At 39.2% G+C, this 111438-nt stretch overlaps 6 protein-coding genes across 12 annotated transcripts; all 6 read right to left on the reverse strand.

Moving 5' to 3' along the window:
* Window positions 1-10214: 10214 nt before the first annotated feature.
* Window positions 10215-24305, reverse strand: LOC139926219 (SLAM family member 9-like). Its single transcript, XM_078291151.1, has 13 exons — window positions 24076-24305; window positions 22164-22319; window positions 19871-19996; window positions 19393-19556; window positions 18083-18176; window positions 16009-16098; window positions 15769-15789; window positions 14126-14146; window positions 13949-13975; window positions 13761-13805; window positions 13603-13650; window positions 12948-13001; window positions 10215-12264 (listed from the first exon to the last, which is right to left on the reverse strand). Exons 1-13 carry the CDS (start codon window positions 24140-24142, stop codon window positions 12212-12214), a joined length of 966 nt encoding a protein of 321 aa, XP_078147277.1. The 5' UTR covers window positions 24143-24305; the 3' UTR covers window positions 10215-12211.
* A 1487-nt stretch (window positions 24306-25792) lies between these two features.
* LOC144543022 (uncharacterized) lies at window positions 25793-35816 on the reverse strand. 2 transcript variants are annotated; one of them, XM_078291073.1, is made up of 9 exons: window positions 35685-35816; window positions 34114-34269; window positions 32862-32987; window positions 32522-32685; window positions 31408-31501; window positions 30056-30175; window positions 28720-28740; window positions 28293-28337; window positions 25793-26930 (listed from the first exon to the last, which is right to left on the reverse strand). In XM_078291073.1, the coding sequence occupies exons 1-8, from the start codon at window positions 35749-35751 to the stop codon at window positions 28330-28332; spliced, it is 756 nt and encodes a 251-aa protein (XP_078147199.1). In that variant the 5' UTR covers window positions 35752-35816; the 3' UTR covers window positions 25793-26930; window positions 28293-28329. The 2 variants fall into 2 exon arrangements, with proteins under 2 accessions (XP_078147199.1, XP_078147198.1); XM_078291072.1 differs by having other exon boundaries at window positions 25793-26933.
* Window positions 35817-41097: 5281 nt separating this feature from the next.
* LOC144543021 (uncharacterized) lies at window positions 41098-70767 on the reverse strand. Of its 4 annotated transcripts, XM_078291065.1 has the most exons (16): window positions 70636-70767; window positions 69063-69218; window positions 67796-67921; window positions 67455-67618; window positions 66577-66670; window positions 65184-65303; window positions 63843-63863; window positions 63546-63566; window positions 63337-63357; window positions 63128-63148; window positions 62822-62842; window positions 61214-61243; window positions 44247-44291; window positions 43580-43627; window positions 42721-42777; window positions 41098-42276 (listed from the first exon to the last, which is right to left on the reverse strand). In XM_078291065.1, exons 1-16 carry the CDS (start codon window positions 70700-70702, stop codon window positions 42224-42226), a joined length of 1065 nt encoding a protein of 354 aa, XP_078147191.1. In that variant the 5' UTR covers window positions 70703-70767; the 3' UTR covers window positions 41098-42223. The 4 variants fall into 4 exon arrangements, with proteins under 4 accessions (XP_078147191.1, XP_078147192.1, XP_078147194.1 ...); XM_078291066.1 differs by lacking the exons at window positions 41098-42276; window positions 42721-42777; window positions 43580-43627; window positions 44247-44291 and adding exons at window positions 58286-58981; window positions 59430-59486; window positions 61030-61074; XM_078291067.1 differs by lacking the exons at window positions 41098-42276; window positions 42721-42777; window positions 43580-43627; window positions 44247-44291 and adding exons at window positions 59969-60336; window positions 61030-61074.
* LOC144543038 (uncharacterized) lies at window positions 47263-53613 on the reverse strand. Its single transcript, XM_078291216.1, has 6 exons — window positions 53544-53613; window positions 51785-51940; window positions 50517-50642; window positions 50197-50360; window positions 49017-49110; window positions 47263-47393 (listed from the first exon to the last, which is right to left on the reverse strand). The coding sequence occupies exons 1-6, from the start codon at window positions 53611-53613 to the stop codon at window positions 47263-47265; spliced, it is 741 nt and encodes a 246-aa protein (XP_078147342.1).
* Window positions 70768-76055: 5288 nt separating the features above from the next.
* LOC139928579 (uncharacterized) lies at window positions 76056-94210 on the reverse strand. 3 transcript variants are annotated; one of them, XM_078291069.1, is made up of 15 exons: window positions 94079-94210; window positions 92503-92658; window positions 91280-91405; window positions 90939-91102; window positions 84873-84966; window positions 83603-83719; window positions 82260-82280; window positions 81963-81983; window positions 81666-81686; window positions 81457-81477; window positions 81145-81165; window positions 79554-79583; window positions 79370-79414; window positions 77679-77732; window positions 76056-77234 (listed from the first exon to the last, which is right to left on the reverse strand). In XM_078291069.1, exons 1-15 carry the CDS (start codon window positions 94143-94145, stop codon window positions 77182-77184), a joined length of 1011 nt encoding a protein of 336 aa, XP_078147195.1. In that variant the 5' UTR covers window positions 94146-94210; the 3' UTR covers window positions 76056-77181. The 3 variants fall into 3 exon arrangements, with proteins under 3 accessions (XP_078147195.1, XP_078147197.1, XP_078147196.1); XM_078291070.1 differs by lacking the exons at window positions 76056-77234; window positions 77679-77732 and adding an exon at window positions 78062-78585; XM_078291071.1 differs by lacking the exons at window positions 81145-81165; window positions 81457-81477; window positions 81666-81686.
* Window positions 94211-97690: 3480 nt separating this feature from the next.
* On the reverse strand, window positions 97691-109943 carry LOC139923161 (uncharacterized). The gene is made up of 12 exons (XM_078291142.1): window positions 109816-109943; window positions 106745-106900; window positions 105493-105618; window positions 105153-105316; window positions 104011-104104; window positions 102692-102811; window positions 101362-101382; window positions 101065-101085; window positions 100864-100890; window positions 100663-100707; window positions 99091-99147; window positions 97691-98378 (listed from the first exon to the last, which is right to left on the reverse strand). The coding sequence occupies exons 1-12, from the start codon at window positions 109880-109882 to the stop codon at window positions 98326-98328; spliced, it is 951 nt and encodes a 316-aa protein (XP_078147268.1). The 5' UTR covers window positions 109883-109943; the 3' UTR covers window positions 97691-98325.
* Window positions 109944-111438: the final 1495 nt, after the last annotated feature.

Genomic DNA, 111438 nt, shown 5'->3' on the forward strand with positions numbered 1-111438 from the left:
ATTCTCGGTGTTAATTATAATCTGTCTGAAGCTGGATTTTGGTTCTTATGGACATTTTCTATACGATGATCAGTTATCATGAACAACACTTGAGACATTCAGTTTATAATGTTGTACTTTCTTGATCTCCGTAAGGAAACTAAACTGTAGGATCACAGGCTTCCCCACTCACCATACCAGCCTAGATACATAGACCTTTAGCGACATCTGGTGGCCAATATTGTCCTAGCCACAGACACACACACACACACACACACCCACACACACCCACACACACATTCAACTCTCTTCCGTCATGTGATTGATTGACTCACTGACTGAGTGACTTCTCAGGCTTTACCGATAGTTTGCCTCCTTTTCTGAAGCACATTATCATAGTGTTTCATAATCATCTCACCAAAAAAGAAATGAGCAGGAAGTATTTTTGCAATACAGTACATTTCTCAGCTCACCATAAAGGACAAGAAAGCATGGATTCAATTTCATTTTCAGCCTCTCGCAAACTACAAGACTTTGGAAACGTTGTGTGGAAACGTTTTTCTCCTGTGGAGCGTGAGCGGGGGCCGGTAGCAGAGGTGTGGCTGGGGTTCCATCGGGCTTCCTGCTGCCCGCAAGGAGCTGCCAGTGTCAGTGCCAAGATTCTCCTCAGAAACTATACAAGTCTCAGCTGGAACATGATTTGTAGCCCGCATCATATCAACAACTAGGCTATTCGTTAAAGCCACACCATGCAAGATTTTTATAACTGCAAAAATACACAATACATATTTTATCAACCTAAATCACAAAGTGGAGCTGTAACAGAGTGTTGAAAATGATTCATTGTCCCTTAAAAAACGCTCAGGTACAGAGGCTAAATAAATGGTTATAGCTCACATGGGGAACACCTTACACGCCTGTATTTAACTCACTGCATTGTCAAAAAAATATATCCCCAACTAAACACACTGTTTTAGCTGAAGCGTTTTGGGGTTTTTTTCTTAGTCAATTTGACATTCCCACACAACAGGGATGCATAATTGTGACAGTTTATAGTAACAGCAAGAAAGCTGAGGTTCTCCTGAAGAAAATGCCACCTTGCACTTGATGCTTACTGTCAGAATGATCTCACGATGAGCTGCTATGCACAGGAATACATAGGCGCTCATCTGTTATTTATTATTTAGCATTATTTATATACTTTTTTTTTTTTTTTTTTTTGCATTTCTTAAGAATATTTGTACTTTGGACCCAATACTGATAGACAAATAGTTAAACACATGATTTAAGCAAAGGAATTTTCAGCTGTAAACTAGAAATAGTACTAGATTAGGAGTAGCATAATTTCAGGCTACGTAGAAGTAGTCCAAACTAGTTTTTTTTAATGTAACTTATACTAACAAATTAAAAAACTGTAAAGATTCAACACTAGATGTAGACCAACTGTTTATGCAGCCAAGCAGCCAGCACAGAGGCCAGAAAAATGGTCTCCAAACAAAGGTTACACTAAATGGAATCGTTCCTTCAAAGAATTGTTTATAACACATTGCAGCATAACATAACTGCACACTAACTTCTTTCTTAATAGATTTACTTTTCCTTTTGCTGAAAAGGGAGTTTTCTCTAATTCTCTCATAGACTTCAATGGAGCAAGAGTCACAAACTGGTACCCAATGGAATTTAGAATGCTGCTGCAAGGAATGAATAGGCACTTAGACTTAGACTCCCTTATTATATCACAATGGCATAGGTGATGGCTGGACATTCTGTGGCTTTTAAATAAGACTGAAAAACCCATCAACTCATCAGTTCATCATCAGCAAAGCAGCGAATATCAGTACCTCAGGAACTCAAGACTTTTCTACAGAACCTACAAGGAATCTGAAGTTTTATGAAGGTATGTGATAGACTTTAACTTTAGGAAACATTAACAATGTCAAATATTAGAAATGTGGAGAAATGTGTGGAAGGAAAAAGTGCACATGGTCTCTAGCTCTCATAACTGAATTCAATGGGAGAAAAATGGAAATAAATATAATTTTAATTATCTGTCCAAAGTAACCCATACTGTTCAGGTTGATTAGTATATGACTGCATGCTTGTTACTCATTTAAAGTAAGTGTTAGTCCAGTATTGGTTATCCAATCTGTAAGCCACCTTGATTCTCAGGTTATACTGTACTACATGTCCCATGCTGCAGTCAGTCACAGCGTTGTTAACATAGAACTTGAGTAGATATATACTGTAGGCTAGTTTAAATAAAAAACAAGATTTGAGTGATCTACCCTGTCCCACCACTTCTCTCTCTCTCTCTCTCTCACACACACACACACACACACACACACACACACAAACACACACACACACACACACACACACACACACACACACACACACACACACACAACGTATCCCTCATTCTTTAGGCTATGTTCACATTGCCGAGCGGTTTCTGCTGAAAATCCACGGTCCGCCTCGCTTTTCAAAAAAGTGGCAGAAACGAAGTGGAGTGGTAATGTGTTGTTTGTTGCCAGGCAACCAAATTAGTGCCGAGTTGTTCTCTATGGGGGGGTACGGTAGTTGTTCTCTTTCCTATGGAAGGGCGAAATAATGGTTTCTGGGGTATTGAGTGGAAACCGCAATGTGAACGCAGCGTAAACCCTTTCACACAAAGTGCGAATTTCGGTGCGGATTATTCGCACGGAAATTTATATTAAAAAAAAAAAAATTGTCGGTTACAATGGAAGCTTGCACACCACTGCGGAACTTTCGTGCTGCAAGAAAAAAAATCGGAACCACTTTGTCTTTTGCGGAATTCCGTCTGCGATACGCTTGAAATCTTTTGTTTTCTATGATGTCACATTTTCAAACATTGTCCCAGGCTGAAATAAATATGTGTGGCTCTCGATCGCTAAACGGCTTGGGTACGGGGATGATGGTAAATGCCCATACAGCCTGTGGCCACACCGCCGTGCGCCTTTACGCACAGGTGAGACACTCTGATCCACGTTCACTCCTACAGTGGACTAGGAAGGCTAATAGGATATATAGGCACAAATGAGATTATCGCCAGCCAAACTGAGAGTAGCCTATTGTAGCGCTTCACAGACAACATATGTAAATATGATCTATTTTATTTTCTACATTATCTGAGAGAAAATGGACATAGAAAGTCACAACGATGTTATCTTCATTCTTTTAAACAGTAAAAAGAGGAGAAAGTGTTGTGCCCATCCTATTTTGGAAAGGCGAACGGAACACAGAGAGTTTATAGGCTCATCCAGGAGCCTGCCTATAACTATCATACTGAAATATGTAGGCTGTAACACAAAAGTCATTCAATAATCAAACGTTCTCAGGGATTCAGCAACAACAGTGTTCACACATAAAGCCTATAAGTGATTATTTTACTTATGGAATCGGTATGTATTTTTTATAGTTATGGCTCTCATAGCCTAAATAAAAATTAAAATGGGGGTGTTTAGGACTACTCATAGTCCATGATGAATATTTATAATTGAAGCCAAAACATATATAAAAAAGAAAGAAGGTGACCATGGAGAGATGGATCACTCGCTTTTATCTGGACTACAGCCTTCTCCAGCCAGGCAAAGACCAACAGAGCGCATCAATAACCTAATGTAGCCTATAGGGAAAAACATCAGACTACCTCAAAACTTCATCTTTGAAAAAAAAAACCATCACAACCAAATCAGCATCTGTGTATTCATTTCTAAAATACAATATATACGGGCGAAACGGAGGCATAGCCATTACTTCATTATATTAAATATTATGGCACATCGCCAAACGTGCATGAGTAGCAAAATGGCAAAAAGGACTGAGCAATTAAATGATAAAACAATAACGAACTATAAGGTATTAAAAAAAACAACCTAACAAGCTCCTTCAATCATCGTGAATTGACTGCATGGAATTATTGGAATGCGCTTTTACGCAGCGCTCAGCTCACGTTTCCTATAGCCTACCTTACAGTGTTATATACTATTAAATAATAGGAAATAACCAGTATGGATAACATTGTCAAATATTTGTACATATGTCCATTAAACCCCTTTGGGAATGTACATTACGTACTCACTCGTCTCCTCTCTTATTCCTCCGACCCACAGTCAACACTCTCAGTGGATTTCTCTGAAGCGGTTCCTTCGCATGCTTTGTATAAAAAAGCTGTTTCTGACAAGTAGCTGTTGATATTCATATTTGGATATTCCATGGAAATAGAAGTGCAATACTGCGCAATGAATTTTTCAAAAAGTCATGGAAGGATGAGACCATAGTATTTCCAGTGTTTCAGAAATTTAAATTTAAAATCTCAACGCCAGCCCATGGTCTTTCTAGTGTTAATAAGAAAAAATACACCAAAACACTGGAATATTTTTAAATCACATTTATTAATGTACACTTGACTAGTGATATACTATCACACAGTAATATAGGATTGTGTAGATACATGGTTTTATGAACAGCATTCCCTGTACTATATTGGGATCATGTAGGTTGTGTTTGTGAGACATGGAGATGAAATGACATGACAACTCTTTTTCTGCTGTTGTCTTCTTCCAGATTATACTGAGCAAGGACTCCGTTTGGAGGGCCCTCAAAGGGGCGTTCTCAGAGGAAGGTCACGGCCGCCGACAGGAACGCAAGCTAGTTGGGAGCAGGCTAGCCAGTGTGATTGAAAACCTTAAGGTTACCAATCCTCTGCTATGCTTCACCGATGACCCAAAAGACGCCACACTGCGTCTCCATGTTGAGAACGCAGTCCGGATGTTGTCTAATGGCGAGATGACAATACAGGAAATGCTGGACTATGCAAGACCATCTAACTCCAGCACGGCACTTTGGGATAGCTTGTTCATTTCTGTATCTTCCGGTGTCCCCCAGCCATCCCAGACCTCTGGTACCCCCAAGGCCTCCCGTACCCCCAAGGCCTCCCGTACCCCCAAGGCCTCCGGTACCCCCAAGGCCCACGGTACTCCTAAGGCCTCCGGTACCCCCAAGGCCTCCGGTACCCCCAAGGCCTCCCGTACCCCCAAGGCCTCCCGTGCCACCCAGGCCCCCCGTGCCACCCAGGCCCCCCGTACCACCCAGGCCCCCCATGCCACCCAGGCCCCCCGTGCCACCCAGGCCTCCCGTGCCTCCCAGGCCTCCCGTACCACCCAGGCCCCCCATACCCCCCAGGCCTCCTGTACCACCCAGGCCCCCGGGACTTCCCAGATGATACTGAGCAAGGACTCCATTAGAAGGGTCCTCAGAGGGGCAACCATATGTGAGAAGTCCCAATACGGCAGCCAATACCGACCGAGATATGACCCCAGAACGGTTGAGCGTCGGCTAGCCAATTTGGTAAAAGACCTTAAAGTCGCCAACCCGCGGCTACGCTGCACCGACGACCCAGAGAAGGCCACAGTGCTTCTCAATTTTGAGAATGCACTGTGGATGTTGGAAAATGAATCCATGACCATGCAGGATATGCTGGGTTATGCATCCGACACCACATCGGCACTTTGGGAGACATTGTTCACTAAAGTGTCTTTCGGTACCCCCAGGCCCTCCCTGCCCACCGTGAATGCCTGGTTACCAGCCGTTCGCCAGCCCATCCCAACAGCCCTGGCTGAAAATGTGGAGGTTCCCTCTGCTCAGGATGGAGGTGACTTGGCTTCTTCTGCGACTGTGGCAGAGGAGGTTTCTGTTACGGAGGATCTCGGTATCAAATCCCACTGTGCCCCGGCTCCAGCTGACCTGACTGCTGAATGTCCAGCTTCTGCTTTGCAGACTGATATTGCTGTGGTTAAAGATGACCTGGCCCCAAAGGTGGAGGGCCCCTCTGATGCCACTGAAACAACCACAGCCATTGTGGAACAGGACAGTGAGTCCAAAATGAAGACTCACAGTGCCACAGACAGTGTGGATCAGCACCTTACTGCTGAGGAGTCTGCTCTAGATACTGATCAGTGCAACTTGGCCATAAATGAGTTGGTCCAGGATAAGGCCCCAAAGGAAGAGGAACCTGATGAACTGGCTTCCGCTCACACCAGCAGCCTGGATTTGATGGAGATAAAGTCAGTTATGGCCTCAGCCAACTTGGCTCTAAATGAGGCGGCAGATGCCATTATGGACTGCAATCACCTGGCTCACCCTAACCCAAGTGACACAGTTCAAAGTGTGCAAGCCTCCAGTGAACTGGCTGAGTGTTCCCTGACTGTCAGTGAGGTTGTGGACACCCAGAAGACATCAGATGTCTCCAAAATGACATCAAGTGTGTCTGCTACTCCTGACCTTCTTCCAAATACCACAAACTGCCTGGGCCAAACTAACAACAAGGCAGTTGGGTGGGATGAAGAAGAGAAGAGGAGAAGATTTTCCAGAGGACGGTGGGACATCACTGAGTGGGCTACTGTTACGGAGGATCTCGGTATCAAATCCCACTGTGCCCCAGCTCCAGCTGACCTGACTGCTGAATGTCCAGCTTCTGCTTTGCAGACTGATATTGCTGTGGTTAAAGATGACCTGGCCCCAAAGGTGGAGGGCCCCTCTGATGCCACTGAAACAACCACAGCCATTGTGGAACAGGACAGTGAGTCCAAAATGAAGACTCACAGTGCCACAGACAGTGTGGATCAGCACCTCACTGCTGAGGAGTCTGCTCTTGATACTGATCAGTGCAGCCTGGCCATAAATGAGTTGGTCAAAGCAGCAGTGGCATTAGTTGATTTCACAAAGAGCAAGTTGAATATTGACGAAAACGCCCCCACTGTGAAGGCCCACAGTGACTTGATTCCAGCTGACATGAACGCAGCACAGGCACATGGCACAGATAAGGCCCCAAAGGAAGAGGAACCTGATGAACTGGCTTCCGCTCACACCAGCAGCCTGGATTTGATGGAGATAAAGTCAGTTATGGCCTCAGCCAACTTGGCTCTAAATGAGGCGGCAGATGCCATTATGGACTGCAATCACCTGGCTCACCCTAACCCAAGTGACACAGTTCAAAGTGTGCAAGCCTCCAGTGAACTGGCTGAGTGTTCCCTGACTGTCAGTGAGGTTGTGGACACCCAGAAGACATCAGATGTCTCCAAAATGACATCAAGTGTGTCTGCTACTCCTGACCTTCTTCCAAATACCACAAACTGCCTGGGCCAAACTAACAACAAGGCAGTTGGGTGGGATGAAGAAGAGAAGAGGAGAAGATTTTCCAGAGGACGGTGGGACATCACTGAGTGGGCTACTGTTACGGAGGATCTCGGTATCAAATCCCACTGTGCCCCAGCTCCAGCTGACCTGACTGCTGAATGTCCAGCTTCTGCTTTGCAGACTGATATTGCTGTGGTTAAAGATGACCTGGCCCCAAAGGTGGAGGGCCCCTCTGATGCCACTGAAACAACCACAGCCATTGTGGAACAGGACAGTGAGTCCAAAATGAAGACTCACAGTGCCACAGACAGTGTGGATCAGCACCTCACTGCTGAGGAGTCTGCTCTTGATACTGATCAGTGCAGCCTGGCCATAAATGAGTTGGTCAAAGCAGCAGTGGCATTAGTTGATTTCACAAAGAGCAAGTTGAATATTGACGAAAACGCCCCCACTGTGAAGGCCCACAGTGACTTGATTCCAGCTGACATGAACGCAGCACAGGCACATGGCACAGATAAGGCCCCAAAGGAAGAGCAACCTGATGAACTGGCTTCCGCTCACACCAGCAGCCTGGATTTGATGGAGATGAAGTCAGTTATGGCCTCAGCCAACTTGGCTCTAAATGAGGCGGCAGATGCCATTATGGAGCTGGCTGAGTGCTCCCTGACTGTCAGTGAGGTTGTGGACACCGAGAAGACATCAGATGTCTCCAAAATGACATCAAGTGTGTCTGCTACTCCTGACCTTCCTCCAAATACCACAAACTGCCTGGACCAAACTAACAACAAGGCAGTTGGGTGGGATGAAGAAGAGAAGAGGAGAAGATTTTCCAGAGGACGGTGGGACGTCACTGACGTCAAGATGTGCACCGAAAAGGAAGAGGACGATGCTGAAGTCCACAGCAAGAGGACCAAGAAAAAGAAGGGCATCAGAAAAATTTTCAGAGGACTCTGGAAATTTCTGTCCTTCAAGCGTGACATCAAACAGAAAGACGATCATGCTGAAGATTTTTTCACTGAGGACGTCACTGTTAAAGCTCCCATCCAGATGGAGAAAAAGAAGAAGTGCATCGAAGAGGAAGAGGACAGCAAGGGGAAAAAAAAGAAGAAGAAGGGTATCAGAAGATTTTTCGGAGGACTCCGGAAACTTCTGCCCTGCGCCTCTGGCACTGAATAAAAAGACGATGATAACAGCAGCATAAGAAGAGGATGATAACACCAACAGTGGACATTAACATCATAGAACCATCATATCTACGTCCATCTGTTTCCCTCTTCAAAATAAAAAAAAATATATATATACATATTACTTTGTTGGTTATTTATTATTTTAAAAAATGTATTGCTTTTTAATTTACAACCTAGTGCTCTATGATGGATCAATGAGACATCATCTTAAAAAAGTGACAACACAGCATTGACATTTTCTCCAAATAATATAATATGATATAATATAATATAATATAATATAATATAATATAATATAATATAATATAATATGATATAATATAATATAGTATAATATAGTACAATATAATATAATATAATATAATATAATATAATATAATATTGAGTGTTTCAAAAGTAAATATACATGTATTATTACATGTATTACAAGTATTATTTATTCCGTTTAAAAAAAATTATAAAGCTTTGTTTGGTTATCTCGCCTATGGGCTAAATGCATTCAGTCCCATACTCATAATGCCAGATTGGCTCTAACACAGAGCCACACTCTTCACCATCAATTTACAGACATCTACATCTTCTTCTGTCCCGCAAACCTTAACGGTAGGTCACATTATTACCTGTGGTGTGACCTTGGTGGAATAGGTAATTTAACCGATACACGTGTGGCGCTAGCCGAGCATTGCTCCCGTCATCAGCATCAGGCTTCCGGGGCTTTAGCCGGGAATGTTTTTTGACTAGCCCTGAGTCTCTTGACAGAGGAAGCAAATCTAGGCTGTATCCCACCATGTTGATATTCCAAAACAGCCCAATGGACAGAAATCTATCCGTCAATAATTCTGTCCATTTTCTGATGGATCAGTGTGGCCACAGCCAGTGGAATTCAACACACGTGCCGTGGGCCTGGAGAGGATCTGTACTGGTTTTCTTTTAGGCACCTGTCTTTTGATGATTTGATGCCATCTTAGCACTTCATCTACTAGCTGCCAAAACTAAAGAGAGCAGGCTGCAACTCCCTTGACCTTGATATGGCATGGTGAGCGACCAAACAATTTTTGCAAAATAGATTTATTATATATCATTAGCCTACTGTTATTATTATTATTATTACTATTTGTAGTAGTATGATTCGTATTATTATCAGTACTGCAGTTGTTTAAGAAATGTTTCAAAGTCTAATAGGATTCTTATGGGTATTATTTGAAATTTGTAGACTCAGTAGCATTTTGCAGAAGAACTTAACTCTTGGGTGGGCAGTCAGTAGTCAACAAGCATTTTCCAGTTAAATACTATAGGCAAAAGAGCTCACATAGCCTACATGACTAATATGAATGAAATAAGTTGTGTCAATGTCTGGTATATGGAGGAGAGTGTAACCAAACAATAATGTTACATGAATAGAGCCTGAATACATGGAAATCTACTGGACTCTGTGCTGCTATTTATAGTGTTTTCAAACAAACATTTTTATACTTTCTCAGAGTTGAAGATGCAAATAACCTTATTCTTCCAAAATGTTTCCATTTACCTTGGTTGAAACAAAAATATTAAATATAGCCTAAATTTCTATATATTGAAAGATAACAATCGACTTAACGTTACATTTCACTGCAGAATACATTACAATAACATTACATATGGGGCAAGAGGCCCCCCCACATGTAACTTCACCTTGGAACAGTAGATGGTGCAAAACTTAATCTCTGATTTTTTTCCAGCATCAAGCAAGCCCCTCTATTTTTGAACTTTCTTCAAATTCATTCCTGCTGAGGAATTATTCCAAGGAAACTGTTGTGATCTAAGTTGATGTAATCACACAGACATCACATGTTGGTTATTGTATCTCATTTTGGAAGGTCAGTGCAAATAATGAGTTAACCAGAAAATTCACATAAGTTATATTTTTAGCACTTTTCATTGTTAATGTCATTTCTAAGACTTTTGACACTTTTTTGGTTTATCATTTTATTTGTGATATATTTTATTTCATTTTAGTCAGATCATCTGTCAGTCCATCATAATAATGCCACCTTCCCATCAAAACCAACGTAACATGTCGTCTCATCTGTTTGATTGCCTTGAATTAAATTATACATATACATCCTGCACATAAAACCTACATGCACACACAGCATCTTAACAACAATACCAACAACATTATAATAGTCAAGCTTCAACTCTGTCCTTGAGAATCATGACCTAAAAGTAGAGGGAACATCATTAAAACACACACAATGAAAGCTAGAGACCAGTAAAATAAACAGAGGAGTGTTTTGTGGTGTAAGAAAATTGTTAGCATTTGATGCCAAAAAAAACAATAATTCTGCTTGACTATAGATTGACCTCTTGCTTGAACAGTACGGCTGAAATCCCACAACACTTCATTTTACAATAGTTCTGTATGTCCCATGTACAAATTTGCACTGAGAAAGAAAGAAGGAAAGAAACAAGCTGAAAGAGTAGTTTATGTATTCTTTGTCACTCGTACGCACATACACACTCACACACACACGCACAGTAACTGTTACAGAGGAGTCAGCCGTAATGTACAAGGCCTTAGTTGTTGTTTGAGCTTGTGTCCCAAACCACACAATGGTGACCTTTCTTCCCTCTGCTGGTCTCCTGAGCTGCACAGCCCAGTCTGTCTCCACACAGTAAAAGCTGGACTTTTCTGCTGCGCAGCTGAATGAGTCCAAACCAGAACCGTCTCAAATCGTGTTCACAAATCATTCTCAGCATTTGCCTTAAAGTGCTTGAAGTACCAGATGGTGTCAGGTATTCTGTCAGTCAGAAAAGCATACTCAGCTGGGTTTCAAATACTTTCCTGTGATTGTCTAAACTTTCTGGCCTTCATTGTATTGTCCTAATGTGGTAAACCCTACCCACCTGGTAATCCAAGCTGGATAAACCAATGCCTTATGTCTAAAACAGACTGTAACATTGGAGTCTTAAAAAGCCTTTTTAACACATCTGTTGATCTAGTAGGGGGCTTCACATTTCTTGTGTTACTTTCCAAAACAACATGTACAGTAACAAAAGCTGTGCAGACAGGAGTAGTGCTAACCCTGAAATCTGAGGATTTTTTTAGTACCTTAAGGCCATTTTTACTGAGAATGTCTGATTCTGTTTTGAAAAACAGATGGCAGGTACAAACGTTACTCTGTTCCATAGTAAAATCTGCTTCCATTCAATAAACAAAGGTTTCAAAAAGTATAATTTTAGAACTAGCATCAAATTTGAAGCATTGGAATGGGCATGGTATGGGTATCAAAAGATTTCCAACATACAGGTACATACACAGGGTTCACGTGGGGCTCAAACCCCTGAGCCTTTGCCCTGACAGTCGCAGCTTATCCTCCTAGAACGCATTCATTGGTGTGTATTCCTGTAGATTTTCGGTTTATCGATATGTTCACTAAAACATAAGCATGAAAAAGCAGTTCTGTTACTTTAAAACAGCCACCATGACCCTCACCACAAATAATATCAGGTAAAAAGATTACCAAACATTTCTTTTGCTCTCAAATTGTCTGTGCCTAGTGCTGATCCTGATGCCGTATCAACATGTATCTGTTAACACATCTTTAATATATGTTGTTTGAAAACTAACACAACATGTGTACTGTAAACAACTAGACAAACAGATGTATTGGAAAACAACACTTAGTCTTCAGAGTTTAGAAGCTGCTGGCCTGATCTTAAGTGAAATGCTTTTGTTGAATGTACATTCAGTCAAAGCCACCGCTCTCACACTTAGTGCTGTTAACATTGTTATAGAGGCTCCTACTGTTTTAAGTGCTGTCAAGTCCCTTTGAATTCCTAAAGTAAATAGCTCTGACTCTGGTTTGATCCTCTGGCCTGGGACAAAATCTCCTGGTTGCACACAGTTACTGTTCCTGGTCTGGTGTTGCTTTGCCATCTGCTGTCATCAGTCCCTCCTCTGCCAAATGGTACAAGAAAAGAAATGTCACACATATAGTATCTGTCAAGTGTGTTTTAGTTCACTGCTGTTAAAGTGGTCAACAGCACGAATGGATAGCCAATCAAAGGATTATAGTACCAGTATGATTTTGCTTTTAGCACACTAGAATCATTGGTTTGCACCGGTACAGGTATCCCAAATGCCTTCTGGCAGAAAATGACTCCAACATTAAATGAGGATTGAGTGTTCATATCACACCAGTTATCAAATGCAGTAAAAAAGCATTTAGCAGTTTTTATTTGAAAATGAGAGATACTAAAAAGCAATCCCTTAAGCATGCCTGATGTTTTTTAGCACTGTTATTCAGTTTTAGTGTATGAGGGTAGCTAATATCAAACCCACAGGCTGTCTGTTGAAGGTTTTCCATAGGGTGAAAATGTTCTACCTAAGTGAAATATTGTTTTAAATAGATGAGGACTAGAGAGTTATAGAGTGAGTAAATAATTATCTGGGCATATTATAGACAAATAGGTGGCCTATCCACTGAATCTATTTTCTTCAGTGTATTGATTGAATGGTGACATGTGCAGGGTGTTTCCCTTGACTCCCTTGTTTCCTGTGACTAGGAATAAGCTGGGTAAAGATAATGAATGAATGAATGAATGAATGAATGAATGTTGATAGAATATGTAGTATCTTGCCTTCTGGTTGTCTCTCCTCTGTAGCAGCACTAGTGGCTTTAGACTCAGCAGCCTCTGTTCATGGATTAATGATAATGGCAGTTAATGGTAATAAATCATAAAAAATGTTAGTAAAAAATATTAAAAAGTAATGATAATATATGAAATATTGAATGATGGCACATGATAATTAAATAACCTGGTGATCTGTAATCAGGTGAGATTATAATAGTAGGCTATCATTTCAATCTTAATGATATAAACAGTCTATTTAAAAGATGAATAAATGTACCTATGGCCAATAACATTGTTAGTGGGTATATATAATCAGTAACAAATGTATTGGTGCAGTGAGCTGAAGTTGATTTTGTTTCTGTCTTGTACATTATTAGACAGTAGACAGTGGGTAATGGGGGGGTGGGGGGGGGGTGGTGATATGATGATATGGTGATATGATATTATTAATTTGTAGAGGAGTCAGCAGTAAAATGGAGCAACTTTAGCTCACTGTCCCTATTCAATTCAATTCAATGCAAACTTTATACTATACTAGTACTTTTGTACACTAAAAAGCTGCTGTGATGATGTAAATGCGGTCAGAGCTGTAACGTGTGCTCTGCATGCAGTACTGTATATAGTAAGATGACAAATCACTGCTGAGAAAAGCAGTACATACCAACGCTATCCTTCTCTCCATTTGCTTTGTATATAGCCTTCTCATTTCCTGCAGGAAAACATGATACAAGCTGATTAAACCGATATCTCATATATTGGATGCTAACGCTAATGGATATTTGCGGCAGCTTTCGAAACATTAACGTCTTGGTGACTTGCCTGTAGCTGATGGGCTTTCAACATTATCTGCATCATCTACTCTGGCTGAGGAAGAGAAGAGAAGAGAAAAGAAGAGAAGAGGAAAACACAGAAACATAACAGCAGTGTGAAACGAGCAATTCTGACACCAAAAAGATAAGAAGATGACAAGATGGTGTAACATAAGAGGCACTCTGGCTGAAACTTACCCGACCCCCCCTGCCTCTTCCAGAAGTCTATAATGATGGACAACAGGACAGTGATATTACCAGACAATACAGCACAGATTTCAGACTGTGAAAGTCCATGGTGACCTGGACTTTACTAGGCACATTTTCTACCAGCAACACTTTTATTTTGAATGCATCAGTGATTTAGGTACCGACCTGCTTCCCACGGCATGGATGCTGCAGGAAAAAATATGACAGGAAGAAATATGTTAAAGAAGCCAGTATGCATCACTGTTTGCACAAATGAATAACTATGAATAGTAGGATGTCTGCCAAACTGAAGTTCAGCCGAAGTGAAAGTTTGAACCGTAGTTTGAGGTGAACAGGAAGGGAGGAGAAAAGTCAAGCAGGGGAGAAGTGGAGCTGTACAGGAAATTATGTGACTGTTTATGTGTGTTTTTAAGCCAAGCAACAGGCATTAAAGGAAAAATCCACCCTTGGATACTCTGACGCTGCATGAAATTCAGCTTGCCCGCTCCAGAATAGGGTCAGCCTAATCTTTGAGTGAAAGTCTAAAATAAGGACATTGATGATGTTGAGGGAAAGACGAAGCCTCAGTCTGGTTGGGTGCTGATCAGTAGAGAACTACATTTATTAGGCACACGCGTGTGTTTACAGTATACAGAGACAGAGCAGCTCAATTTAACCAGACTATACTAAAAGAAAGAAGAGAAAGCAGAGTCTCTTATACAAAGAGGTAGACAAAATAGTGGGGTGATCTAAAGCAGCTACATGCTAAGAAATATGATAGGATACTGGTGAGCTAAAGTTATCTCTGAGAAGAAAAAACGAACAAAGAGAATAATGTGTAACATCCAGTCCTGGCTAGTACCAGGAGTTGTTATCTTTAGTACAGACCTTGAGACGGTGCCTTCAACAGCATGTTTGAGTCCGTAATTTTCCATTCAGGTAGACATACAGCTTAACAGTCTGAATAATATTCTGTAACATCCCTCTAATGTTATGCATCATATAATGTTCTGAATTATATTAATTTAAGAAACTAATATGTTTAACCATACCTGCCCCTTTCCATGCCTACATCATATGACTGACCTGGATTGGTGCTTGTAAAATTGAGGACATGGATTACTAAATCGAGGACACTGATTTATTGATTTGAGGGAACTGATTACTAATTTGAAGGCATGGACTACTAATTCGAGAGTACAGGTTGTTAAACCGTGCGCACAGATTTCAAAACCAAGAGCGCGGGTTTCCACATCGATTTATTTTTTCTACCAAGTGGCCTGTGGTGGGCTCCGTATGAATTTGTTGCTTTCAATCCAAGGTGGCCGTATGGGCATATAAATATACCTAGCTAGCCGACTAGTTTGTGAACACCGGGGTATGTCACCCCCCTCCCCCCCTTAGTCATAACACAACGTCTTGTGGCTGCAGTGCATTCTGGTCTATTGTGGCTACTGTCAGTGGAAAAATTGGTATCTCTGACTGTTCTACGATGGATTTCTCCCTGTATGATTGTTGAACATAGGTGCAAAATTGTGAGCCTAGAAAGAAGGGATTGAGGGACTGACCAAAACCTGATGTTTACTGTTGATGTTTTATATAGCTAAACATTTTCTGCTGTCAAACTCTATTGTAGCTGCACTGGAAATATATCACAGTGACGTCACATTGTCTACATTTGGCCAGTTATCCCAGGGAATACGAAAAATACACCACCAAACAAAAAAATGGACCCAGAAATGCAAGGTTCATCGCCAATAGCTGTTTTTTCCTTTAAATGTTGGTTTTTCACACCTCTCTCCCTTTTCACTGCTTAGAAGATTCCTTACCTGTTTCGTAGAACCACACACCTGGAAGACATGAAGAGAATGCTTATAATCCAAGTCTAGACTACTAGTATCAGTCAGATATAAAGAAATATAAATAAACCACGCACAAAGGAATATGAATAATGTCTGTTAAAGGCAAATATCTGTTTGATTACATAATAACATCAAATACAAATAAATAAATTTTAATAAAAAATATTAATTCAGTACAAGTAAATACAGTATCTCTTGGCTTCCCACCTGCTTTGCATCTGTGTATGAAAATGGGCACTGATAGTAGTGCTAGCAGGGAGAAGAAGACTATGATCCCTTTCAGTGCAACGGGTATCCCTGTATACCAAAAAAAAAGAATATTCCAAAGAATTATGGTCACAGTTATTCTATACAATTAATTATGTTTTATGTTTAGGTATATTAAGTGTCAGAAGATATTTTTTGCCATTTGAAGTCTCAGTGACAAGTGCACTGCAAAAAATGACTTATATTCAGTTTTAAAAATCTAGTAGTTAGTAAAACATTCTGCGTATGAGATGAGATAATTCCACTTTTTCCAGTGCAGTTTCACTTGTTTAAGCAAATGTCAGTATCTCAAAAGAAGGCAAATTAAAGGGTAATTCGGGCTATTTTGAGCCTGGCCTGTATTTTCATAGTTTTTGCCATCATGATGATTGATTATGTTCAAAGTTTTGTCACTTACTTCACTGTAGAGCTTTACATTCCTCTAGTTCGCCAGTAGCGCTCCTCTCCAATACACACTCAAGGGCCAAATTAGGTCCAGTAGTTGAACCAAAAAGTGATTAAACCACGTCCTTCCAACACAGTAGCACCCACATTGCAATGGACTTGCCTACATCCGATTTTCCGATTATCCGTTGCCTGAAACTTGCGTATATTGCGATATTAGATATGTTATTTTAACTAGCAGTTGGCAAGTACACTGCTCAAGTACTCTGATGCCAGGTTAATATCTTATTGGATATTCTGTAAATACGAGCTGCCAACTGGGAAAGCCACTTCACATCAAGCTCAGTAGAATATGTGGGAATCTGGCTGTCTCCGATATTTCCTACCTGGCATCGCAAATTGTGGAAGTGTATCAACACAAGCAGTAAACACAGCAATGTATCCACCGATGTCAGCAGTCCAAGGTATTACAAATACAAATTATGAGTTATATTCACAACCACATTTACAAAAAGCGATAAATATCATAGTTTGTTTATGTTTGATGTTAAATTCATTAATACAAATGATTGTTGATGTGGGCGTTTCAACGAGAACACCTTCAAGCTGGAATGTGAAGCTCTACAGTGAAGTAAGTGATGAAAATAAGGCACAGGTTGAAAATAACCAGAGTTAATTTCATTTCAGAGTTGTCTTTTAAAGGGAAACCAAACATAGAGACTACTTTCAGGATAACATCTACTGGTTAAAAGAATTCTACTGCAAACTGCTGTTGGCTGATCTTGGTTACCTGTTTTGTCATGATTTGTCATGGATCAGCTAGTAGCAAGACTGCCAACTGCAACTAGGATCAGCATTTTTTGCATTTCTGCTATATTCTGTGTTTGGTTTCCCTCTATGGCAGATCACTCCACTAGAAAATGATCCTTTGTTAAAAAAAATGAAGCTTGAAACAAGTTGATTTGCATTGGAAACAAGTGAAATGATCTCACCCTATTGGCAAAGCAATATTCCACTGAGTTTTAACATGGGGGTTGTTCGGCTCTTGACTGCCATGAAAACTAGAATATAAACTATTCACCAAAATCTGATGCAGCTGGAAGAGTTTGTAGTGATTCTTATTTCCCATTCATTTGAATGAGGCCACGAAAATAGCCTGAAAACGTACATTTAACACGTTCGTGAACAGATTCAACTACAGATCCCGCTACTGTGATTTTCAGCTGACTTTTGATCGAACGTTTCAGAATGTCATTTTGCCGAATAGTATTTTTATTGATAGATGAGAACATAGCAGAGGGATACCATTTAGGAGAGATAGTTCCTGTTTGGGAGACCGGATCTCCTTTTATTTTTAAATACTAGTTTTAGCATAAACAAAGAATAGAAATACAAAATGACGACTGGCCAATTGCTGCTTTATTGTCTTAAAAGCAGGATATGTTGTTGAATCTATTTTCGTGGCGTCATTCAAACATTTCAAACTCGTCCCAGCTGCATCATATTATGGTTTTCATGGCGGTTAAGAGCCAAATAACCCTCATGTTAAAACAAAGTGGAATATTGCTTTAAGAAAAATACGATTTATGACTCAGTGCTACATTAAATGTGTGAAAGTGAGGTAACTCACTATGGTAGAAGGGGTTGCTGATGTCTTCGCTGTGCTCATAACTGACTGGGTTCTGCAGTGTACAGCTGATAAATCTCTCGAGAGAATCATCCTCCTTTAAAATGAGTGAAATAGTTAGAATAAGCTCAAAGCTCAACCAATAACTAAATTACAAGCTCAAAACCAATGACTCATACCCATTTATTTTTAGCCTCGCGACAACAGGGGTTCTATGACTTGCATTGTCGATCAGTCGGTCGCTCTGTTCACCACTTTATGGTCACGTGGGTGAAAGTTTGCCACAGGGAGTTAGATTGTTTGACTCTTAAGTCTTGTTTAAAATTCTCAATTGGTGCCTTTTGATTAAAAGGAGTCGGTGCATGCCAGATTCCCAACAGTCAATTAATAATAATGTGGTCAGAGGTCAGAGGTCAAATGGATACAGCACAGTTTTGCTTCCGTGCTGACGCCATGCTGCCGGAAATCCTTCCCTGCTCAACCAATCAGCGTTTGTTAGATGCACAGGACCGCAGATGAGCTCGACGTGCAGCTGAGAATCCGAGGGTGTGCACGTCGGCTCCTCTGCGAGTTACACTTACCCAAAAACCCCTTCTATGCGTCCCTCCGCAGAGACGTTTATGTGCACCTACACGTAAGTATATTTCGAGCTTCAGCCAAGCTGCTGCCCAAATTGGCTAATTGGAAGCATCCGAAAACCATACAGATCTCTCCCTAAACAACACTGTGCAATATGCTCTGTTGAGAGAAATTGCTTAGGCACAGTGCACCGATGCTGCTACCCAAGCAATACACATTCTCATTCTGTCAGTCATTCACAGGTTTCCCATCATAGCCCTGATGTAAAATTGTATAACTTTTCCATTACTTTCCATAACTGTGTCAGAATGCTTCAGTGACCTGCAATTGTTATTCCTTTAAGATTTGTTAATGTTGTTTGCTCATAAAAGGTCAAAAGGGCTAAATAGTCTGGTTGCCACTATATTTGGGCTTGCTGTGGAGAAAAACAGCTGAAAATCACCAGCTAATGCAATGAATGTGTTGGAAACAAGTTGGAAAATACATTCTGGTGTGTTCCTGTAAAGTGACCCATTTATTAAATTCCCTGATGTTCCCTGACTTCCCCAGAGAATCTATCAAAATCCCTGACTTTCCCTGTCTGGAATACACCTCTCAAAATTCTATGATATTCCAGAATCCAATGTCCAATGGGCATTCACTAACTCGCACATGGACAGAAAGAAATACAGCCAAAAAGACAGAGGGACAAACACACACACAAACACCGTCACCAGAATCACCGTACTGTATACCTTTGTAATATTGCGTTGCTTGGATAACATGAGCAGTACCATGTCACCTTGACTCCAGCTGTAGGTGACTGGTTCAGCGCCTCCGGTGTCTCCATCACAGGTCAGAAGACAGACGGTCAATTCAGTGTCACATGATGTAGAGACGGTGGGTTTAGGGACAGGAGCTGTTGTTGAGAGGAGGAAAAGGACATTACAATCATGATGACTCTCTCAGACGCACATTTTCCTTTTCTCGGTCCTTACCTCTGTTTTTCTTGATTTCTCCGTCTCAATGCAAACAGATTGAAAAAGAAACAGACAGACACACTTGCACTTTTTTCATGTAATGTGCAATTAACATTAAGAAACGTGTAACATGAAGGGGGGTTTTGGACACAACCGATGTTAAAACCAAGTGGTGAATTCAGGGGAAAACAACACACAACTCCACATCACCCACTTGATGAACCTGGCCAAACTGCCAACATAATACACTTACAGATGACTCTGAGTTGAGTCTGGCTGGTGACTTTGTTGTTGATCTCTGCTGTGTACAATCCACTGTCTTCTCTGGTCAATCCTGTGATCCTCAGCTCTCCAGTTGAATTGTTCAGCTCACCACGATCTTCAAATATGCACCAACATGGTTAGGGTTAGCTTCTCAACAGAGTTCTTAACCGTTATCTGACTCTTATTTAACTGTGTGTTAAAAACACACAGTTGTCCAGTACAGCCACAGCTTTCTACTGTTGGCCGCTAAGCAGCTGAACTGGAGCAGTTTGCATTTGAAGGAAGAAACAACCATAAAACACTTTAACACTGTTAAAAAAACAACTATTGGTATATTTCTTATTCCCGTGGTTAACCAGCCTAATATCGACAACATGATGTCATGTCGAGATATTTCCAGAGCAGCAACCAAGGCCGGCGGTAGCTATGGGCAGGGGTGGGCTCAGCCCACCCAAACGTGCGTCTTGCCCACCCAATCAAAAGTTAAGAAAACCTTTTTTTTTTTGTTCAGCCAATGGAAAAATAGCACAGAAAATACCAGTACCATTTCTAACTTCTGATTGGGTGGGCAGCCTACAGCCCGCCTCCAAAGTCACCCCCCCTTCTCGTCGTGTTCAGGCACACAGAGCTCTGAAGCGACCCGTCCGCTGCACAGAGTGTGGCCGTATTCACACCAAATCAGGCGTTGTGGCACTTCCCGCAGGGTTGTGCGGGGGTGTGGGCGTGTTTATTTGTGCTTTAGAACGTAACCGCTGTGAAACAATCAGAAAATAACGTTTTATTTCTCTGATTCACCGGCTTTCTCGCTACCGCTTTCCCTCTCTTCATTCACTCTCTAGCTCTAACTCAAACTTTTCAGTTTGAGTTTGAATAAGACTACCTTCTATTTTTGTAAATATTGGCTATGGTGAGAAGTCTCACTGGATTAGGTTTTAATTTTATTTGAGAACTAAGCTCATCCAATGAAAAGAAATGTTATGGAGTTGATTATGTTAAAATCTGGATAAAGGAATTTTTTATTTTAGGGTAAATCAATCTGCCCTCCACTGACTCAAATCATAGGGTAGCAGCAAACTTAGAAATGCTGCTTCACTACCTCCCGATTTCCCTGCTTCAAATTGTTCTTTATAAATTAGAATAGAATAAAATAGAATACTACTTTATTAATCCCCATGGGGAAATTAATCTTCTGCATTTAACCCATCCAAACACCCCATACACAAACACACAGCCATAAGCTGGAGAGGCCTGAGGGCACGATGGCAGGAGTTTGCATCTGATCTTGACTCTGACAGCCCTCCGGTTGCCAGCTGTCATTTTGCCAGATTCTTGTGCCATCTGGCCAGGGATTCGAACCGGCAACCTTCGGACTACCAGTCTGCTTCTCTAACCTCTGAGCTACCTACCACCCAAGTTGCCCACCTATTATTTCTACCAGCCCACCCTAATATAGCAGGCTAAAACCGGCCCTGGCAGCAACAATGGAGTTTAACATCAGAACATTTTTTAACTACCCAAAACAGCAACAAACATCAGGTTATGGTATCAGTCCCTCAGAGCAAAGGCTTCTTTCTAGAGCCACCATTTTGAAACAACGTTCAATAATCATATATGGAGAAATCCATCGTAGAAGAGGAGAGAGACCAATTTCTCCACTGACAGCCTCACTAGACCAGAATGCAATGCAGCCACAAGACATGCTGTGTTTTGCATAAGGGGTGCGACTCTCACTGTTTCTCAACTGGGAAAACATGCTCTCTTGCTGTTGCTGTGCTATTGCTCGTTCCACCTACACGTACTGAATGCAACAAGTTCATGCCCATTCTCTGGGGGTGGTTGAAAGGCATTCTGGGAAACACTGGGAAATCACTAACTGAAGTAGAAGTAGACAAGGCAGGTTGAGGGAAAGTGGGTATGCTTTTTTTTAAAGTAAAATGTAATTTTACAGAACTAAATCACAGAATAACTCCAAGAATGCATTTCACATCACAAACTGATGATATATGACAGTGTAAAAGTATCCAAGGGTAGATTTTTCCTTTAAGTGCCTTGTTGGGCAACTCAGCAGTAGTTGGTGAGGGAGTAGCGATTGCGTTTCATTCACCACTCCCACTCAGACTTTCCCAACTGGTCCAGGAATTTGAACCAAGAGTTTCTGTCATTCACAAATAAATCTAACCCTAACCACTGTGCCATTTAGCGGAAATCTGAGAGAAAACAATTCATCCCTCCCATCCCCCTGTTAAATCTGAGCTGAAATCACCCACTGTGTCTCAATATACCTTTGAATTGACGGTAGGAATCCACCTCCGCTCCATCCCACTCCATGGCCAAGTCAGATCCATGTTTCCACTCTATGCTGGTGATGGAGCCAGTCACAGAGGACAAGTCTGGACTGAGGACAACACTGTCACCTACTTTCTTGTAGAGTGGTTCTTCTGCAAAGACAAAAAGTAGGGATGCTGTGACATTTTATTTTACATCACAAGCTGGTCGCAAGCAGGATCAACCACCTTACATCTACTCGAGTCCCTCTATAAACAAGCACTAAAGATCATGGACAAGAAGCCTCACAGATATCACCACTGTCACATCATTCAAAAGTATAATTTGGACAGTCTTACACTGTATAATGACGCCTGCCTTGTTTTTAAAATCCTTCATGGTCTTGCCCCCCCACCAATGAGTCAGTTTGTGGCCAGAAAGGACAATGACAGACCCACAAGGTCCACATCCAGAGGGGACTGCGTTGTTCCGTTTAGAAGGAGTACTTTTGGACGTTCAGCCTTCTCTGTCCGAGCCACGCAGCACTGGAACACTCTGCCCACACATGTCAGGACCTGCACCACCCTTGGAGTTCAAAAAAACTCTGAAAAACGGGCTCAAAGAACACCAGAGCTGTACCCATAACTAAATCTCCAGCTCCTGTGTGTACCACCTCCATTTATTCAAGTGTGGACATTGCATTTACTGATTCTTTTTAATGCTGCTGTACTGTTAATGTTTCCTAACATAATGTACTGTTTTGTTTTGTTTTTTTCTTTTTTAACTTTATTGTAATTGTTATGTTGTTGACCTGCCCGGAGACTACAGATGTAAATTAGCCTCTTGGCTAACTCTGACACATTTACATTGAAGTGTGAACTAAAATGTTGATTGATGTGTACTGTCCCTGCCAAATAAATCTTAAATAAATTAATAAATAAACATTTGGGTGTGAAGTCCTTGTGCTTTGGCAGTGTGGATCTTTGGCAGTGTCAGGGGGATTGGAGCAGAAAACCTTATTTTGTTGAAATTAATGAAGAATTCTGCCAGTGGGGTGAGATAATTCTACTTGATTTCAATAGTGAGTTTCAATAGGGAGTTTTAGTGTTTTAGTGTCAGTACCTTGAAACCAGTGATACCTCCACTGGTATGGAGAAAATGACTCCACTACAAATATCCTGAAACATGTTGACTTGCATTGGAAAAATGAAATTACCTCATCCCATTGGCAGATATATATATATATTTTTTTTTTTTTAAGAAAAATAAGATTTTAAGACTAAATTACTTAATAATTATAATTATAATTATTAGTTTTTGCAGCATCTACTCTTTTCTGTTCTGCTCTTCTACTCTGCTATCTTTTATATTTTATTCCACTCTTTTCTGTCACCTGTCTGTTCTATTATATTCTACTCTTTTTCACACTATTATACTCTTTTCTGTTTGGTTCTATGCTATTCTGCTCTTGTCTATTCTATTCTACTCTTTGTCTAGTCTTATCTATTCTGCTCTACTGTTTTCTCTTCTATTCTACTCTGCTCTATTCCATCATATCCTACTATGTTCTAGTTTGTTCTGTTCTATTCTTTTGTTTTCCATTAAATTCTACTGTACCCATCATATTCCTTTCAATTCTGTTCTACTCTAATCTATTTTACTCTGATCTATTCTATGTCAAGCCACAGTAAACTAGACTCAGATGGTCATGGCCTACAGACTAGTGCAGCCTGTGTGTTATTGTCCTTTCTCATATTTGACTATTCCATGCAGGCTGGGTGCGGCCAGCAGCAGGGAAACAGGAAATTACACTGCGACACAACATGCACAGTTACACCCGTGCTACCTAAAAACAGTGTTCGATATATTTACGCTACACATATTGGACACGCCTGCTCTCCACAGGCTGTAAAATCAATAGAAACTTACGGGAATCTGCGCTCACTGCAGCCAGCAGGCAGACGCACAACAACCCGGTCAGAGTAGAAGCCGACATCCTCTTCTCTGTAATCTACTGTATGCTACACTGTCAGAACCGGAGGAAATCCACACTTGTGACGGACTGACTTCTTCTGAACCCAGAGAAACATGTCAAGGGTTTAAAAGTTTATAAAGTCAGGCTATAGCCTACAAAAGCCGTGAGAAACAGACTGCACATGATAAAGGCTGATTAAAAGTGAAAGTAAGAGTAAAAAAGGCAGGCCAACTCGCAGCGTCTCCGCCCCTCACTGGGATCTGCCTTCTCATCTATCTATCTGTCATCTTAAATTGCGTACTCTAATCTGAGTGATTCACATTTGTTGTCCTACTCTCGCACCACTCAATCCCAAAATAGGCTCTCTTAGGCCGCCTGGTGTCCTGGTGCTGTTACTGCGGTCATAAAACTTCCTGAAGACAAATAATATCTGGGCATGAGGTGGGTGGAGTTAGAGGTTCCTCATGTCTGGACCCTTCTAGAAGACTTATCCATGATACAAGGAAAAAATTATATATGTTATATGGTCAAAACTTGCCACAACCTCTCCTTTTCCCCCCCTGAAGTTACTTGAAGTTATTACAGAAAATGTGCTGCTTGCAACATTATTGCTGCTTATATTGTGTACAATCATTCAATATAGTTTATATGTTTATATTGGAAGAAGATAACATTCTTTTTTGGGTTGTGATTGGGTACTGCTAAGAAAGTTGTAGTGAGCCTATGAACCAGCTCTAGTGACTTATTTTCTGCTTGATTTTGACACAAAATGCAGGTTAGATAGAAAAGAATATGACAAAATGATTGTGGATAAACAGTCCAACTTCATCTGTGCATCATTAGTATGTTGATGAAATGAGGCCCTGTTTGAATGTCTCTAAGGTATCTTCTAATTCTCCTTTCCTTAACTTTTAAGAATTGGTGAGGATATTGTTGGTTTTCATTTTCTCAGTTGCTTTCACAACTCTAACCATGTCAGAATCAGATCAGTGATTAAAAGAAGCCATATGAGGTCGATAACTATTCAACATCAGTGAGCCAACACTGTACACATGTATTTACCTTGAATGTTTTTATGTTCATTTTGAAATTGATTTAATAAATTAGCGAGTCACAAACTATCATTTGAAACTGTTATTCAAGACAATGCACATGGATATGCTGTATCCATTTGTGATACAATTTGCTGATTTCCTATCCCCTCCTCCTTTGTCCTAAAATATTGAAGTTAACATTGAATTGGCTTAGTCCATTCCAGTATTGATTCATGTGTGATTGTTTTATAACATAGTTTCTAAGATTATTTTTACATATCCTTGACGATGTAGACTGGCTGTTGTTCACCTAGGGCTGGGCTAGTTGGGCAATTAATAGAAAATTGAAAGACTAAGTTAGATAAAATTGTCAAACATTAATTGGTCAATAATTGTCCATGTAGTGACATGTTGCACTGAGCAGCATATCTAGTGACAATGGCACAGGTCTTTATTTTGAAATGCCACACTAAGAGCCATAAAGTAGGCCTACAAGGAGGATAGATTCAAGGATAGGTTCCTACTTCTGCCAGGAGAGGGCACAGTAAGACCTTTACTTTTTTTTTGTTTAAACTTTTTATTGAGAAATATAGAGTAAAAAAAAAAGACATTTAAGACTTTTACCAATTTTCACAACAATTTACAATTTTCACAGCAATTATCCCAAGCATAGATGGGAAAAAAATATTTAAACATATGAATATGAATGCATTTTAGTACAAAATAAACTGAAGTACATGGTTTGATTCTGGCAACCAATTTAGCGAAAAATAGTTTTACAAACATGCATTGAAGCTAAAACTTTGAACTTACTGCATTGCTAATGAGTTAGTACATTAGCATTTTAGCCTAGTTGCCTCGAGGTAAGATTTTGGGTTTAGGAGATTACAACTCACTGAATTCAAGGAGATCTGAGCCTGGATGGAAACTTCAATTTTAGACTGTTAATGCAAGACTGTTAACTACTAAGATGAAGCCGCTGTGGAAGTTGTGCTTACAGGAATTATTAAAATGTAGGGATGTGTTAACATGTCTACCTACAAGCTATAGGAAAAGTCTTATATATACAGTATATAATTATATTCTCCACCTTTTTTTGTTTTCTCCACCGCCTTTTGTCTGAAATGAGTAGAGAAGTTCAGTAGAGTCTTCATGCTTCTAGATCCTGGTAGAGGTTGCAGGTGCCCATTGACAGTCACATCTTATCCTCCTAGAATGCATCCATTGACCATTGGTGTGTATTTGTGTACATTTTTGTTTGGCATGTTTGCTTGAAACATAAGCATGAAAAAGGAGTTCTGTTACTTTCAAACAGCCACCATGACCCTCACAAAAAATAATATCAGGTACAGGAGATATTGTTGATATTGTTGATTTCTTTTGCTCTCAAATTGTCTGTGCCTAGTGCTGATCCTGATGCTGTACCAATATGTATCTGTTAACACATCTTTAATACATGTTGTGTACTGTAAACAACTAGACAAACAGATGCATTGGAAAACAACACTTCATCTTCAGATAACTGTAGGATAACTGTACATTCAGTCCGAGCCGCTACTCCAGTTTGTTTAGTGCTGCTATATTGTTTTGAGATCCGAACACAGTAAAATCCTACTGTGTGAAATGGTTTTAAGTGCTGTAAAGTCCCTTTGAATTCCTAAAGTAAATAGGTGTGACTCTGGTTTGATCCTCTGGCCTGGGACAAAATCTCCTGGTTGCACACAGTTACTGTTCCTGGTCTGGTGTTGCTTTGCCATCTGCTGTCATCAGTCCCTCTGCTGTCAAATGATACAAGAAAAGAAATGTCACACATATAGTATCTATCAAACAGTGTGTGTTAGTTCACTGCTGTTAAAATGGTCAATAGCACAAATGGATAGCAAATCAAAGGATTATAGTGCCAGTATGATTTTGCTTTTAGCACACTAGAATCATTGGTTTGCACCGGTACAGGTATCCCCAATGTCTTCTGGCAGAAAATGACTCCAACATATATATATATATAAACATACATACATATATACAGTATATATATACACAGCATAAAAATAATTATATATATGAAACATGAATGATGGCACAATGAAATAATTGCAATTTAATCTGGTGAGATTATAACAGTAGGCTATCATTTCAACCTTAATGATACTCAACATCAAACATGAGTCTATTTAAAAGATGAGTAAATGTACCTATGGCCAATAACAATAACATTCAATAACATAAGTATTGGTGTAGTGATCATAAATTGATTTTGTTTTTTCATGTTTTGTTTTGCTATTCTGCATTATTAAAAAAAATCCAGTCTCTGTGACTGTCCCAGGCCCTGTAATCAGCTACTCCAAAATCTCAGGGTGCCTGAATCTATCCCTGAAAACTCAGCTAGTCCTGCCTGCCCTTCAAACTGTAGAGAGAAAACAAATATATCCACAGAAGAGATGACATGAAACAGATATAATCCAAACTGAATATTTGGATTGAAATAAACTTGTAAGGAAGCCAGTTATTTTCCCCACTGCAGAAGACCTCTTCATCAGGAAGGAGCCACATTCAGGTCAGTCAACCTGTGTTAGGTAGCCTACTGTAGCTATGGCTTTGACACTGCAACAGATAATCTATGTGTAACAAAAAAAATATTTTTTTGCCAGCGAATATTTCAGTAACAACTAGACTGAGCTAGCAGAGCTGTATTTTGCATAAAAGGTTTGGAATTTATCAGTTTGCTAGAGATGCCACTCGCTCTCCAGTGTAGTGAACCTCGCTCGACCAAGGTTTGTAGCAACGTGTGTTTGTAACAGAGCTGAACCTCATTTGGATGGAGGAGTTACTGGAGAGAGGAGTTACTGGAGGGAGGGAGGAGTTGCTGGAGGGAGGGAGGAGTTACGGGAGGGAGGGAGGAGTTACTGGAGGGAGGGAGGAGTTGCTGGAGGGAGGGAGGAGTTACGGGAGGGAGGGAGGAGTTACTGGAGGGAGGGAGGAGTTACGGGAGGGAGGGAGGGAGGGAGGGAGGGAGCAGAAAGGGAGAAGGGGGGTTGTTGTATACTTCCAAATTCTTGCTCATTTCTCCAAAGTCGCCTACTCCAGCTTTAATGGATATTTATGGCAGCATTCAAAACATCAAATTCTTGGTGACTTGCCTGTAGCTGATGGGCTTTTGCCTTTAGCTGCATTGCTTTATCTGTCTGAGGAAGGAAACAGAAGGGAAGGGAAGGGAAGAAAAAACAGAAACATAACAGCAGTGTGAAATGAGCGATTCTGACACCAAAAAGAGAAAGATGCCTAATGTCAAACACAAAGTGGCATGGTGTAACATAAGAGGAACTCTGGCTGAAACTTACATAATATCTTACATAATATGTAAAACTTACATAATATCTCATAATATATCGTCTATAATAGACAGGACATTGACATTACCAGACAATCCAGCACAGTGGAGGAACATGGTGACTTGGACTTGACTATTTTTCTACCAGCAACATTTATTATTATTATTATTATTATTATTATTATTGTTTTGAATGCATCAGTAGGAATAATGGTATGAGTGATTTAGGTACTGACCTGCTTTCCATATCAGGATTACTACAGGAAAAGAATTATAGGAAAGAATATGTTAAAGAAACCAATATGTATCACTGTTTGCACAAATGAATAACTGTGAATAGTAGGATGTCTGCTAACTTAAGTTCAGCCGAAGTGAAAGTTTGAATCGTAGTTTGAGGTGAACAGGAAGGGAGCAGAAAAGTCAAGCAGGGGAGAAGCGGAGCTGTACAGGAAATGATGTGACTGTTTCTGGGTGTTTTTAAGACAAGCAACAGGAATTAAAGGAAAACTCCACCCTTGGATACCGTTACACTGTTATTTATCATCAATCTGGGATGTTCAATGCTTTCCAGGAGTTATTTTGTTAAGTGTTGTAATTAACTTTTTCGGAGTACCTACTTTCCCTCAACCTGCCTCATCTACTTCTACTGCAGTTAGTGATTTGCTATGTTTCCCAAAATGACTTTCAACAATCTCCAGAGAATGGGCGTAAACTTGTTGCTTTCAATCAAAGGTGGCCATATGGGCATATAAATATAGCTAGCTAGCCAACTAGTTAGTGAACATTTGGGTGTGTCTGTGATAGCGGCCCTTAGTAGTTACTGGTTACTGTCTAGTAGACTATAGTTGACTGGCTTCTGTCAGTATTTCTATGATGGATTTCGTCCTGTATGATTGTTGAACGTCTTTGCAAAATTAAAGTCTAGAAAGAAGCCCTTTGCTCTTTGATTCTGAGGGACTGACACCAAAACCTGATGTTGATCGTTGATGTTTTAAATCACTGACATTTTTTCTGCTATCAATACCTTGCTGTGACGTCATGTTGTCTACATTTGGCCAGTTTTATACAGAATTTTACAGAATAAGAACAAGACTAAGAGTCTAACAGCACCGCAACATTTAATTTTGTGGAAGCGTCCCAGCCGGAAATCAAACACAGGTCTCCTGATTGAGAGTCTGCAATCTATCTAATCTAAGTGGTGAACAATAACAACAAACAAATACAAGGTACATCACCAATAACTGTTTTTTAACAGTATTAAAGTGTTTAGGGTGGATTTTCCTTTAAATGTTCAACTTTCACTCCTCTGTCTGAGAATTCTTTAATAAGGATTTGGTTTTAGACTTTTTACTGCTTGGAGGATTACTTATCTCTGTTGTAGAACCACACTCCTGGAAGATAATCCAACACTAGACTAATAGTATCAGTCAGATATACAAAAATACAAATAAACCAAACACAAATGAATATGAATAATGTCAATGAAAGGCAAATAACCATTTGATTAGATAATATTAATCAAATAAATACATATTAATTCAGTATAAATAAATACAGTATCTCATGGCTTACCACCTGCTCCACAGCAGAGTATCTGCAGCAAAATGATCAATCCTAATACTACTCCCAGGCCGATGGAGACTGAGGTGAGGGAGCTGATCTCTTCCTTCAGTTTCTGTTCACCTTCAGACTCTACAGGAAAATAACAACAACAACAAAAACAAGTTTGTTTACATGACACACTGTTCTACTGTAGTTAATAGCTAATACCCCAATTACGATCTTATTGGAGTTTATTTTTGTGCATATTCATATCAAGATAACGAATATTCCTGAATACAGAAATAAAAACAATATTTCAAAAAATATATCATATTCCAAATTAGAATTATGATTACTAAAATGTAAAAGTATTCTATGCAATTAATTATAGAATTAATTCTAATATTTTATGTTTATGTATACTCAGGGGATATTTTGGCATGAAGTCTCAGTAACAAGTGCACTGCAAACAAATGTCAAGGTGTTTAGTCTCATATTGAGTTTTAAAATCTTTTTTTTTTTTTTTAAATGCCACTTGTTTCCAATGCAGTTTCACTTGTTTCAGGATTTTCCTTTTTTTTGACAAGTGTCAATATCTTGAAACAAGGCAGAATAAGGCAGATCACTGAAAAAACCAACGTGATCTCACAAAAATACGTGAAATGAACACAAACTCTAAAACAGTGATTTACGTGTTGTGGACACGTATTATGGGAAAAAAAACGTGCCTCCACCACGACCTGAATTACGTTCCTCCAACACAAATTTAAATATGTTCCTCCACCACGAATTGAATTACGTCTCAAAGGTTGGTTAACGGTTAAATTTAGTCAACTAAAACAAGTTTGGTTAAGGTTATGGTAAAGTTTAGGCAAGTAAAACAACTTGGTTAAGGTTTGGGTTACGGTTATGGTTAGGCAACTAAAACAACTTGGTTAAGGTTAGGGAAAAGGTTTGGTCATAGTTAAATAAGAAACGCGGTTAAAAATTAAAAAGTGACTTACGGTTGCATGACCTGTGGAAACGCTGGGAATCGAAGCCCGGTCGCCAGCATCGAAGGGAACGTATACGCCCATCCACCACCCCGCCCTCAACACCCTTACTAGCCACCGTGCTACTTCAATGTCACACTACTTCCTGTTTATAGTCGTGTCTCCTTCACGTAACTGTATTGTGCTGGGAAAATGTAAAAATAACACTTTACGTTCCACTAACACGTAATTAACTGTTAACATGTCATGTTCATTTCATGTTTTTCTGTGAGATCAGTCTGGAAAAAACAGGTTGATTCATTTTTTCAATTAAGAAAAATAAGATTTTAAGATTCAATACTACATTAAATGTGTTGTTAAAGTGGATATTTTTGCAGTGTGGTAACTCACTATGGATGAGGGGGTTCCTGATGGGTTTGCTGCTCTCCACATTGACTGGGTTCTCCAGCATACAGCTGAACAAGGTATCGCTAAAATCCTTCTCCTATAAGATGAGTGAAATAGAATTAGCTCAAAGCTCAAAAACCAATCACTCAGCCACATTTACTTTTAATTTTTAAAAGTGCTCACTTGGTGCCTTTGCCCTTTGATTAAAAGGAGATCTGAGTGTAGCTGAGGCTCAGCTACAGAGCAGTTCCCTGGAGCTGGAAGGGATTCAGTGTCTTGCTCAAGGACACTTCAGCAGCTTAAACCCAGGTATTCTGGTTAAAGGAAATGTCTCTCCAACCACTAAGCCAACCTGCTGCCCAAACTGGCAAATTGGAAGCATCCAAAACCATACAGACCTCTCCCTAAACAACATTGTGTAATATGCTCTGTTGAGAGGAATTGCTTAGACACAGTGCATTGATGCTGCTACACAAAACACATGCACACTCTCATTCTGTCATTCACAGGTTTCACACCGTAGCCCTGACATATATATATATATATATATATATATATATATATATGTATCCATCACTCCCCTCTTCCAGTCACTTCACTGTCTTCCCATCTCTGCTCACATCTAATGTAAGACACTGGTACTCGCCTACAGGGCAGTACATCGAACCGCCCCCTATCTACAATCTCTGGTCAGGTTCCAAACTCCGGATCATTCGCTCGGCTCCTCCACCCTTACAGGTCGCCTCACCCCTCCAGAAGTCGCTCATCCCGGTCGTGACTCTTCTCTTCCCTGGCACCCCTTCTGTCAGAACGGCTGAATCATTACCCATCTTTCACCGGAGACTGAAGACACATCTCTTCAGGCTACACCTGGACCCCTCTTGAGTTAACCTATCTATCATGTAACAATCTTTTTACCCCTTCTACTCTTAATAAAATATATATATTAAAAAAAAATACTCTCTGATTCTACAAATGCTACTTATTCCTATTGAAGGCTTAGCTGATGAAGACTGTGATATACGGTCGGTTTGACTACTAACTTGTACATGGACAGAAAGAAACACAGCGGTACAAGAGCACACACACTCCGTCACCAGCATTACCATACTTATACCTTTGTAATTTTGTGTTGCTTGGGTAACTCGATCTTTATCGTGTCTCCTTTCTTCCAGCTGTAGCTGACTGGTTCAGCCTCTCTGGTGTCTCCATCACAGCTCAGAAGACAGAAGGTCAACTCAGCATCACACCATGTAAAGACGATGGGTTTAGGGACAGGAGCTGTTGTTGAGAGAGGAGAAAAAGGCTGTTACAATCATGATGACTCTCTCTCAGATGCACATTTTTGTTTTCACACCCGATGTTAAAACCAAGTGGTGAATTCAGGGGAAAACAACACACAACTCCACATCACCCACTTGATGAACCTGGCCAAACTGCCAACATAATACACTTACAGATGACTCTGAGTTGAGTCTGGCTGGTGACTTTGTAGTTGATCTCTGCTGTGTACAATCCACTGTCTTCTCTGGTCAATCCTGTGATCGTCAGCTCTCCAGTTGGAATGTCCAGGTCACCGCGATCTTCAAATATGCACCAACATGGTTAGGGTTAGCTTCTCAACATGAACTTATTACTATTATAACTAAGACTCGGGAACAAAGGCCACGTCTCAAGCACACATTCAATTTCCTGCTCCACCCTATTTAAACGCGCCTAACCATTACCTTTTCTCTCTCTCGTATGTCTCAGTTCTCTCATCCCTCCCCCCAAACCCATTTTTTCTGTCTTTCATGCTCTTCCCTCTCAGTACAGGAACCACAGGGGCAAATGATGGAGCCAGAAGACTCCCCATCAGCGAGACAGTGCCCCCACCCTGAGCCTCAATTCCCTGGTTCCTCGAGCTAACCATCGACCCCAACTCATCCGACCCCTCGATTCATCCCTTCATCTCGACCCCTGATTCATCCCTCCACCCTCGACCCTTGTTTCATCCCTCCATTCCTGACCCCTCTTTCTCTCAATGAACCGCCTAAATACATCTCATAGTGGTGTAGTCTTTGTTAGTGAAAGAGTTCTTAATTGTTATCTGACCCTTATTTAACCAGGAAACCTGACTAAAAACACACAGTTGTCCAGTACAGCCACAGCTTTCTACTGTTGGCCACTAAGCAGCTGAACTGGAGCAGTTTGAATTTGAAGGAAGAAACAGCCATAAAACACTTAAATACTGTTAAAAAAAAACAACTACTGGTGATGCAACTTGCATTCTGGGAGCATTTTGTGGTTTGGTGGTGTATTATTCAAACCTATATGACATAACGGCACGTTGAGATATTTCAGCGCAGCTAAAATGGAGTTTAATATCAGAATTTGTTTCAACTACCTAAAACAGGTTTTGATGTCAGTCCCTCAGAATCCAAGAGCAAGGGCTTCTTTCTAGACTCACCATTTTGCAACCAGTTCTGAGAGTGGACTTTGTTAAAGGACAGCAGTAGGTGCTGAGGGAGTAGCGATTGCGTTTCATTCACCACTCCCACTCAGACTTTCCCAACTGGTCCAGGAATTTGAACTGAGAGTTTCTTTCATTCACAAATAAATCTAACCCTAACCGCTGTGCCATTTAGCAGAAATCTGAGAGAAAACAATTCATCCCTCCCATCCCACTGTTAAATCTGAGCTGAAATCACCCACTGTGTCTCGGTATACCTTTGAATTGACGGTAGGAAACCACCTCCTTTCCATCCCACTCCATGGCCAAGTCAGATCCATGTTTCCACAGTATGCTGGTGATGGGGCCAGTCACAGAGGACAAGTCTGGACTGAGGACAACACTGTCACCTACTTTCTTGTAGAGTGGTTCTTCTGCAAAGACAAAAAGTAGGGATGCTGTGACATTTTAAATTTGGGTGTTAAGTCCTTGTGCTTTGGCAGTGTGGATCTTTGGCAGTGTCAGGGGGATTGGAGCAGAAACACTTCAACTAGGTAAACATCCAACCTGGTTTTACACTTAAAGGCATGCCTTGACATTTTGACTGTATTCTGATATTTTTCTTCATCAGGCTGTTGTAACATAAAGGGAGAAAAAGTTTCAGAAATTGTCCTTTAGTGATCCTAAAAATGGCTTGTTAGCATGGTCATCGTTCTTCCTTGATACTGAAACACTGAAAGAGTCTCATTCAGGGTGAAAACCTTTTTTTTTTTTTTTAAACTAGTGACGTTAAAACAAGTTGACTTGCATTGGAAAAGTGAAATCATCTCAACACATAGGAGATATTTCAAGGTATTTTAAGAAAAACAATTTAATACTCATTACTATATTAAATTACTTCTTAAAAGTTTTTGCGGTGTCTACTCTTTTCTGTTCTGTTCCATTCTATTATGTTCTACTGTTTTCTATTCTATTCTATTCTATTCTTTGTCAAGCCACAGTCAATCTAGATTCAGATCATGGCCTACAGACTAGTGCAGCCTGTGAGTTATTGTCCTTTCCAGTATTTGACTATTAAATGAAGTCCTGCTGTAGGAAAATGGAAAATAATTACACTGCAACACAACATATTGCATTCACCTGGGGGGAAAAAACCAGCCCGGTTTTTTTAATTAATGACTTCTTTTCTCATAATTCTGAGATAATAAACTTACTAAATGATGATGATGTGTGCTTGTAGAGGCGCATTTCACGTGCACACTGGTGGACTATGAGTGTCTGAGGGGCATTTTAAGAACGTGTATGATTTTAGTTCAACTGTGTGATAAGTGCCTGACTGTGTCTTGAGTCACCATGTAGCTATACAGCTTGAATACATTTCAGAAGCATAACCTTGTATCTGTGAAGCAGGCCATATTGGCTCAACTGATCCTGGAGAAATAACACAATGTCGAGGCCTGTCAAGCTGAACAACCCTGAAGTCCTAAGGTGGCAGCACAAAGCCGACGAACTAATGACAATGCCATCTATATTACTCAAAGACTCTAGTATCTGCAAATGTCTCAAACCAAGACGGAAAAAAATACTGGATTAAATTAAGCAGCTGTGTCGAGTTGACCTTCCGAAATGCAGCTCTACACTTCATCATTTCAACCCGGATGTATCGAGATCGTTATGTCAGAAAAATGTCATTAATTCATAAAAGAAATATTTGAAAACCGCAGATTTTCCAGGTGAATGCAATACACTTCCGTACAGTTACACCTGAGTGTAACCCTTCACATATTTAGCTACCCTACACATATACAATAAACCTGCTCTCCACAGACTGCAATCAATAGAAACTTACGGGAATCTGCGCTCACTGCGGCCAGCAGGCAGACGCACAACTCGATCAAAGTTACAGAAGGCGACATCCTCTTCTCTGTAATCTGTAGTATATTACGTTACAGAAATGGAGTAAACATGTAAAGTATTTAAAAGATTAAAAGATTTAAAAAATAAAATAAAAACAAAACGTAGAGAGAAGCAGACTGGACACGGAAGAGGTTAATCCAAAAAGTGAAAGTGAAAGTCAAAAATGCAGCCCGTCTCCACCCCCATAGTAGGTGAAAAATAGTCCAATAAAGTCACTGTAAACTCACTGCTGAGCACCACAGACACAGTTTAAGTCCCTGTAGGAATATTACAGTGATACACAGTTAAAAAAAAACCACAAAGTGCAATAAGGTCACTTTAAACTCAGTATTGAGTACCACAGAAGCAAGTTAAGTCCCTATAGGAATATTATAAATATTACAATACCGTATTTCCTCTAATAGTGGCCCGGGCCTTTATTTACCTCAACTGCAGAGGGTACCAGGCCTTTATTGGAAGCACGCTTATATTAGAGACAGGCTTTTATTTCTAATTCCCTCTGTTTGATAAGTATATTTGCTCATATTTTAGTACGAAGCCTCCTTGTTTTCTGATCTGCTTCTGTTGGGGTACGTTAGGTAGCCGTTTTTTTGTTACTGCAATGCATTACGATAATTACGGTAATCGACGACGGCATGCTCCAGAGACTTCCGCCGGCCGAGCCGTCTTGTGGCATACTGCCATCGTGTGGCACTTGTATGTTACTACAAACTACAGTTACATGTATAACAGGCGCCAGGAGTTTACCGGTATCCACCGTTGTTTGCATGTAAGATGAAGCTAACTGAAGCTAAAGTAGAATCTATACAATTATATTATATCGGCGTTTTTTTCGATGCGCGAGCTCAGTCCACCTGGCGGCCCTCTGTTCTGTCGGCGGCATGGAGGTTTCGGTGCGCCGAGGGCTTACTGCCGACCATGGATGTATTAGCTGCCGACGCTTCGAGTTTCCCGGGGACACGGTTCCGGCCGGTGCCGATAGCTGGGCGCCGATTTGTTCCCGGTGATCCGGCCGAGATTTCGGCGGGGTCCCGACGCCGATGCGTCACCGGGTGTCCCCGTAGGTACGGGCCGTGGGCGCGGTGGAGAGGACAGTGGCGGAGAGAAGAGTCCAGCCATATACTAGGTTTTGACCTAGTCTTGTTTCCTTTGTTTTTTTTCCCCCGGCCTTTATTTGTTCGTGTCGACCCGGCTTTTAATTGACTACCGGCCACTATTAGAGGAAATACGGTATTCCATTAAGCCATAGTAAATGATCTTGGACCAAGATGAGCTTGCCTCTGTTAGTTTGAGAGTGTAAAAGGTATAATCAAAATCCTAAAATCCTGCATAAATCTGCATTCCGTAGATCTAATACTCACTTGGCACAATACTCCTATCACTTGAGAGGTTAATTCAGCATGAAGGGATTGGTTTGAGACTTCTTCCTCACGTTAGGATTGATGTTCCACGTTGTTCATCCCAGAATTCTATCAAAGTCTTGGCTAAAAGCATCATGGGGGGTTCATTCCACTGAAAACTTGTATCTCATGCTGTGAGCTTTCATAAGATGGCTATTAACCAGGTAGAGCAAATTATCAAGTGAATTTGAGTGAGTTAATTAAGAAAGCTTTGATTCAAGAATGCAGATTAATGGAAATACATTTAAATAATCCTTATAATAGTAACACACAGGCAAAACAATTGTTGCTCCTTGCATTGTAGAGGATTAATTGGAAACAGAGCCAATGCATATGTGAAGGTTTATGTCTGTGTAAAGTGTCCCTTTGTTTTTTATTGTTTTGTATTCAAATGTTTATTAATTTTTATTAAGTCCAAGATAATAAAGTAATAAGTTCTAATGAGATTGCTCTTAGTTGCTTGACACCTGAAATGACATTTTCAGGTTTGTCTGCATTGAGGAAGAGAAGAGGTTGTTTGTCATTCATTTTTTTATATGTAAAGCCAAAGTCAACATACAGAAGTGCAAACATTAGACAGAGTGGTAAACATACATGCACACACAGTGCAAGCATTACTTATTTTACACTGAGGGTGTTTCACATCCTTTTTTGTCTCCACTTATTTCTTACTGCAGATATTTCACACTATTTCACTCTATTGGGTTGTTATGCTTGTCAAAATCCTGCATAGACTTTATTCATGCCCTTTCCTTATCCCTTACCTGTACCTAACCTTCGCTGACTGAATCCACACACACATTGTCAAACATCAAGCCAAAAGTGTTGCTATTTTTGGAAGATTCTAGATTTTAACAAAGAGAATGACCAGCAGGAATTTTTTTCCTTAGTTTCCCTTAAAAATCTGTAATTACCATGTAGATTGTATGGTTCATAAAGTGTAACTGTACATCCCATAAGTAGCATTTAATAAAAATGTGAGTAAACTATGAACTCCAGTCAGCGATCACTACAAGGCAAACCACCAGCATTACTTTATGTAGACCTTGAAAAGCCTTGAAATGTCCTTATGATTTATACATCAGTCTAACACTTACTACATGTATACGATAAATTTATATCATAAAGATTTCCTATCATATTTCAAATCTAAGGTTTGACTGAGGCCTGAATATTTGAACCCGGCCCAACAAGCACACATAATAAGTTCTGTTCAAACTTGAACCTAGCTGGGCCACTATATCCTTTTGTGAGCTCAAACCTGACTAAAACCCCAAATTGCTACTAATTTGCTAATCATAAATTTCTAATAATAATAATTATGTTTCAGTAATCTTGGCTCAGGTCCTGTTTGATTCTGTGGTCTAAAGTGTATCGACTTAGGACTCTTTCACATGAAAAATGTTTAGGAAGTTGTGGCCAAATCGAATCCATGACAGGAACCGAGACCAGAGATGGTCAAGTATGATTTGAGACTGATAAAAACGTCATAGAATTGTCGCTGACTCTTGCTTGAACAGTGAGGCTGAAATTTCACAATAGTTTTGGATGTGCTGTCAGTATTACAAAGTCACGCTCAGAGAAAGAAATAAGGAAGGAAATGAGCTGAAACAGAGAAGTTCATGTATTCTCTGTATCTCCCTCTCTCTCTCTCTCTCTCACACACACACACACACACACACACACACACACACACAGTACTGTTCCAGAGGAGTCAGCTGTAATGTACAAGGCCTTGGTTGTTTTTTGAGCTTGTGGCCCAAACCAGACAATTATACTACGGGTGGATTACTACATTAGACCAAATGGGCTACTGAGGTTTGTCTATTGAGAGCAGAAAGGGTAAATAATGAAATCAGACACAAACTCCTTATGCTGGTTTGTATTGAAAATTGGAAAAACAATGACAACAACCCTAATACATATTCATCATATATAAATCATAAAAATGTAACCACTGTGATACAAAAACCTTTTTAACAATTCATCATATGATCAATATTTGCAATGTGAAATAAAAAAATAAAACGTCATTCTCACCAAAAGAGTCATGAATTAGACCAGAGCCGGCCGTAAAGGCTTTTGGAGGCCCTAAAAGAGATGGTGTTTATGGCTCCAAAACATTCCAACCATGACCATCAAATTACTCCCACCCATAATAAAAAAAGAAAATTCCATTATGTTACCCTTCCTAGCAAACAACAGCATAGAAAGTACAACGTACAATGAGACAATGTACAACTTTGCATGGTGATGCTCACAGCAAATAAAACCAAAAGCCAAGAATATATCATGGCCACAACTAAAGCTCTTAGAATTTAACAAAGTATATAAACATATGAATGTGAATGCATTTTAGTAGTAAATAAACTGAAATGTATGGTTTGATTCTGGCAACCACTTTAGGGAAAAATAGTTTTACAAACATGCATTGAAGCTAAAACCGATGATTGAACTTATTGCATTGCTAATGAGTTAGCACATTAGCATTTTAGCCTAATTGCCTCGAGGTAAGATTTTGGGCTTAGGAGTTTACAACTCACTCAAGGGCGGAAATCACGGGGGGGACAGGGGGGTCCGGACCCCCCCTTCCTGGGACTAACAGAGAGTTGTCCCCCTCAATATATCATTGTAAACATAACTATATAATTTTAAATAATATAATAATATGCATTGAAAGCACTTGTGATAATTATAGACGCAAAACAATGCGTTTTTAAGTTTCGAAAGATTGAGTCCCCCCCTCATATGCCTCACAGTGGTTTGGTCCACTGCCTACCTGCCTCCCCGAACCCCCACACACACACATTAGCCCTCGGTACGAGTGTGTGTGGAGGATCTCTGGAAGTGTGTCAGTGGTGGCAGACCTCCAGTAAGTAGCTGAGGTTAACTTAAAACAAAGGATGTGTCAGACATTTTTCTTTACTTCTACCACTCAATAGAATAAAACACATTCACAATTGTAACCAGACTACATTTTGTTCCGTTACCTCGCGGTTGAATCTTGTGCGTCAGCGTGTTGGTACGGAGCAGCCGCGTCTCCTCATGCATGTATGTGTATGGAGGCAGGAGGTCTATCCACAATTAAAATCATCATAACTCACTGAATTTTCGACCGATTTTCAAGCGGTTTGGTTTGTTACAAATGCCAGACATGTATTTATGATACAGGATACTTGGTTAAATTAAAATGCGGGATTTCATACCAAAATACTTTATCTTTTGTAGATGGTAACAGTAATATTTCTATAATATAATATTTAAGATTAACTTACCCTATGTAATTAGGTTCTAAGTATATTATTTTTTTCTTACTGCATGTAAAATGGCTGCCACTATGTTATTTTGTTCATAATTTTGGAAATAAATGAAGACTTAATTAATAAAAAAGACATAATTACAACAAACATTATGTTAAAATATAAGTAAGTTTCTGGCAGGCTTCATAGCGTTCTGGACTTTTACACATTGACAGCAAAACATTAGAGATCTGCTTTTTCGGGAAAACTAAATCTAATTAGGCATATATTAGCTTTAGTTCAGTTAATGGGTGTTGCATCTCACCTACTACTGTAAATAACCTGCATGCTGTGTGTGTGTGTGTGTGTGTGTGTGTGTGTGTGTGTGTGTGTGTGTGTGTCTATTTGTCAGCCAGCCAGGTCAGTTAAAATGGCAGAGAAAAGAAAAACAGACATCCGATCATTTTTCAGTGCACCGAAACGCCAAGTAGAAAGACCCCAGTAATATCAAAGGCAATTTGATAAAATCTTCATAAGAAAGGAATGAAGTGCTTATGGAAATGTTTCATAATGGACCTCTATATACATTTAATACAACAGTACTTTTGGCGGCACCTTTGGTGTCCCCTTCAGGAATTGCTCTTGAGAAATTTTTCTGTTTATTGTCCCCCCCAACAGTGAAATGAAATATCCGCCCTTGAACTCACTGAATGCAAGGAGATCTCAGCTGGGATGGAAATTTCAATTTTAGACTGTTAACGCAAGTATGTGCTATACATAAAACTACTGAGATGAAGCCGCTGCGGAAGTTGTGCTTACAGGAATTATTAAAAGTTAGAGATGTGGTAGCATGTCTTCCTACAGGCTATGGGAAAAGTCTTATATATACAGTATATATACAGTATTTAATTATATTCTCCACCTTTTTTGGTTTTCTCTGCCCCCTTTTGTCTGAAATGAGAAGTTCAACAGAGTCTTCATGCTTACGTTAGAGACCCTGCAGGTTGTAGGTGAGATAACAACTGAGCCTTTGCCCTGACAGTCACAGCTTATCCTCCTGGAATGCATTCATTGGTGTGTATTTGTGTACATTTTTGTTCATCATTATGTTTGCTTGAAACATAAGCATGAAAAAGGAGTTCTGTTACTATAAAACAGCCACCATGGCCCTCACCAAAAATAATATAATGTACAGGAGTTGATTTAATTTGCTCTCAAATTGTCTGTGCCTAGTGCTGATCCTGATCCTGTATCAATATGTATCTGTTAACACATCTTTAATACATGTTGTTTAGAAAAGTAACACAATATGTGTACTGTAAGCAAACAGATGTATTGAAAAAAGAAAAAAAGTCTGGATGAGTTTATTAGTATTCATGCTCACAGTTAACAACTGAATAGAAGCAGAATTTACATTAATAAAAATAGAAATATATCTATACATGATTGTACATCATAAAAATGTAAAACAATACATATCTATATACACACATGCACCCATACATTCATACTCATACATACGCATTTACAAAATACAACCATACACTTACATACAACCATGCATACATTTTAAAATGCCATAAAAAACAACAATATACAACACAAAACACAAAACAAACAAACAAAAACAAAAACAGACCCCAAAGACTTCAGCTATCCATCTTTTGTTTTGTGGATGGCTGTACATTCAGTCAAAGCCACCGCTCCAATGTTAAATCATAGTAACATCCTACTGTGGGAAATGGTTTTAAGTGCTGTAAAGTAATTTTAATCAGCTGTGACTCTGGTTTGATCCTCTGGCCTGGAAGAAGATCTTCTGGTTGCACACACAGTTACTGTTCCTGTTCTTGTGTTGTTTGGCTGTCTGCTGTCATCAGTCCCTCCTCTGCCAAATGATACAAGAAAAGAAATGTGTCACATATAGTATCTGTCAAACAGTGTGTGTTAGTTCACTGCTGTTAAAATGGTCAATAGCACAAATAGATAGCCAATCAAAGGATTATAGTACCAGTATGATTTTGCTTTTAGCACACTAGAATCATTGGTGTATGATGTATTGACTTGAATAGACAGGGACTAGAGACAGTTATAGAGTGAGTAAATAATTATCTAGGCATATTATAGAGAAATAGGTGACCTAGCCACTGAATCTATTTTCTTCAGTGTGTTGATTGAATGTTAGTCCTGTTATGGACTGGTGACATGTCCAGGGTGTTTCTCTTGACTCCCTTGTTTCCTGTGACTAGGAATAAGCTGGGTAAAGATAATGAATGAATGAATGAATGAATGAATGAATGAATGAATGTTGATAGAATATGTAGTATCTTGCCTTCTGGTTGTCTCTCCTCTGTAGCAGCACGGGTGGCTTTAGACTCAGACTCAGCCTCTGTTCATGGATTAATGATAATGGAAGTTAACTAATGGTAATTAATCATAAAAAATGTTAGAAAAAAGACTGTACAAAATATATATAAACATTCATACATATATACAGTATATATATACACAGCATAAAAATAATTATATATATGAAACATGAATGATGGCACAATGAAATCACTGCAATTTAATCTGGTGAGATTATAACAGTAGGCTATCATTTCAACCTTAATGATACACATCAAACATGAGTCTATTTAAAAGATGAGTAAATGTACCTATGGCCAATAACAATAACATTCAATAACATAAGTATAGGTGTAGTGATCATAATTTGATTTTGTTTTTTCATGTTTTGTTATGCTATTCTGCATTATTATACTGTAGACAGACAGTAGTTATTAGACAGTGGATAACAACAGGAAAGTCGGGGGGAGGGGGGGTGATATGGGTCATGATCTGGACTCAAACACACAGTGTTGTGTCACAATGTTCAGGCCCACTGAACCAGGGCGCCCCTGTTGTCACTGTTTTAACAGTTACAGTTTCAACATAGAGGCCAGACCCATAATTAAAAGCTGGCAGTCAGTTCTTTTGTCTCATATTCATCTTTTGATCTTAAATCTTATTAAATTGTAGTCAGCAGTAAAATGGACCAACTTTAGCTCACTGTCCCTATACTTATACTTTTGACTGTACACTAAAAAAATACTGTGATACTGTAAATGCAGAGTTGCAGAGTTGTAATGTGTGCTCTGCATGCAGGATATAGTAACATGATCATCATTGCTGAGAAAAGCAGTACATAGCAACATCATCCTTCTTTCCACTTGACTTGAATCTAGCCTTCTCATTTCCTGCAGTAAAACAGGATACAAGCTGAATAAACTGATATCTTGCATTTCCACATATATTCTTGGATGTTAAAGCTGGGGTAGGTAAGTTTTTTTTATAACCATTTTGGAAATATTTGTTGAAATTCTCTTTACATCCCGACAGCTATCAATAAATCAAATGCTCTGAGAAAAAAAAAGAGAAAAATCCAGTCTCTGTGACTGTCCCAGGCCCTAGAATTAGAATATTTTAGTAACAACTAGACTGAGCTAGCAGAGCTGTGTTTTGCATAAAAGGTTTGGAATTTATCAGTTTGACCGAGATGCCACTCGCTCTCCAGTGTAGAGTGAACCTCGCCCAACCAAAGTTTGTAGCAATGTGTTTGTAACAGAGCTGAACCTCATTTGGAGGGAGGAGTTACTGGAGGGAGGGAGGAGTTACTGGAGGGAGGGAGGAGTTACTGGAGCGAGGGAGGAGTTACGGGAGGGAGGGAGGAGTTACGGGAGGGAGGGAGGGAGCAGAAAGGGAGAAGGGGGGTTGTTGTATACTTCCAAATTCTTGCTAATTTCTCCAAAGTTGCCTACTCCAGCTTTAATGGATATTTATGGCAGCATTCAACGCATCAAATTCTTGGTGACTTGCCTGTAGCTGATGGGCTTTTCCCTTTAGGTGCATTGCTTTCTGTGGCTGAGGAAGGAAACAGAAGGGAAGGGAAGAGAAGAAAAAACAGAAACATAACAGCAGTGTGAAATGAGTGATTCTGACACCAAAAAGAGAAAGATGCCTAATGTCAAACACAAAGTGGCATGGTGTAACATAAGAGGAACTCTGGCTGAAACTTACATATCTCCAACAGATTCATCCACAAGTCTATAATGGACAGGACAGTGACATTACCAGACAATCCAGCACAGTGGAGGAACATGGTGACTTGGACTTGACTATTTTTCTACCAGCAACATTTATTATTATTATTATTATTATTATTTTTATTATTATTATTATTATTATTATTATTATTATTATTATTATTTTGAATGCATCAATAGGAATAATGGTATGAGTGATTTAGGTACTGACCTGCTTGCCACTTCAGGATCACTACAAGAAAAGAATTATAGGAAAGAATATGTTAAAGAAACCAATATGTATCGCTGTTTGCACAAATGAATAACTGTGAATAGTAGGATGTCTGCTAACTTAAGTTCAGCCGAAGTGAAAGTTTGAATCGTAGTTTGAGGTGAACAGGAAGGGAGGAGAAAAGTCAAGCGGGGGAGAAGTAGAGCTGTACAGGAAATGATGTGACTGTTTCTGGGTGTTTTTAAGACAAGCAACAGGAATTAAAGGAAAACTCCACTCTTGGATACTGTTACACTGTTATTTATCATCAATCTGGGATGTTCAGTGCTTTCCAGGAGTTATTTTGTTAAGTGTTGTAATTAACTTTTTCGGTGTACCTATTTTCCCTTAACCTGCCTTATCTATTTCTACTGCAGTTAGTGATTTGCTATGTTTCCCAAAATGACTTTCAACAATCTCCAGAGAATGGGCGTAAACTTGTTGCTTTCAATCAAAGGTGGCCATATGGGCATATAAATATAGCCAGCTAGCCAACTAGTTAGTGAACATTTGGGTGTGTCTGTGATAGCGGCCCTTAGTAGTTACTGGTTACTGTCTAGTAGACTATAGTTGACTGGCTTCTGTCAGTATTTCTATGATGGATTTCTCCCTGTATGATTGTTGCAAAATTAAAGTCTAGAAAGAAGCCCTTTGCTCTTTGATTCTGAGGGACTGACACCAAAACCTGATGTTGATCGTTGATGTTTTAGATCGCTGACATTTTTTCTGCTATCAATACCTTGCCATGACGTCATGTTGTCTACATTTGGCCAGTTTTATACAGAATTTTACAGAATAAGAACAAGACTAAGAGTCTAACAGCACCGCAACATTTAATTTTGTGGAAGCGTCCCAGCCGGAAATCAAACACAGGTCTCCTGATTGAGAGTCTGCAATCTAACTATCTAATCTAAGTGGTGAACAATAACAACAAACAAATACAAGGTACATCACCAATAGCTGTTTTTTAACAGTATTAAATTGTTTAGGGTGGATTTTCCTTTAAATGTTCAACTTTCACTCCTCTGTGAGAATTCTTTAATGAGGATTTGGTTTTAGACTTTTTACTGCTTGGAGGATTACTTATCTCTGTTGTAGAACCACACTCCTGGAAGATAATCCAACACTAGACTAATAGTATCAGTCAGATATACAGAAATACAAATAAACCAAACACAAATGAATATGAATAATGTCAATGAAAGGTAAATAACCATTTGATTAGATAATATTAATCATGCATCAATAGGAATAATGGTATGAGTGATTTAGGTACTGACCTGCTTGCCGCTTCAGGATCACTACAAGAAAAGAATTATAGGAAAGAATATGTTAAAGAAACCAATATGTATCACTGTTAGCACAAATTAATAACTGTGAATAGTAGGATGTCTGCTAAACTTAAGTTCAGCCGAAGTGAAAGTTTGAATCGTAGTTTGAGGTGAACAGGAAGGGAGGAGAAAAGTCAAGCGGGGGAGAAGTGGAGCTGTACAGGAAATGATGTGACTGTTTCTGGGTGTTTTTAAGACAAGCAACAGGAATTAAAGGAAAACTCCACCCTTGGATACTGTTACACTGTTATTTATTATCAATCTGGGATGTTCAGTGCTTTCCAGGAGTTATTTTGTTAAGTGTTGTAATTAACTTTTCCGGAGTACCTACTTTCCCTCAACCTGCCTCATCTACTTCTACTGCAGTTAGTGATTTGCTATGTTTCCCAAAATGACTTTCAACAATCTCCAGAGAATGGGCGTAAACTTGTTGCTTTCAATCAAAGGTGGCCATATGGGCATATAAATATAGCTAGCTAGCCAACTAGTTAGTGAACATTTGGGTGTGTCTGTGATAGCAGCCCTTAGTAGTTACTGGTTACTGTCTAGTAGACTATAGTTGACTGGCTTCTGTCAGTATTTCTCTTTGATTCTGAGGGACTGACACCAAAACCTGATGTTGATCGTTGATGTTTTAAATCGCTGACATTTTTTCTGCTATCAATACCTTGCCGTGATGTCATGTTGTCTACATTTGACCAGTTTTATACTGAATTTTACAGAATAAGAACAAGATTAAGAGTCTAACAGCACCGCAACATTTAATTTTGTGGAAGCGTCCCAGCCGGAAATCAAACACAGGTCTCCTGATTGAGAGACTGCAATCTAACTATCTAATCTAAGTGGTGAACAATAACAACAAACAAATACAAGGTACATCACCAATAGCTGTTTTTTAACAGTATTAAATTGTTTAGGGTGGATTTTCCTTTAAATGTTCAACTTTCACTCCTCTGTCTGAGAATTCTTTAATAAGGATTTGGTTTTAGACTTTTTACTGCTTGGAGGATTACTTATCTCTGTTGTAGAACCACACTCCTGGAAGATAATCCAACACTAGACTAATAGCATCAGTCAGATATACAGAAATACAAATAAACCAAACACAAATGAATATGAATAATGTCAATGAAAGGTAAATAACCATTTGATTAGATAATATTAATCAAATAAATACATATTAATTCAGTATAAATAAATACAGTATCTCATGGTTTCCCACCTGCTCTCCTTTTGTATATGACGATCGGTATCACCACCATTATCAATACTACTACTCCCAGGAAGCTGAAGACTAAGAGGAGGGTTGTGTCCTTCAGTTTCTGTTTAGCTTCAGACTCTACAGAAAAATAACAACAATAACAAAAACAATCAGAATCAGAATCAGCTTTATTGGCCAAGTATGTACACATACAAGGAATTTGACTCCGGTTTTTCGTTGCTCTCAATATACCTACACAGAATAGATATACAGCTAAAAACAAGGACAACAAGATGAACAGAGGTACACCTAAACATTTAAATATTCTTTGTAAGCAAAGGACAATAGTGCAATGGTGCAGAGTGCAAAGATGCTGGAATAAATATGGAGTTGTTGGTGTAACAGGTTACATTATATACATGAGGTATTACACATTACATACATTATACACACATTACACATTATACACATTAGAATCAAGAATCAAATTATTTAAATCAGATATTGCACAGATGATGATGATTAACAAGTTTGTTGCATGGACACACTATTCTACTGTAGTTAATAGCTAACACCCCAATTAAGATCTTATTGGAGTTTGTTTTTGTGCATATTCATATCAAGATAACGGGTATTCCTACAGAAATAAAAAGAATATTGTCAATTATATTGTCAGTGTCAATTATTCAAAATTAGAATTAGAATTATGATAAGTATATAATAATAAGTATTCTTATTTAATAATAAGTAATATAAGTATTCTATGGAATTAATTCTATAATTAATTCTAATGTTTTATGTTTACGTATACTCAGTGTCTGTTAGGAATGGTTGTCTTCTTGGACCCAAATGCAGACACAGACAAAATGTAAAAGGAAAAGCGATTTATTGGAGGTTGGAATTAGAAGTGGTGAGATGAAGGCAGGCAGCCGGAGTAGGGAAGATGATCGGAGCTGGGCTGACCGGCGAGCTGACGAGCTGGTGGGTTAGCCGGCGAGCGAGACGGCTGGCTGGAGCTCGGGTTGGAGTGTAACGAGCTGGCGGACAGGCAGGAAAGCTGGGTGGCTGGCAGATGTGGCGTGGGCAGGTGGAGAGACTCATGGAGGAAATCCTGGGCACAGGAGAGACACGATCAACATTAACAGAACTTGATACACAAGGTAAGTCCAGACATAAAGTGCAGAGCGACCGAGAGTGTGTCTACCACGGAGTTGGTGGAACAATCTGGCGACCACTGGTAGGTACGCCGGGGTTGATATACAGGAGGTGATGAGTGATGAGGTTCAGGTGTGTCGGCAACTCAGGAGCCCAGGAGCTGGGAAGGAGAGGGAGCCACGCCCACGCCACACACGACAGACACAGACAAACACAGAAAGACAAACCAGGGAGGCGGAGACACACAGGGGGCAGGGAACAACGAGAAACACAAGGAAAACTAGAGTCATGGCAAGAGCCATGACAGTGTCAGGGGATATTTTGGCATATGAAGTCTCAGTAACAAGTGCACTGCAAACAAATGTCAAGGTGTTTAGTCTTATATTCAGTTTTAAGATCTTTTTTTTGTTTTTTGTTGCAATTGTTTGGAATTGTTTCCAATGCAGTTTCACGATTTTCCTTGAAACAAGTGTCAATATCTTGAAACAAGGCAGAATAAGGCAGATCACTCCACTTTTTTTTCAATTAAGAAAAATAAAATTTTAAGATTCAATACTACATTAAATGTGTTGTTAAAGTGGATATTTTTGCAGTGTGGTAACTCACTATGGATGAGGGGGTTCCTGATGGGTTCACTGCTCTCCAGACTGACTGGGTTCTCCAGCATACAGCTGAACAATGTATCGCTAAAATCCTCCTCCTATAAGATGAGTGAAATAGAATTAGCTCAAAGCTCAAAAACCAATCACTCAGCCACATTTTCTTTTAATTTTTAAAAGTGCTCACTTGGTGCCTTTGCCCTTTGATTAAAAGGAGATCTGAGTGTAGCTGAGGCTCAGCTACAGAGCAGTTCCCTGGAGCTGGAAGGGATTCAGTGTCTTGCTCAAGGACACTTCAGCAGCTTAAACCCAGGTATTCTGGTTAAAGGACAGTCTCTCCAACCACTAAGCCAACCTGCTGCCCAAACTGGCAAATTGGAAGCATCCAAAACCATACAGATCTCTCCCTAAACAAATATGCTCTGTTGAGAGGAATTGCTTAGACACAGTGCATCGATGCTGCTACACAAAACACATGCACACTCTCATTCTGTCATTCACAGGTTTCACACCGTAGCCCTGACATATATGTATATATATATATATATATATATATATATATATATATATATATATAAATATATGTATATATATATGTACATATATATATACATCACTCCCGTCTTCCAGTCACTTCACTGACTTCCCATCTCTGCTCACATCTAATGTAAGACACTGGTACTCGCTTACAGGGCAGTACATCGAACCGCCCCCTATCTACAATCTCTGGTCAGGTTCCAAACTCCAGATCATTCGCTCGGCTCCTCCACCCTTACAGGTCGCCTCGCCCCTCCATCGCAATGCGGACTCAGAAGTCACTCATCCCGGTCGTGACTCTTCTCTTCCCTGGCACCACAATGGTGGAACGAGCTCCCCCCTTCTGTCAGAACGGCTGAATCATTACCCATCTTTCACCGGAGACTGAAGACACATCTCTTCAGGCTACACCTGGACCCCTCTTGAATTAACCTATCTATCATGTAACAATCTTTTTACCCCTTCTACTCTTAATAAAATATATCTATATATATATGATTCTACAAATGCTATTTATTCCTATTGAAGGCTTAGCTGATGAAGACTGTGATATACAGTCGGTTTGACTACTAACTTGTACATGGACAGAAAGAAACACAGCGGTACAAACGCACACACACACTCCGTCACCAGCATTATCGTACTTATACCTTTGTAATTTTGTGTTGCTTGGGTAACTCGATCTTTATCGTGTCTCCTTTCTTCCAGCTGTAGCTGACTGGTTCAGCCTCTCTGGTGTCTCCATCACAGCTCAGAAGACAGAAGGTCAACTCAGCATCACACCATGTAGAGACGATGGGTACAGAGACAGGAGCTGTTGTTGAGAGGAGGAGAAAAAGGCTGTTACAATCATGATGACTCTCAGATGCACATTTTTGTTTTCACACCTGATGTTAAAACCAAGTGATGAATTCAGGGGAAAACAACACACAACTCCACATCACCCACTTGATGAACCTGACCAACTTACAGATGACTCTGAGTTGAGTCTGGCTGGTGACTTTGTAGTTGATCTCTGCTGTGTATAATCCACTGTCTTCTCTGGTCAATCCTGTGATCGTCAGCTCTCCAGTTGGAATGTCCAGGTCACCGCGATCTTCAAATATGCACCAACATGGTTAGGGGTAGCTTCTCAACATGAAGTTATTACTATTATAACTAAGACTCGGGAACAAAGACCACGCCTCAAGCACACATTCAATTTCCTGCTCCACCCTATTTAAACGCGCCTAACCATTACCTTTTCTCTCTCTCGTATGTCTCAGTTCTCTCATCCCTCCCCCCAAACCCCTTTTTTCTGTCTTTCATGCTCTTCCCTCTCAGTACAGGAACCACAGGGGCAAATGATGGAGCCAGAAGACTCCCCATCAGCGAGACAGTGCCCCCACCCTGAGCTTCAATTCCCTGGTTCCTCGAGCTAACCATCGACCCCAACTCATCCGACCCCTCGATTCATCCCTTCATCTCAACCCCTGATTCATCCCTCCACCCTCCACCCTTGTTTCATCCCTCCATTCTTGACCCCTCTTTCTCTTAATGAACCGCCTAAATACATCTCATAGTGGCATGGTCTTTGTTAGTGAAAGAGTTCTTAACTGTTATCTGACCCTTATTCAACCAGGCAACCTGACTAAAAACACACAGTTGTCCAGTACAGCCACAGCTTTCTACTGTTGGCCACTAAGCAGCTGAACTGGAGCAGTTTGAAGTTGAAGGAAGAAACAGCCATAAAACACTTAAATACTGTTGAAAATAAACAACTATTGCTGATGCAACTTGCATTCTGGGAGCATTTTGTGGTTTGATGGTGTATTATTCAAACCTATATGACATAACGGCACATTGAGATATTTCAGCGCAGCTAAAATGGAGTTTAATATCAGAATTTGTTTCAACTACCTAAAACAACAACAGTAAACATCAGGTTTTGATGTCAGTCCCTCAGAATCCAAGAGCAAGGGCTTCTTTCTAGACTCACCATTTTGCAACCAGTTCTGAGAGTGGACTTTGTTAAAGGACAGCAGTAGGTGCTGAGGGAGTAGCGATTGCGTTTCATTCACCACTCCCACTCAGACTTTCCCAACTGGTCCAGGAATTTGAACTGAGAGTTTCTTTCATTCACAAATAAATCTAACCCTAACCGCTGTGCCATTTAGCAGAAATCTGAGAGAAAACAATTCATCCCTCCCATTCCCCTGTTAAATCTGAGCTGAAATCACCCACTGTGTCTCAATATACCTTTGAATTGACGGTAAGAAACCACCTCCTTTCCATCCCACTCCATGGCCAAGTCAGGTCCATGTTTCCACACTATGCTGGTGATTGGGCCAGTCACAGAGGACAAGTCTGGACTGAGGACAACACTGTCACCTACTTTCTTGTAGAGTGGTTCTTCTGCAAAGACAAAAAGTAGGGATGCTGTGACATTTTAAATTTGGGTGTGAAGTCCTTGTGCTTTGGCAGTGTGGATCTTTGGCAGTGTCAGGGGGATTGGAGCAGAAACACTTCAACTAGGTAAACATCCAACCTGGTTTTACACTTAAAGGCATGCCTTGACATTTTGACTGTATTCTGATATTTTTCTTCATCAGGCTGTTGTAACATAAAGGGAGAAAAAGTTTGTCCTTTAGTGATCCTAAAAACGGCTTGTTAGCATGGTCATTGTTCCTCCTTGATACTGAAACACTGAAAGAGTCTCATTCAGGGTGAAAAACTTTTTTTTTTTTTTAAACTAGTGACGTTAAAACAAGTTGACTTGAATTGGAAAAGTGAAATCATCTCAACACATAGGAGATATTTCAAGGTAGGCCTACTTTAAGAAAAACAATTTAACAATTTAATTAAACTCAATACTATATTAAATTACTTCTTAAAAGTTTTTGCGGTGTCTACTCTTTTCTCTTCTGTTCAATTCTATTATGCTCTACTGTTTTCTATTCTATTCTATTCTATTCTATTCTATTCTATTCTATTCTTTGTCAAGCCACAGTCAATCTAGATTCAGTTCATGGCCTACAGACTAGTGCAGCCTGTGAGTTATTGTCTTTTCCAGTATTTGACTATTAAATGAAGTCCTGCAGTAGACTACTTCATCTCTGATCTGATCTTCCTACCTGCTGGTTTATTGCCTATAGGACTGCAGACTGGGTGCGGCCAGCAGCAGGGAAATGGAAAATAATTACACTGCGACACAACATATTGCATTCACCTGGGGGGGAAAAAACAGCCCGTTTTTTTAATTAATGACTTATTTTCTCATAATTCTGAGATAATAAACTTACTAAATGATGATGATGTGCGCTTGTAGAGGCGCATTTCACGTGCACACTGGTGGACTATGAGTGTCTGAGGGGCATTTTAAGAACGTGTATGATTTTAGTTCAACTGTGAGCCTGACTGTGTCTTGAGTCACCATGTAGCTATACAGCTTGAATACACTTCAGAAGCATAACCTTATATCCGTGAAGCAGGCCATATTGGCTCAACTGATCCTGGAGAAATAACACAATGTCGAGGTCTGTCAAGCTGAACAACCCTGAAGTCCTAAGGTGGCAGCACAAAGCCGACAAACTAATGACAATGCCATCTATATTACTCAAAGACTCTAGTATCTGCCAATGTTTCAAACCAAAACGGAAATAAAACTGGATCAAATTGAATAGCTATCATGTTGGCCTTTGCTGAAATGCACCTCATCATCATCCCCACCACCACACAGATTTACCAAGATCATTACGTCAGAATTATGAGATAATTATTTCAGAATTATAATTATGTCAGAATTCTAAGATAATTATTTCTGAATTCTGAGATATTTTCTCAGAATTATGAGATAATTATGTCAGAATTGTGACAATTCTAATTTGAAAAAAATAGCTTGGAAACCGCAGATTTTTTTCCAGGTGAATGCAATGCACTTACGTACAGTATACACCCTATATGTAAAAAAATAAAAAATCAGTGTTCATATAAGCCTGTAAAATCAATAGAAACTTACGGGAATCTGCGCTCACTGCAGCCAGCAGGCAGACGCACAACAACCCGGTCAGAGTTACAGAAGGCGACATCTTCTTCTCTGTAATCTATAGTATATTACAGTATATTACAGAAATGGAGGAAACATGTCAAGTATTTAAAAGTTTAAAAGATTATAAAAAACGTAGAGAGAAACAGACTGGACATGCTAGAGGTTAATCCAACAACTGAAAGTGAGAGTAAAAAATGTAACCCAACTCTGTGTCTCCACCCCAGGTGAAAAATACCATAAAGTTTAATCAGGTCACTATAAACTCACTGTTGAGTACCACAGAAGCAGGTTGTCCTGCTTCTATGGTATAATCAGAATTCTATAATCCTGCATAAATCTGCATCTTGTAGATCTAAAACTTGCTTGCCATAATACTCCTTTCACTTGAAAGCCAAAATGAAGGGTTTGGTTTGAGACTTCTTCCTCATGTTAGGATTTATGTTCCTTGTTGTTTATACCAGAATTCTATCAAAGTTTTGGCTAAAAGCATCATGGGAGGTTCATTCCACTGACAACTTGTATCTCAGGTTGTGAGCTTTCATAAGATGGCTATTAACCAGGTAGAGCAAATTATGAGGTGAATTTGAATTAATTCAGGAAGCTTTGAACCACTAAAGACTGCAGATTAATAGAAATTACATTTAAATAATCCTCATAATAGTAAAACATAGGAATAATAATTCTTGCTCCTTGCATTGTGGCAATTACTGTAATTGGAGATAGAGTTAATGCATGAGTGAAGGTTTATGTCTGTGTAAAGTGTCCCTTTGTTTTTTATTGTTTTGTATTCAAATGTTTAGGAATCAGATTTATGTTTTTCAGCCCAGTCAGTCAATCAAGAGTGAGACAATTTTAGAAAAGACATAAAATCTCAGAAAAGACATATTCTTTTCTGAGCAGTATCAGACAGGTTGACTTGATTACATTTGTCATTTATAACATTTATAGTATAATTACATGTATCCAGTCAAATAAAAGTGCTTTGCAGAGTACAAAGGACACAAATACAAGTGAATACAGAGATAGTAAATCAAGAGTCAAAAAAACAAGGAACACATCATAAACTCCAAGATACAAGGCCAGAGTTTATGGGTGTGTGTGTGTGTGTGTGTGTGTGTGTGTGTGTGTGTGTGTGTGTGTGTGTGTGTGTGTGTGTGTGTGTGTGTCTGCGTGTGTGTGTGTGTCTGTGTGTGTGTGTGTGTGAGTGAATAGATGTGAGAGTATCAGGCAACAGCAGGGCAAAGTGCAAGATAAAATAAATAACAGACAGTAGGAGGAAGTAAGGAGACCAAGGGAATGAAGGAACGTCTGTTCTAATGAGATTTCTCTTAGCTGCTTGGCACCTGAAATGACCTTTTCAGTTTTGTCTGAATTGAGGAGAGAAGAAGATGAAGAGGTTGTTTGTTATCCATTGTTATATCCTTTTATATGTAAAGCCAAAGTCAGTACAAGTACAAACATTAGACAGTGTGGTGGAGTGGTAAACATACATGCACACACACAATACAAGCATTACTTATTTCTTACTGCAGATATTTCACACTATTTCACTCTATTCTTGTTATAGTTACATTCTTTTTTTCTTTGTTGTCTCCTTTCACTCTCTGCTGCTGCAATGCTTAATTTCTCCAAGGTAAGCACCAAAGTTTCATCTTATCTTGCACACATTTTTTATTGTTGAGCTGTAAAACAGCTCAGCATGGCAGCTTGATCACTCGTCATGCCGCTCCTCCGGGCCGGGTGGGGTTAGAGGCTCCAGCCGCAGCCACAGGCCTCCCTCAGCACGCAGCACGACCTGGGGGAGACGGCGAACGCCCCCAGACTTTGTCCCGAGGTCGGGGTTCGCCCCCGGGGTCAGACGGAACCTGAGCAGGGTCAACGCCACGACCACATGCAGCTCCGCTATGGCAAACTTCTGACCAATTCAGATATACACACACACGTTTGGGTCATTATGCTTGTCAAAACCCTCCATAGACTTACCTATGCCTAACCTTAACTGGCTGAATCCACACACACACATTGTCAAACATCTGGCCAAAAGTGTTGGAAGATTTTACATTTTAACAAAGAGAATTTTTTTCCTTAGTTTCCCCTTAAAATCTGTAATTACCATGTAGATTGTATGTGTAAGTGTAACTGTACATTCCATAAGTAGCATTTAATAAAAAATCCCATAAGTAGCATTTAATAAAAATGTGAGTAAACTATGAACTCCAGTCAGCGATCACTACAAGGCAAACCACCAGCATTATATTTTATTTTCAGAACAGCATTACTTTATGTATAGATCTTGAAAAGCCTTGAAATGTCCTTATTTCATCAGTCTAACATGTATTTACTACATGTATATGATGAATTTATATCATAAAGATTTCCTATCATATTTCAAATCTAAGGTTTGATTAAAGCCTGAATATTTGAACCCGGCCCAACAAGCACACATAATAAGTTCTGTTCAAACTTGAACCTAGCTGGGCCACTATATCCTTTTGTGAGCTCAAACCTGACTAAAACCCCAAATTGCTACTAATTTGCTAATCATAAATTGCTAATAACAATGTGTTTCAATAATCTTGGCTCAGATCCTGTTTGATTTAGTCCTAAATGTTAAGCTGTCCTTGAAGCTCTGCAGTAATGAAGCAACTGTACCTGGGTCCAGAGGAAAAGGGGATGAAGGCGTGAGAAGAGCGCCCCCCTGTGTTGGCAGGGTCAAAACACAGAGGATGAAACTCCTGAGAGAGTCATAGAGCAACCAGTCAAGTCACATTTACTTACAGAATGTCTTTAAATAGAAAATATGTTTATATTCCTTACATTTGGGTTTGTCCAGACAGTGGGGTTGTGGTGAGTTCCATAAATACTGACCAAACAGATTGTACCTGGGGAAGGACAGTTTTGGGGATATGTTTAATGAAATGGGGAATGGTTTCATTTGACTGTTTGTTTGGGATAACCTCTACTTCATTCAGTAGAGGTTATCCCATATAGAGAATACAAAGACTGACTGTCCTGATCAGAGGTTTCACCGTTCTCTTCTCCTACAGAAGAAGCAGGTGACAAAAGTCTTGTCAAATGGGACTCACTGGGACAAAACCTTTATCAAATGGAGGTCTGTGGTCTAAAGTGTATCGACTTAGGGCTCTTTCACATGAAAAATGTTTGGGAAGTTGTGGCCAAATTGAATCCATGACAAGAACCGAGACCAGAGATGGTCAAGTCTGGTCAAGTTCATGTATTCTTTGTATCTCTCTCACTCACACACACACACACATACACACACACACAGTACTGTTGCAGAGGAGTCAGCTGTAATGTACAAGGCCTTGGTTGTTGTTTGAGCTTGTGGCCCAAACCAGACAATTATACTACGGGTGGATTACTACATTAGACCAAATGGGCTACTGAGGTTCGTCTATTGAGAGCAGAAAGGGTAAATAATGAAATCAGACACAAACTCCTTATGCTGGTTTGTATTGAAAATTGGAAAAACAATGACAACAACCCTAATACATATTCATCATATATAAATCATAAAAATGTAACCACTGTGATACAAAAACCTTTTTAACAATTCATCATATGATCAATATTTGCAATGTGAAATAAAAAAATAAAACGTCATTCTCACCAAAAGAGTCATGAATTAGAGCAGAGCCGGCCCTAAAGGCTTTTGGAGGCCCTAAAAGAGATGGTGTTTATGGCTCCAAAACATTCCAACCATGACCATCAAATTACTCCCACCCGTAATAAAAAATAAAAATTCCATTATGTTACCCTTACCTAGCAAACAACCGCATCAACAGCAACTAAAACCAAAAGCCAAGAATATATCATGGCCACAACTAAAGCTCTTAGAATTTAACAAAGTATATAAACATATGAATGTGAATGCATTTTAGTAGTAAATAAACTGAAATGTATGGTTTGATTCTGGCAACCACTTTAGGGAAAAATAGTTTTACAAACATGCATTGAAGCTAAAACCGATGATTGAACTTACTGCATTGCTAATGAGTTAGCACATTAGCATTTTAGCCTAATTGCCTCGAGGTAAGATTTTGGGCTTAGGAGTTTACAACTCACTGAATGCAAGGAGATCTCAGCTGGGATGGAAATTTCAATTTTAGACTGTTAACGCAAGTATGTGCTATACATAAAACTACTGAGATGAAGCCGCTGCGGAAGTTGTGCTTACAGGAATTATTAAAAGTTAGAGATGTGGTAGCATGTCTTCCTACAGGCTATGGGAAAAGTCTTATATATACAGTATATACAGTATTTAATTATATTCTCCACCTTTTTTGGTTTTCTCTGCCCCCTTTTGTCTGAAATGAGAAGTTCAACAGAGTCTTCATGCTTACGTTAGAGACCCTGCAGGTTGTAGGTGAGATAACAACTGAGCCTTTGCCCTGACAGTCACAGCTTATCCTCCTGGAATGCATTCATTGGTGTGTATTTGTGTACATTTTTGTTCATCATTATTTGCTTGAAACATAAGCATGAAAAAGGAGTTCTGTTACTATAAAACAGCCACCATGACCCTCACGGAAAATAATATCAGGTACAGGAGTTGATTTAATTTGCTCTCAAATTGTCTGTGTCTAGTGCTGATCCTGATCCTGTATCAATATGTATCTGTTAACACATCTTTAATACATGTTGTTTAGAAAAGTAACACAATATGTGTACTGTAAGCAAACACTTGTATTGAAAAAAGAAAAAAAGTTTGAGTTTATTAGTATTCATGCTCACAGTTAACAACTGAATAGAAGCAGAATTTACATGAATAAAAACAGAAATATATCTATACATGGAAAAAAGGAAATGACTGGTTGCTCTATATTGTCAGGCTGGGATCAAAAATGTATCGGGTGCTCTTGGAAATGGGGAAAAAAAAGTGTGCTACAAACCGAAGGACAATCCAGGCACTCCAAATATATAATCACGAGGAAGAAAATCTATACATGATTGTACATCATAAAAATGTAAAACTATACATATCTATATACACACATGCACCCATACATTCATACTCATACATACGCATTTACAAAATACAACCATACACTTACATACAACCATGCATACATTTTAAAATGCCATAAAAAACAACAATATACAACACAAAACACAAAACAAACAAACAAAAACAAAAACAGACCCCAAAGACTTCAGCTATCCATCTTTTGTTTTGTGGATGGCTGTACATTCAGTCAAAGCCACCGCTCCAATGTTAAATCATAGTAACATCCTACTGTGGGAAATGGTTTTAAGTGCTGTAAAGTAATTTTAATCAGCTGTGACTCTGGTTTGATCCTCTGGCCTGGAAGAAGATCTTCTGGTTGCACACAGTTACTGTTCCTGTTCTTGTGTTGTTTGGCTGTCTGCTGTCATCAGTCCCTCCTCTGCCAAATGATACAAGAAAAGAAATGTGTCACATATAGTATCTGTCAAACAGTGTGTGTTAGTTCACTGCTGTTAAAATGGTCAATAGCACAAATAGATAGCCAATCAAAGGATTATAGTACCAGTATGATTTTGCTTTTAGCACACTAGAATCATTGGTGTATGATGTATTGACTTGAATAGACAGGGACTAGAGACAGTTATAGAGTGAGTAAATAATTATCTAGGCATATTATAGAGAAATAGGTGACCTAGCCACTGAATCTATTTTCTTCAGTGTGTTGATTGAATGTTAGTGCTGTTATGGACTGGTGACTTGTCCAGGGTGTTTCTCTTGACTCCCTTGTTTCCTGTGACTAGGAATAAGCTGGGTAAAGATAATGAATGAATGAATGAATGAATGAATGAATGAATGAATGAATGTTGATAGAATATGTAGTATCTTGCCTTCTGGTTGTCTCTCCTCTGTAGCAGCACTGGTCGCATTAGACTCAGACTCAGCCTCTGTTCATGGATTAATGATAATGGAAGTTAACTAATGGTAATTAATCATAAAAAATGTTAGAAAAAAGACTGTACAAAATATATATAAACATTCATACATATATACAGTATATATATACACAGCATAAAAATAATTATATATATGAAACATGAATGATGGCACAATGAAATCACTGCAATTTAATCTGGTGAGATTATAACAGTAGGCTATCATTTCAACCTTAATGATACACATCAAACATGAGTCTATTTAAAAGATGAGTAAATGTACCTATGGCCAATAACAATAACATTCAATAACATAAGTATAGGTGTAGTGATCATAATTTGATTTTGTTTTTTCATGTTTTGTTATGCTATTCTGCATTATTATACTGTAGACAGACAGTAGTTATTAGACAGTGGATAACAACAGGAAAGTCGGGGGGAGGGGGGGTGATATGGGTCATGACCTGGACTCAAACACACAGTGTTGTGTCACAATGTTCAGGCCCACTGAACCAGGGCGCCCCTGTTGTCACTGTTTTAACAGTTACAGTTTCAACATAGAGGCCAGACCCATAATTAAAAGCTGGCAGTCAGTTCTTTTGTCTCATATTCATCTTTTGATCTTAAATCTTATTAAATTGTAGTCAGCAGTAAAATGGACCAACTTTAGCTCACTGTCCCTATACTTATACTTTTGACTGTACACTAAAAAAATACTGTGATACTGTAAATGCAGAGTTGCAGAGTTGTAATGTGTGCTCTGCATGCAGGATATAGTAACATGATCATCATTGCTGAGAAAAGCAGTACATAGCAACATCATCCTTCTTTCCACTTGACTTGAATCTAGCCTTCTCATTTCCTGCAGTAAAACATGATACAAGCTGAATAAACTGATATCTTGCATTTCCACATATATTCTTGGATGTTAAAGCTGGGGTAGGTCATTTTTTTAGAACCATTTTGGAAATATTTGTTGAAATTCTCTTTACATCCCGACAGCTATCAATAAATCAAATGCTCTGAGAAAAAACCCAGTCTCTGTGACTGTCCCAGGCCCTAGAATTAGAATATTTCAGTAACAACTAGACTGAGCTAGCAGAGCTGTGTTTTGCATAAAAGGTTTGGAAGACTTTTGGAGACGCCACTCGCTCTCCAGTGTAGAGTGAACCTCGCTCTACCAAGGTTTATAGCAACGTGTGTTTGTAACAGAGCTGAACCTCATTTGGAGGGAGGAGTTACTGGAGGGAGGAGTTACTGGAGGGAGGAGTTACGGGAGGGAGGAGTTACTGGAGGGAGGAGTTACGGGAGGGAGGAGTTACTGGAGGGAGGAGTTACGGGAGGGAGGAGTTACTGGAGGGAGGAGTTACGGGAGGGAGGAGTTACTGGACGGAGGGAGGAGTTACGGGAGGGAGGGAGGGAAGGAGGGAGCAGAAAGGAAGGAGGGGGGTTGTTGTATACTTCCAAATTCTTGCTCATTTCTCCAAAGTTGCCTACTCCAGCTTTAATGGATATTTATGGCAGCATTCAAAGCATCAAATTCTTGGTGACTTGCCTGTAGCTGATGGGCTTTTGCCTTTAGCTGCATTGCTTTCTGCGGCTGAGGAAGGAAACAGAAGGGAAGGGAAGAAAAAACAGAAACATAACAGCAGTGTGAAATGAGCGATTCTGACACCAAAAAGAGAAAGATGCCTAATGTCAAACACAAAGTGGCATGGTGTAACATAAGAGAAACTCACATAATATCTCCCACTTCTTCTTCCAGTGGTCTATAATAGACAGGACAGTGACATTACCACACAATGCAGCACAGTGGAGGAACATGGTGACTTGGACTTGACTATTTTTCTACCAGCAACATTTATTATTATTATTATTTTGAATTAGGGCTGCAGCTATCGACTATTTTAGTAATCGAGTATTCTACCAATTATTCCATCGATTAATCGAGTAATCGGATAAGAAATACTTTTTCTTTATTAAAGAGCAATAGTAAATATACAAAAGAGAAAAGCTGTCCGCACGAAGCTGTCCATACGACGCTGTGATTTACTGAAAAAGAGGTGAAATAATAATTATTATTAATATTTATTACTAGGCCTAAATATCATACAAGTTCATAAGACTGGCTAATGTACATTTATTTACTATGTTGAAGGGTTGCCCTACACCTGCTGACCCTACTCACTGCAATCAAACTAAACTGAATATACCTGCTGTATTGGACTGGTGCATTTTAGGCTCCAATTGCTACTTACACCACCTGATATTTTGCTTTCTGGGGTATTTTATGCATCACTGTGAGGGGAGTAGGTGTGTGTGTGTGTGTGTATGTGTGTGTGTGTGTGTGTGTGTGTATGTGTGTGTGTGTGTGTGTGTGTGTGTGTGTGTGTGTGACTATAATAATAATAACATGAATGAAGCTCAGGCTTTCACAAATTGACTGCAGCATTTTATTTTCTGTGGTTATTTTCTTGAGCAAAACTTAGCTAACTTAGGGACATCATAACTAGCCACCATATTGATTTACGTTCTTAACTAGCCATTACATATAGCCATAATTAACATACATTCTTTACTAGCCTTCATCTCATCCTGTTTTAATATTAAGTGCTGACTCCGCCCACCCGGCCAGTTTCAGCATACGCCGGTAGCAATTACAAGTGGACCCTATCCTACAGTCCCTGCTCTCAGCGGAGGGAGGGGAGCTACACTGTGTGTGGGAAGCGCTGTGACCGTCAGACCTCTCTGGATTAGACAAGCAAGTAGAGAAAACCGGCATCATCCGTACCAATTTATTGCCAAATGCTTTGGGATTCAACACATTAACATTGCTTCCCATGGTCAGAAAAAGTCGGCAGATTTGTCGCTAGTCGCTTTTGAGAAATAAAGTCGTCAGGGGGGTCTGAAAAGTCGCTAAGTCTAGTGACAAAGTCGCCAAGTTGGCAACACTGGATCCCAAACTTTGGACACTTTCTGTCGTTTTCTCTGGCCTGTCTCTTCTCTTCGCCTCTCGCTATTTCCTCTCTCTTTCTCCAGTCCGTTGTGCAACAGTAATAATCATCCATGCGAAACACAGTGAGCATGTATATAGTTATATGGATTAAACGAAGCTTCAATGCAAAGAATTTGCATCGATGATTTTTAGTAATCGAGTTATGCATGCTAAACTTAAGTTCAGCCGAAGTGAAAGTTTGAATCGTAGTTTGAGGTGAACAGGAAGGGAGCAGAAAAATCAAGCAGGGGAGAAGTAAAGCTGTACAGGAAGTGATGTGACTCTGTTTCTTTATTATTATTATTTTGAAAGCATCAATAGGAATAATGGTATGAGTGATTTAGGTACTGACCTGCTTCCCACTTCATGTATCCTACAGGAAAAGAATTATAGGAAAGAATATGTTAAAGAAACCAATATGTATCACTGTTTGCACAAATGAATAACTGTGAATAGTAGGATGTCTGCTAAACTTAAGTTCAGCCGAAGTGAAAGTTTGAATCGTAGTTTGAGGTGAACAGGAAGGGAGGAGAAAAGTCAAGCAGGGGAGAAGTAGAGCTGTACAGGAAATGATGTGACTCTGTTTCTTTACTATTATTATTATTATTATTTTGAATGCATCAATAGGAATAATGGTATGAGTGATTTAGGTACTGACCTGCTTCCTGCTTCAGGGTTACTACAGGAAAAGAATTATAGGAAAGAATATGTTAAAGAAACCAATATGTATCACTGTTAGCACAAATGAATAACTGTGAAGCAGGGGAGAAGTAGAGCTGTGGAGGAAGTGATGTGACTCTGTTTCTTTATTATTATTATTTTGAATGCATCAATAGGAATAATGGTATGAGTGATTTAGGTACTGACCTGCTTTCCCCTTCTTGGTTGCTACAGGAAAAGAATTATAGGAAAGAATATGTTAAAGAAACCAATATGTATCACTGTTAGCACAAATGAATAACTGTGAAGCAGGGGAGAAGTAGAGCTGTGGAGGAAGTGATGTGACTCTGTTTCTTTATTATTATTATTTTGAATGCATCAATAGGAATAATGGTATGAGTGATTTAGGTACTGACCTGCTTCCCACTTCATGTATCCTACAGGAAAAGAATTATAGGAAAGAATATGTTAAAGAAACCAATATGTATCACTGTTAGCACAAATGAATAACTGTGAATAGTAGGATGTCTGCTAAACTTAAGTTCAGCCGAAGTGAAAGTTTGAATCGTAGTTTGAGGTGAACAGGAAGGGAGGAGAAAAGTCAAGCAGGGGAGAAGTAGAGCTGTACAGGAAATGATGTGACTCTGTTTCTTTATTATTATTATTTTGAAAGCATCAATAGGAATAATGGTATGAGTGATTTAGGTACTGACCTGCTTCCCACTTCATGTATCCTACAGGAAAAGAATTATAGGAAAGAATATGTTAAAGAAACCAATATGTATCACTGTTTGCACAAATGAATAACTGTGAATAGTAGGATGTCTGCTAAACTTAAGTTCAGCCGAAGTGAAAGTTTGAATCGTAGTTTGAGGTGAACAGGAAGGGAGGAGAAAAGTCAAGCGGGGGAGAAGTAGAGCTGTACAGGAAGTGATGTGACTGTTTCTGGGTGTTTTTAAGACAAGCAACAGGAATTAAAGGAAAACTCCACCCTTGGATACTGTTACACTGTTATTTATCATCAATCTGGGATATTCAATGCTTTCCAGGAGTTATTTTGTTAAGTGTTGTAATTAACTTTTTCGGAGTACCTACTTTCCCTCAACCTGCCTCATCTACTTCTACTGCAGTTAGTGATTTGCTGTGTTTCCCAAAATGACTTTCAACAATCTCCAGAGAATGGGCGTAAACTTGTTGCTTTCAATCAAAGGTGGCCATATGGGCATATAAATATAGCTAGCTAGCCAACTAGTTAGTGAACATTTGGGTGTGTCTGTGATAGCGGCCCTTAGTAGTTACTGGTTACTGTCTAGTAGACTATAGTTGACTGGCTTCTGTCAGTATTTCTATGATGGATTTCATCCTGTATGATTGTTGAACGTCTTTGCAAAATTAAAGTCTAGAAAGAAGCCCTTTGCTCTTTGATTCTGAGGGACTGACACCAAAACCTGATGTTGATCGTTGATGTTTTAGATCGCTGACATTTTTTCTGCTATCAATACCTTGCTGTGACGTCATGTTGTCTACATTTGACCAGTTTTATACAGAATTTTACAGAATAAGAACAAGACTAAGAGTCTAACACCCCCGCAACATTTAATTTTGTGGAAGCGTCCCAGCCGGAAATCAAACACAGGTCTCCTGATTGAGAGTCTGCAATCTAACTATCTAATCTAAGTGGTGAACAATAACAACAAACAAATACAAGGTACATCACCAATAGCTGTTTTTTAACAGTATTAAAGTGTTTAGGGTGGATTTTCCTTTAAATGTTCAACTTTCACTCCTCTGTCTGAGAATTCTTTAATAAGGATTTGGTTTTAGACTTTTTACTGCTTGGAGGATTACTTATCTCTGTTGTAGAACCACACTCCTGGAAGATAATCCAACACTAGACTAATAGTATCAGTCAGATACACAGAAATACAAATAAACCAAACACAAATGAATATGAATAATGTCAATGAAAGGCAAATAACCATTTCATTAGATAATATTAATCAAATAAATACATATTAATTCAGTATAAATAAATACAGTATCTCATGGCTTACCACCTGCTCTCCACCAGAGTATCAGCAGCAAAATGAACATGAATCCTACTCCTACTCCCAGGCCGATGCAGGCTGAGGTGAGGGAGCTGATCTCTTCCTTCAGTTTCTGTTCTTCAGACTCTACAGAAAAATAACAACAAAAACAAGTTTGTTTACATGACACACTGTTCTAGTTAATAGCTAACACCCCAATTACGATCTTATTGGAGTTTATTTTTGTGCATATTCATATCAAGATAACAAATATTCCTGAATACAGAAATAAAAACAATATTTCAAAAAATATATCATATTCCAAATTAGAATTAGAATTATGATTACTAAAATGTAAAAGTATTCTATGCAATTAATTATAGAATTAATTCTAATATTTTATGTTTATGTATACTCAGGGGATATTTTGGCATGAAGTCTCAGTGACAAGTGCACTGCAAACAAATGTCAAGGTGTTTAGTCTCATACTGAGTTTTAAAATCTTTTTTTTTTTTTTTTAAATGCCACTTGTTTCCAATGCAGTTTCACTTGTTTCAGGATTTTCCTTTTTTTGACAAGTGTCAATATCTTGAAACAAGGCAGAATAAGGCAGATCACTGCACTACTGTCAAGAAAAAACCAACGTGATCTCACAAAAATACGTGAAATGAACACAAACTCTAAAACAGCGATTTACGTGTTGTGGACACGTATTATGGGAAAAAAAACGTGCCTCCACTTTTTATTATATGTATACACAATTACGTTCCTCCAACACGAATTTGAAAACGTTCCTCTGCCACGAATTGAATTACGTCTCAAAGGTTGGTTAACGGTTAAATTTAGGCAACTAAAACGACTTTGGTTAAATTTAGGCAAGTAAAACAAGTTTGGTTAAGGTTATGGTAAAGTTTAGGCAAGTAAAACAACTTGGTTAAGGTTTGGGTTACAGTTATGGTTAGGCAACTAAAACAACTTGGTTAAGGTTAGGGAAAAGGTTTGGTCATGGTTAAATAAGAAAAGCGGTTAAAAATTAAAATGTGACTTTCGGTTGCATGACCTATTGAAACGCTGGGAATCGAAGCCCGGTCGCCGACATCGAAGGGAACGTATACGCCCATCCACCACCCCGCCCTCAACACTAGCCACCATGCTACTTCAATGTCACACTACTTCCTGTTTATAGTCGTGTCTCCTTTACGTAACCGTTTCGTGCTGGGAAAACGTAAATGTAACACTTAACGTTCCACCAACACGTAATTAACTGTTAACATGTCATGTTCATTTCACATTTTTCTGTGAGATCAGTCACAGAAAACAGGTTGATTAATTTTTTCAATTAAGAAAAATAAGCTTTTAAGATTCAATACTACATTAAATGTGTTGTTAAAGTGGATATTTTTGCAGTGTGGTAACTCACTATGGATGAGGGGGTTCCTGATGGGTTCACTGCTCTCCAGACTGACTGGGTTCTCCAGCATACAGCTGAACAATGTATCGCTAAAATCCTTCTCCTATAAGATGAGTGAAATAGAATTAGCTCAAAGCTCAAAAAACAATCACTCAGCCACATTTACTTTTAATTTTTAAAAGTGCTCACTTGGTGCCTTTGCCCTTTGATTAAAAGGAGATCTGAGTGTAGCTGAGGCTCAGCTACAGAGCAGTTCCCTGGAGCTGGAAGGGATTCAGTGTCTTGCTCAAGGACACTTCAGCAGCTTAAACCCAGGTACTCTGGTTAAAGGACAGTCTCTCCAACCACTAAGCCAACCTGCTGACACCGGTACTCGCCTACAGGGCAGTACATCGAACCGCCCCCTATCTACAATCTCTGGTCAGGTTCCAAACTCCGGATCATTCGCTCGGCTCCTCCACCCTTACAGGTCGCCTCGCCCCTTCATCGCTATGCGGACTCAGAAGTCACTCATCCCGGTCGTGACTCTTCTCTTCCCTGGCACCACAATGGTGGAACGAGCTCCCCCCTTCTGTCAGAACGGCTGAATCATTGCCCATCTTTCACCGGAGACTGAAGACACATCTCTTCAGGCTACACCTGGACCCCTCTTGAATTAACCTATCTATCATGTAACAATCTTTTTACCCCTTCTACTCTTAATAAAATATATCTATAAAAAAAAATACTCTCTGATTCTACAAATGCTACTTATTCCTATTGAAGGCTTAGCTGATGAAGACTGTGATATACGGTCGGTTTGACTACTAACTTGTACATGGACACAAAGAAACACAGCGGTACAAACGCACACGCACACTCCGTCACCAGCATTATCATACTTATACCTTTGTAATTTTGTGTTGCTTGGGTAACTCGATCTTTATCGTGTCTCCTTTCTTCCAGCTGTAGCTGACTGGTTCAGCCTCTCTGGTGTCTCCATCACAGCTCAGAAGACAGAAGGTCACCTCAGCATCACACCATGTAAAGACGATGGGTACAGAGACAGGAGCTGTTGTTGAGAGGAGGAGAGAAAGGCTGTTACAATCATGATGACTCTCTCTCAGATGCACATTTTTGTTTTCACACCTGATGTTAAAACCAAGTGGTGAATTCAGGGGAAAACAACACACAACTCCACATCACCCACTTGATGAACCTGGCCAAACTGCCAACATAATACACTTACAGATGACTCTGAGTTGAGTCTGGCTGGTGACTTTGTAGTTGATCTCTGCTGTGTACAATCCACTGTCTTCTCTGGTCAATCCTGTGATCGTCAGCTCTCCAGTTGGAATGTCCAGGTCACCGCGATCTTCAAATATGCACCAACATGGTTAGGGGTAGCTTCTCAACATGAAGTTATTACTATTATAACTAAGACTCGGGAACAAAGACCACGCCTCAAGCACACATTCAATTTCCTGCTCCACCCTATTTAAACGCGCCTAACCATTACCTTTTCTCTCTCTCGTATGTCTCAGTTCTCTCATCCCTCCCCCCAAACCCCTTTTTTCTGTCTTTCATGCTCTTCCCTCTCAGTACAGGAACCACAGGGGCAAATGATGGAGCCAGAAGACTCCCCATCAGCGAGACAGTGCCCCCACCCTGAGCCTCAATTCCCTGGTTCCTCGAGCTAACCATCGACCCCAACTCATCCGACCCCTCGATTCATCCCTTCATCTCGACCCCTGATTCATCCCTCCACCCTCGACCCTTGTTTCATCCCTTCATTCTTGACCCCTCTTTCTCTCAATGAACTGCCTAAATACATCTCATAGTGGTGTGGTCTTTGTTAGTGAAAGAGTTCTTAACTGTTATCTGACCCTTATTTAACCAGGAAACCTGACTAAAAACACACAGTTGTCCAGTACAGCCACAGCTTTCTACTGTTGGCCACTAAGCAGCTGAACTGGAGCAGTCTGAAGTTGAAGGAAGAAACAGCCATAAAACACTTAAATACTGTTAAAAAAAACAACTATTGCTGATGCAACTTGCATTCTGGGAGCATTTTGTGGTTTGGTGGTGTATTTTTCAAACCTATATGACATAACGGCACGTTGAGATATTTCAGCGCAGCTAAAATGGAGTTTAATATCAGAATTTGTTTCAACTACCTAAAACAGCAACAGTAAACATCAGGTTTTGATGTCAGTCCCTCAGAATCCAAGAGCAAGGGCTTCTTTCTAGACTCACCATTTTGCAACCAGTTCTGAGAGTGGACTTTGTTAAAGGACAGCAGTAGGTGCTGAGGGAGTAGCGATTGCGTTTCATTCACCACTCCCACTCAGACTTCCCCAACTGGTCCAGGAATTTGAACTGAGAGTTTCTTTCATTCACAAATAAATCTAACCCTAACCACTGTGCCATTTAGCAGAAATCTGAGAGAAAACAATTCATCCCTCCCATCCCACTGTTAAATCTGAGCTGAAATCACCCACTGTGTCTCAGTATACCTTTGAATTGACGGGAGGAATCCATCTGCCTTCCATCCCACTCCATGGCCAAGTCAGGTCCATGTTTCCACACTATGCTGGTGATGGGGCCAGTCACAGAGGACAAGTCTGGACTGAGGACAACACTGTCACCTACTTTCTTGTAGAGTGGTTCTTCTGCAAAGACAAAAAGTAGGGATGCCCGTGACATTTTAAATTTGGGTGTTAAGTCCTTGTGCTTTGGCAGTGTGGATCTTTGGCAGTGTCAGGGGGATTGGAGCAGAAACACTTCAACTAGGTAAACATCCAACCTGGTTTTACACTTAAAGGCATGCCTTGACATTTTGACTGTATTCTGATATTTTTCTTCATCAGGCTGTTGTAACATAAAGGGAGAAAAAGTTTCAGAAATTGTCCTTTAGTGATCCTAAAAATGGCTTGTTAGCATGGTCATCGTTCTTCCTTGATACTGAAACACTGAAAGAGTCTCATTCAGGGTGAAAACCTTTTTTTTTTTTTTTTAAACTAGTGACGTTAAAACAAGTTGACTTGCATTGGAAAAGTGAAATCATCTCAACACATAGGAGATATTTCAAGGTATTTTAAGAAAAACAATTTAATACTCATTACTATATTAAATTACTTCTTAAAAGTTTTTGCGGTGTCTACTCTTTTCTGTTCTGTTCCATTCTATTATGTTCTACTGTTTTCTATTCTATTCTATTCTATTCTTTGTCAAGCCACAGTCAATCTAGATTCAGATCATGGCCTACAGACTAGTGCAGCCTGTGAGTTATTGTCCTTTCCAGTATTTGACTATTAAATGAAGTCCTGCTGTAGGAAAATGGAAAATAATTACACTGCAACACAACATATTGCATTCACCTGGGGGGAAAAAACCAGCCCGGTTTTTTTAATTAATGACTTCTTTTCTCATAATTCTGAGATAATAAACTTACTAAATGATGATGATGTGTGCTTGTAGAGGCGCATTTCACGTGCACACTGGTGGACTATGAGTGTCTGAGGGGCATTTTAAGAACGTGTATGATTTTAGTTCAACTGTGTGATAAGTGCCTGACTGTGTCTTGAGTCACCATGTAGCTATACAGCTTGAATACATTTCAGAAGCATAACCTTGTATCTGTGAAGCAGGCCATATTGGCTCAACTGATCCTGGAGAAATAACACAATGTCGAGGCCTGTCAAGCTGAACAACCCTGAAGTCCTAAGGTGGCAGCACAAAGCCGACGAACTAATGACAATGCCATCTATATTACTCAAAGACTCTAGTATCTGCAAATGTCTCAAACCAAGACGGAAAAAAATACTGGATTAAATTAAGCAGCTGTGTCGAGTTGACCTTCCGAAATGCAGCTCTACACTTCATCATTTCAACCCGGATGTATCGAGATCGTTATGTCAGAAAAATGTCATTAATTCATAAAAGAAATATTTGAAAACCGCAGATTTTCCAGGTGAATGCAATACACTTCCGTACAGTTACAGCTGAATGTAACCCTTCACATATTTAGCTACCCTACACATATACAATAAACCTGCTCTCCACAGACTGCAATCAATAGAAACTTACGGGAATCTGCGCTCACTGCGGCCAGCAGGCAGACGCACAACTCGATCAAAGTTACAGAAGGCGACATCCTCTTCTCTGTAATCTGTAGTATATTACGTTACAGAAATGGAGTAAACATGTAAAGTATTTAAAAGATTAAAAGATTTAAAAAATAAAATAAAAACAAAACGTAGAGAGAAGCAGACTGGACACGGAAGAGGTTAATCCAAAAAGTGAAAGTGAAAGTCAAAAATGCAGCCCGTCTCCACCCCCATAGTAGGTGAAAAATAGTCCAATAAAGTCACTGTAAACTCACTGCTGAGCACCACAGACACAGTTTAAGTCCCTGTAGGAATATTACAGTGATACACAGTTAAAAAAAAACCACAAAGTGCAATAAGGTCACTTTAAACTCAGTATTGAGTACCACAGAAGCAAGTTAAGTCCCTATAGGAATATTATAAATATTACAATACCGTATTTCCTCTAATAGTGGCCCGGGCCTTTATTTACCTCAACTGCAGAGGGTACCAGGCCTTTATTGGAAGCACGCTTATATTAGAGACAGGCTTTTATTTCTAATTCCCTCTGTTTGATAAGTATATTTGCTCATATTTTAGTACGAAGCCTCCTTGTTTTCTGATCTGCTTCTGTTGGGGTACGTTAGGTAGCCGTTTTTTTGTTACTGCAATGCATTACGATAATTACGGTAATCGACGACGGCATGCTCCAGAGACTTCCGCCGGCCGAGCCGTCTTGTGGCATACTGCCATCGTGTGGCACTTGTATGTTACTACAAACTACAGTTACATGTATAACAGGCGCCAGGAGTTTACCGGTATCCACCGTTGTTTGCATGTAAGATGAAGCTAACTGAAGCTAAAGTAGAATCTATACAATTATATTATATCGGCGTTTTTTTCGATGCGCGAGCTCAGTCCACCTGGCGGCCCTCTGTTCTGTCGGCGGCATGGAGGTTTCGGTGCGCCGAGGGCTTACTGCCGACCATGGATGTATTAGCTGCCGACGCTTCGAGTTTCCCGGGGACACGGTTCCGGCCGGTGCCGATAGCTGGGCGCCGATTTGTTCCCGGTGATCCGGCCGAGATTTCGGCGGGGTCCCGACGCCGATGCGTCACCGGGTGTCCCCGTAGGTACGGGCCGTGGGCGCGGTGGAGAGGACAGTGGCGGAGAGAAGAGACGGACACGGTCCAGCCATATACTAGGTTTTGACCTAGTCTTGTTTCCTTTGTTTTTTTCCCCCGGCCTTTATTTGTTCGTGTCGACCCGGCTTTTAATTGACTACCGGCCACTATTAGAGGAAATACGGTATTCCATTAAGCCATAGTAAATGATCTTGGACCAAGATGAGCTTGCCTCTGTTAGTTTGAGAGTGTAAAAGGTATAATCAAAATCCTAAAATCCTGCATAAATCTGCATTCCGTAGATCTAATACTCACTTGGCACAATACTCCTATCACTTGAGAGGTTAATTCAGCATGAAGGGATTGGTTTGAGACTTCTTCCTCACGTTAGGATTGATGTTCCACGTTGTTCATCCCAGAATTCTATCAAAGTCTTGGCTAAAAGCATCATGGGAGGTTCATTCCACTGAAAACTTGTATCTCATGCTGTGAGCTTTCATAAGATGGCTATTAACCAGGTAGAGTAAATTATCAAGTGAATTTGAGTGAGTTAATTAAGAAAGCTTTGATTCAAGAATGCAGATTAATGGAAATACATTTAAATAATCCTTATAATAGTAACACACAGGCAAAACAATTGTTGCTCCTTGCATTGTAGAGGATTAATTGGAAACAGAGCCAATGCATATGTGAAGGTTTATGTCTGTGTAAAGTGTCCCTTTGTTTTTTATTGTTTTGTATTCAAATGTTTATTAATTTTTATTAAGTCCAAGATAATAAAGTAATAAGTTCTAATGAGATTGCTCTTAGTTGCTTGACACCTGAAATGACATTTTCAGGTTTGTCTGCATTGAGGAAGAGAAGAGGTTGTTTGTCATTCATTTTTTTATATGTAAAGCCAAAGTCAACATACAGAAGTGCAAACATTAGACAGAGTGGTAAACATACATGCACACACAGTGCAAGCATTACTTATTTTACACTGAGGGTGTTTCACATCCTTTTTTGTCTCCACTTATTTCTTACTGCAGATATTTCACACTATTTCACTCTATTGGGTTGTTATGCTTGTCAAAATCCTGCATAGACTTTATTCATGCCCTTTCCTTATCCCTTACCTGTACCTAACCTTCGCTGACTGAATCCACACACACATTGTCAAACATCAAGCCAAAAGTGTTGCTATTTTTGGAAGATTCTAGATTTTAACAAAGAGAATGACCAGCAGGAATTTTTTTCCTTAGTTTCCCTTAAAAATCTGTAATTACCATGTAGATTGTATGGTTCATAAAGTGTAACTGTACATCCCATAAGTAGCATTTAATAAAAATGTGAGTAAACTATGAACTCCAGTCAGCGATCACTACAAGGCAAACCACCAGCATTACTTTATGTAGACCTTGAAAAGCCTTGAAATGTCCTTATGATTTATACATCAGTCTAACACTTACTACATGTATACGATAAATTTATATCATAAAGATTTCCTATCATATTTCAAATCTAAGGTTTGACTGAGGCCTGAATATTTGAACCCGGCCCAACAAGCACACATAATAAGTTCTGTTCAAACTTGAACCTAGCTGGGCCACTATATCCTTTTGTGAGCTCAAACCTGACTAAAACCCCAAATTGCTACTAATTTGCTAATCATAAATTTCTAATAATAATAATTATGTTTCAGTAATCTTGGCTCAGGTCCTGTTTGATTCTGTGGTCTAAAGTGTATCGACTTAGGACTCTTTCACATGAAAAATGTTTAGGAAGTTGTGGCCAAATCGAATCCATGACAGGAACCGAGACCAGAGATGGTCAAGTATGATTTGAGACTGATAAAAACGTCATAGAATTGTCGCTGACTCTTGCTTGAACAGTGAGGCTGAAATTTCACAATAGTTTTGGATGTGCTGTCAGTATTACAAAGTCACGCTCAGAGAAAGAAATAAGGAAGGAAATGAGCTGAAACAGAGAAGTTCATGTATTCTCTGTATCTCCCTCTCTCTCTCTCTCTCTCACACACACACACACACACACACACACACACACAGTACTGTTCCAGAGGAGTCAGCTGTAATGTACAAGGCCTTGGTTGTTTTTTGAGCTTGTGGCCCAAACCAGACAATTATACTACGGGTGGATTACTACATTAGACCAAATGGGCTACTGAGGTTTGTCTATTGAGAGCAGAAAGGGTAAATAATGAAATCAGACACAAACTCCTTATGCTGGTTTGTATTGAAAATTGGAAAAACAATGACAACAACCCTAATACATATTCATCATATATAAATCATAAAAATGTAACCACTGTGATACAAAAACCTTTTTAACAATTCATCATATGATCAATATTTGCAATGTGAAATAAAAAAATAAAACGTCATTCTCACCAAAAGAGTCATGAATTAGACCAGAGCCGGCCGTAAAGGCTTTTGGAGGCCCTAAAAGAGATGGTGTTTATGGCTCCAAAACATTCCAACCATGACCATCAAATTACTCCCACCCATAATAAAAAAAAAAAATTCCATTATGTTACCCTTCCTAGCAAACAACAGCATAGAAAGTACAACGTACAATGAGACAATGTACAACTTTGCATGGTGATGCTCACAGCAAATAAAACCAAAAGCCAAGAATATATCATGGCCACAACTAAAGCTCTTAGAATTTAACAAAGTATATAAACATATGAATGTGAATGCATTTTAGTAGTAAATAAACTGAAATGTATGGTTTGATTCTGGCAACCACTTTAGGGAAAAATAGTTTTACAAACATGCATTGAAGCTAAAACCGATGATTGAACTTATTGCATTGCTAATGAGTTAGCACATTAGCATTTTAGCCTAATTGCCTCGAGGTAAGATTTTGGGCTTAGGAGTTTACAACTCACTCAAGGGCGGAAATCACGGGGGGGACAGGGGGGTCCGGACCCCCCCTTCCTGGGACTAACAGAGAGTTGTCCCCCTCAATATATCATTGTAAACATAACTATATAATTTTAAATAATATAATAATATGCATTGAAAGCACTTGTGATAATTATAGACGCAAAACAATGCGTTTTTAAGTTTCGAAAGATTGAGTCCCCCCCTCATATGCCTCACAGTGGTTTGGTCCACTGCCTACCTGCCTCCCCGAACCCCCACACACACACATTAGCCCTCGGTACGAGTGTCTGTGGAGGATCTCTGGAAGTGTGTCAGTGGTGGCAGACCTCCAGTAAGTAGCTGAGGTTAACTTAAAACAAAGGATGTGTCAGACATTTTTCTTTACTTCTACCACTCAATAGAATAAAACACATTCACAATTGTAACCAGACTACATTTTGTTCCGTTACCTCGCGGTTGAATCTTGTGCGTCAGCGTGTTGGTACGGAGCAGCCGCGTCTCCTAATGCATGTGTGTGTATGGAGGCAGGAGGTCTATCCACAATTAAAATCATCATAACTCACTGAATTTTCGACCGATTTTCAAGCGGTTTGGTTTGTTACAAATGCCAGACATGTATTTATGATACAGGATACTTGGTTAAATTAAAATGCGGGATTTCATACCAAAATACTTTATCTTTTGTAGATGGTAACAGTAATATTTCTATAATATAATATTTAAGATTAACTTACCCTATGTAATTAGGTTCTAAGTATATTATTTTTTTCTTACTGCATGTAAAATGGCTGCCACTATGTTATTTTGTTCATAATTTTGGAAATAAATGAAGACTTAATTAATAAAAAAGACATAATTACAACAAACATTATGTTAAAATATAAGTAAGTTTCTGGCAGGCTTCATAGCGTTCTGGACTTTTACACATTGACAGCAAAACATTAGAGATCTGCTTTTTCGGGAAAACTAAATCTAATTAGGCATATATTAGCTTTAGTTCAGTTAATGGGTGTTGCATCTCACCTACTACTGTAAATAACCTGCATGCTGTGTGTGTGTGTGTGTGTGTGTGTGTGTGTGTGTGTGTGTGTGTGTGTGTGTCTATTTGTCAGCCAGCCAGGTCAGTTAAAATGGCAGAGAAAAGAAAAACAGACATCCGATCATTTTTCAGTGCACCGAAACGCCAAGTAGAAAGACCCCAGTAATATCAAAGGCAATTTGATAAAATCTTCATAAGAAAGGAATGAAGTGCTTATGGAAATGTTTCATAATGGACCTCTATATACATTTAATACAACAGTACTTTTGGCGGCACCTTTGGTGTCCCCTTCAGGAATTGCTCTTGAGAAATTTTTTTGTTTATTGTCCCCCCCAACAGTGAAATGAAATATCCGCCCTTGAACTCACTGAATGCAAGGAGATCTCAGCTGGGATGGAAATTTCAATTTTAGACTGTTAACGCAAGTATGTGCTATACATAAAACTACTGAGATGAAGCCGCTGCGGAAGTTGTGCTTACAGGAATTATTAAAAGTTAGAGATGTGGTAGCATGTCTTCCTACAGGCTATGGGAAAAGTCTTATATATACAGTATATATACAGTATTTAATTATATTCTCCACCTTTTTTGGTTTTCTCTGCCCCCTTTTGTCTGAAATGAGAAGTTCAACAGAGTCTTCATGCTTACGTTAGAGACCCTGCAGGTTGTAGGTGAGATAACAACTGAGCCTTTGCCCTGACAGTCACAGCTTATCCTCCTGGAATGCATTCATTGGTGTGTATTTGTGTACATTTTTGTTCATCATTATGTTTGCTTGAAACATAAGCATGAAAAAGGAGTTCTGTTACTATAAAACAGCCACCATGGCCCTCACCAAAAATAATATAATGTACAGGAGTTGATTTAATTTGCTCTCAAATTGTCTGTGCCTAGTGCTGATCCTGATCCTGTATCAATATGTATCTGTTAACACATCTTTAATACATGTTGTTTAGAAAAGTAACACAATATGTGTACTGTAAGCAAACAGATGTATTGAAAAAAGAAAAAAAGTCTGGATGAGTTTATTAGTATTCATGCTCACAGTTAACAACTGAATAGAAGCAGAATTTACATTAATAAAAATAGAAATATATCTATACATGATTGTACATCATAAAAATGTAAAACAATACATATCTATATACACACATGCACCCATACATTCATACTCATACATACGCATTTACAAAATACAACCATACACTTACATACAACCATGCATACATTTTAAAATGCCATAAAAAACAACAATATACAACACAAAACACAAAACAAACAAACAAAAACAAAAACAGACCCCAAAGACTTCAGCTATCCATCTTTTGTTTTGTGGATGGCTGTACATTCAGTCAAAGCCACCGCTCCAATGTTAAATCATAGTAACATCCTACTGTGGGAAATGGTTTTAAGTGCTGTAAAGTAATTTTAATCAGCTGTGACTCTGGTTTGATCCTCTGGCCTGGAAGAAGATCTTCTGGTTGCACACACAGTTACTGTTCCTGTTCTTGTGTTGTTTGGCTGTCTGCTGTCATCAGTCCCTCCTCTGCCAAATGATACAAGAAAAGAAATGTGTCACATATAGTATCTGTCAAACAGTGTGTGTTAGTTCACTGCTGTTAAAATGGTCAATAGCACAAATAGATAGCCAATCAAAGGATTATAGTACCAGTATGATTTTGCTTTTAGCACACTAGAATCATTGGTGTATGATGTATTGACTTGAATAGACAGGGACTAGAGACAGTTATAGAGTGAGTAAATAATTATCTAGGCATATTATAGAGAAATAGGTGACCTAGCCACTGAATCTATTTTCTTCAGTGTGTTGATTGAATGTTAGTCCTGTTATGGACTGGTGACATGTCCAGGGTGTTTCTCTTGACTCCCTTGTTTCCTGTGACTAGGAATAAGCTGGGTAAAGATAATGAATGAATGAATGAATGAATGAATGAATGAATGAATGTTGATAGAATATGTAGTATCTTGCCTTCTGGTTGTCTCTCCTCTGTAGCAGCACGGGTGGCATTAGACTCAGCAGCCTCTGTTCATGGATTAATGATAATGGAAGTTAACTAATGGTAATTAATCATAGAAAATGTTAGAAAAAAGACTGTACAAAATATATATAAACATTCATACATATATACAGTACATATATACACAGCATAAAAATAATTATATATATGAAACATGAATGATGGCACAATGAAATCACTGCAATTTAATCTGGTGAGATTATAACAGTAGGCTATCATTTCAACCTTAATGATACTCAACATCAAACATGAGTCTATTTAAAAGATGAGTAAATGTACCTATGGCCAATAACAATAACATTCAATAACATAAGTATTGGTGTAGTGATCATAAGTTGATTTTGTTTTTTCATGTTTTGTTATGCTATTCTGCATTATTATACTGTAGACAGACAGTAGTTATTAGACAGTGGATAACAACAGGAAAGTCGGGGGGAGGGGGGGTGATATGGGTCATGACCTGGACTCAAACACACAGTGTTGTGTCACAATGTTCAGGCCCACTGAACCAGGGCGCCCCTGTTGTCACTGTTTTAACAGTTACAGTTTCAACATAGAGGCCAGACCCATAATTAAAAGCTGGCAGTCAGTTCTTTTGTCTCATATTCATCTTTTGATCTTAAATCTTATTAAATTGTAGTCAGCAGTAAAATGGACCAACTTTAGCTCACTGTCCCTATACTTATACTTTTGACTGTACACTAAAAAAATACTGTGATACTGTAAATGCAGAGTTGCAGAGTTGTAATGTGTGCTCTGCATGCAGGATATAGTAACATGATCATCATTGCTGAGAAAAGCAGTACATAGCAACATCATCCTTCTTTCCACTTGACTTGAATCTAGCCTTCTCATTTCCTGCAGTAAAACATGATACAAGCTGAATAAACTGATATCTTGCATTTCCACATATATTCTTGGATGTTAAAGCTGGGGTAGGTCATTTTTTTAGAACCATTTTGGAAATATTTGTTGAAATTCTCTTTACATCCTGACAGCTATCAATAAATCAAATGCTCTGAGAAAAAACCCAGTCTCTGTGACTGTCCCAGGCCCTAGAATTAGAATATTTCAGTAACAACTAGACTGAGCTAGCAGAGCTGTGTTTTGCATAAAAGGTTTGGAATTTATCAGTTTGACCGAGACGCCACTCGCTCTCCAGTGTAGAGTGAACCTCGCTCTACCAAGGTTTATAGCAACGTGTGTTTGTAACAGAGCTGAACCTCATTTGGAGGGAGGAGTTACTGGAGGGAGGAGTTACGGGAGGGAGGAGTTACTGGAGGGAGGAGTTACTGGAGGGAGGAGTTACGGGAGGGAGGAGTTACTGGAGGGAGGAGTTACGGGAGGGAGGAGTTACTGGAGGGAGGAGTTATGGGAGGGAGGAGTTACTGGAGGGAGGAGTTACGGGAGGGAGGAGTTACTGGAGGGAGGAGTTACTGGAGGGAGGAGTTACTGGAGGGAGGGAGGAGTTACTGGAGGGAGGGAGGAGTTACGGGAGGGAGGGAGGGATGGAGGGAGCAGAAAGGGAGGAGTGGGGTTGTTGTATACTTCCAAATTCTTGCTCATTTCTCCAAAGTTGCCTACTCCAGCTTTAATGGATATTTATGGCAGCATTCAAAGCATCAAATTCTTGGTGACTTGCCTGTAGCTGATGGGCTTTTGCCTTTAGCTGCATTGCTTTCTGCGGCTGAGGAAGGAAACAGAAGGGAAGGGAAGAAAAAACAGAAACATAACAGCAGTGTGAAATGAGGGATTCTGACACCAAAAAGAGAAAGATGCCTAATGTCAAACACAAAGTGGCATGGTGTAACATAAGAGAAACTCACATAATATCTCCCACTTCTTCTTCCAGTGGTCTATAATAGACAGGACAGTGACATTACCACACAATGCAGCACAGTGGAGGAACATGGTGACTTGGACTTGACTATTTTTCTACCAGCAACATTTATTATTATTATTATTTTGAATTAGGGCTGCAGCTATTGACTATTTTAGTAATCGAGTATTCTACCGATTATTCCATCGATTAATCGAGTAATCGGATAAGAAATACTTTTTCTTTATTAAAGAGCAATAGTAAATATACAAAAGAGAAAAGCTGTCCGCACGAAGCTGTCCATACGACGCTGTGATTTACTGAAAAAGAGGTGAAATAATAATTATTATTAATATTTATTACTAGGCCTAAATATCATACAAATTCATAAGACTGGCTAATGTACATTTATTTATTATGTTGAAGGGTTGCCCTACACCTGCTGACCCTACTCACTGCAATCAAACTAAACTGAATATACCTGCTGTATTGGATTGGTGCATTTTAGGCTCCAATTGCTACTTACACCACCTGATATTTTGCTTTTTGAGGTATTTTATGCATCACTGTGAGGGGAGTAGGTGTGTGTGTGTGTGTGTGTGTGTGTGTGTGTGTGTGTGTGTGTGTGTGTGTCTGTATGTGTGTGACTATCATAATAATAACATGAATGAAGCTCAGGCTTTCACAAATTGACTGCAGCATTTTATTTTCTGTGGTTATTTTCTTGAGCAAAACTTAGCTAACTTAGGGACATCATAACTAGCCACCATATTGATTTATGTTCTTAACTAGCCATTACATATAGCCATAATTAACATACATTCTTTACTAGCCTTCATCTCATCCTGTTTTAATATTAAGTGCTGACTCCGCCCACCCGGGCCAGTTTCAGCATACGCCGGTAGCAATTACAAGTGGACCCTATCCTACAGTCCCTGCTCTCAGCGGAGGGAGGGGAGCTACACTGTGTGTGGGAAGCGCTGTGACCGTCAGACCTCTCTGGATTAGACAAGCAAGTAGAGAAAACCGGCATCATCCGTACCAATTTATTGCCAAATGCTTTGGGATTCAACACATTAACATTGCTTCCCATGGTCAGAAAAAGTCGGCAGATTTGTCGCTAGTCGCTTTTGAGAAATAAAGTCGTCAGGGGGGTCTGAAAAGTCGCTAAGTCTAGTGACAAAGTCGCCAAGTTGGCAACACTGGATCCCAAACTTTGGACACTTTCTGTCGTTTTCTCTGGCCTGTCTCTTCTCTTCGCCTCTCGCTATTTCCTCTCTCTTTCTCCAGTGCGTTGTGCAACAGTAATAATCATCCATGCGAAACACAGTGAGCGTGTATATAGTTATATGGATTAAACGAAGCTTCGATGCAAAGAATTTGCATCGATGATTTTTAGTAATCGAGTTATGTATGCTAAACTTAAGTTCAGCCGAAGTGAAAGTTTGAATCGTAGTTTGAGGTGAACAGGAAGGGAGCAGAAAAATCAAGCAGGGGAGAAGTAAAGCTGTACAGGAAGTGATGTGACTCTGTTTCTTTATTATTATTATTTTGAATGCATCAATAGGAATAATGGTATGAGTGATTTAGGTACTGACCTGCTTCCCACTTCATGTATCCTACAGGAAAAGAATTATAGGAAAGAATATGTTAAAGAAACCAATATGTATCACTGTTAGCACAAATGAATAACTGTGAATAGTAGGATGTCTGCTAAACTTAAGTTCAGCCGAAGTGAAAGTTTGAATCGTAGTTTGAGGTGAACAGGAAGGGAGGAGAAAAGTCAAGCAGGGGAGAAGTAGAGCTGTACAGGAAATGATGTGACTCTGTTTCTTTATTATTATTATTACGATTATTATTATTTTGAATGCATCAGTAGGAATAATGGTATGAGTGATTTAGGTACTGACCTGCTTCCTCCTGCAGGATTTCTACAGGAAAAGAATTATAGGAAAGAATATGTTAAAGAAACCAATATGTATCACTGTTAGCACAAATGAATAACTGTGAAGCAGGGGAGAAGTAGAGCTGTGGAGGAAGTGATGTGACTCTGTTTCTTTATTATTATTATTTTGAAAGCATCAATAGGAATAATGGTATGAGTGATTTAGGTACTGACCTGCTTCCCGCTTCATGTATCCTACAGGAAAAGAATTATAGGAAAGAATATGTTAAAGAAACCAATATGTATCACTGTTTGCACAAATGAATAACTGTGAATCGTAGGATGTCTGCTAAACTTAAGTTCAGCCAAAGTGAAAGTTTGAATCGTAGTTTGAGGTGAACAGGAAGGGAGGAGAAAAGTCAAGCAGGGGAGAAGTAGAGCTGTACAGGAAGTGATGTGACTCTGTTTCTTTATTATTATTATTTTGAAAGCATCAATAGGAATAATGGTATGAGTGATTTAGGTACTGACCTGCTTCCTGCTTCAGGATCACTACAAGAAAAGAATTATAAGAAAGAATATGTTAAAGAAACCAATATGTATCACTGTTAGCACAAATGAATAACTGTGAATAGTAGGATGTCTGCTAAACTTAAGTTCAGCCGAAGTGAAAGTTTGAATCGTAGTTTGAGGTGAACAGGAAGGGAGGAGAAAAGTCAAGCAGGGGAGAAGTAGAGCTGTACAGGAAGTGATGTGACTCTGTTTCTTTATTATTATTATTTTGAAAGCATCAATAGGAATAATGGTATGAGTGATTTAGGTACTGACCTGCTTCCCACTTCATGTATCCTACAGGAAAAGAATTATAGGAAAGAATATGTTAAAGAAACCAATATGTATCACTGTTTGCACAAATGAATAACTGTGAATAGTAGGATGTCTGCTAACTTAAGTTCAGCCGAAGTGAAAGTTTGAATCGTAGTTTGAGGTGAACAGGAGGGGAGCAGAAAAGTCAAGCGGGGGAGAAGCGGAGCTGTACAGGAAATGATGTGACTGTTTCTGGGTGTTTTTAAGACAAGCAACAGGAATTAAAGGAAAACTCCACCCTTGGATACCGTTACACTGTTATTTATCATCAATCTGGGATGTTCAATGCTTTCCAGGAGTTATTTTGTTAAGTGTTGTAATTAACTTTTTCAGAGTACCTACTTTCCCTCAACCTGCCTCATCTACTTCTACTGCAGTTAGTGATTTGCTGTGTTTCCCAAAATGACTTTCAACAATCTCCAGAGAATGGGCAAAAACTTGTTGCTTTCAATCAAAGGTGGCCATATGGGCATATAAATATAGCTAGCTAGCCAACTAGTTAGTGAACATTTGGGTGTGTCCGTGATAGCGGCCCTTAGTAGTTACTGGTTACTGTCTAGTAGACTATAGTTGACTGGCTTCTGTCAGTATTTCTATGATGGATTTCATCCTGTATGATTGTTGAACGTCTTTGCAAAATTAAAGTCTAGAAAGAAGCCCTTTGCTCTTTGATTCTGAGGGACTGACACCAAAACCTGATGTTGATCGTTGATGTTTTAGATCGCTGACATTTTTTCTGCTATCAATACCTTGCCGTGACGTCATGTTGTCTACATTTGGCCAGTTTTATACAGAATTTTACAGAATAAGAACAAGACTAAGAGTCTAACAGCACCGCAACATTTAATTTTGTGGAAGCGTCCCAGCCGGAAATCAAACACAGGTCTCCTGATTGAGAGTCTGCAATCTAACTATCTAATCTAAGTGGTGAACAATAACAACAAACAAATACAAGGTACATCACCAATAGCTGTTTTTTAACAGTATTAAAGTGTTTAGGGTGGATTTTCCTTTAAATGTTCAACTTTCACTCCTCTGTCTGAGAATTCTTTAATAAGGATTTGGTTTTAGACTTTTTACTGCTTGGAGGATTACTTATCTCTGTTGTAGAACCACACTCCTGGAAGATAATCCAACACTAGACTAATAGTATCAGTCAGATATACAGAAATACAAATAAACCAAACACAAATGAATATGAATAATGTCAATGAAAGGCAAATAACCATTTCATTAGATAATATTAATCAAATAAATACATATTAATTCAGTATAAATAAATACAGTATCTCATGGCTTCCCACCTCCTCTCAAACAGAGTATCGGCAGCAAAATGAACATCAATACTACTCCTACTCCCAGGACGATGGAGACTGAGGTGAGGGAGCTGATCTTGTCCTTCAGTTTCTGTTCTTCAGACTCTACAGAAAAATAACAACAACAAAAACAAGTTTGTTTACATGACACACTGTTCTAGTTAATAGCTAACACCCCAATTACGATCTTATTGGAGTTTATTTTTGTGCATATTCATATCAAGATAACGAATATTCCTGAATACAGAAATAAAAACAATATTTCAAAAAATATATAATATTCCAAATTAGAATTAGAATTATGATTACTAAAATGTAAAAGTATTCTATGCAATTAATTATAGAATTAATTCTAATATTTTATGTTTATGTATACTCAGGGGATATTTTGGCATGAAGTCTCAGTGACAAGTGCACTGCAAACAAATGTCAAGGTGTTTAGTCTCATATTGAGTTTTAAAATCTTTTTTTTTTTTTTTTTAAATGCCACTTGTTTCCAATGCAGTTTCACTTGTTTCAGGATTTTCCTTTTTGTCAATATCTTGAAACAAGGCAGAATAAGGCAGATCACTGCACTACTGTCAAGAAAAAACCAACGTGATCTCACAAAAATACGTGAAATGAACATGAACTCTAAAACAACGATTTACGTGTTGTGGACACGTATTATGGGAAAAAAATGTTCCTCCGCCACAAATTGAATTACGTCCCAAAGGGTTAATGGTTAAATTTAGGCAAGTAAAACAACTTGGTTAAGGTTTGGGTTACAGTTATGGTTAGGCAACTAAAACAACTTGGTTAAGGTTAGGGAAATGGTTTGGTCATGGTTAAATAAGAAAAGCGGTTAAAAATTAAAATGTGACTTACAGTTGCATGTCCTATGGAAACGCTGGGAATCGAATCCCAGTCGCCAGCATCGAAGGGAACGTATACGCCCATCCACCACCCCGCCCACAACACCCCGCCCTCAACACCCTTACTAGCCACTGTGCTACTTCAATGTCACACTACTTCCTGTTTATAGTCGTGTCTCCTTTACGTAACCGTTTCGTGCTGGGAAAACGTAAAAGTAACACCTTACGTTCCACCAACATGTAATTAACTGTTAACATGTCATGTTCATTTCACATTTTTCTGTGAGATCAGTCACAGAAAACAGGTTGATTAATTTTTTCAATTAAGAAAAATAAGCTTTTAAGATTCAATACTACATTAAATGTGTTGTTAAAGTGGATATTTTTGCAGTGTGGTAACTCACTATGGATGAGGGGGTTCCTGATGGGTTCACTGCTCTCCAGACTGACTGGGTTCTCCAGCATACAGGTGAACAAGGTATCGCTAAAATCCTTCTCCTAAAAGATGAGTGAAATAGAATTAGCTCAAAGCTCAAAAACCAATCACTCAGCCACATTTACTTTTAATTTTTAAAAGTGCTCACTTGGTGCCTTTGCCCTTTGATTAAAAGGAGATCTGAGTGTAGCTGAGGCTCAGCTACAGAGCAGTTCCCTGGAGCTGGAAGGGATTCAGTGTCTTGCTCAAGGACACTTCAGCAGCTTAAACCCAGGTACTCTGGTTAAAGGACAGTCTCTCCAACCACTAAGCCAACCTGCTGCCCAAACTGGCAAATTGGAAGCATCCAAAACCATACAGATCTCTCCCTAAACAACATTGTGTAATATGCTCTGTTGAGAGGAATTGCTTAGACACAGTGCATCGATGCTGCTACACAAAACACATGCACACTCTCATTCTGTCATTCACAGGTTTCACACCGTAGCCCTGACATATACAGTATATATATACATATATATATATATGTATATATGGGCGATTATTTGATTTCAGGCACTTTTGGGTACTTCAATTTCTCAAACATAAAATCTCATAAAACCTTCAATTATCTGCCTAAGCTTTATTGTCATTTTGTCAGGAATCATCATCTGAACATTGTTGTAAACATCACTTTAAGGAATTTAAAATATTTAAAAATTTTCCTAGGATGTCAGAGGAAATGGTCATTACCACCACATCATCAAATAATTGTTTAAAACTTTTAAAAAGTAAAAAGTTAGTGCTTTTAAGGCATTTTATGTAACTTCATACCTTACTTCTGATGTCTAAGTGGTTAGAAATATTTTAATTTGATTTAAACATGTTTTAAATCTTTAGATGTGCAACCTTTTCAATATATTCCTAGATCCTGTCAAGAAAGATAAAATTACTCCAACAACAGGTCAATGACTCATGTTTTTTTAATAAAATGTTAAGGAAGGGCTTGTAATATTTAAAAAAACATATATGAAAATGTCTGATTTAAACAGTTTGTTACAAATTTATCTAAAAATATGTCATGTGTTGGTAATGACGAACGGTTGTGGTAATGACAAAATGTTTTGGTAATGACATCTAGAGAAAATTACAAATGTAAAACAGCATTAAACTCATATTTCTTAAGAAAATATTCTTAAACCTTAAAACAATTCTCATTTCATTATAAACCAATCTGTAACTGTCCAGGCTAGGCTAACTTGCTTGCCAAATTTCCAAATGTAAACAACAGGATAGCAACAGCTAAGGTGGTCAATCAACACTCTGACCCCCTTTGTGGTTTCAAACAATATTTTCTCTGAGGATAGGATGTAATTTCAACTGTAATTTCATTTTCTGTTTTGTTTTCAATGTTCTTCTTTTCTGATGTTCAAGTACACATTCACCCATAGATTAACCCATAGTTGAAGTACCTAGTCTCATTACTGTAAAAACTGAGTTAACAGTACATGGCTTGTTCTTTTAACAGGCCTAAATCTTCTGCTCCATGAGGGAGCATACTTGTTTCCAGACAGAGGCATCAAGCATCATATGTCTTTTAGTAACTGGTTGGGGCTCTGGGACAAGGCCCAGCACATCTGCAGCTCTATACCACAGTATGTCGTCTCTCATTGGCCAGAAGAAACGATTTGCTCCAATCCGACTCATTGTTTTGACCAGAGCAGAACTCTCTGAATCCACATCTTGGATAATGCCGGGATAAGCATCTCCATCATACAGCACCACACACCAGTGTCCTATCAGGCCTTCAGTGATTTCTCCCACTTGAAGAGATGTGCCTTGGCTTTGGTCCGTTTTACAGTTCATGGTTGTTTGTCCTTCATCAGCTGTATGTTCATCTTGATTAAAGTATACAGTCTGTGGGTCATAGCACTCACAGTCCTCTGGAGCTGAACAGAAGCAGCTCAGTATCCTCCATTTGATGTTGCCTGGCTTGTCAGTGAAGATCTTGGAACAAAAAAAGATAATAATTTAATTCATGATGTAATGCTCAATAGTACCAATGAAATAAAATGTTATATTTATAAAAATAATAAAATGTAATAGCAAATTACCTGGTGTATTTTCATTGTACCCCGTACTGTTTCCAGTTTCTCTGGTAGCAGAGTTTCATTGTCTTCAATCTCATTCTCAGAGATGTAGAAGAGCTTGATTTTGGACTGCTCTTTTGAGAGTGTTTCATAGACCACTTTTCCATTTGGGAGATCCATTCCTTTAGAGACAATATCATCAGCTGTGCGTTTGATGGCTGCACCAATCCCATCTGCTGGCCCCTTCCCATGTCCAGCCTCCAAGAAGTTCCATGTCACCTTACTGAATCCAAGTTTAAAGGGAACGGTGCAAAGAAGAAAGACATTTTTTTTAGAGCGGTATTGGGTTGTTGGGCCATCACTTACAACATGAAGGGTACTTGCAGATGGAGTAACCTCTCTCAAGTATGTAAGCACAGGGCTGAGATGTGCCCATATGGCAGGAGGATCATGTTGCATTGAAGATGAAATGGAGCAGAGCGAGATGATCCCATTAACTGTGTAGGCAACTGCAGTGTGCAGGGACACTTGTTTATGGGAGTCTCCAAAATGTACTGCCTGAATTTCAGAGGCATATTTGCATAGATAATTTTCTGCAAAATCTATATGAAGGATGATGTCATTTTCTCCAACATCTTGCTTCATACTTCTCAGCACTGAATACTGATGTTGGATATTGAAGACATGTCTTCCAAACTTGTCTTTCAGATTTGTTGTGAAGTCTTCCAACAATGTTTGAAGGGTACCATAGACACGGTCCTTCACTGTTAAATGAGCAGTGAACTTCTCTCTTGTTCCATCTTTTTTTTTCTTCTCTCGTTCCTCAGCTTTACTTTTCCATTCCATCCAGTGTGTCTGCTCACCAGGATCAAATGTACCGGTTTCAAGCTCTTTTGCTCGACAGTGGGGGCACTCCCTGTACATGCACTCTTTGGTCAGGTTCTGGCAACATAAAGACTCTATCAAACTCTTAATGTTGCTAGTTTTTATCACTTTGTGATAGAGCAGTTTGTCAGCCATCAGCTGAATGTTTGCATGTATTTTACACAAGCATGTGTCCCTATCACGGACTGTTGGCCTTACTATCCAAAATGGGCGGTTTTTGCAGAACTGAGTATAGGAAATGTTGAGCTGTGGATGTTCTTTCTTGAATTTCCGGCAAAGACTGTACAATGATTCATTCAAAAAGCGCTTTTGCATTTTAACCTTCTTCCTCGTCAATGTGTCTCTCTTCCCTGTTGTTGCCCTCGAGTTGTCATCACGTTCCAGAAATTCTTTGACTTTTGTTTTGGTAGAGAGAGGTAATGCATTTGCATGTTTCTTCCGAAAATACTGAAGTCCAGGTCTTTCTCTGTTTTTCCGCATCATCTTAGAAGAGAATCCAAGTTCTTTTTGAGCCAGATTCACCAACCTGTACTTTTTCAGAATTCTCCCCACCAGAATCTTTGAAATTACTTGCTTCTCTTTAGTGTTGGTTTGCTGATATCTGTCTCGCAGCTCCGACACTAGAGTATTGTGGAACAATAGTGTCTTCCTGAGATCACTAGGCTTTGATTTCATTTGTTGTTTTGATTTTGATCATGGTGATTCTTGTGGTTTGAGCTTCTTTGACAGTCTTTCATATCGTTTTTTATATTTCTCCACCTTTCGTAAAGCATTATCCAACTTATGGTTGGCTTCACACAGATCTCTGTACACTTTACTTCTGTTTCTGGTAACTTTTTTCCGTCCTCTTTGTTGTGGGGTTTGTTGCGATGTAGGCTGAGTGGGACCTTCATGTATGGGAATAGGCACAGGGACAGCATTTTGTTGCTCAGGCTGTTGTGTTGGTGACACTGGTGGGGTATTCACTGATAGGTAGTTCTCCATATTTTTTATTTGCTTTTCTTTTGCTCTTTTGTTTGTTTGATTGATTCTCCATTGACGCTTTTTAAGTCTTTGTTCGCATTTGGATAGCTGTGATATGCATTTCAGTTTACCCGTCTCTTTTCTATTTTTATATCGCTCTTTTTCTTTTTGTAAGTATCTTTGGTATTGTTCTGGATCCTCTTTAATTCTCTCTCTGTAAGATTTTGACCTTTGGGCTGTTGATTTGGGTGCCATGGCAAAGACACTAAACAAACACAGAAACTCATTAATTTCAGTTATAAATGAGACACAAATATTCAGAAAAAATGTTTTAAATTCATGGTAAAATAACAGGAAATATACATTTGTACAATAAACTAAAACATACATCTATATAGTAATTTTATGAACAAAGAAAAAGCTATCAACTGATATATTTTGTCATTACCACCACAATTTGTATTTACCACCACACCTCATTAAGTGGTGGTAATGACGCGTGGTGGTAATGACATTTCTGAATTTTCAGCTAACCGCTAGCTACTGGTCGAACTTACTAACGTCACCTTCAGAGCTAGCTAGCAATGTACTCAATTTACATAAAAATATGAAGAAATTACACTACAATTCAAAAACATTATCAAACTACAGCTTGTTTGGTAATGACATGCAATAAAAATACTCTCTTACTAGTAAGTATAAATGGGAAAATTTCCTACATTTCTGGTGATCAAAATGTCATTCTTCCTCCTTGACAGCCATGTGCCCCAGTGTCAGTACAGATTTCCATGGTTACCAAATCAACAAACTTTGACCAAACTTTATTGTCCTGCAAATTGTTTGATGTGGCGGTAATGACAGCGATATTAAGGGACATACATATTTTGTATTAAAAAAAGTCACAAATTGTACTTAAGTTAAATATGTGAGAGGAAATCATTGATTCAACTGTATTTATAGTAATACATACTAAAAAGTATATGTTTTTTTTTTTTTTTTTCTGAAATTAAATTAAATTTTCTGAATAATCACCCATCACTCCCCTCTTCCAGTCACTTCACTGGCTTCCCATCTCTGCTCACATCTAATGTAAGACACCGGTACTCGCCTACAGGGCAGTACATCGAACCGCCCCCTATCTACAATCTCTGGTCAGGTTCCAAACTCTGGATCATTCGCTCGGCTCCTCCACCCTTACAGGTCGCCTCGCCCCTTCATCGTTATGCGGACTCAGAAGTCACTCATCCCGGTCGTGACTTTTCTCTTCCCTGGCACCACAATGGTGGAACGAGCTCCCCCCTTCTGTCAGAACGGCTGAATCATTACCCATCTTTCACCGGAGACTGAAGACACATCTCTTATCTCTCATCTTGAGTTAACCTATCTATCATTCAATCTTTTTACCCCTTCTACTCTTAATAAAATATATATATATACAAAAAACTCTGATTCTACAAATGCTACTTATTCCTATTAATTCCTTCATCAGCTACTGAGGCTTAGCTGATGAAGACTGTGATATACGGTCGGTTTGACTACTGTTGACAGAATGTACTGATTGTAAGTCACTTGGACAAAAGCGTCTGCTAAATGACGTAATATAATGTACAGTATATATAAAATCCCATAACTTTTCCATCACTTTCCATAAATAAGTCAGAGTGCTTCATTGACCTGAAATTGTTATTCCTTCCATGTTTGTTATTGTTTTTCAACTCAAAAAAGGTCTAAAGGGCTTAACAGGCTGGTGAAAAACAGCTGAAAATCACCAGCTAATGCAACAAATGTGTGAAACAAGTTGGAAAATACATTCTGGTGTGTTCCTGTAAAGTGACCCATTTTTTAAATTCCCTGATATTCCCTGACTTCCCCAGAGAATTTATCAAAATCCCTGACTTTCCCTGTCTGGAAAACACTTCTCAAAATACATGATATTCCAGAAATCCATTGACCAATGGGCATTGGATTGGGCAAAAAACTCTGATTCTACAAATGCTACTTATTCCTATTGAAGGCTTAGCTGAGCTGGGCATTCACTAAATCGCACATGGACAGAAAGAAACACAGCGGTACAAACGCACACACACACTCCGTCACCAGCATTATCATACTTATACCTTTGTAATTTTGTGTTGCTTGGGTAACTCGATCTTTATCGTGTCTCCTTTCTTCCAGCTGTAGCTGACTGGTTCAGCCTCTCTGGTGTCTCCATCACAGCTCAGAAGACAGAAGGTCAACTCAGCATCACACCATGTAAAGACGATGGGTACAGAGACAGGAGCTGTTGTTGAGAGGAGGAGAAAAAGGCTGTTACAATCATGATGACTCTCTCTCAGATGCACATTTTTGTTTTCACACCTGATGTTAAAACCAAGTGGTGAATTCAGGGGAAAACAACACACAACTCCACATCACCCACTTGATGAACCTGGCCAAACTGCCAACATAATACACTTACAGATGACTCTGAGTTGAGTCTGGCTGGTGACTTTGTAGTTGATCTCTGCTGTGTACAATCCACTGTCTTCTCTGGTCAATCCTGTGATCGTCAGCTCTCCAGTTGGAATGTCCAGGTCACCGCGATCTTCAAATATGCACCAACATGGTTAGGGTTAGCTTCTCAACATGAAGTTATTACATTCAATTTCCTGCTCCACCCTATTTAAACGCGCCTAACCATTACCTTTTCTCTCTCTCGTATGTCTCAGTTCTCTCATCCCTCCCCCCAAACCCCTTTTTTCTGTCTTTCATGATCTTCCCTCTCACTACAGGAACCACAGGGGCAAATGATGGAGCCAGAAGGCTCCCCATCAGCGAGACAGTGCCCCCACCCTGAGCCTCAATTCCCTGGTTCCTCGAGCTAACCATCGACCCCAACTCATCCGACCCCTCGATTCATCCCTTCATCTCGACCCCTGATTCATCCCTCCACCCTCCACCCTTGTTTCATCCCTCCATTCTTGACCCCTCTTTCTCTCAATGAACCGCCTAAATACATCTCATAGTGGCGTGGTCTTTGTTAGTGAAAGAGTTCTTAACTGTTATCTGACCCTTATTCAACCAGGAAACCTGACTAAAAACACACAGTTGTCCAGTACAGCCACAGCTTTCTACTGTTGGCCACTAAGCAGTTGAACTAGAGCAGTTTGAAGTTGAAGGAAGAAACAGCCATAAAACACTTAAATACTGTTAAAAAAAACAACTACTGGTGATGCAACTTGCATTTCTGGGAGCATTTTGTGGTTTGGTGGTGTATTTTTCAAACCTATATGACATAACGGCACATTGAGATATTTCAGCGCAGCTAAAATGGAGTTTAATATCAGAATTTGTTTCAACTACCTAAAACAGCAACAGTAAACATCAGGTTTTGATGTTAGTCCCTCAGAATCCAAGGGCAAGGGCTTCTTTCTAGACTCACCATTTTGCAACCAGTTCTGAGAGTGGACTTTGTTAAAGGACAGCAGTAGGTGCTGAGGGAGTAGCGATTGCGTTTCATTCACCACTCCCACTCAGACTTTCCCAACTGGTCCAGGAATTTGAACTGAGAGTTTCTTTCATTCACATATAAATCTAACCCTAACCACTGTGCCATTTAGCAGAAATCTGAGAGAAAACAATTCATCCCTCCCATCCCCCTGTTAAATCTGAGCTGAAATCACCCACTGTGTCTCAGTATACCTTTGAATTGACGGTAGGAATCCACCTCCTTTCCATCCCACTCCATGGCAAAGCGAGGTCCTTGTTTCCACACTATGCTGGTGATGGAGCCAGTCACAGAAGACAAATCTGGACTGAGGACAACACTGTCACCTACTTTCTTGTAGAGTGGTTCTTCTGCAAAGACAAAAAGTAGGGATGCTGTGACATTTTAAATTTGGGTGTTAAGTCCTTGTGCTTTGGCAGTGTGGATCTTTGGCAGTGTCAGGGGGATTGGAACAGAAACACTTCAACTAGGTAAACATCCAACCTGGTTTTACACTTAAAGGCATGCCTTGACATTTTGACTGTATTCTGATATTTTTCTTCATCAGGCTGTTGTAACATAAAGGGAGAAAAAGTTTCAGAAATTGTCCTTTAGTGATCCTAAAAATGGCTTGTTAGCATGGTCATCATTCCTCCTTGATACTGAAACACTGAAAGAGTCTCATTCAGGGTTAAAACCTTTTTTTTTTTTTTTTTTTAAACTAGTGACATTAAAACAAGTTGACTTGCATTGGAAAAGTGAAATCATCTCAACACATAGGAGATATTTCAAGGTATTTTAAGAAAAACAATTTAATACTCAATACTATATTAAATTATTTCTTAAACGTTTTTGCGGTGTCTACTCTTTTCTGTTCTGTTCCATTCTATTATGTTCTACTGTTTTCTATTCTATTCTATTCTATTCTATTCTATTCTATTCTTTGTCAAGCCACAGTCAATCTAGATTCAGATCATGGCCTACAGACTAGTGCAGCCTGTGAGTTATTGTCCTTTCCAGTATTTGACTATTAAATGAAGTCCTGCTGTAGGAAAATGGAAAATTATTACAGACACAACATATTGCATTCACCTGGGGAAAAGAAACAGCCCGATTTTTTAAATTAATTACTTATTTTCTCATAATTCTGAGATAATAAACTTACTAAATGATGATGATGTGTGCTTGTAGAGGCGCATTTCACGTGCACACTGGTGGACTATGAGTGTCTGAGAGGCATTTTAAGAACATGTATGATTTTAGTTCAACTGTGTGATAAGTGCCTGACTGTGTCTTGAGTCACCATGTAGCTATACAGCTTGAATACATTTCAGAAGCACATATCCGTGAAGCAGGCCATATTGGCTCAACTGATCCTGGAGAAGTAACACGATGTCGAGGCCTGTCAAGCTGAACAACCCTGAAGTCCTAAGGTGGCAGCACAAAGCCGACGAATTAATGACAATGCCATCTATATTACTCAAAGACTCTATCTGCAAATGTTTCAAACCAAGACGGAAAAAAATACTGGATTAAATTAAGCAGCTGTGTCGAGTTGGCCTTCCGAAATGCAGCTCTACACTTCATCATTTCAACCCGGATGTATCGAGATCGTTATGTCAGAAAAATGTCATTAATTCATTAAAAAAATATTTGAAAACCGCAGATTTTCCAGGTGAATGCAATACACTTCCGTACAGTTACACCTGAGTGTAACCCTTCACATATTTAGCTACCCTACACATATACAATAAACCTGCTCTCCACAGACTGCAATCAATAGAAACTTACGGGAATCTGCGCTCACTGCGGCCAGCAGGCAGACGCACAACTCGATCAAAGTTACAGAAGGCGACATCCTCTTCTCTGTAATCTGTAGTATATTACGTTACAGAAATGGAGTAAACATGTAAAGTATTTAAAAGATTAAAAGATTTAAAAAATAAAATAAAAACAAAACGTAGAGAGAAGCAGACTGGACACGGAAGAGGTTAATCCAAAAAGTGAAAGTGAAAGTCAAAAATGCAGCCGGACTCTGTCTCCACCCCCATAGTAGGTGAAAAATAGTCCAATAAAGTCACTGTAAACTCACTGCTGAGCACCACAGACACAGTTTAAGTCCCTGCAGGAATATTACAGTGATACACAGTTGAAAAAAACCCACAAAGTGCAATAAGGTCACTTTAAACTCAGTACTGAGTACCTCAGAAGCAAGTTAAGTCCCTATAGGAAGATTATAAATATTGCAATATTCCATTAAGCCATAGTAAATGATCTTGGACCAAGATGAGCTTGCGTCTGTTAGTTTGAGAGTATAAAAGGTATAATCAAAATCCTAAAATCCTGCATAAATCTGCATTCCGTAGATCTAATACTCACTTGGCACAATACTCCTATCACTTGAGAGGTTAATTCAGCATGAAGGGATTGGTTTGAGACTTCTTCCTCACGTTAGGATTGATGTTCCACGTTGTTCATCCCAGAATTCTATCAAGTCTTGGCTAAAAGCATCATGGGAGGTTCATTCCACTGAAAACTTGTATCTCATGCTGTGAGCTTTCATAAGATGGCTATTTACCAGGTAGAGCAAATTATGAAGTGAATTTGAGTGAGTTAATTAAGAAAGCTTTGATTCAAGAATGCAGATTAATGGAAATACATTTAAATAATCCTTATAATAGTAACACACAGGCAAAACAATTGTTGCTCCTTGCATTGTAGAGGATTAATTGGAAACAGAGCCAATGCATACGTGAAGGTTTATGTCTGTGTAAAGTGTCCCTTTGTTTTTTATTGTTTTGTATTCAAATGTTTATTAATTTTTATTAAGTCCAAGATAATAAAGTAATAAGTTCTAATGAGATTGCTCTTAGTTGCTTGACACCTGAAATGACATTTTCAGGTTTGTCTGCATTGAGGAAGAGAAGAGGTTGTTTGTCATTCATTTTTTTATATGTAAAGCCAAAGTCAACATACAGAAGTGCAAACATTAGACAGAGTGGTAAACATACATGCACACACAGTGCAAGCATTACTTATTTTACACTGAGGGTGTTTCACATCCTTTTTTGTCTCCACTTATTTCTTACTGCAGATATTTCACACTATTTCACTCTATTGGGTTGTTATGCTTGTCAAAATCCTGCATAGACTTTATTCATGCCCTTTCCTTATCCCTTACCTGTACCTAACCTTCGCTGACTGAATCCACACACACATTGTCAAACATCAAGCCAAAAGTGTTGCTATTTTTGGAAGATTCTAGATTTTAACAAAGAGAATGACCAGCAGGAATTTTTTTCCTTAGTTTCCCTTAAAAATCTGTAATTACCATGTAGATTGTATGGTTCATAAAGTGTAACTGTACATCCCATAAGTAGCATTTAATAAAAATGTGAGTAAACTATGAACTCCAGTCAGCGATCACTACAAGGCAAACCACCAGCATTACTTTATGTAGACCTTGAAAAGCCTTGAAATGTCCTTATGATTTATACATCAGTCTAACACTTACTACATGTATACGATAAATTTATATCATAAAGATTTCCTATCATATTTCAAATCTAAGGTTTGACTGAGGCCTGAATATTTGAACCCGGCCCAACAAGCACACATAATAAGTTCTGTTCAAACTTGAACCTAGCTGGGCCACTATATCCTTTTGTGAGCTCAAACCTGACTAAAACCCCAAATTGCTACTAATTTGCTAATCATAAATTTCTAATAATAATAATTATGTTTCAGTAATCTTGGCTCAGGTCCTGTTTGATTCTGTGGTCTAAAGTGTATCGACTTAGGACTCTTTCACATGAAAAATGTTTAGGAAGTTGTGGCCAAATCGAATCCATGACAGGAACCGAGACCAGAGATGGTCAAGTCTGATTTGAGACTGATAAAAACGTCATAGAATTGTCGCTGACTCTTGCTTGAACAGTGAGGCTGAAATTTCACAATAGTTTTGGATGTGCTGTCAGTATTACAAAGTCACGCTCAGAGAAAGGAAGAAGGAAGGAAATGAGCTGAAACAGAGAAGTTCATGTATTCTCTGTATCTCCCTCTCTCTCTCTCTCTCTCACACACACACACACACAGTACTGTTGCAGAGGAGTCAGCTGTAATGTACAAGGCCTTGGTTGTTTTTTGAGCTTGTGGCCCAAACCAGACAATTATACTACGGGTGGATTACTACATTAGACCAAATGGGCTACTGAGGTTCGTCTATTGAGAGCAGAAAGGGTAAATAATGAAATCAGACACAAACTCCTTATGCTGGTTTGTATTGAAAATTGGAAAAACAATGACAACAACCCTAATACATATTCATCATATATAAATCATAAAAATGTAACCACTGTGATACAAAAACCTTTTTAACAATTCATCATATGATCAATATTTGCAATGTGAAATAAAAAAATAAAACGTCATTCTCACCAAAAGAGTCATGAATTAGAGCAGAGCCGGCCCTAAAGGCTTTTGGAGGCCCTAAAAGAGATGGTGTTTATGGCTCCAAAACATTCCAACCATGACCATCAAATTACTCCCACCCGTAATAAAAAATAAAAATTCCATTATGTTACCCTTACCTAGCAAACAACCGCATCAACAGCAACTAAAACCAAAAGCCAAGAATATATCATGGCCACAACTAAAGCTCTTAGAATTTAACAAAGTATATAAACATATGAATGTGAATGCATTTTAGTAGTAAATAAACTGAAATGTATGGTTTGATTCTGGCAACCACTTTAGGGAAAAATAGTTTTACAAACATGCATTAAAGCTAAAACCGATGATTGAACTTACTGCATTGCTAATGAGTTAGCACATTAGCATTTTAGCCTAATTGCCTCGAGGTAAGATTTTGGGCTTAGGAGTTTACAACTCACTGAATGCAAGGAGATCTCAGCTGGGATGGAAATTTTAATTTTAGACTGTTAACGCAAGTATGTGCTATACATAAAACTACTGAGATGAAGCCTTTTTTGGTTTTCTCTGCCCCCTTTTGTCTGAAATGAGAAGTTCAACAGAGTCTTCATGCTTACGTTAGAGACCCTGCAGGTTGTAGGTGAGATAACAACTGAGCCTTTGCCCTGACAGTCACAGCTTATCCTCCTGGAATGCATTCATTGGTGTGTATTTGTGTACATTTTTGTTCATCATTATGTTTGCTTGAAACATAAGCATGAAAAAGGAGTTCTGTTACTATAAAACAGCCACCATGACCCTCACCGAAAATAATATCAGGTACAGGAGTTGATTTAATTTGCTCTCAAATTGTCTGTGCCTAGTGCTGATCCTGTATCAATATGTATCTGTTAACACATCTTTAATACATGTTGTTTAGAAAAGTAACACAATATGTGTACTGTAAGCAAACACTTGTATTGAAAAAAGAAAAAAAGTCTGGATGAGTTTATTAGTATTCATGCTCACAGTTAACAACTGAATAGAAGCAGAATTTACATGAATAAAAACAGAAATATATCTATACATGGAAAAAAGGAAATGACTGGTTGCTCTATATTGTCAGGCTGGGATCAAAAATGTATCGGGTGCTCTTGGAAACGGGGAAAAAAAGTGTGCTACAAACCGAAGGACAATCCAGGCACTCCAAATATATAATCACGAGGAAGAAAATCTATACATGATTGTACATCATAAAAATGTAAAACAATACATATCTATATACACACATGCACCCATACATTCATACTCATACATACGCATTTACAAAATACAACCATACACTTACATACAACCATGCATACATTTTAAAATGCCATAAAAAACAACAATATACAACACAAAACACAAAACAAACAAATAAAAACAAAAACAGACCCCAAAGACTTCAGCTATCCATCTTTTGTTTTGTGGATGGCTGTACATTCAGTCAAAGCCACCGCTCCGATGTTAAATCATAGTAACATCCTACTGTGGGAAATGGTTTTAAGTGCTGTAAAGTAATTTTAATCAGCTGTGACTCTGGTTTGATCCTCTGGCCTGGAAGAAGATCTTCTGGTTGCACACAGTTACTGTTCCTGTTCTTGTGTTGTTTGGCTGTCTGCTGTCATCAGTCCCTCCTCTGCCAAATGATACAAGAAAAGAAATGTGTCACATATAGTATCTGTCAAACAGTGTGTGTTAGTTCACTGCTGTTAAAATGGTCAATAGCACAAATAGATAGCCAATCAAAGGATTATAGTACCAGTATGATTTTGCTTTTAGCACACTAGATTCATTGGTTTGCACCGGTACAGGTATCCCCAATGTCTTCTGGCAGAAAATGACTCCAACATTAAATGAGGATTGAGTGTTCATATCACACCAGTTATCAAATGCAGTAAAAAAGCCTTTAGCAATTTTTATTTGAAAATGAGAGATACTAAAAAGCAATCCCTTAAGCATGCCTGACGAGCAACGTTTTCAGCACTGATATCAAACCTGTGGCAATGAGCTATCTGTTGAGGGTTTTGCATCGGGTGAAACTGAAGACTGTTCTACCTTAGTGACGTATTGACTTGAATAGACAGGGACTAGAGACAGTTATAGAGTGAGTAAATAATTATCTGGGCATATTATAGAGAAATAGGTGACCTAGCCACTGAATCTATTTTCTTCAGTGTGTTGATTGAATGTTAGTGCTGTTATGGACTGGTGACATGTCCAGGGTGTTTCTCTTGACTCCCTTGTTTCCTGTGACTAGGAATAAGCTGGATAAAGATAATGAATGAATGAATGAATGAATGAATGAATGAATGAATGAATGAATGTTGATAGAATATGTAGTATCTTGCCTTCTGGTTGTCTCTCCTCTGTAGCAGCACTGGTGGCTTTAGACTCAGACTCAGCCTCTGTTCATGGATTAATGATAATGGAAGTTAACTAATGGTAATTAATCATAGAAAATGTTAGAAAAAAGACTGTAAAAAAATATATTATTACAGTATATATATACACAGCATAAAAATAATGAAGATATGAAACATGAATTATGACACAATGAAATCATTGCAATTTAATCTGGTGAGATTATAACAGTAGGCTATCATTTCAACCTTAATGATACTCAACATCAAACATGAGTCTATTTAAAAGATGAGTAAATGTACCTATGGCCAATAACAATAACATTCAATAACATAAGTATTGGTGTAGTGATCATAAGTTGATTTTGTTTTTTCATGTTTTGTTTTGCTATTCTGCATTATTATACTGTAGACAGACAGTAGTTATTAGACAGTGGATAACAACAGGAAAGTCGGGGGGAGGGGGGGGTGATATGGGTCATGATCTGGACTCAAACACACAGTGTTGTGTCACAATGTTCAGGCCCACTGAACCAGGGCGCCCCTGTTGTCACTGTTTTAACAGTTACAGTTTCAACATAGAGGCCAGACCCATAATTAAAAGCTGGCAGTCAGTTCTTTTGTCTCATATTCATCTTTTGATCTTAAATCTTATTAAATTGTAGTCAGCAGTAAAATGGACCAACTTTAGCTCACTGTCCCTATACTTATACTTTTGACTGTACACTAAAAAAATACTGTGATACTGTAAATGCAGAGTTGCAGAGTTGTAATGTGTGCTCTGCATGCAGGATATAGTAACATGATCATCATTGCTGAGAAAAGCAGTACATAGCAACATCATCCTTCTTTCCACTTGACTTGAATCTAGCCTTCTCATTTCCTGCAGTAAAACATGATACAAGCTGAATAAACTGATATCTTGCATTTCCACATATATTCTTGGATGTTAAAGCTGGGGTAAGTCATTTTTTTAGAACCATTTTGGAAATATTTGTTGAAATTCTCTTTACATCCCGACAGCTATCAATAAATCAAATGCTCTGAGAAAAAAAAAGAGAAAAATCCAGTCTCTGTGACTGTCCCAGGCCCTAGAATTAGAATATTTCAGTAACAACTAGACTGAGCTAGCAGAGCTGTGTTTTGCATAAAAGGTTTGGAATTTATCAGTTTGACCGAGACGCCACTCGCTCTCCAGTGTAGAGTGAACCTCGCTCGACCAAAGTTTGTAGCAATGTGTTTGTAACAGAGCTGAACCTCATTTGGAGGGAGGAGTTACTGGAGGGAGGGAGGAGTTACTGGAGGGAGGGAGGAGTTACTGGAGCGAGGGAGGAGTTACGGGAGGGAGGGAGGAGTTACTGGAGGGAGGGAGGAGTTACTGGAGCGAGGGAGGAGTTACGGGAGGGAGGGAGGAGTTACGGGAGGGAGGGAGGGAGCAGAAAGGGAGAAGGGGGGTTGTTGTATACTTCCAAATTCTTGCTAATTTCTCCAAAGTTGCCTACTCCAGCTTTAATGGATATTTATGGCAGCATTCAAAGCATCAAATTCTTGGTGACTTGCCTGTAGCTGATGGGCTTTTGCCTTTAGCTGCATTGCTTTCTGCGGCTGAGGAAGGAAACAGAAGGGAAGGGAAGAGAAGAAAAAACAGAAACATAACAGCAGTGTGAAATGAGTGATTCTGACACCAAAAAGAGAAAGATGCCTAATGTCAAACACAAAGTGGCATGGTGTAACATAAGAGGAACTCTGGCTGAAACTTACATATCTCCAACAGATTCATCCACAAGTCTATAATGGACAGGACATTGACATTAGCAGACAATCCAGCACAGTGGAGGAACATGGTGACTTGGACTTGACTATTTTTCTACCAGCAACATTTATTATTATTATTATTATTATTATTATTATTATTTTGAATGCATCAATAGGAATAATGGTATGAGTGATTTAGGTACTGACCTGCTTCCTGCTTCATGTATCCTACAGGAAAAGAATTACAGGAAAGAATATGTTAAAGAAACCAATATGTATCACTGTTAGCACAAATTAATAACTGTGAATAGTAGGATGTCTGCTAAACTTAAGTTCAGCCGAAGTGAAAGTTTGAATCGTAGTTTGAGGTGAACAGGAAGGGAGGAGAAAAGTCAAGCAGGGGAGAAGTAGAGCTGTGGAGGAAATGATGTGACTCTGTTTCTTTATTATTATTATTTTGAAAGCATCAATAGGAATAATGGTATGAGTGATTTAGGTACTGACCTGCTTCCCGCTGCAGGGTTTCTACAGGAAAAGAATTATAGGAAAGAATATGTTAAAGAAACCAATATGTATCACTGTTTGCACAAATGAATAACTGTGAATAGTAGGATGTCTGCTAAACTTAAGTTCAGCCGAAGTGAAAGTTTGAATCGTAGTTTGAGGTGAACAGGAAGGGAGGAGAAAAGTCAAGCGGGGGAGAAGTAGAGCTGTACAGGAAATGATGTGACTGTTTCTGGGTGTTTTTAAGACAAGCAACAGGGATTAAAGGAAAACTCCACCCTTGGATACTGTTACACTGTTATTTATCATCAATCTGGGATGTTCAGTGCTTTCCAGGAGTTATTTTGTTAAGTGTTGTAATTAACTTTTTCGGTGTACCTATTTTCCCTTAACCTGCCTTATCTATTTCTACTGCAGTTAGTGATTTGCTATGTTTCCCAAAATTACTTTCAACAATCTCCAGAGAATGGGCGTAAACTTGTTGCTTTCAATCAAAGGTGGCCATATGGGCATATAAATATAGCTAGCTAGCCAACTAGTTAGTGAACATTTGGGTGTGTCTGTGATAGCGGCCCTTAGTAGTTACTGGTTACTGTCTAGTAGACTATAGTTGACTGGCTTCTGTCAGTATTTCTATGATGGATTTCTCCCTGTATGATTGTTGCAAAATTAAAGTCTAGAAAGAAGCCCTTTGCTCTTTGATTCTGAGGGACTGACACCAAAACCTGATGTTGATCGTTGATGTTTTAGATCACTGACATTTTTTCTGCTATCAATACCTTGCCGTGACGTCATGTTGTCTACATTTGGCCAGTTTTATACAGAATTTTACAGAATAAGAACAAGACTAAGAGTCTAACAGCACCGCAACATTTAATTTTGTGGAAGCGTCCCAGCCGGAAATCAAACACAGGTCTCCTGATTGAGAGTCTGCAATCTAACTATCTAATCTAAGTGGTGAACAATAACAACAAACAAATACAAGGTACATCACCAATAGCTGTTTTTTAACAGTATTAAATTGTTTAGGGTGGATTTTCCTTTAAATGTTCAACTTTCACTCCTCTGAGAATTCTTTAATAAGGATTTGGTTTTAGACTTTTTACTGCTTGGAGGATTACTTATCTCTGTTGTAGAACCACACTCCTGGAAGATAATCCAACACTAGACTAATAGTATCAGTCAGATATACAGAAATACAAATAAACCAAACACAAATGAATATGAATAATGTCAATGAAAGGCAAATAACCATTTGATTAGATAATATTAATCAAATAAATACATATTAATTCAGTATAAATAAATACAGTATCTCATGGCTTCCCACCTCCTCTCAACCAGAGTATCAGCAGCAAAATGAACATGAATCCTACTCCTACTCCCAGGCCGATGGAGGCTGAGGTGAGGGATTTGTTCTTTTCCTTCAGTTTCTGTTCACCTTCAGACTCTACAGGAAAATAACAACAACAACAAAAACAAGTTTGTTTACATGACACACTGTTCTACTGTAATTAATAGCTAATACCCCAATAACGATCTTATTGGAGTTTATTTTTGTGCATATTCATATCAAGAACGAATATTCCTGAATACAGAAATAAAAACAATATTTCAAAAAATATATCATATTCCAAATTAGAATTAAAATTATGATTACTAAAATGTAAAAGTATTCTATGCAATTAATTATAGAATTAATTCTAATATTGTATGTTTATGTATACTCAGGGGATATTTTGGCATGAAGTCTCAGTGACAAGTGCACTGCAAACAAATGTCAAGGTGTTTAGTCTCATACTGAGTTTTAAAATCTTTTTTTATTTTTTTTAAATGCCACTTGTTTCCAATGCAGTTTCACTTGTTTCAGGATTTTCCTTTTTTTTGACAAGTGTCAATATCTTGAAACAAGGCAGAATAAGGCAGATCACTGCACTACTGTCAAGAAAAAACCAACGTGATCTCACAAAAATACGTGAAATGAACACGAACTCTAAAACAGCGATTTACGTGTTGTGGACACGTATTATGGGGAAAAAAATGTGCTTCCACCACGACCTGAATTACGTTCCTCCAACACGAATTTAAATACATTCCTCTGCCATGAATTGAAAACGTTCCTCCGCCACGAATCGAATTATGTCCCAAACGGTTAAATTTAGGCAACTAAAACGACTTTGGTTAAATTTAGGCAACTAAAACAAGTTTGGTTAAGGTTAGGGAAATGGTTTGGTCATGGTTAAATAAGAAATGCGGTTAAAAATTAAAATGTGACTTACGGTTGCATGTCCTATGGAAACGCTGGGAATCGAACCCCAGTCTCCAGCATCGAAGGGAAACATATACGCCCATCCACCACCCCGCCCACAACACCCTGACTAGCCACCGTGCTACTTCAATGTCACACTACTTCCTGTTTGTAGTCGTGTCTCCTTCACGTAACTGTATTGTGCTGGGAAAACGTAAATGTAACACTTTACGTTCCACCAACACGTAATAACTGTTAACATGTCATGTTCATTTCATGTTTTTCTGTGAGATCAGTCTGGAAAAAACAGGTTGATTAATTTTTTCAATTAAGAAAAATAAGATTCAATACTACATTAAATGTGTTGTTAAAGTGGATATTTTTGCAGTGTGGTAACTCACTATGGATGAGGGGGTTCCTGATGGGTTTGCTGCTCTCCAGACTGACTGGGTTCTCCAGCATACAGCTGAACAATGTATCGCTAAAATCATCCTCCTATAAGATGAGTGAAATAGAATTAGCTCAAAGCTCAAAAACCAATCATTATTTGTAAAAAATAATTGACATTAATTTTTAAAAGTGCTCACTTGGTGCCTTTGCCCTTTGATTAAAAGGAGATCTGAGTGTAGCTGAGGCTCAGCTACAGAGCAGTTCCCTGGAGCTGGAAGGGATTCAGTGTCTTGCTCAAGGACACTTCAGCAGCTTAAACCCATTCTGGGTATTCTGGTTAAAGGACAGTCTCTCCAACCACTAAGCCAACCTGCTGCCCAAACTGGCAAATTGGAAGCATCCAAAACCATACAGATCTCTCCCTAAACAACATTGTGTAATATGCTCTGTTGAGAGGAATTGCTTAGACACAGTGCATTGATGCTGCTACACACTACACATGCACACTCTCATTCTGTCATTCACATGTTTCACACCGTAGCCCTGACATATATATATATATATATATATATATATATATGTATCCATCACTCCCCTCTTCCAGTCACTTCACTGTCTTCCCATCTCTGCTCACATCTAATGTAAGACACTGGTACTCGCCTACAGGGCAGTACATCGAACCGCCCCCTATCTACAATCTCTGGTCAGGTTCCAAACTCCGGATCATTCGCTCGGCTCCTCCACCCTTACAGGTCGCCTCGCCCCTCCAGAAGTCGCTCATCCCGGTCGTGACTCTTCTCTTCCCTGGCACCACAATGGTGGAACGAGCTCCCCCCTTCTGTCAGAACGGCTGAATCATTACCCATCTTTCACCGGAGACTGAAGACACATCTCTTCAGGCTACACCTGGACCCCTCTTGAGTTAACCTATCTATCATGTAACAATCTTTTTACCCCTTCTACTCTTAATAAAATATATATATAAAAAAAAAATACTCTCTGATTCTACAAATGCTACTTATTCCTATTGAAGGCTTAGCTGATGAAGACTGTGATATACGGTCGGTTTGACTACTAACTTGTACATGGACAGAAAGAAACACAGCGGTACAAGAGCACACACACTCCGTCACCAGCATTACCATACTTATACCTTTGTAATTTTGTGTTGCTTGGGTAACTCGATCTTTATCGTGTCTCCTTTCTTCCAGCTGTAGCTGACTGGTTCAGCCTCTCTGGTGTCTCCATCACAGCTCAGAAGACAGAAGGTCAACTCAGCATCACACCATGTAAAGACGATGGGTTTAGGGACAGGAGCTGTTGTTGAGAGAGGAGAAAAAGGCTGTTACAATCATGATGACTCTCTCTCAGATGCACATTTTTGTTTTCACACCCGATGTTAAAACCAAGTGGTGAATTCAGGGGAAAACAACACACAACTCCACATCACCCACTTGATGAACCTGGCCAAACTGCCAACATAATACACTTACAGATGACTCTGAGTTGAGTCTGGCTGGTGACTTTGTAGTTGATCTCTGCTGTGTACAATCCACTGTCTTCTCTGGTCAATCCTGTGATCGTCAGCTCTCCAGTTGGAATGTCCAGGTCACCGCGATCTTCAAATATGCACCAACATGGTTAGGGTTAGCTTCTCAACATGAAGTTATTACTATTATAACTAAGACTCGGGAACAAAGGCCACGTCTCAAGCACACATTCAATTTCCTGCTCCACCCTATTTAAACGCGCCTAACCATTACCTTTTCTCTCTCTCGTATGTCTCAGTTCTCTCATCCCTCCCCCCAAACCCATTTTTTCTGTCTTTCATGCTCTTCCCTCTCAGTACAGGAACCACAGGGGCAAATGATGGAGCCAGAAGACTCCCCATCAGCGAGACAGTGCCCCCACCCTGAGCCTCAATTCCCTGGTTCCTCGAGCTAACCATCGACCCCAACTCATCCGACCCCTCGATTCATCCCTTCATCTCGACCCCTGATTCATCCCTCCACCCTCGACCCTTGTTTCATCCCTCCATTCCTGACCCCTCTTTCTCTCAATGAACCGCCTAAATACATCTCATAGTGGTGTAGTCTTTGTTAGTGAAAGAGTTCTTAATTGTTATCTGACCCTTATTTAACCAGGAAACCTGACTAAAAACACACAGTTGTCCAGTACAGCCACAGCTTTCTACTGTTGGCCACTAAGCAGCTGAACTGGAGCAGTTTGAATTTGAAGGAAGAAACAGCCATAAAACACTTAAATACTGTTAAAAAAAAACAACTACTGGTGATGCAACTTGCATTCTGGGAGCATTTTGTGGTTTGGTGGTGTATTATTCAAACCTATATGACATAACGGCACGTTGAGATATTTCAGCGCAGCTAAAATGGAGTTTAATATCAGAATTTGTTTCAACTACCTAAAACAGGTTTTGATGTCAGTCCCTCAGAATCCAAGAGCAAGGGCTTCTTTCTAGACTCACCATTTTGCAACCAGTTCTGAGAGTGGACTTTGTTAAAGGACAGCAGTAGGTGCTGAGGGAGTAGCGATTGCGTTTCATTCACCACTCCCACTCAGACTTTCCCAACTGGTCCAGGAATTTGAACTGAGAGTTTCTTTCATTCACAAATAAATCTAACCCTAACCGCTGTGCCATTTAGCAGAAATCTGAGAGAAAACAATTCATCCCTCCCATCCCACTGTTAAATCTGAGCTGAAATCACCCACTGTGTCTCGGTATACCTTTGAATTGACGGTAGGAAACCACCTCCTTTCCATCCCACTCCATGGCCAAGTCAGATCCATGTTTCCACAGTATGCTGGTGATGGGGCCAGTCACAGAGGACAAATCTGGACTGAGGACAACACTGTCACCTACTTTCTTGTAGAGTGGTTCTTCTGCAAAGACAAAAAGTAGGGATGCTGTGACATTTTAAATTTGGGTGTGAAGTCCTTGTGCTTTGGCAGTGTGGATCTTTGGCAGTGTCAGGGGGATTGGAGCAGAAACACTTCAACTAGGTAAACATCCAACCTGGTTTTACACTTAAAGGCATGCCTTGACATTTTGAGTGTATTCTGATATTTTTCTTCATCAGGCTGTTGTAACATAAAGGGAGAAAAAGTTTGTCCTTTAGTGATCCTAAAAACGGCTTGTTAGCATGGTCATCGTTCCTCCTTGATACTGAAACACTGAAAGAGTCTCATTCAGGGTGAAAAACTTTTTTTTTTTTTTAAACTAGTGACGTTAAAACAAGTTGACTTGAATTGGAAAAGTGAAATCATCTCAACACATAGGAGATATTTCAAGGTAGGCCTACTTTAAGAAAAACAATTTAACAGTTTAATTAAACTCAATACTATATTAAATTACTTCTTAAAAGTTTTTGCGGTGTCTACTCTTTTCTGTTCTGTTCCATTCTATTATGCTCTACTGTTTTCTATTCTATTCTATTCTTTGTCAAGCCACAGTCAATCTAGATTCAGATCATGGCCTACAGACTAGTGCAGCCTGTGAGTTATTGTCTTTTCCAGTATTTGACTATTAAATGAAGGCCTGCTGTAGACTAGACCAGGGCCGGATCTACGCACAGGCATTCTAGGCACATGCCTAGGGCCTCCTTGCCACTAGGGGTCCCAGACAGAGGGGTAAAGAATATCAACTACCTACATTAAATAATGTTTAACACATATTTATTTTAAAATATTTTAAAAATATAAAAATCCGATCTAAAACTTTATTTCAATGTTTATATATTTATTTATTCATTTATTTTTTTTAAACATACACAACGTTACATTAGCGCCAAATGTGTGGGAAAAAGTATTTCCAGTTCAGTGGAGATCATCACTGTATGTTAGCAGCAGCGACATATAGGCTAACTAAACACAAGTTTCTCTCGGGCCCTTCAAAGCCCACAAGCCAGCCTCAATTACCGGCTGCAACTGCAAGACCCTCCGCTGCGGAGGAGGAGGGCGGAGGCTCCGCTGCACCCGACGACTCGGCGGCAGAGGCAGGTGATTTTAGCCCCATTACATTAGCAGTAGAGCAGCAGCGGGTCGCAACTTTGACAGATACCGAGGATGATTCCTCTACAACGACACAAAAACACCACCACAAGCAACAAGGATGGACAACGGATGAAAACAACAACAATGAAAAAAAAACGGATGAAAACAACATCAACATCAACATCACAGGACAAGACTATGGGAGAACATGAGCCAAACTAGAGCTGCAACGATTAATCGATTAGTTGTCAACTATTAAATTAATCGGCAACTATTTTGATAATCGATTAATCGGTTTGAGTAATTTTTTAAGAAAAATAAGTCAAAATTCTCTGATTCCAGCTTCTTAAATGTGAATATTTTCTGGTTTCTTTACTCCTCTATGACAGTAAACTGAATATCTTTGGGTTGTGGACAAAACAAGACATTTGAGAACGTCATCTTGGGCTTTGGGAAACACTGATCGACATTTTTCACCATTTTCTGACATTTTATAGACCAAACAACTAATCGATTAATCAAGAAAATAATCGACAGAGAAAATAATCGTTAGTTGCAGCCCTAAGCCAAACGTTTTTTCACAGAACCTCTGGACCCAGACAGGGTGATAGCAAGCTATTCATCTGACCCTGCAAAGTGGAACACAATTTGCGTGAGTACTTTGCATCAAACAAACCCTGTCAAAATATGGGGGATTTTTCTGCATCGCTGAGAAATATGGAGACACTAACCGAAGCTTAACTAAGGAACATTTCTTTAGGAAAAAACTAAATGGAGAAATCCTGTCAAGAGAATGGTTAGTATACTCGCCGTCTACTGGAAAAACTGTTCCAGTTGCTTACATGAACATGAAAATTCTATGGACCTTCGCAGTGCTGTGTTCAGTCTGTCATCGTTTGGAAATAAAAATGCATGAATAGATTCAAATTTAGTACAGCAAGTGGAATCTGAGAGAGCATACTGGCACAACATTTTAGAACGTATAGTGGCGAGTGGCGGTTAAAAGTCATTTTGTTGAATGATCATCTGCATGGTCTCTCTGTTCTCACCACACTAGTGTTGTAAAAGAACATTCTACTGTGGTTATGGCTAACCTATCTCTTTTATCTGTTATGTCTCATTTGTCTGTTAAATTATTTTTGATACATCTGTAATATACTGTGAACGTTTTTGTATTGTCATTGTGTGGCTGTATGTTTTGTATACTTTTTGAAAAACCAAAAATAAAATATTCTAAAAAAAAAAAAAAAGCAATTTTGTTTGTTTACCAAATATCAAAATGTGCGTTGGGGGTCTGCCTAGTGTAATCTATCCATTTAATCCGGCCCTGGACTAGACTACTTAATCTCTGATCTGATCTTCCTACCTGCTGGTTTATTGCCTATAGGACTGCAGACTGGGTGCGGCCAGCAGCAGAAATGGAAAATAATTACACTGCAACATCAGCAACAACAGCATATTGCATTCACCTGGGTGGAAAAAACCAGCCCGGTTTTTTTAATTAATGACTTATTTTCTCATAATTCTGACATAATAAACTTATTAAATGATGATGATGTGTGCTTGTAGAGGTGCATTTCACGTGCACACTGGTGGACTATGAGTGTCTGAGGGGCATTTTAAGAACGTGTATAATTTTAGTTCAACTGTGAGCCTGACTGTGTCTTGAGTCACCATGTAGCTATACAGCTTGAATACATTTCAGAAGCATAACCTTATATCCGTGAAGCAGGCCATATTGGCTCAAGGATATACGCCTACAATAAGCCTGCTCTCCACAGACTGTAAAATCAATAGAAACTTACGGGAATCTGCGCTCACTGCAGCCAGCAGGCAGACGCACAACCCGGTCAGAGTTACAGAAGGCGACATCCTCTTCTCTGTAATACACTGTATATTACACTGTCAGAACCGAAGGAAATCCACACTTGTGACAGATTGACTTCTTCTAAATCCAGAGAAACATGTCAAGTGTTAAAATTATTTTAAAAAAAACAACTCTGGAGAAACAGACTGCACACGGTAGAGGTAAAGTGAAAGTGACCACCCAAGGCAGTGCACCTCACAAAACTTTCCACAACTTTTCCGCGTTCCCTCCCTCTCATTCTTTTCCCAGGAAAGGCATTCACTTGGAGGAGACAAGGAAGGGAGGAGAGGAAAGGAGAGGAGGCAGAGAAGAACCAGCAAATTCCCCCTTATGAAAAAGAACTAATCCTGTAACACATTTGGGAAGATTACTATGCAAATATCACATCACACTATAATCCCAGGTTGTGAGCTTTCATAAAATGGCCATTAACCCGGTAGAGCAAATTATTAGGTGAATTTGAATGAGTTAATTCAGGAAGCTTTGATCCACTAAAGACTGCAGATTAATAGAAATTACATTTAAATAATCCTCATAATAGTTAAACATAGGAATAATCATTCTTGCTCCTTGCATTGTAGGCAATTCATTGGAGATAGAGTTAATGCATGAGTGAAGGTTTATGTCTGTGTAAAGTGTCCCTTTGTTTTTTATATTAAAATGTTAAGGAATCAGATTTATGTTTTTCAGACCAGTCAGTCAATCAAGAGTGAGACACTTTTTATGCTTATTATATCATTACATATTATCATCTTCTCATCTGAAAATCATACCTGTTCTTTTCTGAGCAGTATCAGGCAGCTTGGCTTGATTACATTTGTCATTTATAACATTTATAGTATAATTACATTTATCCAGTCAAATCAAAGTGCTTTGCATAGAACAAAGGACACAAATACAAGTGAAAACCAGAGATACTAAATTAAGTCATGTGTTAATAAAAACAAGGATCACGTCATAAATTCCAAGATACGAGGCCAGAGTGTGTGTGTGTGTTTGCATTGGTGTGTGTGTGTTTGCATGGGTGTGTGTGTGTTTGCATGGGAGTGTGTGTGTGAGTAGATATGAGAGTATCAGGTAACAGCAGGGCAAAGTGCAAAATACCAAGGGAATTAAAGGAATAGTTCACCCCACCCCTGCGGAGACCAACCGCAGTTTTAGACCAGCAGTTTTAGACCAGCAGTTTTAGACCAGCAGTTTTAGACCTGAACTAGGGCTGCAACTAACGATTATTTTGGTAGTCGATTAATCTGTCGACTATTTTTTGATTAATCGACTAATCTAACGATTATTTTCTCAGCTACATCAGTCATAACAAAATAAAACTGAATCAAGCGGCTCAAAATTGAAAGCTTTATTGAGCTCTCAAGTCTTTGAGGAGCAGGTGGAGGATGCTTTCTGTCAAGACTTCAAGGAGAAAATCATCTATACACCTTTGTATGTTATATAGAATAATATTGTCTTAGGTGTTGATAATACAGAAATGCATTGATGAATTTTATTCAGTAATTTCATGCCTGTAAAAATGCCATGGATTCTCTGTGTAGAGGTGAGAGACCAG

This window comes from Centroberyx gerrardi, chromosome 21 (assembly GCF_048128805.1).
Source record: "Centroberyx gerrardi isolate f3 chromosome 21, fCenGer3.hap1.cur.20231027, whole genome shotgun sequence".
NCBI lineage: Eukaryota > Metazoa > Chordata > Actinopteri > Beryciformes > Berycidae > Centroberyx > Centroberyx gerrardi.

Coding starts and splice junctions, on each gene's coding strand:
- LOC139926219 (XM_078291151.1), bottom strand. CDS start 24,142: ATGTCGGCTTCTACTCTGACCGGGTTGTTGTGCGTCTGCCTGCTGGCT. Junction 18,177..19,392: donor AGCAACGCAATATTACAAAG/GTATACAGTACG, acceptor CTCATTTTAAAG/GAGGATGATTCTCTCGAGAG. Junction 13,976..14,125: donor ATCCATGCCGTGGGAAGCAG/GTCGGTACCTAA, acceptor CCATCATTATAG/ACTTCTGGAAGAGGCAGGGG.
- LOC144543022 (XM_078291073.1), bottom strand. CDS start 35,751: ATGTCGCCTTCTGTAACTTTGATCGAGTTGTGCGTCTGCCTGCTGGCC. Junction 34,270..35,684: donor CGCAGTGAGCGCAGATTCCC/GTAAGTTTCTAT, acceptor TTGTCTTTGCAG/AAGAACCACTCTACAAGAAA. Junction 32,988..34,113: donor TTCCTACCGTCAATTCAAAG/GTATACCGAGAC, acceptor GCATATTTGAAG/ATCGCGGTGACCTGGACATT.
- LOC144543038 (XM_078291216.1), bottom strand. CDS start 53,613: ATGTCGCCTTCTGTAACTCTGACCGGGTTGTTGTGCGTCTGCCTGCTG. Junction 50,361..50,516: donor GACTCAACTCAGAGTCATCT/GTAAGTTGGTCA, acceptor TCTCAACAACAG/CTCCTGTCTCTGTACCCATC. Junction 47,394..49,016: donor CAGGAACCCCCTCATCCATA/GTGAGTTACCAC, acceptor ATTTTTCTGTAG/AGTCTGAAGCTAAACAGAAA.
- LOC144543021 (XM_078291065.1), bottom strand. CDS start 70,702: ATGTCGCCTTCTGTAACTTTGATCGAGTTGTGCGTCTGCCTGCTGGCC. Junction 67,922..69,062: donor TTCCTCCCGTCAATTCAAAG/GTATACTGAGAC, acceptor GCATATTTGAAG/ATCGCGGTGACCTGGACATT. Junction 66,671..67,454: donor AGCAACACAAAATTACAAAG/GTATAAGTATGA, acceptor CTCATCTTATAG/GAGAAGGATTTTAGCGATAC.
- LOC139928579 (XM_078291069.1), bottom strand. CDS start 94,145: ATGTCGCCTTCTGTAACTTTGATCGAGTTGTGCGTCTGCCTGCTGGCC. Junction 82,281..83,602: donor GATACTCTGTTTGAGAGGAG/GTGGGAAGCCAT, acceptor CTTTTCCTGTAG/GATACATGAAGTGGGAAGCA. Junction 79,415..79,553: donor GAAGAAGTGGGAGATATTAT/GTGAGTTTCTCT, acceptor TTCCTTCCTCAG/CCGCAGAAAGCAATGCAGCT.
- LOC139923161 (XM_078291142.1), bottom strand. CDS start 109,882: ATGTCGCCTTCTGTAACTCTGACCGGGTTGTGCGTCTGCCTGCTGGCT. Junction 101,086..101,361: donor AACCCTGCAGCGGGAAGCAG/GTCAGTACCTAA, acceptor CTTTTCCTGTAG/GATACATGAAGCAGGAAGCA. Junction 99,148..100,662: donor CAAAAGCCCATCAGCTACAG/GCAAGTCACCAA, acceptor ATCCATGAACAG/AGGCTGAGTCTGAGTCTAAA.